At 34.4% G+C, this 144,179-nt stretch overlaps 4 protein-coding genes and 1 long non-coding RNA gene across 7 annotated transcripts; 3 read left to right on the forward strand and 2 right to left on the reverse strand.

Annotated features, from left to right (window-relative positions):
- Positions 1-897: 897 nt before the first annotated feature.
- On the forward strand, positions 898-58,226 carry Plod (procollagen lysyl hydroxylase). 2 transcript variants are annotated; one of them, XM_089641619.1, is made up of 13 exons: positions 898-1,191; positions 23,849-24,071; positions 28,838-29,016; positions 30,906-31,073; positions 35,192-35,388; positions 38,173-38,426; positions 39,823-40,050; positions 41,270-41,414; positions 41,969-42,151; positions 44,382-44,486; positions 48,423-48,569; positions 49,134-49,248; positions 57,145-58,226. In XM_089641619.1, the coding sequence occupies exons 1-13, from the start codon at positions 1,113-1,115 to the stop codon at positions 57,312-57,314; spliced, it is 2,193 nt and encodes a 730-aa protein (XP_089497745.1). In that variant the 5' UTR covers positions 898-1,112; the 3' UTR covers positions 57,315-58,226. The 2 variants fall into 2 exon arrangements, with proteins under 2 accessions (XP_089497745.1, XP_089497744.1); XM_089641618.1 differs by lacking the exon at positions 57,145-58,226 and adding an exon at positions 51,239-52,869.
- A 15,523-nt stretch (positions 58,227-73,749) lies between these two features.
- Positions 73,750-74,819, reverse strand: LOC149416312 (uncharacterized). Its single transcript, XR_016303684.1, has 3 exons — positions 74,608-74,819; positions 74,329-74,508; positions 73,750-74,132 (listed from the first exon to the last, which is right to left on the reverse strand). It is a non-coding gene; the product is annotated as an uncharacterized LOC149416312 (long non-coding RNA).
- Positions 74,820-81,919: 7,100 nt separating this feature from the next.
- LOC149416313 (uncharacterized) lies at positions 81,920-107,005 on the reverse strand. Its single transcript, XM_089641944.1, has 3 exons — positions 106,895-107,005; positions 83,542-83,645; positions 81,920-81,998 (listed from the first exon to the last, which is right to left on the reverse strand). Exons 1-3 carry the CDS (start codon positions 107,003-107,005, stop codon positions 81,920-81,922), a joined length of 294 nt encoding a protein of 97 aa, XP_089498070.1.
- On the forward strand, positions 89,483-94,793 carry LOC149416314 (uncharacterized). Of its 2 annotated transcripts, none has more exons than XM_089642121.1 (4): positions 89,483-89,591; positions 90,941-91,137; positions 92,612-92,761; positions 93,315-94,793. In XM_089642121.1, the coding sequence occupies exons 2-4, from the start codon at positions 90,987-90,989 to the stop codon at positions 93,938-93,940; spliced, it is 927 nt and encodes a 308-aa protein (XP_089498247.1). In that variant the 5' UTR covers positions 89,483-89,591; positions 90,941-90,986; the 3' UTR covers positions 93,941-94,793. The 2 variants fall into 2 exon arrangements, with proteins under 2 accessions (XP_089498247.1, XP_089498248.1); XM_089642122.1 differs by lacking the exon at positions 89,483-89,591 and adding an exon at positions 90,693-90,764.
- A 1,018-nt stretch (positions 107,006-108,023) lies between the features above and the next one.
- On the forward strand, positions 108,024-111,493 carry LOC149416315 (uncharacterized). Its single transcript, XM_089641945.1, has 3 exons — positions 108,024-108,405; positions 108,498-110,302; positions 111,068-111,493. The coding sequence occupies exons 1-3, from the start codon at positions 108,024-108,026 to the stop codon at positions 111,491-111,493; spliced, it is 2,613 nt and encodes an 870-aa protein (XP_089498071.1).
- The last annotated feature ends 32,686 nt before the right edge of the window (positions 111,494-144,179 follow it).

Here is a 144,179-nt window from a genome sequence, read left to right on the forward strand (position 1 = left end):
ATTCTGTTGAAATGAGATCCCTGAGGCGCATGTGTGGTAAAACCATGTATGCTCGTGTGAGGAATGTGGAGATCTGCAAAGATGTAAGTATAATGTAAAAATTGTAAAATAACACAAATAAATTATTCTGAAAACATGGCTCATAAGTAGCAATACTTTACACTAGGATACTTTCAATAAATAATAGTTGTCATTTATAAACATGTAGATATAATGTTATTTTAGACCGTGTGCCAATAATTTGAATATTTTATAAGTAGCAACAAAATTAAGTATATTATTTATTTTTTTAAATTTTTCCGACATAATATCGGGGTTAAATCTTCCCCACACGAAAAACCAAACCCTTCCACACACTTTTCCACAAATGATCATCTAGTCAATCCACATTATGCAAGTGCATTATATAAGCATAATAAATACAAAAACAACAAGTCAAATCAACAGAGATCAAATGGGAAAATAATTCACCGACTCCAGATATTTTCATATCAGAGGGTTCGGCTCGGTAGAACTCCTAACTGGACCTATAAATCCTACTGATCCCTCACTATAAATATTTAAAAAATCTTTCGTAATCCTACATGTATTTAAAATGACTGATTTTTGAATTTTTATGAATAAATTCTTTGACAGATCTAATACGCATAAATTTTGAATGAGAGAGCTAGGTATAATGCCAGTAGCCGAAATAACAAATGGAAATATTTTTATGGTCTGAGAATGCCAAATTCTCTTAATTTCATTTCCTAAATTTGTGTATTTTCTTACAAAAAATAAAATAAATTTTATTAGCTGCTAGTCGAAAGCCTTACCCCTCGTCCACGGATGCCGTCAAAAGAGATTTAAGGTAAAATTTATCTTTTAAATGGCAACACTGAACATCTGTCAAACGAATGTCAGACGGTATAGCAGCTTCCTTTCGAAGCTTTCGTGCCGATATGTTTATAGTTGGATCGAGATGAATCTCCGATAAGTTCCATCAGTTTTAATTCGTTCACAATGTCCCGCCAAGCAATGTGCACGTGCTCCAGCATTTAAATTACGCCATTTAAACTTAACTCAGCCGTTTAATTTTAAGTGTAAAACAATTGAAAGTGCATTTAAACAAGATGGGAGCTTTTGCAGCGATGTTTTGTGCCCTGTTTTTAGTCTTTTCTGTCACAGTTTTGGTGAAATCTGAGCAATTTGGTAAGTTATTGAATATTCAACTAGGTACGTAAAATTAACATTGAAATCTTTTTATTACTTCTATTATTAATGAATTCTTGTTGATATGATAAAATTTTAGTAAATTGTGTCGTTGTAGAGGATTGATTTTGGTATAAATCCACACAGGTGGCCTGTAAATAAATTCCCTCAGGGCCTATGTCATCTTTGAGGATGCGAAGGTGTCTTTTAAAGGAAATGAAGACCTCTATCATTAGCTCCCAAGACTTGAACTCAATTCTCCCGATAAACCCGGCATTACCGCTGTTAAAACGCTTGGAGTGACCTTATACTATGGCAGAGGTGATGGTTATTAAGTAAATGGTTCCCCGGGCGACGGTACCCAAACGCGCCTTCCAAATTCAAACTCCTTGTTAACATTTTACTAAAAAAAATCACTTTTGATTTCGTTAAAGAATGAATACAAATCTTAAAAGCGGAAACTACTTCCTGACATTCGATCGAGCTGAAACTCGGCAGATAGCCTCGTTGTCGATGATAATGCATACCAACTTTTGGTGGCAATCACGTTCACACACGGCTATACGCATTTCTCTGAAATCGGATAAAATTACAGCACAATCTTCAATCAAACACAATTCTACAGGGTTTTCCAATAAGAGGTGTTATTTTGAATAGCCCGCTATTTCGGTAGATGTTACTTTTGACGTTGTCATTTTTTGACATTTGACAAGTAGAAACTACGCCATTAATAAAAATGGAACGATGCACCCTTCAACAACGCATTGAAATTATTGAAATTCACTTGAGTGAATCAAATGCAAATCATCTTGAGTGATGAGGCCCATTTCCACCTCAGTGGCTTCGTCAACAAGCAAAATTGTCGCATTTGGGGCTCGGAAAGCCTCTCTATCCTCAACGTGTGACTGTTTGGTGCGGTTTATTGTCCGGCGGAGTCGTTGGACCTTACTTTTTCGAAAATGAGGCTGGAGCAACAGTTACGGTGAATGGATTGCGCTATCGAGAGATGATTAATGATTTTTTATGGCCGGAATTGGATGGTATTGATCTGGACAACGTTTACTTTCAACAAGACGGCGCTATGTGCCACACAAACCATTGATGATCTATGAAACCATTGATCTTTTACGATTGAATATCAAAATAACACCTCCTATTGGAAAACCCTTTATTTCTGATCTCTCTATGTTTTGTATTCAGCTTTTTATTTTTTTAGATTTATATGTTGTAATGTTGCTGTCAGTTTTGAATGAGAGTAGAATTTAGTTGTAGAATTTAGTCCCATAGTTAGCCCCTTAGAAATACTAAGGTTTGTTTGATAGAATTTGAACAATTTACCAAACTTCAACGTTCATTTTCGGGTTCTGTGAAAGTTCTATTCAAGTTCTGTTATTATACAATTTTAGGTCATTTACTTCACAGAACTAAAATAATAACAGAACTTGAAAATTAACTTTGAAATTCGAATAATTGTTCAAATTCTCTGAAACAACCCGTCCTAAATAGACATTCTTCTGGCATTTATTTAGTTAGGGGAACTTTCAAATTGATTTCGTTCTATTTTTGAATTTCCAGTCCTTGTTTGAAATACGAACAGATGTTTGGTTTAAAATTAGACACTTTCCTGTACAGTCGTTACCTTTTTTTTAATGTGAATACTGCACATTTCTCAATCCCAACATTTCTCCAGTAGTTAGTAGTACTATGGTATCTCCGATTTGGGGTATGTTGTGTGTTGCTAAGCTGCACGGAGTGAAGAGGAGAAGACGATGGGGAAGATGAAGGTTGGGTTGACAATTCAGATGTATTCACTAAAGCAATTTTCAACTCTCACTAGAGGCCCCAAACAAAATATTTTCCCTCAGGATAATCTTTGGATATGCTGTGTAGAGGATTTTTTTGAGGAGAGGAACGAGAAAACGTTAGTCTTGTAGATATAGTTGTAGGAGGGAGGAAACATAGTGACCCCAGCACTTCTGACCATCTTCCTTTAAAATACCGGTAGAACAATGACAGCTTGACGCTTGTGCTATAAAGAATTTCATCCATTTGTTGAAATAAGGGAATCAGTCATTTCTGCACACAGTCGAAGTTTTTTTAAAGTATTTCGGGGCTCTAGACCAGAGGTGGCTGCCAATCGCGAGCGATAATGAGAGTATATCTGATCACTACCGCTTTCGTACTTCTATGCGGCCCTCTAGTCTGATTGTTGGCGAGCCCTGATTTATATCGCTTGGATACATCTGGCAAAACGATACGTACTTTTCTAGATCGAAAAAACAAATTTTCTGTATTACTAATTTGAACTCTTGACTTTTAAATGTTTATCACTTAGAAATAATATTCATAAATAAATTAAGGCGATGCACTACGTCGTGTAATATTTTAAATTGAGCCGCTATCAATAATAAACCTTACGTAGATGGCGATAAGGTTTAAATTCCCGCTTAACACCATCCGCCTGTTTTGATTTATGCAAGAAAAAAACATGGCCAAAAAGTGCCTTTTATTTTATTTTGTGGATGTTCAGGCATAAATATTTAATTTTTTTTCGATCATTCTATAAATAACTTAATTTGTCACATTATACAATAGAATCATAACCGAAAATGGGTTCGTAAGTAGGAGATTTTGAACTTTAAAGCAGTTTTCATAGGCCTTATACATTATTTTTTTCTGGGCTTATAAAAAGACTTATCTAAAAAATACTCGATTATTTCAAAGGCCAAGATGTATTCTACTCGCAGTATTTAATTAAAGCATCTGAAACATTTCTAGGCGACCAAATTTTCAAACCAAAACCACATGATTTCGCATTACTACGTATGGCATCGCCTTAATTTCATTTTTATACGTTCGTACCTTCATAGGATTATATTCTACTGAGCGTATTGAATAACTGTTTTAACTCGACCGTTTTGCATTTCGTCTGTCTGTAAATTTGTTTGTACATTCCATTTCCGGTCCCCGATCAGTTGTTTCAGAAAATATTCTTTATAAACTTATATATTTGAATTTCATTTATTTTTGGGTAAATTAACGCTAATCTTGGAAGCGGATATTAACCCACTCCCCGACAACCGATCGAGCTGCAACTCGTCAGATAGACTCGTTGTCGATGACAATGCATTATCACAACCATTCACTACTGTATACCACAATGTTACAACACTCCTGGGACTAATAAGAACAAACTTTGAAATTTTCAGCCATATCGTACGACTACTTTTCGAGTTTTGCGAGCACAAACATACGCAGCTGAAATTTATATATTAAAATAAATAAACATTTTCGGCAGATAATATACAAAATTAATGTCGGTATTATTCAATTAGAATTTGGATAAGGTGTTAGCGTTGTTCAGTAACAATAACCTTTATAATACGTTTATCTAATTAAATGTGTTTTTTTAGTTTCGTACAAAGTGGTCAAAACGGTTTACAAATAAAAACATCGGTAATCGATTTAAAAAAAATTTACCCTCAAAATTTGTATGATAAATAGAAAAATTAAAAAAAATTTCAACTGAGCTAATGGGACCCTATTTCCATATTTAACTGTATCATACTTTCAACATTATTTTCATTTTTTCACCGCACATTTTTATTGGCTGCTATCTTTATAATATATGATCGCAAGATTCACCTCGAACTAAATGCAATCTAGTAGAATATAATACTAATAAATCTAAACAAAACATGAAACAGAACAAGACAAGAAAATGAAATGGTCACAACTAGGAATCCAATCCAGTATCTCTTGTCTTACCGGGACAGTTAGAATCTATTTGAAATTGAATTGCAAGCGGGAATATTTGATGACATGCTATTAGTTTTTATCGCACAATTTTTGTCCCAATTGCTCCCGATTGTGCGGATTCAGTAGGACTTGTGACGTTGTGTCCTTGTACCCTTGTGTCCTTCTGTGTCCTCGGGTCCTCGTGTCCTTGTGTATTTTTGTTCTTGTGTCCTCGTTTTCTTGGCCTTGTGTCCTTGTATACTTGTGTCCTTGTATACTTGTGTCCACGTGTCCTTGTCCTCGTGTCCCTGTATCCTTGTGTCATCGTGTCCTTGTCCTTGTATACTTGTGTCCTCGTGTCCTTGTCCTCTTGTCCTCGTGTCCTCGTGTCCTTGTGTCCTTGTATCCTCGTATCCTTGTGTCTATTTGTCCTTGTGTCCACGTGTCCTTGTGTCCTCGTGTCCTCGTGTCCTTGTGTCCTCGTGACGTTGTGTCCTCGTGTCCTCGTGTATTTTTGTCCTTTTGTCCCCGTGTCCTTGTTCTTGTGTCCTCGTGTCCTCGTGTCCTCGTGTCCTCCTGTCCTTGTGTCCTTGTATCCTCGTGTCCTTGTGTCTTTTTGTCCTCGTGTCCTTGTGTCCTCGTGTCCTCGTGTCTTTTTGTCCTTGTGTCCTTGTGTCGAGCAGTTAGCCCTATAAAAAAGAGCTTCTAGAATAATTATACTTCGTTGCAACGTGTTCGTATGACGGAACGAATAACTGAGATAAGCGGAATTCTCTGAAGTTATATTTTATACTAAACAATATTTATCTCATTTCCTGAGTGATTACTGAGTATGCTGAATATATAGTATACAATATACACATTAAAATTGACAACAATCTTGATTTTACTCGATGCTTTTCATTCCCATATGGAGAATATACATATATATTTATTTAATATCCACGGTATAAATTCAACATTAACAATATTTGCAAGCATAAGAAAATACTAAAAATATTTTAAATAATAAAACATTTAATTCTGGCATTTGATTTTAGGATAACATTTTACTGTGGCATTCGATTTTAAAATAACATAGAACTTTGGCATTTGATTTTAAATTTACATTTAACTGTGGCATTTGATTTTAAAATAACATTTTGTTGTGGCATTTCATTTTAAAATAACATTTTACTGTGGCATTTGATTTAGGATTGGGAGGCCGGCAAATAGTTCCACAGCCGAGCTGTTGAACTCGAGAACGAGTCGTTGAAGCGACCCGTTCTCATGTGACAACTATGAACCGTTTGCTTTGCAATTTTTACACAACGTTGCAATTGAATACACCTTTGTTTTTATGTACTTTGTATTTATCATATACAGGGTTTTCCAATAAGAGGTGTTATTTTGATATTCAAAGAGCTATCCAGAGATGATTAATGATTTTTTATGGCCGGAATTGGATGGTATTGATCTGGACAACGTTTACTTTCAACAAGACGGTACGCTACGTGCCACACAAGCAACGAAACCATTGATATTTTCCGGGAAAAGTTTCTCGGACCGTGTTATCTCTCGAAGAGGTGATCACAATTGGCCACCGAGATCTTGTGATTTCACACCTTGCGACTTCTTCCTTTAGGGCCACGTGAAAGAGAAGGTCTGGGCCAACAGCCCAGCGTCGATTCAAGACCTCAAAGATGGAATTCGTGAGGCTATCGAGGACATAAAGCAGCCACGCAGCGATTTGGTTATGGAAAATTTCATGAAAAGGATATGGTCCTGTAGTCGTGGTCGTGGTGGTAATTTGACTGATGTTATTTTTCACTATTAACGGCATACCTTCCTCTTTATAATGAAATAAATATTCGATCATTTATATTAAAAAATGACATTTTTCTAAACATTTTTTTTTAAAACATCGCCATCTTTTGGACAAACTTGTTGCTGTTTCTCTTCTTCGCGCTACTGTTTCTCTATCTGCATCGATAGACTGAGAAAAATCTCTGAATGATGGTAGTGTTCTATCAAAATCCGATGCGTAGTTTAGAAGAACTAAGCGCATAAACAGACAGACGCTATTTAGAGATCAGAGATTCCTAAAATACTTGGAGCAGGTGGATGAGTTTGTGTATTTAGGAAGTATGTTCTAGAGAGATGGGAAGGCTGACAGAGATATTGAAACAAGGGGAAATTCAGGTAACTCCATTCATGGAGGACTGAACGCAGTAAAGTTGCTGTCAGCATTATATGCAGCAGTCCACAATGGAGTGCTGGTACCTACCCTGATGTATGAAAGTGAGGCATGGAACTGGCAAAGAAAGGATGAAAGTATATTGAATGCTGTTGAAATGAGATCCCTGAGGCGTATGTGTGGTAAACCAATGTATGATCGTGTGAGGAATGTGGAGATCCGCAAAGAGTGCAAGGCTGATGTAAGCGTAATGAGTAAGATCAATAGAGGAAACACAGAGGCCGGCAGTTCGTTCCACAGTCGAGCTGTTGAACTTAAGAACGAATCGTAGAAGCGACCCGTTCTCATGTGACAAATGTCAACCGTGTACAAATGTTGGGCGCGCGTTTGGCGTGTATCCCGACTACGCACCGGTGCCGAAGGGATCAATGACGCTAGTTCCTCAGAGCATCTTCCATTGTAATACCGATAGAACAAGGACAGCATACCTACCTGACGCCTGTGCTCTAAAGATTGCAGTCCGTTTGTTAAGATTGGGGAATCTATCAAACGGACCGCCCGTTTTTGCACAGAGTCAAGGGTTTTTTTCAGGTATTTAGGGGCTCCGGACCAGAGATGGCTGCCAAATTCGACAGTAGGGCGCACTTGCGATTTGTACAGGGTCAGCAGTTGTGTACTATTAAAGTATCTGCGGGCCCTGTACAGTACGCCCAGCTTCTGAGAGGCCAACTTTACTCTGGCTTCGATGGAGCCCCCGTACCTGAGCTGGTCACTTATAGTTACACCAAGCATATCAATGGAAGGCCTGTTCGGAAGATTGCTTCCGTTGAAGGAGACTAGATTATCATTTGGATCCCTTTTAGACGTAATCAGACAGGATTGGGTCTTTGAAACATTAAATTCGACGAGATTATTTTTACCCCAGGAGGAAATACTCTCGAGATAACCGTCCATTCTCTGCTTCAAAGCCCTCCGAGCCGTTGGAGTTTGTGTAGAGCGAATGAGCGAAGAAAGGAGTGTAAGTCGGGCACAACCAAGTGAATCAGATACTTGAGTCGGGCCATGTCAAGAGTCAGAAAAATAGAAGAGTATGTATGAATGTGAATGAGGCAAGGAGTGTGTGTCAAGACCAAGTTGTTTGTCGGTCTCTCTCTCTGCCTACCCCTGTGGGGAAACGGTATCAGATGCACGGATAACTACAAAGTTATTGAGCTACATTCAAACGCGGAAATACTTATAACTCGCTAAGATATAATGTAGCAGAATATCCTCTCTAAATACTTGGATTGGTTTTGATAGTCAGTTAAATACGTACTACACACGGGTTGCTTGTGGATTGGTGAAATGGGGACAAGTCGGGTCTTCTAGAATATTTCAGATAATGCGGTCAACTGGGGTCAAACGATACGTATGCGGGAACGGACAATCTATTTAATTATTACTACGGGACACAGTTTTATAGCGACGTATTTGAATCAAAGATAGAATGCTCTAGAAACTAAGATAATCAGCAAAACAATATTTAATTTGACCAATAAATGTAGATATTATATATTTTGATGCCATCTAGTGGGAAGTTTAGCACAAAGTAGCCTTTCCTACAAAAATAAAACTGGTGGCTTTTCAAGTGAAAAATCTAATCAAAATTCAAAAAATATTTTTTGCACAAAAATACAGATAACTCAATAAATACACATTATATTACATAACCCAACAAGGCGATGCACTACGTAGTGTAATATTTTAAATCGAGCCGCTATCAATAACACCCCTTACGTAGATGGCGATAAGGTTTAAATTACCGCTTAACACCATCCACCTGTTTTGATTTATGAAAGAAAAAAACATTGCCAAAAAGTGCATTTTATTTTATTTTGTGGATGTTCAGGCATAAATATTTAATTTTTTTTCGATCATTTTATAAATAACTTAATTTGCCACATTATACAATAAAATCATAATCGAAAATGGGTTCGTAAGTAGGAGATTTTGAACTTTAAAGCAGTTTTCATAGGCCTTATACATTATTTTTTTCTGGGCTTATAAAAAGACTTATCTAAAAAATACTCAATTATTTCAAAGGCCAAGATGTATTCTACTCGCAGTATTTAATTAAAGCATCTGAAACATTTCTAGGCGACCAATTTTTCAAACCAAAAACACATGATTTTGAATTACTACGTAGTGCATCGCCTTAACAAATGTATGTAAATAAACAATAAACAACAGAGGTATATTATTAAAGTAAGTGTACAATGTGCTTTGCCGCTAAAAGTCAGAAACGATTCCCGGTACGACCAAGGGGGTACATGGTGTGGTAGCCCTCTATCCCCCATTCATGAAGAAGGATTCCGTTTTTATCTGAATGGCGCGCTTTTGAAGATATAAGGGCTGGAACTTTCGCCCTCTACAAATTTTTAGATCAGTCCAGAATATCCGAGAGTATTCCACAACATTCTGGAATGTTTTGGAATGTTCTGAAACGTTCGAGAACATCCCAGGTATAATGAACTAAAAACGGGATTACAGGCCGTTTCCTGATAAGCTTTTAGTAAATTCATAATTGTGACAATATATTAGTATCTCTATCTCTAAATAAAATAAAAGAAAGTCACTATTCGTGTCTTTCTGTTTGTGCGCTTAGTTCTCCTAAACTACGCAATGGATTTCTATAGAATTTTCATTACCATTTAGAAAATTTCTTCCGGAAGTTTATATATATAATACTTGCATATTACATTTATAGAAAGTAGAGAAAATTCGATGTTTTGAAAGAAAGTCGTAATATTTTCGGGCGCTTACATTACTAACGCTGGCTAAACCTTATGAGTAGAGATGGTAAAATTTAGCATTAATTTTCAGATTTTTTAGCATTAATAATTGGAAATTTCGCGTTTTATAGCATTTTGAGGCATAATTTAGCGTTTTGTCGCAAAATAGAAAAAAATGTATTTCCTGAATGTTTTTAGCGCATATTTTAAGTATTTTTGGTAAAATATATGTTTAACCTTCATTTGCAAGTATTTTCATGTGAAAGATTATAAATAATTAATTTTAATATTAAATTAATAAAGAAGGAAACTCTAAGTACGGGTCGAACAAAAATACAACAAATGCAGATTGCGATTAACATCAATAGGCGTAATTTATTTCGCACGATTTGTGTACTGTCAAAAAGCAATTTTAGCCTACAGTACAAAAATATTAAATATTTACACATAAAATAGCAACAAAATTATAAAAAATCGTAATGTAAATATCGATTTTTTGAAATTCTCACATATTATTTTAATACCCGGTATTTTCGGGAAATTCGCGCCTATTTCGCTAAATAGAATAATTTAGCTGAAATACGGCCAAAATCACGTTTTTCGCGTTAATTCGCGAAATAGAAATCACTGGAAACACTTTCAAATGCCTTGAAACGCAAAGAAAACTTATAAATGCCCTATTTTCGAAACATAAATATTTTTTCGCGTTTTTAGTTAAAACGAAATTTTGCCATCTCTACTTATAAGATACATCAAAATAATGTACTACGGAATTGTATATCTTAAAAAGGCCTACAGAAAAGTCCTCAATGATATATGTCTATCTCGGATAACCCACAGCAACTCCGGGTACATGTGAGCTAGTAAATAGTATAAAACGAAGTCACCATCCGCATCTGTCTGTTTGTGCGCTTAGATCTTCCAAACTACGCAACGGATGTTGATAGGGTTTTCACTATAATTTAGAGAATTTCTTCCGGAAGGTTTATATATATAATACATGGATAATATATTTATTGGAAGTAGAGAAAATCGAGTAATGCCAGGTACACATCGGCTAGTAAGCAATAATTGTTGAATGAAAAATACTAGTACATATTGAATTATTTGACGGGTTCAGGGTTAGAGTAGCTGACCGGCTACTGACCGGGCCAATTCCCGTCGGCGGCATTTATTTTTTCTCGGAAAATTTTTCAATCTGTATTATGTTTCAGACTAATAATATTTATCGTTATTTTGATGCTATGCATAAAACCTTTTCTATGAAATTTAGTTTTTGAAAAGTGTTTTCTGTCGTCTATATCAAAGCGGTGCAATGTAAACATATTGTTATTTATTTATATTCTATACAGTCTGATAATATACAGTCATATTTTCGTCGGAGGTCACTTGAGATTAACACTGTATACTGTTTTTTATATACATTAAGATACAGTTTGCACGAGGAGAACATAATTGGAAATGCAATTATTAATTCCGTTATTTATTTTATTGCTAAAACCATACTTACTTATAACTCTATTTTATCGAACAGTTTGATAATACCTTCAGAGGGAGAAATAGTTGTCACGAGTAATAATAATTACACAGCAGAAGTTGTTTATAAATAAACCGTTGTTTTGTAAATTAAATAATAATATTATTGCATTAATTAAATATATATTTGTGTGTTAATTGTATGTAATGTACTTACTAGAACACGTAATACAAGGTTTTCCAATAAGAGGTGTTATTTTGATATTCAATCGTAAAAGATCAATGTTTTCGTTGCATGTGTGACACGTAGCGCCGTCTTGTTGAAAGTAAACGTTGTCCAGATCAATATCATCCCATTCCGGCCATAAAAAATCATTAATCATCTCTCGATAGCGCAATCCATTCACCGTAACTGTTGCTCCAGCCTCATTTTCGAAAAAGTAAGGTCCAATGACTCCGCCGGACCATAAACCGCACCAAACAGTCACACGTTGAGGATAGAGAGGCTTTTCAACAATAATTCTTGGGTTTTTCGAGCCCCAGATGCGACAATTTTGCTTGTTGACGAAGCCACCGAGGTGGAAATGGGCCTCATCACTCAAGATGATTTGCATTTGATTCACTCAAGTGAATTTTAATAATTTCAATGCGTTGTTGAAGCGTGTATCGTTCCATTTTTATTAATGGCTTAGTTTCTACTTGTCACATGTCAAAAAATGACAGCTTCAAAAGTAACATCAACCGAAATAGCGGGCTATTCAACATAACACCTCTTATTGGAAAACCCTATACATATCATATTATTAATGACTTATAAATACCTACAATAATGTACTGTGCACTCCTCTTTCAAACACAAGCTAACGCTTCTATGGAAGATTAGTATTCAAATCTCTTAATGTGTTAAAACAAATGCCAATACTCACAAAAATAATACACTTGATTACACCTAACAAAATCACTAAATTCTTCAATCAAAACTACATCCAACAAGCAAAAATCGAGACAACTTTTGGATAGAGAAATTTAATTTTCTACTGCATAAAACTTAACTTAACAAATTACCACTCTCATACAAAACAAAAAACTAGCAATGTGTCAATATCTTTAAAGCATTCATAAAACAGTAGATCTGGGACACATTGAGACACGAAATTGATAAAATATTGCAACCAAATACAGACTGATTGAAGTGAGAAAAGCTGTGTAATATCCAACTGATATAAGTATAACTAAAACAATATATATTATCTTTAGATCCACATTGTAAACTGTTAATTTTTAAGAAATACAAAAGCTTGTAGTGCACATTCTAAGTAGTGAAATAGATTATATTAAAATGTTAATTTAATAAATAAAATACGGGAAATTTAAAATGAAATAATATTATGTCAATACAAATCATCTGCGTCTGTCTGTTTGTGCGCTTAGTTCTTCTAAACTACGCAACGGATTTTGATAGGATTTTCACTATCATTTAGGAAATTTCTTCCGGAAGGTTTACATATATAATACATGAATATTATATTTATAAAAAGTAGAGAAAAGTCCATGTTTTATAATCAATACTATATAAAAATATATATTCGGGCACTACGTTGCTAACGCTGGCTAAACCTTATGAGATACATCAAAATAATGTACTACGGAATTGTATATCTTAAAAAGGCCTACAGAAAAGTCCTTAATGATATATGTCTATCTCCTAAAGATAATCCCGTGCAACGCTGGGTACACATCAGCTAGTTGTAAATAAATAAAGAAATATATATTTACTAGCTTACATATACCCGGCGTTGCTAGGGGTTATCCTTAGGAGATAGACATATATAAGTTGGGACTTTTCTGTAGGCCTTTTTAAGATGTACAATTCCGTAGTACATTATTTTGTTGTATCTCATAAGGTTTAGCCAGCGTTAGCAATATAGTGCCCAAAAATATTATTTTTACGACTTGATTACAAAACATAGAATTTTCTCTACTTTCTACAAGTATAATATGCTTGTATTATGTCAAAATCACTGTCAAAATCCGTTGCGTAGTTTAGAAGAACTAAGCGCACAAACAGACAGACGCGGATAGCGACTTTATTTTATACTATTTAGAGATGTTCGCTAATGAGTAATGAGCGTGTTTAGGAGAAGTAAAGCATATTATGTTTTCTAGAGCGATACTACAGTACAATGAGATGATTAGAATTTATCTTCCCAAGTGTGATTCGTTCTTCATTATATGACAGATTTCGAATAATATGTATTATAGGTAGAGATGGCAAAATTTCGTTTTAACTAAAAACGCGAAAAAATATTTATGGCTCGAAAATAGGGCATTTATAAGTTTTCTTTGCGTTTCAAGGCATTTGAAAGTGTTTCCAGTGAATGCAAGGCATTTGAAAGTGTTTCGCGAATTAACGCGAAAAACGTGAATTTGGCCGTATTTTAGCTAAATTATTCTATTTAGCGAAATAGGCGCGAATTTCCTGAAAATTCAACAACAATTTAGTACTGACTGACAGGCGTACGAGAATGAAGGAGCCCACTATTGAAACGTGCGCAATGCTATCATTCAATCAGTAAAGTGCCTTTTCCATTGTTTTTTGTATTTACCTGTATTTCAAATATGCCTACTTTATTTCATTTTTGGAAGCCTGTCCTACCTCTTTTTACAATTTTGTCACTATTTTATGTGTAAATATTTAATATTTTTGTACTGTAGGCTGAAATTGCTTTTTGACATTACACAAATTGTGCGAAAAAAATTACGCCTATTGATATTAATCGCAATCTGCATTTGTTGTGTTTGTGTTCGACCCGTACTTAGAGTTTCCTTCCTTATTAATTTAATATTAAAATTAATTATTTATAGTCTTTCACATGGAAATACTTGCAAATGAAGGTTAAACATATATTTTACCAAAAATACTTAAAATATGCGCTAAAAACATTCAGGAAATACATTTTTTTCTATTTTGCTACAAAACGCTAAATTATGCCTCAAAATGCTATAAAACGCTAAATTTTGAATTGTTAATGCTAAAAAATCTGAAAATTAATGCTAAATTTTGCCATCTCTAATTATATGCAATACAAGAATCTCACTGTCAAGCAGGTATATTTAATTCTCGGAATTAAGAGGAAGCTACATACAAGTTAAAAATGTGTATATTCTTGGTATACCTTATATTGTAGGTAATCACATCACTCTCTAAACACTGACAACACTAATAAGAACAACTGTTAAATTTTTCAGCAAGATCGGTCCAGTAGTTTTTGAGTCTATACGCGATAAACAAACAAATAAACAAACACATTTTTTATATAAATAATATAGATAGATAGATTATTGTGATCAATTTTTGGGTTATTATGCCGTGTTGCGCTTCTTCCTTCTTTAGTCAACGCTTCGGACAACGTTAGTTCAGCATCCATCGTCAGGGCAGAAGTGTTGAAGTACGTGTTTATACTCGTATAAGTGATATAGTATTGCAAGCATCCTCGTAATGTGGTTTTCTGCGTATAATTTCGCTGTAGACGCATTATTATTTTTGCCAGAATTTGAGTTGTCATGCGGACAAAGTCATACATTTACTTGCGCCGTTATAGTAATGAACCATTCTGCCACAACACCCGGAGAATAACGACAACTGCAGATGTAAGGCGTATTGTGATGATTTGTCTCCATGCCTACAAATTAATTAACGTTCATTGTAATTGATTTGACAGTTTGTTGAAATTGAAATTGTTCGTAAGTTAGTAGGTACTTACCTAATAGAAATTTCATAATGCTCCCATGGACCGTAGTATAGTAAATAATTTCAGTATCGCCCTGCTTTAAACATAGGCTTTAGCCGTGTTTAGTGACCAGATCTGAACAGCAAGGCTTTCTTCCATTATCTCCCCACGTGGTTCGAATTATGTATTACAATGCGAAATATCTATCCCAAACGGTTCCATGATAACTCAACACAGTGACAATTCAACACACTTTTAAAAAGTGATACTTACAGTCATTAGAAACGATGAAATTTTTTTTAACCCAACTTAACCTAACCTAACCTACATAACCCAGTTAATAAAGTTTTTGTTTCATCACTTTCCATGACTTTATATAACTTTTTAAAAATGTGATGAATTATCATTGTGACGATTTATCCGGTTACCATCCCAAACTATTATTCTAATTCTCCATTTAAATCGCACAAGAGTCCCAACTACTCCCAACCGTCTAAAGCCAGTGAGACTATGGCATCTCCGTGTGGGGCATGTTGTGAGGCAGAAGGTAGTGGGGGGGGGGGGGTAGGAGATGAGAGAGATGAAGGTGAGGAAGTACCTGGTAGAAAACGGCCAAAGCCATTTCAGGCAAATTTTCAATTCTGAATGATGTTCTTACACCAGGGCGATACTGAGAGTATTTTCCACGATAGAACGTGCTGCAAATAAACTACATATTATTTTTAATGAGTTAATAGTGAAATAACACAAATTAAATTAATAAGTCCCGAAGAGTTAATAAATTAGCAATATGGCAGAGTCCCACGGAGTTAATAAATTAGCAATATGGCAGAGTCCCACGGAGTTAATAAATTAGCAATATGGCAGAATCCCACGAAGTTAATAAATTAGCCATATGGCAGAATCCCACGAAGTTAATAAATTAGCAATATGGCAGAATCCCACGAAGTTAATAAATTAGCAATATGGCAGAATCCCACGAAGTTAATAAATTAGCAATATGGCAGAATCCCACGAAGTTAATAAATTAGCAATATGGCAGAGTCCCACTGAGTTACTAAATTAGCAATATGGCAGAGTCCCACGGAGTTAATAAATAAGCAATATGGCAGAGTCCCACGGAGTTAATACATTAGCAATATTTGTTATCAGTAACTTAAATGGGTATTCCATCCATTAAGGCGAAGCTTAATGCTAAATCACTATTTTTATTAATCTTTATAACGAATTTGTGTATATTATGAATACCAAAAAATATGCTTTGGATAAATTGAAGGTTTTCCTGTCGTTTCGCTTGAGTAGACTAAATTACTCAATAAAAAATATAAATGTAAACTACTAAAAAAAATATTTTTTCAATATAAATGTATGAACGCGTAAAGGAATAAACTTTAAAAATGCAGTATTATAGCCAAGATTGTTTGTGACAGTTTCACTTGATTAACTTTTTTGCTTTCTTATAAAATTATTTACAAAATAAATAAAAACAAGTTTTGTGCTTGAAATTGAACGTTTCTAGACTCCGTTTGTCAAGCGATTTTAATGCCTATTACCTACAGTATAAGGTATACCAAGAATATACACATTTTTGGCTTGTAGCTTCCTCTTATATTGAACTACAACACTCTGTTAAATTATTTGCATATGTTCAAATTGTCAGACAGAATATTTTTCACTGACTTGGTATTTCTATTATAAAAGTTTTGTATTCTTTCAACAGCTTTTACATGTATATTATAATGTGGGTTACAGACAGAAGAATTGTTCTCAAGTTGATTTCTTACATAGGAAAAATATAACAATTTAATACACTTTATATTGTTAAAATTTCTGGTTAGCCTAGTTATAAATTCCAGCATTTTTAAGCCCTTATTAGAGATTTCTGTTATGTGGTCAACAAATGAAAGATTTGATTGAAAAGTGATGCCTAAGTCTTAAATTTGTTTTTATGTCCCAAAAGCATTGTTATAAATGTTGTAATCAAAAATCACTGGATTTTTTATTTGAGAAAATCTAACCATTTGACATTTTGAGATATTTAAGAAATGTCTACTCACGAGAGATGGGAAGGCTGACAGAGATATTGAAAGAAGAGTAAATGCAGGTAACTCCATTAATGGAGGACTGAACGCAGTTGGCGCTAACAAAACATTGTCCAAAGAAGCAAAGTTAGCAGTCCACAATGGAGTGCTGGTACCTACCCTGATGTATGTAAGTGAGTCATGAAACTGGCAAAGAAAGGATGAAATTAGATTGAATGCTGTTGAAATGAGAATCCTGAGGCTTATGTGTGGTAAAACCATGCATAATCGAGTGAGGAATGTGGAGATCCGCAAAGAGTGCAAGGCTGATGTAAGCGTAGTGAGTAAGATCAAGAAAGGGACGCTTAGATGGTTTAGGCATGTAGAGCGAATGAGCGAAGAAAGGAGTGTAAGGAGAATATACAATGCAAATGTGAATGGTAGCAGAAGTGGGGACACCCGAGGAAGACATGGCACGATCAAGTGAATCAGATACTCGAGTCAGGACATGTCAAGAGTCAGAACAATAGAAGAGTATGTATGAATGTGAATGAGGCAAGAAGTGTGTGCCAAGACCGAGTCCTTTGACGGTCCGTCCTCTCTGCCTACCCCTGCGGAGAAACGGTGTGATGGTTAGTTAGTTAGTTAGTAAAAGTCTATTTTAATTACATCAAATTAATAATTTGTTGATATTGTTGAAAAATGTTGCAATGGTAAATATTTTGATAGTTCTTTAAATTTTGAGGTCATCAGCAAAAAGTTAGATAGATAAATCATGAAGAATCTTTGTAAGATTTTTTTTTCTTGTTATTATTATTATTTTTCATCCTTTCATATCTTGCACAGATATGTTGATAGAAATCACAGACAATGAAAACATTCGAGGGAACGATGCTCCCAATTATTACAGATGGTAAACATATTGATGCGGTGTAGACGCAACATGACGTGATGTCATGTTCTATGTGCATATCACATATCGTCATGCTTTGCAAATATCACTATAGGGCATATCGTTTAAATTGTATTGTTTTACAATCCAATTCTCTCAACCTCTTTTCGTTATATTACTGCAAAAGTGTTGAATTTTTTTTATAAACTTAAAAAAAATTACAATTTTGGTGATTTTCTCAACTACCATACTAGGCTCATGCCCGTTATTATGGTAGTTGTACGTGATTTATGTAAGACCAACAATAATAAAACATAACTCAAAAGGAAATTGTTATGGTAATACAAAAATCCAATAAAAAACCATATCTCTAAATAGTATAAAATAAAGTCACTATCCGCGTCTGTCTGTTTGTGCGCTCAGTTCTTCTAAACTACGCAACGGATTTTGATAAAATTTTCACTATCTTTTTGGGAATTTCTTCCGGAAGGTTTACATATATAATACATGCTAATTATATTTATAGAAAGTAGAGAAAAGTCCATGTTTTGTAATCAAGTCCTAAAAAAATGTTTTCGTGCGATTCCATTGCTAACGCTGGCTAAACCTTATGAGATACATCAAAATAATGTACTACGGAATTGTATATCTTGAAAAGGACTACAGAAAAGTCCTTAATGATATATGTCTATCTCCTAAGAATAACCCGCAGAAACGCCGGGTACACTTACGCTAGTATATTTATAAAAAATCGTATTGGTTTGTCCCAAATTCTATATAGGTTATAAACAAATTCTTTACAGTGAAAAATATGTGAAAATTATTTGAAGATGATATTGTTAATTCTAAATTTGATATATGAGGTCGACAAAAATGTCGTAGAATAATTAGGTATCCTGTTACCCTTTTATTTTATATGTCTTTTTCTGTTTCATGTTTCGTTTAGACTAATCAGTATTATCTTCTCTTAGTGATGTAATATTCACTTTTACCACCCAAACTGAATGCGTTCAGTTGTATTTTTAGACATTTAGGTACGACCGAATTCTAAGAACGCTGCCGCTTTGTGCATAACGTACAGGAAACGAGTAGTTAATTTCTTGAGTGCAATGTTTGTGTGACTTCACGCAATGCCAGATTTGTGTGTTAGTATTGTTACAACAGACCAGTGTTTCTCAAACTTATTTCAACGCTTCATAAATCTCCTTTTTCTCTTTCAAAGAAAATAATGATCTTAAGCTCCGTTTACTCCAAAGTCTTCCAATAAGTTTTCTACAAGTTGCGGCGATTTGTTACTTTTTCTACTAAATACAGCAACTTTTTCTGTCCACTTGTGGAGAGACAAATCTTCCACTAAATTTTGGTTTCCCGAGGAGAAAGAAAGTTGACAACTAAAAGATTTGTTGCTGCGCGCTTTGCGCTAGCAACTTGTAGGAAGAAGAACTAGTGGAGAACTGTTCCCCCTCCACGCAAACTTACAAACTTCAATAACAAACAATGAAATTGAGTTTGAGATTTTAAGGCGATGCACTACGTCGTGTAATATTTTAAATTGAGCCGCTATCAATAAAAACCCTTACGTAGATGACGATAAGGTATAAATTCCCGCTTAACACCATCCGCCTGTTTTGATTTATGCAAGAAAAAAACATGGCCCAAAAGTGCCTTTTATTTTATTTTGTGGATGTTCAGGCATAAATATTTAATTTTTTTTCGATCATTTTATAAATAACTTAATTTGCCACATTATACAATAAAATCATAACCGAAAATGGATTCTTAAGTAGGAGATTTTGAACTTTAAAGCAGTTTTCATAGGCCTTTACATTATTTTTTTCTGGGCTTATAAAAAGACTTATCTAAAAAATACTCGATTATTTCAAAGGCCAAGATGTATTCTACTCGCAGTATTTAATTAAAGCATCTGAAACATTTCTAGGCGACAAAATTTTCAAACCAAAAACACATGATTTTGAATTACTACGTATGGCATCGCCTTAAACAAACAACCGAGACTTGTGTACGAATCACCAGTAGCCAAAAAACGTAATGTAACTGCTAGTTTTTCTTGGACAGGTACTGCTTTCCTGTAGTTTGTGTCACGTTTCTTGATTTTATGTCCGATCATTGAAATAAAATACTCAAAGTCACTACTGGTCATTCTCAGAAAGTTTTTGACACTCCCGTTGCACATCAGCTCACCACTCAACGGATCGATGTCTAATTCTAGACACTACTTCCTTTTGCGCCAATTTAAACGCAACAAGTTTTCAATTTGTTGTTCTAAATTTGAGAAGAGCAACTTTTAGTTGAACAACTTTTAGTTGAACAACTTTTAGTTGAACAACTTTTAGTTGACAACTTTTAGTTGATAACTTTTAGCTTTAGTGCGTACCAAATGGAAATGGATCGCGAGCGAACATTTTGGTTGGTTCACAGTCAAATATCTATTTTTATATGAATACCAGATTGCCTGGAGCCAGTAAGACTATGCACGGAGAAAAATGATACTAACTATCTAACCATCACGCCGTTTCCCCGCAGGGGTAGGCAGAGAGGACGGACCGCCAAACAACTCGATCTTGACGCACACTCCTTGCCTCATACATACTCTTCTATTATTCTGACTCTTGACATGGCCCGACTCGAGTATCTGCTTCACTTGATCGTGCCACGTCTTCTCAGGGCGTCCCCGGCTTTTGCTACCATTCGCATTTGCATCGTATATCCTCCTTACACTCCTTTGCTCTACATGCCCAAACCATCTAAGCGCCACTTTCTTAATCTTACTCATTACTCTTACATCAGCCTTGCACTCTTGAAAAAGTGATGACATGCCAATTTCTTTTTAAAATATTAGTCATTCAGAATATATCGAGAACACTTGTTCTTTTCATAATAAATTTTATGATGGAATGCGACAATATAAGTGTGTCAATCATCAATGTAAATATTGTATGAACACGTGTTCACGTGTTAGGAACTCAAACTACAATTCATTCGTTAAAGGCCTGCAGTCCCGTTTTTAATTGTAAAACGAATAATTTGACCAGATTTTTAATAAATTAACCGTATTTAAAATCAGTTAATTTTCTCCGTTTGATATTCTCAATTTGGGTATGTTGTGATGCTGAAGGTAGTGGGGGGGGGGGGGAAGGAGATTGTGAAGAGCAAGGTTAGTACATGCCTGACTATTTAGATCTGTCACAAACATATATATTTTTTTAAATATATGTTTATTTCTTATAATTAAATTTGATAGCGTATTTCATGGACCTTTCAAAAAAAGTTTATAGTTTTCGGATAAATTCAGAAATATCTAATTTATTTGGATTTTATTTAGAAGCGGAAATTCACACAAGAGATGTAAAAGGTAATATGCCAGAGGCCTGAGGGCTTAGCGAATGATTTGCGCACTGCCCCCTAAACATTAAATTGCCCCCCTGCGAACCCCATGTTGAAAAACACTGATTTAGACTCTCTAATGTTGTGGTTTTGTTCATAGAATTTGTATAAAATATTAATAACTTGGGGTTTGGTTCTGTACGACTAATTCTGTGGTAGAACGATGACATCATAGACTCTTTTAAAAATATATTTAAATGCGTGTAAATACCGCATCAGAGACGTGAATGTCTGTAGACAATGGGACTATGTCAACCCCAATTGGCGTATGTTGTGGGGCTGAGGGGAGTAGGGAAGCAAGTAAGTTGGGGTAGATGAAAGTTAGTTTACTTAAGATAGTTAGTTAGATTAGGTTAAGAAGATGTGGAAGACGACGGTTAGGTTAGGTTAGGTTAAGAAGATGGGGTAGACAAAGGTTAGGTTAGGTTAAGAAGATTTGGTAGACGACGGTTAGATTAGGTTAAGAAGATGGGGAAGACAAAGGTTAGGTTAGCGTAGGTTAAGAAGATGGAAGATAGAGAGAAATGGTAATGTCTAGTTTTTATGAATCTTAAATACAGGATTTTCCAATAAGAGGTGTTATTTTGAATAGCCCGCTATTTCGGTAGATGTTACATTTGAAGCTGTCATTTTTTGACATTTGACAAGTAGAAACTACGCCATTAATACAAATGGAACGATACACGCTTCAACAACGCATTGAAATTATTAAAATTCACTTGAGTGAATCAAATGCAAATCATCTTGAGTGATGAGGCCCATTTCCACTTCGGTGGCTTCGTCAACAAGCAAAATTGTCGCATCTGGGGCTCGGAAAACCCTAGAGTTATTGTTGAAAAGCCTCTCTATCCTCAACGTGTGACTCTTTGGTGCGGCTTATGGTCCGGCGGAGTCGTTGGACCTTACTTTTTCAAAAATGAGGCTGGAGCAACAGTTACGGTGAATGGATTGCGCTATCGAGAGATGATTAATGATTTTTTATGGCCGGAATTGAATGGTATTGATCTGGACAACGTTTACTTTCAACAAGACGGCGCTACGTGCCACACAAGCAACGAAACCATTGATCTTTTACGATTGAATATCAAAATAACACCTCTTATTGGAAAATCCTGTATAAATAAACTTACATCCGTAGAGATCCCTCCATAATCATTTGAGGACCCTGATTTTAGATTTTTGATTCCCGTTGGTATTGGAAGATGTAATTTTATATTATAAATGCAGTTATTTAACGCATCAGAGAATAAACAATTAATCATCTTCGTGACGAAGTTAAAATACAGTTATAAGGTTATAACGCATTTCACAGCCTTGATTTTAACCCTTGGAACGCCAGACGTAAAATGCCAATCTACACTATTTTCCTAATTACTTACTTGTTTTTTGTAAAATTATGTTTTTGTAAATTGTACCGTCTTATAAGACAACGTGTTCATACATTTATATTTTTTATATATTTTTATCCTATGTAGTTTCTCCAGGATAGCTATTTTTATTCAGAGAAATGTTTTTTTCTCTAATGTTATAAAAAAATATATAACATACTGAAGACATACGAAAATAATATTGATTTTAATTACACTTTCCAGCTAAATAAGCGCTCTTGGCAATACAAAATAAATCAAATGAGGCTTTCCTATAAATAAATATAGTACTGTGACTTGAAAAATCGGAATTTTAAATTTGACATTAAATTTTGCGACTCGCTTTTCGTAGAAAAAATCTGAGTATATTAATTTATATTAGTTCCACACAGGAGGCCCTGACGAAAATAATTTCCCTCAGGGCCTTTGTCATCTTTGGGGGATGCTGTGTGGAGGGGTGATTTAAGGAAATAGAATAAAGGAGAAGAAGATCTGGAAAAGAAAAAGGTTGTGTGTCCTATTGATATAATTGCTTTACTATTCTATATTTATAATCTTCACAATATTTTTTTATATAAACTATGTAAAATGGCTGACCGATCGCCCTCGATTTAGCAGACCACTACAACCAGTCAAACGCAGTATATTTGTTAACAATACTGCCAATAATTATTTCGTTAACTTTCTAACTCAAAGGCCTCATACACTATGTGTCGTATTGTATCATGTTACTGCTGCCACTACCTAGCATTTACATATAAACTTTACATTTCTTATTAACTAATTTAAGTCTGTATAACTTAGGAGTAGGAATATTCTTATTTTTGTACAACAGGTTGATACCTACAAATAATTATTGTATGCATTTACTATTGACATGCTGTTATAATATGTCAAATGGATATGGTTATATGTATTTTTACTATTACTTTCGTGAACTTACAATCTTCAGAATATTTTTTTTATGAACTACATATGTATGTAAAAGCCCAATGAGCGTATAAATAAATAAATAAATAAATAATCGAGTGTCCAGTTATAAATATTGTTTCAGAATTTAATGTAATATTTTGTGTTCAGATGACGACGTTCTCGTGCTGACCGTCGCGACGGAAGAGAATGACGGCTACCGGCGCTACGTGCGCTCCGCCTCCCTGCACGGCGCTCGCCCCCTGCCGCTAGGCCTGGGCGCCCCCTGGGCGGGGGGCGATATGTCGCGCGCGGGCGGCGGTCAGAAGGTTAACCTACTGCGCGAGCGCTTGGCTGGCGAGATTGGCCACAAGATCGTGCTGTTCACTGACAGGTAAACTAACAAATTTTATGGCTTGCACATTATGTACAGTGGTTCCATGATAACTCAACACAGTGATTATTCAACACACATTTTAAAAGTGATATAAAGTCATTAAAAACGATGAATTTTTTTTTTCTTTAACCTATCCTAACCTAACCAACTTAACCCAGTTAAAAAGTTTTTCGTTTTATCACTTTCCATGACTTTATATAACTTTTTAAAAATGTGATGAATTATCATTTTGATGATTTATCCATTCACGGTAGTATATCAATTATCATTTGTGTAAAATTTAAAACACGTTTATTAGTAAAGGGGGCCCTAAATTATACACGACTTTAAAAATAAATAATTTTTATGACACCTTACAAGAGCGCCATTTTCTGTACAGTGTTAAGGTAGGGGATTTATGTCGCCACCCGGTTGGGTAGCGTTGTGAGACGGGTTAAGGTAGGGGCTGTAGGAAGAAATTTATTAATGCGGGTCTCGAAGAGTCCCGGATTACATGAAGGAGGCAAACGTAAATGTCTGGTAAATGGTTGGTAATCAGTTGCGTAAAATTTAGAAAACGTTTATTAGTAAGGGAGTTATGTGTTTTCGTAAAATAATGAACATAATAATATAGTTTTATTAATTAATAATTTATTAGACGACGGACGTCGCAGCTTTGGTAAAAGCGCGAGCGAGTAGGATGGCGCGCACCACCTATGAGACATTAATAAATATTATCTGCCTCCATAAATTATACGTACACATAAAAAACTCTGTTTTAACCTAGTACTTGTATTTTTTAAATGGCTTTTATAGGTTTTGTAGGAAAACAAAAATTATATAAATTGAAAAAAAATCTTACGAGAAAAAATACATGCCGCCGACGGGAATTGAATCAAAACCTCCTAGATCTGGGCCAACGCCTGGAATAAACTTCCTCCGGAACTAAGATCCATAACAAGTCCAACAGAATTCAGGTCTAAGCTAAAAACTTCATACCCTTAAATTAAATATACTATTCCTGAGAGAAAGTCAAATTATATCCAATTTTGTCCTAAATCCTGTATCTAAACTTCGCTAATAAACAATTAGTTAATGTTAATTAAGTGTTAATCTCAAGTGACCTACCAGGTAAGTATTGTACTGTATATTATCTGCATAAAATAATAATAATAACATGGCATTTATATGCGCAGTTTAGTGTCATTTCACTTCAAGTGCGCTTAAGAGAAAGCTACAAGCCAATAATGTGTATATCTCGATACACCTTATATTGTAGGTAATTGGCATTAAAATTGCCTGACAAACGGAGTCTAGAAACGTTCGATTTCAAGCACAAAACTGGTTTTTATTTATTTTGTTAATAATTTTATAGGAAAGCAAAAAAGTAAATCAAGTGAAACTGTCACAGATAATCTTAGCTATAGTACTGTATTTTTTTAAACTCGTTTCCTTTACGAATTCATACATTTCTATTGAAAAATATTTTTTTTTAGTAGTTTACATTTATATTTTTTATTGAGTAATTTATTTTTTTATTTGTATTTTTCTCAAGCGAAACGATAGGAAAACCTTCAATTTATCTAAAGCATATTTTTTGGTATTCATAATGTACAACAATTCGTTATAAAGATTAATCAAAATAGTGATGTAGCATTAAGTGGTCATGTTCTTACAATTATTCCTACAGTGTGCCTTACCCAATACAGATATGATATTATAACACTAAATACACTATTTATACAAAGTGATGACAAAACTTAGAATAACAATAACAGCAGGACAGGACAAAACACGAATATAACTAAAAACATAATATAAAACAGGAGGCAGTTTGTGTTCAGAAATGAGAATCTTCTTAACAGACATTTTAAAAAGGTACAACAATGAGGTAACCGAAACCAAACAATTACCGGAAGTTTTAGAATATGGCTTATTATAAAATATTGAAAAGGAGTTAAGATTTTTTAAATAATTTTGTTTTTAAGGCCCGTTTAAATTCAGCCAAATTCTGTTGATTAGTAAGAGCTAAGGGAAGTCTATTCCAGATGAGCGGGCCTGTTACACTAAAAGAACAATCATAGTAAACGGCTCGATTTGACCTAGAAAGTTCCATTAGACGATTACTAACATCTAGATCTGCTGACCTTAGAGTAAGCTGTCTATTGCTAAGTTTTGTCGAATACATAGTTCCGATATATATGCTGGCGCCATTCCTTGCAATGCTTTGAAGGTCATTAAGCAGATCTTAAACTCTATTCTTTCAGGGCATCAAAGCCAGTGAAGGCGATCACTTAGAAATAGTTAGTAATAAGCAGAGATGTGCAAAATGGGTACCCAAAACCATTTGAAATGCAAAATAGAAATGGGTAAAAACTTTTCCATTTGAAAATGCAAAATGGTTTTTAGAAAAGCATTTCAAATGCAAAATGCAAAATACCTGTTTTCAAAATGCATTGAAAATGCAAAATGGTTTCTCAGGTCAAACAATCAAAATAATTATAGAATTTTTAAACAATTTTGTCATTTCATAATGGACATCAATGTAGAACAAACATATTACATGATGGTAAATCCAAAACCACCACGACTACTGATTATGAAACCACAAAAATTTGCGCGGGACTAATGTTGCCAACGTAAAAACATAGAAACTGCTATCTAACATTTAATATTACAGCGTCATGGCCCCATGTTCAGTATTTGAATCAGTATTTTTTGTAATGGTATCACTCAATTGCCAGGGCTCCTACCAGGGAGCAACTTGACAAATGTAAATTATCTCTCATAGCGAGGTTGAGGACCGACTGATATTTGGGGCTTATGAAAAAAATATGAGTGGAGATAGTAGGAAGAATGTTGCAAAAAAGCATTTATAATGGAAAATGCATTGAGAAAAGCATTTAAAATGCAAAATGGAAAATACCCATTTTGCATTTTGCATTTCCATTTGAAATGGATTTATTGGAAATAAAGCACATCTCTGGTAATAACATAGATCATTGTAGAAATGTATTATAAATTTGTACAGCGCCCTTGAGGTGATTTTGCACAAAAACGGTGCCATACAAATCATCCAAATATTATTATTATTATCACAAGGCCTGGACACTAATTCAAAGCAGCTTCCTAACTTGTATGGGATTTTACAAAAAAAATCGTTTCAATGTTTTCTTTCAATTTATTCTCATTTGTTTTGTTTAGTTAATTTAAAAAACTAAATCAAATACATTATTTGGAGGTTCCCATACAAGTGAGGAGGCTGATTTGATTCAGTGTCTCGGCCTTATGATCTAGGAGCTTTTGATTGAACCCACAGCATTCTGATTGCCGGTCAGGTGCTGTATCTATTGCGCTACGTCGACTTATTCAAAACCCGCCAAATTATTCAATAAGTACTGGTATTATTATTATTATTATGAAATTATTACCTTTCCTACAAAAATAAGGTTGATTTTTTTATTTTGATATTTTATTTTGATTTTATTATGTATATATATATATTTTTTATTATTGTTAACAAGTTTGATTTGTCGACCTCTATTTTTTTTGCAATTCATAACATTATTAATTAATTAGAAAACGGTTTATTTACTAACAAGTTCTTCACAAATAAACCGTTTGGAAATTAAATAATATTATTAATTAATTAAAAATGAAAACTTTCAATTCTTTTTTTTTTTTTTTACATTAACTCCACACAGGAGGCCCTGAAGAAAATAATTTCCCTCAGGGCCTATGTCATCTTTGGGGATGCTGTGTGGAGGGTCTTTTTGTGGAGAGGAGGGAGTGAACATGTCTTGAAGAGTCCCATGTTGTAGGAGGGCGGAAACACAGAGGCCGGCAGTTCGTTCCACAGCCGAGCTGTTGAACTTAAGAACGAATCGTAGAAGCGACCCGTTCTCATGTGTCAAATGTCAACCGTGTACAAATGTTGGGCGCGCGTTTGGCGTGTATCCCGACTACGCACCGGTGCCGAAGGGATCAATGACGCTAGTTCCTCAGAGCATCTTCCATTGTAATACCGATAGAACAAGGACAGCACACCTACCTGACGCCTGTGCTCTAAAGATTGCAGTCCGTTTGTTAAGATTGGGGAATCTATCAAATGGACCGCCCGTTTTTGCACAGAGTCAAGGGTTTTTTCAGGTATTTAGGGGCTCCGGACCAGAGATGGCTGCCAAATTCGACAGTAGGGCGCACTTGCGGTTTGTACAGGGTCAGCAGTTGTGTACTATTAAAGTATCTGCGGGCCCTGTACAGTACGCCCAGCTTCTGAGAGGCCAGCTTTACTCTGGCTTCGATGGAGCCCCCATACCTGAGCTGGTCACTTATAGTTACACCAAGCATATCAATGGAAGGCCTGTTCGGAAGATTGCTTCCGTTGAAGGAGACTAGGTTATCATTTAGATCCCTTTTAGACGTAATCAGAGAGGATTGGGTCTTTGAAACATTAAATTCGACGAGATTATTTTTACCCCAAGAGGAAATACTCTCGAGATGACCGTCCATTCTCTGCTTCAAAGCCCTCCGAGCCGTTGGAGTTTGTCTCTATTTAAAATTATAATTCAAGTCTCTATTTAAAATTATAAATGGAGAATAGTAGTTTTGTAGATTTTGGGTAAGTACTTCTGTTGCCAACGGAGGGGTTAACTAACTAACATTGGTTTACCGGCGCGTGCTACTGCGCTCCGCCTGCCTGCATGGCCGGGGGCCCACTCCAAAGTCAAAAGGTCAACCTGCTGTCTCTAATAATTACTAATTGTGTGTTTATCTGATTGCAGTTACGATGTTATGTTCCTGGGCAACCTTGAGGAAGTAGTGCAGAAGTTCAGGTCGCTGAATGACACGCGCGTCCTGTTCTCGGCAGAACAGTTCTGCTGGCCAGACGAGCGACTGCAGACCAAGTACCCCAAGCTTCAAGGCAAGGGGAATGCCTTCCTGAACTCTGGAGGCTTCATCGGTAACATACATACTTATTAATTACTACTTGTTATGTTTAGGAACCAATTAAACCATTCACCCCTGCAACGAGGACAAGTACTTTCAGATTATACCCATTCCCTTTGAACTCAGGACTGGGTACTTCAAGGCTCCCATCTTGGTCCTCTATTATTTCTTTTTTGTGTTATACATTTATTAGGTCCATAGATGACCGAAAACAGTTACAGGAGACAATCAAAATTAAGGCGTACTGAAAAAACAATCAATTAAAAATATATTATGATAAAACTATACTAACAGACCGAACGATTAGTCATAATAGACCCGATATAGTTTTACATGACAAAATTAAAAAAAATAACTTATATCATTGATGTCGCTATTCCAAATTTCTTGTAATATTCATAAATCTGTTAATGAAAAAATAAGAAAATACACAGATTTAAGAAATGAGATGAGACCATTCGTTATTTCGGCTACTGACATTATACCTAGCTCTCTCATTAAACATTAAGGCGTATTAGATCTATCAAAAAATTAATATATATAAATGCAAAAATCATGTAGGATAATGAAAGATTTTTTAAATATTTATGTTGAGGGATCAGTAGGATTTATAGGCCCTGTTAGGAGTTTTACCGAGCCGAACCCTCTGATATGAAAATATCTGGAGTCGGTGAATTATTTTCCCATTTGATCTCTGGTGAGTTGACTTGTTCTTGTATTGTTTGTGTTTATTATGCTTATATAATGCACTTGCATAATGTTGATTGGCTAAATGATCATTTGTGGAAAAGTGTGTGGAAGGGTTTAGTTTTTCCTATGGGGAAGATTTAACCCGGACATAAAATCGGAAAAATATATCTTAACATATAACATATCATTAACGTCATAACCTTTGCATGGAAAAGACATCCAATTGGTTATATGTATTTAAAAATTAAACCCCACACCCTTGCAACTAATAGAAACAATTAGAAATCTTGTTTTGTTCAAAAATTGAAGAGATCAAATGAATGTTTATTGATTTTTCATTTGCTTACATTTGAATTTCTGTGAAATACTTCATTCTTAACCTTTTGCGTGACAACATATCCTAAAAGATATTTTAAAAAATCGTTTCTCTGAATAAAACTAGCCATTCTGAGGCAACTGCTTATTGTAAGCTATATCCTATTTTCATAAATGTATGAGTTTTCCAATAAGAGGTGTTATTTTGAATAGCCCGCTATTACGGTAGATGTTACTTTTGAATCTGTAATTTTTTGACATTCGACAAGTAGAAACTACGCCATTAATAAAAATGGAACGAAACACGCTTTGACATCGCATTGAAATCATTAAAATTTACTTGAGTGAATCAAATGGAAATCATCTTGAGTGATGAGGCCCATTTCCACCTCGGTGGCTTCGTCAATAAGCAAAATTGTCGCATCTGGGGCTCGGAAAACCCAAGAGTTATTGTTGAAAAGCCTCTCTATCCTCAACGTGTGACTGTTTGGTGCGGTTTATGGTCCGGCGGAGTCATTGGACCTTACTTTTTCGAAAATGAGGCTGTAGCTACAGTTACGGTGAATGGATTGCGCTATCGAGAGATGATTAATTATTTTTTATGGCCGGAATTGGATGGTATTGATCTGGACAACGTTTACTTTCAACAAGACGGCGCTACGTGCCATACAAGCAACGAAACCATTGATCTTTTACGATTGAATATCAAAATAACACCTCTTATTGGAAAACCCTGTATAAACACATTATCTGGAACAATTTACAAAAACGTAATTTTGCAAATAAACAAGCAAGTTATTACGAAAATAGAATAAACTGGCCACAGTGAAAGTTTAGTGTCGGCGATCAGAAGTTAATTGTCATTGAGTAGAAATAATGAATCCATGATGCTTCCAGGCTATCTGTCGGAAATAAAGGAGCTGGTATCCCACGAGCCCATAAAGGACACAGATGACGACCAGCTCTACTACACCAACCTTTACCTCAACGAGGAGTTGCGGAACAAGCTGAAAATGCGCCTAGATCACAACTCCACCATCTTCCAGAACTTGAACGGAGCTTTTGGTGAGTTAGAATTTAAATTTTTCCCTTACGGTGCTTGAAAATTATGCCTTTGTACTATCCACTATATATCTGTACATTTAGTTTGGTGTTGAACGCTTGATCTGGCAAGCATAACAATGCAGTTCTGCTTTTTTTCCAATAAAAATTGTTCAAAAGCTGAAGCATACATAGAACCACGTTTAACTAGGACATTTCTAATGTCAAAAAAAATGAAATGGCGCTAATTGGCCATTTGATGACAATGTTACATTTGAATTTCTGTGAAACACTCCAAAGTGAGTTTTTTTTTTAAAAGAAAACATATTTTAACCTGTTAACCGGGCGGGACGTATAAATACGCCAAACGTAAACAGTATCGGGTACGGGTAGGACGTATAAATACGTCCTTGAAATATATGTTGCGCCCTGGAACGAGCGGGACGTATATTTCCGAACATATCACACGGAAATTGAGTTTTTAATTTTTACATATTTTAATTTTTTAAACCCAATGTTTCTCTTTTATCTGTGTGCTTTTATTTATTGTTTTGTAATTATAACCTTTTTTATATATTTTTTTAATCTTTATAATTGTTTGTAAATATTCTATTTTTTTAATTCGATGTTTTCACTTTTTTTGATGCATATATAAAAAAAAATATAATTAACGTCCACCGGGCGTGACGTATTGATAGGTCCTAGTGAAGGAGTTTGCGCCCGTTATATGCTGCGTAATTCAAAACTGAACTCCCCGGTTAATCATTGGGTTTTGGGTTCCCCCAGGGAACTGTCATGGGACCTGTTTTATACAAAATTTAGAATAGCTAGAGTCAAATGCTTAAACTATTACTACTTGGTAATTTTATTTATTTGTTTATTTATTTATTACACGCCCTAGTGGGCTTTTCTTTAAAAATAAATACAAGCATTTTGTATCAGAGTAAACACTTTAATTAATACAATAAAGAAGAATGTAAACATAATGGCAAAAATTAGTCCTCTCGCATATAATTGAATTTAAAAGATTCAACAAAACAAAATAGTAGAAGCGGAGAAGTTATATGGGTACATAGGTCTATTTGTGTCTAGAAGAATAAAAGTGATAGAATATACAACATTTATACTGATTAGTTTTTAAATGAAATATTTCACCCAGATCAGAAAGACTGTGAAGTCTCGGAATCGGAGAATTTTGGTAAGCTAGTGTCCTGGTGTTATTGAAGTAAAAAGGTAAGAAATGTCGGCATGATTTTTTGGGAACATGGATATTGATACATTGAAGTAATTCGGGACAGTCAATTTTAAAATGTAGTATTCTTTGTAACAGTACTAAATCTGTGCTCATTCTTCTTTCTGAAAGTTTCAATAGAGACATTTTAACCAAGAGGTAATTGTAATTTATGTTTTGTATAGGAATATGCAATTTATAATTTATAAACCTTAAAAAGTTCCGTTGGATATTTTCAATGTTATCTGAATGAATATTGAAAAATGGAGACCATAACGTAGAGTTATACTCAAGTCGGCACATGGAACACTTGTATTTTTTGCCGATGAAACCGCAATAACAATTATTGAGATTGAGAATAGTGTTTTATAAAGAAATACAAACATTCCCAGGTTACAAAATTAACAAGGTTGACAATATTGTATTTTCTCCTACTATCATCTTTATAGTGAGAAAGTGTTGCTTTTTCAATGATGGAGGATATAGTTATTGTTTGAATGGTCCTTGTTACATCTGATTCTCGACCCGTTCAGCTTTTCATCAAGTTATAATCTGCACACAAACAACCAGTAAAACATAACAGCATGACCATTACGCTCGTCGAATAATCACAATTTGATCAAGAGCTGAAACCGCCAAAAAACTTGACCTAATCTTTAAGAGTGGGTTATAGGGCATAATGGTGATTTGCTGGAAAACGGCTCCCTAAAACGGCTTAATACTACCTTTCGTATGTCATTCTCAGACTTCATATTTTTTAATACCAATTAATGGACTATTATTTTTCAGTCTGCCTATTTTTTTTTGTAGTTGTTGTAGGCATTCGACTATAAAAAATAAAAACATTGATACACCATACAACCCACTTTTAAAACTTGGATGTATGATTATCGCGTTAATAACGGCTTTACACTATATTTTTAATTTAAAATATGTATATAATACACACATCTGTAGAAGTACGGCCTCTTATTATCGTTATGATATCTGTGGATATTAACAATTAAATAAATACTTCATCTTGCACCAAATTTTCAACACATTTACACTGTTTTACTTATTACGGGTGAGAAGCCCCCGAGAGCGGTAGTGGGACTATACGCTCCTTGTTTTACGGCGTATATATTTCTAAAATGCCATCAAAATGTTTCATTTCTGGGTCTAAAAGTAGAAAACCGACTCACTTGAAGCATTGCAATAATTTTAGGAAGCTACAAAAACGCTAAGTACTCACAAATACTCTTTTTTCACGTAAATTTGTCGCATTGTATTTTTTGAACTGTCATATTCTTTGAAATGAATAAAATGCAATATTCAATGTGCGTTGTGCGTACCTTTTCCTAACGGTTAGCACGAACGTCACGATGTTGATTTGCGTGCCCTTTATGCAAGTGTGTGTGAGAATTCATTGTCGCTCTGACTCAGTTGTGAGCGCGTTTGGTAATCAAACCAAAAATTACCATCTCACGCCAAATCATTTTTAGTTTGGTAAAATCGGCAATTTTAAGTGATAACATGTCAAGTTTTTCACTATTCCGACCTTACATGGTAAGGCGTATTCACATAAGGAGTAAACAAGTTTATTACCGTTTTTTTATCTTTAGATTAAACAGACAAAAAAAACTTTATAAGTAAATTTACGATTATATCACCTTTCTGCGTATACACACGTAACCATTCACAATTTGTCAAATCAAAGATATTCTATCTACGTATTGTGTTGTAAAGTTCCAAATAATAAGGGTTTTTTAGGAAACAATTTTTTCCCTACCGAGAAAACACAAGGCCTCTAAGTCTATAATAGCCAGGTAACATTAACACCCAAATGCGGCAAAAATTGTGAGGCGCATATGTCGCCGTTCTATTTGTATAAAGAACAGTAACTTTAAATTCAGTAAATTTAAATGATTCACCATTTCATATATTTATTACGCGTCAATACATCTTAAACAATAGGTCGAATCGTGGATTCGTTGAATAATATTTGTATTTAGGTATTATATTTCAACCCATTGACGTAATTTTTTTCAATAGCGTTGGTCGTTAAATGAATATAACTATTATTTCCAACGGCTAGTTATATTTTGATACAGTACTAGTATGCCTTGCACGATAGCTACTGCCATGGTTAAAACAGATTATTGTTTAGTTAACACTGAATAATTTAACAAATATATAAATTTAAAAAAAACTTTCTTTTATTTTTCGAGGTCAATATTATTAATATGTATAGATATTCTATCAAATATAAAATTTATAAATCTACCAAATAAATCCGCCTTCGATTTTCTCGAAAACGAAAGCTCAAATAAAAAAGATCATAACCCAAAATTGACTTTAAATGAAAGGTAGATTCATTCACAAGTTATACCGTTTATACCACGAGTTTCCGAACACCGTGCAAAACAACCTTTCTTTGTATAGGAAATGTTTCTGAAATGCGATTCGTAAAGCCAAAAGCCGTTCAAATCTAATTAGATTTAACAACAGCAAGTGAATGATAAACATTTATAAAAAATGTCAAAGTAAATGCTTTACCAAAATAGTAGGTTCTGCAAATAAGTCATACCTTTTTACTAAGCTGTTTGTTTTACTTAATATTTCCGATTTCCAATTGCGTACGTGATGATGCGGGACATGATCATGACGCACATTTGACGTTGTATTTTGACAAGTTCATTAATGTACAACTACCGCCCTCTAGCGACAAAAAATGAAGAGATTTTGACAGTTTGAGAAAATCCGCTGGCATATAACAAGCGCTTAAGTTATCAAAAAATGAAAACAGCGCTGATTGGCCATTTGATGACAATGTTACGTTTCAATTTCTGCAAAATTCCGTAATCTAAGATTAGTTTGAACACTCCTTAAGATAAGTTAAATTGAAATAAATGAAACATCCTGTTTGCAGATGAGGTTGAGCTGTACGTGAATGAGACCATCACCTTCCCGTACATCCGTAACACCCTGTATGAGACCCAACCTCTGATACTGCATGGCAATGGACCTTCGAAGGCAGTATTCAATAGTCTCTCCAGTTATTTAGCCAACGCTTGGTCCCCCACTCTCGGGTGCCAGATCTGCAAGGAGATATATAAGGAACTTGACGTAAGTACAATTTATTTTATTTTTTTTATATCAAGGAGGGAAAAAAGATGCCTGTAAATCGCTCCAAATGCGAGCCGATTTGAGTTAATGAAACGACCCCTCGTGATATGAACGGTTGTTCCGCTTGTGTCGGCGTGCACAGGGGATCAAAGCTTCTAGCTCCTTAGAACAGGCTCCATTGAAATACCTCTAGAACAGACTCAGCATGCCTAAATTACTTCTGTGCATTAGAGATGGCAATCGGTCAATTTTTTTCCGTTTTGTGAGGCGTGTTCAGTTTGCTTGTTTGACCTCTCCTTTGACCTCTCCCCCATCGCCCTGCGCCCCAAAGGGAGGGATATATTATTACATCACTTCTGGAAACACTGATCCCTAGATTCCTACTCACTCCTCGTAGCTTTTCCTTCCAAGAATAGAATCACTCAAATATATAAAATCAAAAATAATTTTGAACACTCCCTCGTTCTCTCTGACTCTCTCAGTTCCCTCCAAAAACTTAAATCCAGTCCCCTTCTTCATCCTGATGATCACTTTGTATGCCTTATTCGAGAGATGATAGCCTCCATTCAAAGCTCTGGTAAAACTGTAACTCTGATTTGGATTCCTGGACATGTTGGTATCATGGGTAATGATATTGCGGATGCCTTGGCAAAACAAGGAGCGTCCAACCCTGTTGTTACCCTCGTAAACCACATTCCCCTATCTGACATTTTTTCCATCATCAAAGATAGATACCGCAATGTTTGGTCGGAGTATTGGCACATTGTTAGTCGATCCAAGGGAGTCTGCTATGCCTCAATACAAAGGACTATCCCATCAAAACCGTGGTTTCAACAATTCCCCCATTTTTCCAAAAAAGAAATTTCTTCACTTATTCGAATGAGGATCGGATATTGTTCCGTTCCTTCCCATCTTTTTAAAATTCACATCGTTGACTCCCCAGATTGTACATTCTGTGGTCTAGAAGTGGGAACTTTAGATCACATATTTTTTGGTTGTCCCTCTCTAAACAAATATCCTCTCTTCTATCAAGGCTTATCTAACATTGCCTCCCCTCCATTCAACATCTCATCTCTTCTAAGTCTGAACTCGACTCCAATTTTCATTATAATTTTGAAATTTGCCTATTTAAATAAAATTAATATTTAAATTCACCTTTCATTTCTCCATAATTTTAAATGATGGCCAAGAAAACCCTTGAAGGGTGAAAACCAGAAATCACAGAAAAAAAAACTTGAATTTTAACCGGTCCTTAATGTTTTTAAAATACGTCGAAACATCGGCTGCAAAAGCAATATGACTGTGAGACTGAATGCCGCAGAAATGAGATCCCTGAGGCGAATGTGCGTGAAGCTATGTATGATCGTGTGAGAAATGTGGAGATCTAAAAAGAATGACGTAAGCGTAATGAGTAAGATAAAGAAAGGGACGCACAGATGGTTTGGGCATGTAGAGCAAATGAACAAGGATGACACGACACAGTCGGGCAATGTCAAGAATCGGAATAACTGAAGAGTATGTATGAGACGATGTATGAATGTGAATGAGGCAAGGAGTGTGTGCCAAGACCGAGTTAATAATAATAGACATCAAACAAATCACAAATAAACTTCTCGAAACAATACACATTTTCCTAAACATATATAAAATAAAACAATTGAAAACAATATATTTTGCACTTTGCCAATCAATAATAGAATATGGAATTATTGCTTGGGGAGGAGCAACAAACTCGGCTATCAATTACATAGAAACCGCACAGAAAACGATCTTAAAGGTAATACTAAAAAAACATAGACTTACTGATACAGACCAAATATTCAACAGCTGTGACGTACTATATATACGCCAATTATACGTTAAAACACTACTAAACTACATTTTTGACAAAAAAAAATAAATTTAAACATACACAAAATAGCACTAACAGACCAGTTAGACAAGCGTACAAAGAAAACATAAAAACTCCGACAGTAAATTCAAGCTTTGGACAAAGATACTACCAATACCATGCTATAAAAGCTTTCAACAGTGTAAAACTTGAAATTAAAATTGAGGAAAATAAAAATAAATGCATACACAAAATTACAAAATGGATTACAGAACAAAAAAGACAATATTACCAAAATGTCATAGCATAAAATAAAAATAAAACCTACATGTAACACACAAAACCAATGTAAACACACATCACTCACAAACACACAAGATTTTATTTTAAATGTATTATTTTCTCTTTAAATGTATTATGTAGATTAAATTTTCATATTATAAAATGAGGCCAACATTACTGGAAAACTTTGAAATGTAAAAAATATTGTACCAAATAAAAAAAAAAAAATAATATTTGGATGATTTGTATTGCGCCGTTTTTGTTCAAAATCACCTCAAAAGCGCTGTACAAATATATATAATACATTTCAACAATGATCTATGTTATTACTAACTATATATGGAGATAATATACAGTACAATACTTACCTGGTAGGTCACTTGAGATTAACACTTAATTAACAGTAACTAATTGTTTATTAGCGAAATTTAAATACAGGATTTAGGACATAATTGGATATAATTGGACTTTCTCTTAGGAATGGTATATTTAATTTAAGGGTATGAGGTTTTTAGTTTAGACCTGAATTCTGTTGGACTTGTTGAGTTGTTGGTCCATCATCTCTGCCTACCCCTGCGGAGAAACATCATTATGGTTAGTTTTTTTTTTTTTTAAGTTGTTGTCTTCACTGCGAAATCTTCAAATGATGATGATATTATTTTTGTTTTCAGGAGGACAACCTTCCCACGATACTGCTATCCCTCTCCATCGAGCAGCCAACTCCCTTCATCGAGGAGTACCTCGATAAGGTGTCTGCTCTCAACTATCCCAAGGAAAAAGTGCATGTTCTGCTGAGGAATAATGTTCCCTATCACGAGAAAGACGTTGTCGCTTTCGCCGAAAAGTTCTCTGGCGAGTACGCTAGCTACAAGGAGATTAAGCCCAAAGATGAGATTGAAGAGAGTAACGCTAGGAATCTAGCCTTGTAAGTAACTATTTTTATATTTTTCAAGTTTTCACTTCTAATAACAAATAAAAATAATAAATATAATAATAATACAGGGTGTCCGGAAACTCGTAGTACAAGCGGGAAACTGGTGAATCTACATCACATTTGGAGTCGATTTTGTTGTATATTTTTTTTTTATTTGAGCTTTCGTTATCGAGTAAATCGAGTTTGAAGTTGATTTTTTTTTTTTTTTTTTTTTTTTTTTTTTTAATCAAATTCTTATAAATTATTACTGAAGATCAAAGTACCCAACTAATTAAAACTATTTGAAAGTAAAATAAATGAAGAAACTCTGATTTGAAGCATTATTTTGAAATCACCCTTCATTTAACCCGGTGTAATCATAAAATATTTCTGCTCTGCAGGGTTAAAACATCTGTTATTCAACCCTAAACACCAGAAAAAACTTTAACCCTAAAATAGCCGAAAAATATTTTTTTTTGGTTTTTTTTTTTTTTTTTTGAAAATGCTCAAATCAAAAAACTTTATGTTTTTTTGGGTTCCCCATGTGGTGTAGATTCTCCAATTTCCCGCTTGTACTACGAGTTTCCGGACACCGTGTATAATGAGATGGAAAAGAATTTGGCATTCTCAGACTATAAAAATATTACCATTCGTTATTTCGGCTACTGGCATTATACCTAGCTCACTCATTAAAAATTTAGGCGTATTAGATCTATCAAAAAATTTAGGATTACGAAAGATTTTTTAAATATTTATGTTGAGGGATCAGTAGGATTTATAGGCCCTGTTAGAAGTTCTACCGAGCCGAACCCTCTGATATGAAAATATCTGGAGTCGGTGAATTATTTTCCCATTTGATCTCTGGTGAGTTAACGTGTTGTTCTTGTATTGTTTTGTATTTATTTTGCCTATCTTCAGATTGCTTGTCGAAAGCCTTACCCCCCGACTTGACATCAAATACGGCTGTTAAAATCATCTTAGTCTATGTTATGGTTATTAGTGAGGTTTTTACATCAACGGTTATTTATCAGTTGTGTAAAATTTAAAACTTGTTTATTAGTCAGACGGACGTTTAACTATTTTATTTATTTCCTAGCAACCCGGGAAAAATCACGGGATTGTAAGATTTTTGAATCTGAAAATTTTTATAAAAGAAGGATAATCAGTATTTTACTTTTAGAATGGTCAACTTGAATAATTATGACATCTCTGTCAAAAATCTAAATAAAAGAAATACACATCTCAAATAATACAGAATTATTAATTAATAAAATTATTTTACTTCTCTAAATCGTTCCCTCAATCAGTTCCAATTTTGAAAATCAAAACAAATCTCAGTTCTAGATGTCATCGAATTGGAGTTACACATAGACACACCACTGAAATAATTATTTTTCATTACCTACAGGGACCTCTGCGCCGCGAAGAAATGCGACTATCTCTTTGTGGTGGATTCGGTAGCGCACATCGACAACAAGGACACCCTGCGCCTATTGCTGCGCTACTCTCTCCCGTTCGTGGCGCCGCTCATCGCGCGCCCCGGCAAGGCGTGGACCAACTTCTGGGGGGCGCTAACTCCAGAAGGATACTACGCACGCTCCGTGGACTACATGGAGATTACGCAACTCACTAGACGGTGAGAAATAAGAATTCAATTTGAAATTTTATTATTATTATTATTTTTTATTTTGTTTTTTAACCTTTCCCTTACTGTGCTAAAAAAATACACGCGTTACGGTGCTGTGTAGTCAATACACATCTCAAAATAAGCGATTTAATATCAGAAAAATATGAATATTCATAGCTAATCGCTTATGTTTATTATATTTTATATCAAAAGTGATAATAATTGTAATTTAATTGCTGAAAACATGAAAAAACCATCGGCATATGCTAAAGAAACGTGCGATGGGTCCACATCTAACGACGGTTCGCGGCCAACTGGTTAGAGGCGCAGCTGGCACAAACACAGCTGTGCGGTCGTAGGTATCGATGGTCTGAACTGCAGATGTGTGGATGTCTCATGTTCCCGCATAGCGAATTAAAGCGGGACATCAATAGCGTGTCATTTCCTCGCACACTCTTCGCGTATTAGTATCACACGGTTGATTGTATTGGTGTATTTGTTCCCGATTTTTAACAAAAAACTCTGATTTTTAATTGAATTTGAAAACTATTTAATATATTATTTTTTTATTCAGTGCATAAATGTATAACGGAGGAATACTTAAAATCTGAACCCAGAATTTATTATATTTATAGAGTTATTAAAGTTATTAGGAGCAATGTGTAGTAAATACACACCACAGATGAGGAAAGGTTAATAAAATCTTATATTTTTTTCAATTTTTTTGAATCTAAAACCCGGTATATCGGTTGATTCGGCTCGGTTTGAATGTAGAGCTTAGCACGGCTTGTAACATGGAATTTTAGGATTGTGTTTCTTTTTTCTTTGTAAAACTAAAATACTGTGTTAGTAGTATATCTAAGATCGCAATATTTTAAAATCCCTCTTATAATACCTTACCAGACTATTTGTCTATTTTAGATTGATCATCAATTGATAACATCAACACCTCTTATTGTTCGATGAATGTAATGGTCTGTACTGATAAAATTAGGCAATTTACGTAAATTTAAGGCGAGATGGAAGTATGCAATTATTTACGTAACCGTCAAATTTGATTTGTTAGCGCCTCTGCGTCTAGGAACTATTCTGCAGCTTATCGATGCTTAAGCGACCGATTTAGACAGGTTAAATTTTAGCTAGGAATGTCGTACATAGTGAGGATATAGACAGACTGATATACCGGGCCATAGTGTACTAACATTGTTTGTTTGTTGATTATTTGCAGTGGTATCTGGAACGTGCCTTTTGTCAGCTCGTGTTACCTGGTCCAAGCGAAGCAAGTCTTGAACAAGTACTCCAGGAAGCAACTGACATACAAGAACGGAGATCTGGATGCAGACATGACTTTCTGCTCGTCTCTACGCCAATTGGTAAGAACAATATAATGTAGTCTTTCAGTATTCTGCCGCTTGATTTTCCGACAACTAATATAGTTCGCCATTATTTTTACTTGTTGAAAGCACAAAATCAAGCTCTGTAATTGGCCAGTATTCGTACGTCAAATTCAGTTGTCTGCCGCGTACCTAGACTCGAGCTCCAAGCTTTGTAAAGATTGCAGTCTATTTGATAAGATTGGGGAATCTATTAAATGGACCACCTGTTTCTGCACAGAGTCAAGGGTTTTTTCCCAAATACCTTGGGGCTCCAGATTAGAGATGGCTGCCAAATTCATCAGCGGGGCGCACTCGTGCAAAATACTTCCATATCGATGATAACTGGAGCTAAGACACTTGGGAAGGTTATTAATAAATATCAGGAACAAGAGTGGACCAAGGTTAGTTCCTTGGGGAACACCGGAAGTAACCAAAGTTGGACCATTTAATACTACCGGTTGACTCTGGCAAGAGCATTCTAGCCACCTGAGTATATCTCCTTCAGGTGCAGCATGCTGATATATCTTAATATGATGTGGTGGTGTTTCCAGGGGGTGTTTATGCAGATCGCCAACGAGAAGGACTACGGCCACCTGATCGACACGGAGACCTTCAACACCAACTACACCAACCCGGACATGTACCAGATATTCGAGAACAAGTGGGACTGGGAACAAAGATACCTGCACCCCGACTATGCCGAGAACTTCAATGTGGCCAATAAGCCCAAACAGGTTGGTGCAGTACACAAAACTAGTCGAAGATATGTAATCCCAACAAGTCGAGAGTTCAATCAACTGATTTTGCAACTCCTACGACAATTTTGGATGATATTTCTCCCCAATATCAAACATTCATAGTGTCTTTTTGAGAGATATTTCTTCCAGCCTGATATGGTGAGATATAATTATAATTTAACTCCTCAAGCCAATTAGTTCGCTTTTGCGAACAGCTCATATGTTCCAATTAAAATCGTTTTAAGTACCTTACTGTCATGGTTAGAAATATGAGCTAAACAGTGTTAGAAAGAGAAATCACTACGCTTTATATGCAAATCTAGATTTGAACCACAAAATAATTGAAAAGTACATCTATGAAAACAAAGTTTCCGAAGGCAATTTGAGAAACATTTATAAAACTGTGTTCATTTTTTTAATTCATTATTTTTATATAAAACGATAAAAAAGTGGCGTAACAGTAATGTTTGTAATACATTTGTCTAATACAATTTGTGTTTTTTGTTATCAGTAATTTTAGTTTCAGTGTTTAGACAAAAATACAGGAAAGGTGAGCTATTTTTAAAACATTTTAATGTTCTTGTTTTTAATATACCAAAAATTATATGAAGTTTATTTCTTATAATAAATTTTGAAAGCGTCTTTTATCACCTTTTAACCTTTCCTTATCTGTGGTGTGTATTTACTACACATTGCTTCTAATAACTTTAATAACTCTATAAATATAATATATTCTGGGTTCAGATTTTAGGTATTCCTCCGTTATACATTTATGCACTGAATTAAAAAATAATATTTTACATAGTTTTCAAATTCAATTAAAAATCGGAGATTTTTTTTTTTTTTTTACAATAACTCCCTACAGGAGGCCCTGAAGAAAATAATTTCCCTCAGGGCCTATGTCATCTTTGGGGATGCTGTGTGGAGGGTCTTTTTGTGGAGAGGAAGAAGTGAATATGGGTCTTGAAGAGTCCCATGTTGTAGGAGGGAGGAAACACAGAGGCCGGCAGTTCGTTCCATAGCCGAGCTGTTGAACTTAAGAACGAATCGTAGAAGCGACCCGTTCTCATGTGACAAATGTCAACCGTGTACAAATGTTGGGCGCGCGTTTGGCGTGTATCCCGACTACGCACCGGTGCCGAAGGGATCAATGACGCTAAAATCGGAAACAAATACACCAATACAATCAACCGTGTGACACTGCTACGCGAAGAGTGTGCGAGGAAATGACAAGCTATTGATGTCCCGCTTTAGTTAGCCATGCGGGAACATGAGAAATCCACAAATCCGCAGTTGTATTTTTATTTAGACCATCGATATCTACGACCGCTAAAGCATCGATGACACGGGGCTAGTTTACAAGCTACAAGCCAGCGAGTTCGCTAGCAGCTTGTAAACTGGCCCCGTGTCATCGGCTTTTTTACAATCTGCTAGTTGACTATCCGATTGTAAAAAAGCAGCGAGTAAAATAAAAAGACGGGCTAATTTACTCGCCATTCCCTGGCGTGTTGGCTTATAAGCTAGTTAACTAGCTGTGTGTCATCATTGCTGCTAGTGAACTACTTGCGAGTATCTTTGCGTTTTGGCAGTCAGCAAAAATGTCAACGGAAGTAGTTCGCGCGGCAGTAATTATCTTAGCTTATGCTATCAAGAAGGATTTACAACGAAAACTAAAGAAAAACTTGAAGCAGAAAAGAAAATGGGCAAGATCAAGTATAGAAAAACGCGATGAATATGGTGCTTCCAGCCGTTTATTGAGGGATTTCAAGGACGAAGATCCTTTGGCTTTGAGCGAGTGGAAAGTTTTGTGTGTCATCGACACTCGCTAGCTTATAGACTCGTCGACTAGCAGCTCGTAAACTAGCCCCGTGTCATCGATCCTTTAGCGGTGTGTGTGCTAGCACTGTTGCTAGTCAGTTGGTTGCGGACTGTCGTTAGATGTGGACCCCTCGCACGTTTTTTTATCATCTGCCGATGGTTTTTTCATGTTTTCAGCAATTAAATTACAATTATTATCACTTTTGATATAAAATATAATAAACATAAGCGATTAGCTATGAATATTCATATTTTTCCGATATTAAATCGCTTATTTTGAGATGTGTATTGACTACTAATCTAGGGTTAAAAAGATACATTTTTTTGTCTCTTCAATTTATTCCAATATACTTGCTTGTCGATGGGATGCATTTATGGTAAATTTATTTAATACTTTGTGTTGTTTCAGCCCTGTCCTGATGTGTATTGGTTCCCCATGACCACCATTCGCTTCTGCCAAGAGTTCATAGCCACCATGGAGGCTTTCGGACAATGGAGTGGGGGTAGCAACAAGGTGAGTCCACGTTTGTCGACTACATCTGAACTACTATAAAGAAAGCATACATATACAGTCAAACTTGGTTATAAATTATAAATTCAGTCAAATTATCTATCTTATTATCACTACCTTGTGCGTACTGTACATAAAATCGCACTGTGATGCACAACCCGCTGCCCCATTTTTGCGGTGCATGTAAATTTCATATGGCTCACTTGGCTATAGAGAAAAATCTTAATGTTTGAGTTAATTATTGAAAACTCTGGTTGAGAACATTTTTTATACTTATATTTAATTTACGCTGCATTTCCTAAATGGAACAAAATTTGTAGAACTGGTTTGCATAATACAAAATTCAAAAAAGCAAACAGAAATCTTAAGGCGATGCACTACGTCGTGTAATATTTTAAATTGAGCCGCTATCAATAACAACCCTTACGTAGATGGCGATAAGGTTTAAATTCCCGCTTAACACCATCCGCCTGTTTTGATTTATGCAAGAAAAAAACATGGCCAAAAAGTGCCTCTGATTTTATTTTGTGGATGTTCAGGCATAAATATTTAATTTTTTTTCGATAATTTTATAAATAACTTAATTTGCCACATTATACAATAAAATCATAACCGAAAATGGGTTCGTAAGTAGGAGATTTTGAACTTTAAAGCAGTTTTCATAGGCCTTTACATTATTTTTTTCTGGGATTATAAAAAGACCTATCTAAAAAATACTCGATTGTTTCAAAGGCCAAGATGTATTCTACTCGTAGTATTTAATTAAAGCATCTGAAACATTTCTAGGCGACCAAGTTTTCAAACCAAAAACACATGATTTTGCATTACTTCGTATGGCATCGCCTTAACTCTTTAATTTTGCTGTCAACCTCCTTCCCCATCAGCGAAAAAAAAATCGCTTGTAGGTTGCGGCCTGTTTGAAAAATAGGCAATGCTCTGCTGAAAAAGTTGTGCATCACTATCATAAATTTACCCCGTGCAGGAATGTACGTACAAGTAACTAGGTACCTTCATAAACATATTTATTGGTTTTTAAAACAAAATTGACGATGAGTTGTAATACAAAAGAAGACGTAAAAAAGGAACAAATTTGCGAAGCTAAAATTTCATGACAATTTTACACTGGTATTGTCATAAAAATATGAATCCGTCCCTATCGGATATCAGTAATCAGTTATTCAGTTAACAGTCGTATAACAGCCAACAATTATATGACGATAAGCTTGAACTAAGACATTGTTTTGTAATTGCTCATTATAGCTGTGATCGTTATAACCAAGTTCGACTGTATTATGTACAAACCTTTTTAAAAGTAGCCTACAAAAACAGCATCATCATTATCTTGTTTCAAATATGCTTACAAAGAAAGCGTTTCTTTAAAGTCTTGCATTTTCAAATTTTTCTTTAAAGAATGTATGTAAAAGTGGTTTCCTTTTCAATTTTGCCTATAAAGATAGCATTAAGTACATAAAAGTGTTCTTTTTTTTTTTCAAATATGTATGTCAACAAAGAAGGCGTTACTTTCTATTTTCAAATTTGCCCGTAAAGAGAGCATTACGTAACATTGTTCCGTTTTCAATTTAGCCTATAAAGAAAGCATTATGCGTATAAATGTGTACTCTTTTCAAGTTTGCATATAAAGAAGGCATTACTTAAGAGTGTTCCTTTTTCAAATTTGCCTATAAAGAAAGCATTACTCAAGAGTGTTCCTTTTTCAAATTTGCCTATAATGATACCATTACGTAAAAGTATTCAATTTGCCTATAAAGAAACCATTACTTATAAGTACATATTCACTTTTAAAATTTGCCTGTAAAGAAAGCATTACGTAAATGTATTCACTTTTCAAATTTGCCTGTAAAGAAAGCATTACGTAAATGTATGCACTTTTCAAATTTGCCTATAAAGATAGCATTACGTAATAGTGTTCCCTTTTCAAATTTGCCTATAAAGAAAGCATTACGTAAGTGTGTTCCCATTTGAAATTTGCCTATAATGATACCATTACGTAAAAGTATTCAATTTGCCTATAAAGAAACCATTATGTACTTATAAGTACATATTCACTTTTAAAATTTGCCTGTAAAGAAAGCATTACGTAAATGTATTCACTTTTCAAATTTGCCTGTAAAGAAAGCATTACGTAAATGTATTCACTTTTCAAATTTGCCTATAAAGATAGCATTACGTAAGAGTGTTCCCTTTTCAAATTTGCCTATAATGATACCATTACGTAAAAGTATTCAATTTGCCTATAAAGAAACCATTACTTATAAGTCTTATTTATAGATTATTCCAAGGCATTTGACACTATTAACCATAAAAAATTGTTGAAAATACTAGAAATCATAGGAATAAGAGGGAAACTTCTAAAGCTATTTGAAAATTATTTGAACAACAGGTGCATGCAAATAAAGCTTTTGAAAACTTTAAGTAAAAAAAGAAAAATCTTAGCAGGTGTTCCTCAAGGTTCCATATTAGGTCCTATTTTATATATAATTTATGTATCTTTTATTAAATTTATTTTTAAACATGTAAAACACTTTGTGTACGCGGATGATACTGCATTGGTGTTTTCTTGCAGTGATTTGCAATTATGTATTGAACTTTTACAAAAAGATTACATTGAACTTTTAAAATGGTCTCACGACTCTGGCCTAATCATAAATGCAAAAAAAACTAAATTGATACACATTAGATCACCCAATGCCAAGGTAAATACTATTATACCCGAAATTAAAACACACAATTCAGATTGCCTACATGTTGGTATCCCTGCGTTGTGTACATGTGAAAATATTGAACTGGTTAAAAAATATGTTTATTTAGGTGTTATTATTGATTGTTTTTTCAAATGGGATTTACAGATAAATAAAGTCTGTGAACGACTGAGATCTATTATTAGTAGATTATATAAATTAAAATTTTATGTTCCAATATGCACACTTCGAATAATTTATTTATCACTAGCTGAATCTATCATAAGGTATGGAATTACAGCTTGGGGATTTTCCTCTAAAACAAAGATAAATCATGTTCAAGCAGTTCAAAATTCTCTTGTTAAATTATTAGCTCATAAAAGTTTATATGAACAAAGGCATAATGTTCCACACCTTTATCAAAATCTGAAAATCCTCTCGGTAAGAGCAATTATGTGGTATAAAATAATTTTTCAGCACATAAATAGCCCTATGTACATAAATAGACTGGAACACACTTACAATACTCGATTTACATTAAATGAAGGACTAATCGTACCAAAGCATGTAAACAAATATGGAAAAAGAACGCTAGACTACATGATACCAAATTGTTTAAATATGTTACCTGCAGAAATCAAAAAATGTACAAATATAAAAAGAAATTTTTTGTTGAAAAATTGGCTAGCTGAAAGAAATAGTTTGTACTAGACTCTAATACAAACTATTTCTAACTGCATACGCTTTAATTGTTTTTTGTTTTTATTTTTATTGTATTACACCTCTCATGATATGAATGTATTCATTTGATATAATCTGTTTAAGTTAAAAGCACCCAATGACAAACTACTTTAAAGTAGTTTATTGGGACTTTTTGATTTTTGTATATTATTTTTGATATTTAATAAAATAAAAAAAAAAAATAAAAAAAGTACATATTCACTTTTCAAAATTGCCTGTAAAGAAAGCATTACGTGAAAGTGTTCCCTTTTCAAAATTGGCTATAAATAAAAGCATTATGTGTATAAAAGTGTTCTCTTTTCAAATTTGCCTATAAAGAAAACATTACGTAAGAGTGTTCCCTTTTCAAAATTGCCCGTGATGAAAGAAACGATTAAAATAATCAATTTTCAAATTTGCCTTTAAACTAAGCATGTTTTATTGTTTCTGACGGACTTTCTTATAGAAAGATTTAAATATTAATAATAATAATATTGACTAAATGATGTTTATTTTTCAGGATGAGCGTCTTGAAGGAGGTTACGAAGCTGTTCCAACGCGCGACATTCACATGAACCAAGTGGACTTTGAGAGACATTGGCTGTATATCCTCCAGCAGTATGTTACCCCCCTACAAGAGATGGTGTTCACTGGATATTTCCACGATGTAAGCAGACACTTTTTATGAATACAGAATGAGCCACTCGAATGATTAAATTTAAAGAGTCCCAACCGTCTCTAGCCAGTGAGACCACGGCCTCCACAATTGTGGCATGCTGTGAGCATGCCATTCCAAGCAACGTTTCTTATTTTTTTCCCCCCAGGGCCTGTGTCATCTTTGGGGACGCTGTGTGGGGGGGCTTGATGGTCTTGATGAGACCCGTGTTGAAGGAGGGAAGAAACATACAGGACGGCAAATCGTTCGGCAAATCGAGCCATTGAACACAAGAACGTGTCGTGGAAACGATCCACTATTTTTCTAAACTAACTAACCATCACGCCGTTTCACCGTAGGGGTAGGCAGAGAGGACAGACCGCCAAACAACTCGGTCACACCACACACTCCTTGCCTCATTCACATTCATATATCGTCTCATACATATTCTTCTATTATTTTGACTCTTGACATGGCCCGACTCGAGTATCTGACTTGATCGTGCCATGTCTTCGTAAAATTATCGTTACTAATGCCCCATGATTATTTTATAATATTCATTTCATTGTATTTCAGCCTCCCCGGTCTCTGATGAACTTCATCGTACGATACAAGCCCGATGAACAGCCGTCGCTGCGGCCGCATCACGATAGCTCCACCTACACCATCAACCTGGCCCTCAATACACCGGGTAAATATATTAACTTCATCACTTTGATGTAACTGTCCTGACTTTATCACTTTGACTGGTCCAGACTCAATTTATTTGATGCCTTTATCAAATCAATCTGACAAATGATCTCTAGAATTCATCGCTATGATACAAACTGAAATTAATTAATTTATATTTATTTTATTATATTATATTTCAACTATTTTTCTGACTTATCTACTTCGTTTCATCAATTTTATACAAACTCTCTCGGCTTCATCACTTTGAATGCGTCTAAACTTCAATAACATGATTATTACAACTGACTTTGGTACTTTAATTTGTTCTGTTTAGAATTCATCGTTATGATACAAACTTTCGAGCCTTCATAAATTTGTTGTTTTCTAGAATTCTTTATTTTGTTAATATGGACTGATTTAATTCGATAAGTGCTATCCAGAATTCATCGTTTTGATACAAACTGTCGAGACTTCATCACTTGATAAATGCCATTTAGAATTCATCACTTTTATGCAAGCTGCTATGACTTCATCACTATAACCTCAAAAATGTTACTATAGAGACAGACACGGGTACGTCAAAATGATAAATATTGTCTATAATTCATCGCTTTGATTGTGTTCAGACTTCATTTTTATTGTGTTGTTGTTTCATTGCTTTTATTATAACAACTGACTTCGGTACGTCAATATTACGAAAATGCTGTCAATACTTCATCGTTTGATTAAAAATGCTGTCATCGATTAATTGTTTTGACAAAAAATAGTAAAATCTAGACCTCGCCTTTGTGTTTACCTTTTGACTGCTGAAATCTCCCAATAATGCAGGTAAATATACCAATTTCATCACATTGACGCACATTATACAGACTTCACCACTTTAATCTTTATGTATAACCTTACTAACTCTTAATATTTTTTCAATTTGTATATATTTTTTGTATTTCTTTGGCATTCACTATGTAACAATTTCTAGACATTTTTTGTTTTTAATGAGTTTTTATTATTCACAATGTACATTTGTTACGTATAAATTTTTTTAATAAAATTAGCGACCGGTTTCGACACGTCCGTGTCATTAACTAGCTATTTTAAAACTAGTGTTAATGACACGGACGTGTCGAAACCGGTCGCTAATTTTATAAAAAAAAATTATACGTAACAAATGTACATTGTGAATAATAAAAACTCATTAAATACAAAAAATTGTATATATTTGTTATATATTATTGGATTTGGTTCTATAGATCTACTTATTTGTGCAGATGGTCAATTTTTTTCTCAATGAAGCAATGTTTTTATTCCAAGGGGCACAGTTACTCTTTCAAGGGACAAAATTATTACTACCAAGCTTTTGGGGAAAAGTTGGAAAAAAGTGGAGTAACTTGTATAAAGTTACAACAGTGACAAAGTTACCCCACAATCTACTAAGTTCTCCACTCAAAGGACAAAGTTACTCTAAGGAGATTTTTTTCTCATCTTTGGGAAAAGTTAATCCCCTTGGAACAAAGTTACTCTTCAAGATGACAAAGTTATTCTTTTAAGGGGAAATTTTACTCCTCTTAGAGGAAAGTCAACCCTCTGGGAACAAAGTTACTCTTCAAGGGGTCAAGTTCTCACAAAGTTATTCATTCAAAGGGAATGTTACCCCTCTTGGGGCAATGTTACCCTTCAAGGTGCTTCTCTCAAAGAACGACGTTACTTTTTCAAGGGAAAAGTTACTCTTCTTGGACAAAAGTTACCCCCTTTGTGGAAAAGTTGCTTATCAAGTAGCAAAGTTAATCTTGGATTGGCAAAAATACTCTTTCAAGAGGAAAATTTACCCTGCTCGGGCAAAGTTACTCATCAAGTGACAAAGTTACCTTTTAAGGTGTTTCTCTCAAATAATGAGGCAAAAGTTACTCCTTTTGGACAAGTTACTCTTTCAAGGGGCAAAGACACCCTCTGGGTGCAAAGTAAGGCACCACACTGTACAATTCAACGATGCAATAACCGGCCGGTCCTTCTAGATCTGGACTATAAGGGCGGAGGATGCCGTTTCATCCGCTACAACTGCACCGTGACCAGCACTCGGCCCGGCTGGCTGCTCATGCATCCCGGGCGCCTCACTCACTATCACGAGGGTCTGCTGGTCACCGAGGGGACACGCTACATCATGATCTCCTTCATCGACCCGTAGACTGCACCATTTCCTTCATCGACCATAATCCTATGTCACCGTGGTATCCTGCATAGTGCTTTCCATCATCCAACAGTCAACTCTTTCCATTTCCTTCTGAACCTGATTGCAACGAGATGATTTTAATCATCGACCTGTAGAATGCATAATGATATCCTTCATCGACCCACAACCTACATCATAATTTCCTTCTGTGATCCCTTATTCTACTTCAGGATTTCCTTCATCGACCCATACCCGACGCGTCATTCTGATTTCCTTCATCTACGTATATCCAACACAATGATTTCATTCATCGACCTGTAGAATACATTATGATTTTTTTCATCGACTCTTATTCCAAATCACGATTTCTTACATCGCCCCTTAACCAAGATGCCATACTAATTTCTTTCATAAACTTGTATACTACACGATAATATTATTCATCGACCTGTAGAATACGTCATGATTTACTTCATCGACCCTTATTCTACTTCAGGATTTCCTACATTGACCCAAAGCCTACATGTCATACTGATTTCTCTCATAAACTTGTATACTACATGGTGATATTATTCATCGACCCATAGAATACATCATGATTTACTTCATCGTCCTGTAGACTGCCATACCATTTGCTTCATCGACCCTTACCGAATGTCGTGATATCCTTCATCGACCCGCACCCTATAACGTGATTTCCTTCATCAAACCTTAAACTTCATCACGTTTTCCTTATTTAACAAATTTTGACCTTATGACATATTCCATTATACCTACCTATCCCTAGTTTGAACGCATTATTAATATTTCTTTCTGACTTTGTCCAATGCTCCTTAAATATTTCCTGACACCAGTTGCACTATGTATTATTGTACAATGTAATTAACCGATTTATGCATTTAATAATCATTCATTTAACAGTATGAAACAATTTTACTTGGTGATTTGATGTAAGGATTGTAACAATGTAATAAATCAATGTTACAGTATCATTAATAATTTTATTGTGTATTACATCAATTTTATTGTGTATTACATCAATTTTGTTGTGTATTACATCAATTTTATTGTGTATTACATCAATTTTATTGTGTATTACATCAATTTTATTGTGTATTACATCAATTTTATTGTGTATTACATCAATTTTATTGTGTAATACATCAATTTTATTGTGTATTACATCAATTTTATTGTGTATAACATCAATTTTATTGTGTATTACATCAATTTTATTGTGTATTACATCAATTTTATTGTGTATTACATCAATTTTATTGTGTATTACATCAATTTTATTATGTATTACATCAATTTTATTGTGTATTACATCAATTTTATTGTGTATTACATCAATATTATTGTGTATTACGTCAATTTTATTGTGTATTACATCAATTTTATTGTGTATTTCATCAATTTTATTGTGTATTACATCAATTTTATAGTGTATTACATCAATTTTATTGTGTATTACACAATTTTATTGTGTATTACATCAATTTTATTTTGTATTACATCAATTTTACAGTGTGATAACTGATAACACTTATATTTTTCAGTGTGATGGTGAAGATGCACTGCGAAATGAATTTAACATTTTGTAATATAAAACAATTGATAATACATATTACACGATGAAGTGATTTAACACTGCAATTCATAAATTTTTCAGTGTGGCGATGTAATTTTACACTGCAAAAACATTTAAAATTATTGTAACAGTGTTATACATCAATGCTACAGTGTGATAAACCAATTTTACAGTGTAAAACTAAGTTTAAAACTTGATACATCTATTTAACAGTGTAATAGTTACATTTTATAGTTTGAAGAAGCAATGTTACACTGTAAAATTAAATTTGCGCCTTTTACAAGAATGTTAAATAGATTATATTATTATACTCATAGATTTTTTATTCTTATTGTCATATTTTTACGTAGCGCTAATTCACAATGTGAAAGTTTTAAAATGTGAATCACAATATATTTGTTATTAAGGCCCCTCAGGCCTCTGGCGAAAGAAAGAAAGGTTCCATGATAACTCATAAAAATGGCAATTCAACACACCTATAAAAAGTGTTAAAAAGTCATTAAAAGTGATGAAACAAAACCTAAGTTAAATAGTTACAAATGTAACCTATTTAACCTAGTTTTTTTTTCGTCACTTTTCATAACTTTTTAACACTTTTTATAGGTGTGTTGGGTTGTCATTTTGATGGGTTATCATGGAACCTTTCTTGGTTCCATGATAACTCATAAAAATGGCAATTCAACACACCTATAAAAAGTGTTAAAAAGTCATTAAAAGTGATGAAACAAAACCTAAGTTAAATAGTTACAAATGTAACCTATTTAACCTAGTTTTTTTTCGTCACTTTTCATAACTTTTTAACACTTTTTATAGGTGTGTTGGGTTGTCATTTTGATGGGTTATCATGGAACCTTTCTTGGTTCCATGATAACTCATAAAAATGGCAATTCAACACACCTATAAAAAGTGTTAAAAAGTCATTAAAAGTGATGAAACAAAACCTAAGTTAAATAGTTACAAATGTAACCTATTTAACCTAGTTTTTTTTTCGTCACTTTTCATAACTTTTTAACACTTTTTATAGGTGTGTTGGGTTGTCATTTTGATGGGTTATCATGGAACCTTTCTTTAGATATGAATTAAGAATTTACTAGAAACGTAAGTGTGCTCGTCAGTTGCCACATTTTGTGAGACAATAACGTTAACCATACTGTGTGTCCGGGGGTAAAGTGCGCTAACTTCGGGAGTTGATTCTACATGATGGTAGAAATAAAAAAAAATAATAAAAAACTTTTTTCAATGTTTATTTTAACAAAGAAAAATATTTTTCCATTGACGAATATCCGTAGAAACAATTCAACTTTCTTGCCTAAAAACTACCCCAAAACGTTGGAATTTCAAAAAAATTTGTAAACCTTTTTTGAGTGCGCTGTCATGTAGAATCACCCCCCCGAAGTTAGCGCACTTAACCCCTGGACATCCTGTACGTTTGTAATGTTATTGCTAATATGATAAAAAAATTACACAAAACATTTACCATGACAAAAAAACTAGTTTTTACTTGACTGTACATGATCTATGATTAATTGCAGTTTAAAAATTAATTTTTGATTGTACGACCATTAGAATGTTTTTTTACCATATTTAATTATAATTTTAGTAACGTACTATTTGTTCCTACTTTCCCATTTTTTACTAATTTGGAAAATGTTACGATTTAATAAAATAAAAAAAATTTGAAGTTATTTTGTCTTATTCTTCTTCCAGTAAATCTCTACGCTTGTTTTCGCCAAATATTAAAAAAATATCTCGTGGCCCAAGGGTTGTGGCGCTGAGTGTCGTGTTTATTCTAAAAATAGATCATTGTCAGTTGCTTGTTAGTGCCCTTAAGTCATTGTGCAGGGAGGGGGGTCAGATATAAATTCACTCTGCGCTGTCAAAGAATCAGTCAATTCTTCCAGTAAATCTCTACGCTTGTTTTCGCCAAATATTTAAAAATATCTCGTGGCTCAAGGGTTGTGGCGCTGAGTGTCGTGTTTATTCTAAAAATAGATCATTGTCTGTTGCTTGTTAGTGCCCTTAAGTCATTGTGCAGGGAGGGGGGTCAGATATAAATTCACTCTGCGCTGTCAAAGAATCAGTCGTAACTCCGCAACGGAATGGGTTACGTGATTATTTCGTGCGTCGTCGTGTAGATCTTGAGGTGTTCTAAAAATAAGCTGAACAGAAATATTTATATATTATGTATTGTAGAAATCAGATGTATTTCTTGCATACAGCATGTTCCAAACTTCTAAAATCTTCAAATTCGAGGTAAAGACATCACTTCTGGAAGTGTATATGCACCAATACACAAAATCGTATGTGTTGTCCATATCTGCTCTAATTGCGTGACCTTTTTTAATGTTCATATTAGCTCTACACAAGTGGTTAGCTACGTTTGGTGAGTTAGCAGGGGTGCCCGGGTTCAAACGTTGACCACCAGATTCCTACCCATCCCTCATACCTTTTTCATTACCAGAACTTATCAAAGTACCCTCCTCACAGCATCCCCAAAGATGGCCACGAGGGAAATTATTAATGTTAATGTAAATAAAAAACACAGTAGGTCTTGGTGGAAATAATTTCGCCCCTGTGTAATCTTTGGGGATTCTGTGTGGAGGGTCTTTTTGGGGAAAGGAAGGAGTGAACACGGGTCTTAAAGAGACCCATGTTGAAGGAGGGAGGAAACACAGAAACCGGCTGTTCGATACGGGAATGTGTCCTGATGTAAGTCAGTGAGGCATGGAACTGGCAGAGGCGGGATTAAAGTAGACTGAATGCTGAGGAAATGAGATTCCCAAGGCGTATGTGTGGTAAAATCATGTTAAAAATGCAAAGATCCTGAAAGAACGTAAGGCTGATTTAAGAATAATGAACCATATTAAGAATGGGACTTTTAGATGGTTTGTATTTGTAAAAAAACAAAGAAATGAGTGCATGGCACGACCAAGTGAATAAAATTCTCCTCAGGGTCTCTAATATCATCTTTTAGTAGTTAGAAGTTAGTTTAGGTTACATTTGGTTTGATTGTTCTTTTTTGTCATTGTTCTATTTTATCATTGTTCTATTTTAAAATTGTTCTGTTTTGTCATTGTTTTTTGTCACTGCTCTATTGCTCTCTATATATATATATATATATTCATGGAAAAAAAATTTCAAATCTAAAGTAACATTCCTTGATTTTTATGTTTTTTCTCTGTTACATCTAATCTTAAATCAAATGAAATTTATTCAAATAAGAAAAAAAAAAAAAAATAGTATACAGGGTGTATCGGCGCGTACCCGACAAACTTTAACCAGCTATTCCTTGGCACATTTGGAGTAAAAAATGTTATGGGCACTTTGCTGTCTGGTAACATTTTTTTTAATAAAAAATTTACTATTCATATTTTCACCACATGTCACCAATGTTTTATCCTTTGTCACAGTTTGAAAACCCATCTGGCAATATTTTATTCGAGTTTCGTTGAATAATATACGTACGTACCTTCATTGGCGCGCTTTTACAATCACAACGAAATGGCACGGCACCATTCGTCTCATTTTTAACTATTATTATTTAGTGTGTACGAAAGAGCGAAGACGCTTTTTAACACACTTGCTAATAACAGCTGTTGAATACGAGAAACATTGCCAATGACAGTGACGGAGTGTGGATTTTTTTATAATTTTGTGTTTTCAATTGAAAAAAAATGTTACCGGACAGCAAAGTGCACATAACATTTTTTACTCCAAATGTGCTAAGGAATAGGTGGTTAAAGTTTGTCGGGTACGTGCCGATACACCCTGTATACCCCAATTGTAAATAAGGCGTTTTTATTATTAGAGAGCCGTACACCAGCTGACACTATTTTCTCAACAACTTACTTGTTTTTTGCAAAATTATATTTTTGTAAATTGTAACGTCTTACAATATAACATGTGTATATATCTGTATTTTTTTTGTATTTCTATCATTTGTAGATTCCGTAGGATAGCAACATACATTCAGAGAAATGATTTTTTCTCTGTAATGTTATTAAAAATATACTGTCAAGAAGATAAGATTTGTTACAGTAGAAATAAGTCATAGAGGTTTTCCTGTGAATAAATACAGTAATATTATAACATTTGACTTTTGCAGTAAACTTTTAGAGATCGAGATCAAATTATTAATTAATTAATGAATGTTTCAGGTGTGGATTACCAGGGAGGTGGATGCCATTTCATCCGTTACAACTGCTCGGTAACCAACACTCGGCCCGGCTGGTTGCTCATGCATCCCGGACGTCTCACGCACTACCACGAGGGTCTGCTGGTCACGCAGGGGATACGTTACATCATGGTTTCCTTCGTGGACCCGTAAACAATATAAAATTATCACAGTCCGTCCACAAAGAAAACGATGTGCTATTGTTTAATTAGATTCAAACACAGGGTTCGAAAGATATTATAATATATTTATTGCCGATATTAATAGCACACAACTGCTTACCCTGGACAAATTGAAAGTGCGCGAGTATTTTTTCTGGAGGCCCGAAAAAAAACCTCGACTCTGTTTAGAAACGGGCTGTACATTCGATAGATTGCAATCTTTATAACACAAGCGTAAGGTGGGAATTTGCCTTTTTTTACCGGTATTTCAATGGGAGATGCTCCGAAAAACCAGCGTCATCGGTGCATAGTCGGGAAACATATCAAATACGCATCCAACATTTGCATATGGTTGACATTAGTCACATGAGAACGGGCCGTTCCCACAACTCGTTCTCGAGTTCAACAAGTCGGATGTTGAACGTCTTTCCGTCCTCTGTGTTTTTAGTATGTGTTGTTCATCTGCCCTGATGATAGACACTGTAATGCTGTCCGAAACGTTGGCTAAAGAATAAGGTAGCGCAACCCGGCATAACACTATAATACTGTTAGCCGTGAAAATCTCAAATCATATCTGTATTTTTAACCTCTTTATGTTATATCTGATATATATATAAATACTATCATGATATTTTCGAATCCTTGTTTCAAATAATGACAACACCAAAATGGCTGACAAGAAAAAAATGTAACTTGAAAAAAGCACTGCGGTCCAAGAGAATATTTGTCACGTCAACATCAAACGTTCTTGACAGGAAATAACTTCCACACATGTACTGCCTTATTATTATAAGAAAATTTGATTGTTGTGTCTGATGTTATTGTTTAATCAATACATTTAAAAAGATTTCAGAGAGGTATTAAGACTATTGTTTTATAATTGTATTAAAAACATTAATTTCAAGCTGTTTTTTTATTTGATAGTTCAATCTGCCAACTGTTCCAACTGCTCAAAGCTGTAGGAGTAAGACAATTGGTCGCATAACTCCCAGCGATGGGTCACAATTCATTTTATTAAGAGCGCGAGTTACTGTACCAGGTCAATGGAGAGGTGAGCTGCCCAAAAACAGTCATACAGAGATTGGAACAAGACTGAGAGCAATTAGCCCGACAGCTGGAATGAAGCAGGACGGCAAACAAGCCGAATACCTCTTCAGACGGCAGTTTGGGGTGACCTACCCCACAAGGAGGAATGGGACACGGTTCCAGGTCCTACCTCCAAACAGGAACTAATCTGGTTCACAGACGGGTACAAGATGGAGGAGGGAACAGGGGCCGGAGTCTGTCTGCAGGGATCCAAAAAGGAACTCAGTATACCTACCTCTAGGAACACACTGTACCGTGTTTCTAGCTGAGATGAAAGCCAGTTTGGCTTGCGCACAGGAGAATATACGTATTGGGTGCAGAAATAAAAACATAAGCATATGTGTCGATAGCCAGGCAGCCCTAATGGCACTGGGAAGTAACCGATGCAACTCCAGACTGGTGATGGAATGCAGGACTGTTCTTACAGAACTCACTACCATCAATAAAATAACCCTAATCTGGGTACAAGGACATAAAGGTATTGAGGGCAACGAGCGGGCTGACGAACTAGCAAGGAAAGGGGCAAAAGCACCACTTGTAGGATCCGAGCCGGCCGTAGGAGTAGCAGCTTGCCACACTAAATTACATATTGATAGGTGGGTCAAATCCCAGCACTGCAAAGAATGATAGGGCACTTGGAATGAGACAATCCAAAGTACTCATAAAAGGACCAGACCCTAGATGAACCAAGAAACTACTCGATATGGACAGAAACTCACTGAGGGAACTGGTAGGACTGCTAACGAGACACTGCCATCTCAGGAGACACATGCAGATATTGAGAGTGGAAAACACCAATAGATGCAGGAAATGTGAAGAGGATGAAAAGACTGCAATTCACCTATGGTGCCAATGTCCTGCCCTAGTGGGAACTAGGCTCAGATACCTGGGGAGACATACAGTAGAACCAGAAGACATAGCCACATACCCAATGACAACCCTGGTGAACTTTATTAAAGGGACTGGGTTGTTGTTAAAGGATTGAGGTAAAATGGGAGAAAGCACAATGGGCCTATGGCCTAAGTGCTCATGGGAATTACGTGTAAACCGTCAATACTGTACCAGCTCAATATTTTCGTACGGTTCAAAGAGTTAACTCAATTGAACGGGAGACGGGAGCTCAGAGCGCAAGAACAATGCGAATACTGCGCTTGCTTGATACAGCTCCCAACGAAAGCGTATGAATGATAGGATGATAGTTAGTTTGTAGGCGTAGGTCCAAGTCCAGGTGGTCGGGCTGTCAGACGCTGTTCACGTCTCCGAGTATGTAATAATAATTAATACTTCGATAATTTTAATGGCGCTATTTTTTTAAAATACTTCCTGATATAAAATAGTAAGCGTTCAATTTACGTACGGTTTACTGGGAGTCGTACAAACAGGGCTCATCAAAAAGAACTAGTTTATGAACGACTCATCGCTACTCCATACTGAGCTGAATATACTTATTGATTAAGGGAGTATTTCACCACCCTCTTGATACCTTATTTATAAGATAATGTATATATAAAAAGAGAAAATATGTTCGGGAAAATGGCCTTGATTTTTATTTATTTAATATAGATATGAGTGGGTACTTAAATCAGTTCATCTTTACAAACAAACACGTATTAAACTACCTTGTACAAAGTGACTCCTGACCATCACCTGCCTCACCTCGCTTAGTCTCCGCTCCAAATCTTCTGGTGTTTACCTCTTCAAGATCAGCCAGCCCTGTTAGGCAACCGCCAAACGCCAGAAGCGTGCAGAGACAACATCACACCCAGTGCCCAACATTCACCGAGCACCGGGTGCGGGACGCAGACTGCAATAACATTCTTCAACTACTATCATCACTATCGAACGTAAAGGAGCATCACTATCGGCTGAAGACACGGTTTGGAACCGGCGCTCTAAATCTACAGTCTTGTTAAATTACATATGGGTACAAAATATATTTATAATCGCAATCTCACCAAAGAAGAAACTGGTTCTTGTGCTTGGTGAGCGAGTTACACCAGTTATAAGGAAAATATAATAACATTATGCAATAGGTTAGTATTATTATAATAAAAACAATTGAAGCTTCTGGATTATTTCTTTATTATTTTATTTTATATTATAGAAACAAACAGTACATGATTGACAGAGATGTAACAATATACAGGAATAAGATACTTCATGTTGTGTACCTATGATATGTTTCCTTGTAATGTCTGCTAAGTGGTATGTTTATTCCTTAATTACCAGGTGACTTGTGTAGTTTATAGGTGTGTGTGTGTGACGTGTGTAATGTATGTGGGAGTATTTGTGTGTGTGTGTGTGTCTATATGTGTGCGCATTTAATACTTAAAATTATTGACATGATGCCACGTTTGAATTTGGGCAGTGAATCCGAAAAAATGTCAATGTTAGAGTTAAGACAAATATTATTTAGAGTATGAAGAGCTCGGTTAATTGTCAAATTAGATGCTGCATTTTTTTTATAATTTAGCGTGTGGAATAGCACTGTATGTCGTGTACAACTATTATTATCTGTATATGTAGGTGTACATATCGACGGTCCCGTAGAACAATGTCGGATCTGCAAAAAAGCTAAAATCGGTTTTTTGGCTTATTTTAAATTTCTTTTCTTGCTTTTGTAGTCTGCGTTTTCAGATTTTTTTATCTAAATTATTTCAGAAGTTATTGAAACAAACAAAGTCGGTTGTGACATACTGTCCGGAGAACATTGTCAGTAGTGCACAACCGACTTTGTTCGTTGTCACAAGTCCACCATTGGAGGTGCGCGCGCACAGTCGGATTGTCAGAATCGACTTTGTTCTTCGGAGAGTTAGAACGGTAAAGGCGTGCCTGAAGAATCAGTGCGTGCACATCAATATAAAAGTAAATTGTTGCTCTTTTGTTAGTAAGGCAGTATAAACTAACTATGCCTCGAAAATATAATAATCGTTTTAAATGTTTGCCTAGTAAAATGTGTCCAATTGAAGTGAATGAACAAAGTGCAGACAAAGATAAACGAGAACCAGGACATGCCTCTAACGTGTCGAGAAACATTAATTGTCGAATAAAGCAGTTAATAGACATTACAAATAACATTATTCAGCCAAATCAGGATAATGAGAATGAAAAAGAAGTTGTACTAGGTAAGTTTTTATTGTTTTCCTACAGAACTGCTATGATTTTAAATTACTTCATCGGGCCTCCCAAAAACAATGTCGGATTGTCAAACCGACAACAATCACAGAAAATAAATCATTTGTCTTTACAACGAGAGTTTTTAGTTTACATTAATTAAATCATTGTTAGGTGGTACTTAAATATGTATAAGTGATGTTGGAATCTGTCAAGTAGCGGTGTGCAGGAAACAAACATCCGACTTTGTTCTTGGAACATTTAAATTTTTTCTCGTGTCGAATGTTCACATCTAACATTATTCTTGGGAAGTTTTTTCAATACTACTTTGTTCGACAAAAAAAAGCTCTTAAACACCTGTAAATTTTTTTTTCTGTGGTGTTGTTGATTTAACTAAAGGAAATGCAATCGTGCTTGAAAATCTATTATTGTATCATGTTGCATCAATTTTGTAAAGATTTATCTGCTGTGTAAATAAATTATTTAATAATGTTATGATATTTTCATATTTGTGTTACAATAAAAAAATGTAATTTAATAAGTATTTGAGATTAACATATTCCATGTTTCTAGATCCCTGTTCACGTCGTGAAGATACTCCGAATCAAATAAATAATACGGATATTACAAAAACGATGAATCCAGATTTGAATTCCTTTGATTCGTCTCAGTCACCATTGTTGCAGGAAGAAGAAGGTCAATAATTTTTACTTTAATTACTTATTATTCGTCATAAAAATTATAAATGTACGTAGAATCAGATTTTCAGACACTTATGAGAAACAGAGATTATTTAATTTTTTTAAACCTTTTAGAGATTCCTGAATCACCTCTTCCTGATGGTTCAGAAAAGATTCGACAAAGTCATATTTAGATGGAAATCGCAGCATTGCTCAGATGTTCAAATTGTATATTGAATGGTTTAACCCAGACATATATACCAAAAAGGCGACATCCGAACGACAATACAGAGACATTGTTAATCAAAAATTTAATTTATAAAAAAAGGATCAATGCGACCAATGCTATGCATTTAAAAATATGTCTCAGCCGACAAAAGCCATCATTTTGCATCGCGAGAAGGAGTTTGCCCGGGACCTAAAAAATAACGAAAAAGCCAAAACTATCGCTTCTGATTGGTCAATCATATGTGCGACTTTTGATTTTCAAAAGGTGTAAACTTGTCCTCATGGTAAGGCGAGTATTTTTTATTATAAACGAAAATTGTCCACCTACAATTTCACTGTTTACGATATGGCAGCGAGACACGGGATCAGCTATATGTGGCACGAAGGAATCGCAAAACGAGGAGCCAATGAAGGAAGTAGTTGTTTGCTTGATTTCATTATAAAAAAGTTGAAAGGGGGGCTAAAGAATTCAGATTCTGGTCTGATAACTGCCCTGGACAGAATCGAAATAGAGTGGTTTTTAGCCTGTATTTATATGCAGCTAAATAATTCGGAATCACCATTACACACAGCTTCTTAGAAAAGGGCCACACTCAAAATGAGGGAGATAGTGTGCACGCAGTAATCGAAAGAACAAATGCTCCTAGGACGATTTATAGTCCAAATGTATGGAAGATTCTCGTGAGATGGGCAAAAATTGATGAAAATCCCTATGAAGTTCGAGATATGTCGCAAGATAACTTTTACGACTTTAAAATACTGTTAAAGAATAAAAATTGGACTAAAGATACCCAAAATAAAAAAAAATGACATGGAGCTGCGTCAAGCAAGTTCGTACCTCTGGAGATCATTCCAATCAGCTGGAGTATAAATATGAGCTCAGAAAAGAGTTTCAGACTATCATCGTTCGTAATGCCACAAGACATTTTCATGCTATTGACATCGAACTTCATAAAGCGTATGATACCCCTTTGCCGATTTATTTATTTATTTTTTATAAGAACTTGTTGAACACTTATACATATTTGTGATAATTCATCCGCCATGCTAGGGATGTCCCTGTGTTTGGCGGGTGATGTTTACAGATTGGATTTATAAAATAAGTTAATTATAAGTTATAAAGTTATGCAAATTAGATTAAAATCTAAGTTAATTAGATTATACAATTCAAAAAGATAAATACAATGACCTTATAAGTCTTTGCAATTCAGGAATTATTCCTGAACAATATCATGAATTTTATAAGACCATAACATACGGAAACATTTGTGTCAATGATGGTGACTCTGAATAATAATACCTAATTATTAATTTAGGTCTAATAAAAATATTCTATTTCGAAAATTGGTCTATTAATGTTTTAGTTTTATGTTATGATTAGGTACTACCCTATTATGTTTTAATTTTTGTTATATTTTCTTATTTCTTCTCCTTTAAATAATGTGATAGTCGTACTTATGTAACTGACTCATGTAACAGACTGGGATTGAACAATCCTCCCAGTTCTGCTAGATTAAAACAAATAAAACTACGGATGTTTTAATTTTATGTTATGATTAGGTACCACCCTGTTATGTTTTAAATTTTGTTATATTTTCTTATTTCTTCTCCTTTAAATAATGTGATAGACGTACTTATGTAACTAACTCATGTTACAGACTGGGATTGAACAATCCTCCCAGTACCAAGTACTGCTAGATTAAAACACATAAAACTACGGATGTTTTAATTTTATGTTATGATTAGGTAACCTGTTATGTTTTTAATTTTTCTTTTATTTTTTCTCTATAAATAATGTGGATATCTCATGTAATATGGTAGACTGAGATTGAAATATCCTCCCAGTTCTGTTGGATTAAAAACGAATAAAAATTTGAATATGTTATTTTCCCTGTTTTTATTTATTTAGTGTCAAATTCTTATATATAACTTTTATTATAAAGGGGTTCCTTTACGTAATTATTACTAAAAAAAATAGATTAACTTTTTTTGGTAATACTAGAAACAAAAAAAATATATACAATAAATTAGGTTGTAAATACGTCAAAAACTTATGTTTGAGTTCCAAAGAATAAAGTAGGATATACCTACATATACGACACACGTGTTTCATGCTATTTCCGTAGAACAATGTCGGATGTTTCTATACGACAACTCCTTGTCCGTAAAAAAAAGTCGGAAGTGATTCTTCTTGAAAACTACAACAATGTTGCAAAAAGCTTGTATACTGTATTTTTCCAATTAAATAAATAAGGGTTAGTGCAAAATATCACATCAACTTTACATTTATTTCTCTCAAAATACAGTAAAAATGCAGAAAAGAAACTTTAAACAGCTCTCCTGCAAAACTACGATTTAGCAGATCCGACATTGTTCTTCGGGACCGTCGATATGTAACTTGGTTATAAAATAAAATGTAGATATGCTACAGTTTTTTTAGAGTTACTAATGATTAACTCTCGGCTGTTGCAATAATATGTATGAAGTATGTTATCAAAACCAGTTTATAATACTTTTGATTTTGTATGTTATTATGGATGTACTTCTAGCCAATTTTTTTTTTAAACTTTAATACCTAATGCGGCCCTTTACCTATTTACCGTATTACTATGGACACAGGTAGTTGATTGCTCCAAAGACTACAAAAAACTCATGATCTAGTTTTCCTCATTGGTGAAAAAATTCTTTTAAATGCTTATTTCTTTATTTGTTCTTGGGCCATTTATTATGTATTATTGTAACCATTTTATTAAAATATTCATGAAACAACAATACGCAATTACAAATACGCAAACAAAGATACACAGCAATATATTAATTATTGTCTATGACTTCATCATTGTCTATGCAAAACTAATCAACTTTTTGACATTTCCTCCCTACTAGTCGTTGCGTCATGTTTCTAATCTGTAATTCTACATAATACATATTTAACTTGTGATAGTTACTGGTAAGTAATAATATTTTATTAATTTTGGTAGCAGCCGTTATTCCAAATCTTACTGAACGACCACTGTTCTTTAATTTGAGCTATGGCAGGCTCAAACGAACCTGTATCTAACGTGACCTAGTTTCTTATGTCAAATTAGGGAATCCATTTGCTGAACTATTCGAGGTGCGTTTAAACTGTCAATTTGACGTATACATATTTTAAAATTAGTGCTTCTGTAGATTCATTGAATTTCTACTATGACTTAAGCAGTATTAGAGTAATAAATTAACATTGTGTATCCTTCAATGATAAGTGAGTAGTCTAATATCAAAACGTACTTATCTCCACGAACCAAATTTTTGGCAAAAGCAAGAAAACTGTTTCATAGCATTTAAGTATAATAAAGTAAAATTAAATGTTTTGTAAAAATGAAGGTAAAATAACGCATTTTAAATGCGTTTTTGAAATAAAAATCTGATAGATAATTAATTTGTTATTTAATATTTAAAAATGGACTTAGATACATTTTGATAATGAACCATGGATTTAGATACATTTTGAAACTCATAAACTGCGTTTGATAAAACTTCTCTGCCAGAGGTGTAGTGATGAAATTACATAATTTGTATATGCATAGCTGAAACATAATTCATATTAACCAAAAAATTAAAGTCTTTTTAAAGCCAAACATTATTTATTTTAAAATACAGTATTACCTGCGGATAGTAAAAATAGACCAATTTGTCTATCATTGAAGAAGAAGATATTAATAATAATCTAAACGAAAATATGAATGGGAACAAGACACAGGAAAATAGAAAAGATGATAGCCCAATTTTTAGATTCTATATAATGGAGATCACTACATTAAAAAAAAAATAAAAACGCAATGCAGAAATCCTTGCATGCGAATACATTAAATACGTGGGTAAAAAACTTTTGCAAATAGGTTTAATAAATGATAATATTGTAAAGGTTAGATTAACGTGAAACAAAAAAACAAAAACAAATTTTAGATTCTAAAAAATGGAAAGCACTATATTTAAAAAATAACAATGCAATGCAGAAATCCTTCCATGCAAAATGACTGTAAATTGATTCATACATTAAATTCTGATACTTCTAATTGAGATTGACACAGTTCATCTTCATCATCATTCATAATGATTCCTAATTCATTATTATTTATTATGTTCTCATAAAATTTTAACAGTTCTAGATTCTTCCAGTTCAAACCAAAATGTTTGCCAAGTAATCTATCGACATCTCTTATTTTTAATGGGTTAATTAAAACTCCATTCTGGCATGGCATTGGGATCATATCCGAAAGGTGTTTTCCTCTTTTTAAGACACTTTGAGGTACTCCCATATCGTTTCTGTAGAATGGTTCTCCCTGTATTTTGATTGAAGAACGGTGTTTGATTAAAATAAAACGTTTAGTTTCCTTGAATTTAAAATGCCACTGAGATGGTGGTTTAAAAACATCTTTTGAAGCACTTTTCCAATCGAACACTTCAAAGTCATCCCCCAACCGTTGCACATTACCTGATTCAGAAAAGATATTTCCATAATCTTAATCTTAATCTTCAACCATTTAGAACACATGGCAACCATTATTGTGTTTTTGTTCTGGCCGCTACACCCATCAGCTATTAATCGAACAGTATTAATATTTGTAAAGTCAGTTTGACGTAAACAATTAAATACTGCTGAAGATATTTCATTAGCTCCTTTAGGACGAGTATTTTCTGCCCAGCAGTTAATAATTACGTCATTCTTTCGTAATTTACTCAAACTTGAGCCTTTGTGTAGTGATCAAACATCCACTAATGTATTTAAATTATGATTTAACTATGGTATAAATGGATCATTATAAACATATTTACTGATTTTTAAGCTTTTAATAAAAAAACCGCCAAAAAAACTAGTTCTTTCAAGTGACACAAAGTAAAATATATATGGCACGGAAAATATTCATACAGAAAATATTCCTACTTCGGTAGTACAAAAAATACTCCACTGAAGTATAAAATATAGAAAAGATAGGTAATTATTATATAAACAGAATTTTTTTTTGACAAAAACCATAAAATTTTGAATACACCACTGATGTCTCAGTAGCATGATGGAACTCACCTTATAACTTTTTGTTTATTGATTGTCCACTCTTCCGGTCGCCTTAAACGCTTTCTGCCTTTTCCATTGCGTGCTGGTACAACTGGAGAACAAATTGATTCACTAATTTTTGCTTAATTTTCAAAATTACCATTAATAACTCAAAAAAATCACGACCAAATCAAGTTCAAAACCACTCACAAAAAAGTGTTTCTTGTCCATTGCACAAAAGTGTCCATTGCACAGAAAGCAGCTCATTGATTGGTTAAAAAACCAATATGGCTGCCAATTCCATGGCCCTTATTGGTTGTTGGATTTGAGTACGTTTTGAAAACAAACGATTTTGGATTTAAGTACGTTTTGAAATTGAAGACGATTTTTAACAAGCTATAGCTAAGGATTAAACCATATTTTGGCACTGAAATAATATTTCAAACATGGCTATGATCCAGGAGAACGTGTTGGCATTTAAATCTAAAAAAAAGTCAAAATAGTGGTTAAGTACCTTTTGATTGGAAAGAGGGCGGAGTTATCAATCTATAGATAGTTGATTTATGGTGGCCATTCTTTGATCACCAGCCCAGATCAGCGGGCATTCCTCTTGGCTGAGGTTCGACGAACACATTCGCCAATTTTTGTGAGCATCAGCTTTGCATTTTTTTTTTTTTTTTTTTGTGCAATTTTTTTTTTTTTTAAGTACATAAAACAGGCATGGTGCCCAAGAATTTACATACATGGATGTTTAAATACATAATAACAATTTTAAATTTACATACATGGATGTTTAAATACATAATAACATCAAAAATAGTAACAAAATGAAAAAGCTAAATATGCAGAAGTAAATAACAAATAAGAATGGGTAAAAGGTAAATACAAATATGTTCATAAACGATTTGTTTTTGTCACACCTGTATTGGTGAGATAATGAATTAAGTAGGTACAATGTTGCTTCTCATTAAATAAAGGGTTTCATCACAATATCAGCTTAATATGATTAAAGGTAATACATTTTTTTTGAAGTGTTTAAATTGGTCATTAAAAATGTCTATTACATTATTAGAGCCATGTATAATGTTATAGTTTCTTAATGTTCGCGGTACAGGGGAAAAATATCCTGTATTTGTGTGGTAGGCTTTAATATAGAAAATGTCGTTTATCCTCCTTGTTGATTTTCTTGATGGAATATTGATGTTAATTTGGGATAAAATGTTTGGTGTATCAACTGATGCATGTATAATTTTGTGTAGGAGCAGTACATCAGAAAGTTTACGTCTGTCGGTCAGTGAGTGTAGTTTGTAGTGTAAAATTCGGTCATTATAAGTTCCAAATTGATCAGATAAACCTTCACGATAAGCAATTACACGGGTTAGTTTCCTTTGTATGGATTCAATCCTATAATTATGAATCTCGTAATTGGGAGACCAAATTGTTGATGCATATTCGAGAATACTTCGCACAATTGATTTATATAATGTCAAAGTTAATTATGTACTTTTAAAACAATTTGTAATTCTTAGCGTTAATCCTAATACTTGTGATGCACTTTTTGAAATTGTATCTATATGTTTATTGAAGCTAAGTGACGAGTCGAAAGTCACGCCTAAGTCTTTGATTGAAGTTGTGTTTAGTAAAGGGATATTGTTAATGTGATATGTGTTTGAGAATTTATTAATGTTCTTTGTGAATGAAATTACGGCACATTTGTTTTCATTAAAATATAAATCATTTAGTGTACACCATTCATGAAGTGATGATAAGTCTTTTTGCAAATCGGTGCAATCTTCTAATGAAGTAATTTTTTTGTACAACTTAAGGTCATCGGCAAACAGGAGATATTTTGATGTTTTTATTCTTAAAATTATGTCGTTTATAAAGATTAAAAATAGCAAAGGTCCAAGATGCGAGCCCTGTGGAATTCCCGACGTTGCAGTAAAAAGATCCGCGGAGTACCCTCCTACAACCACTTGCAGTTTTCTTTCTGTAATGTAACTTTCGAACCATTTCAAAGTATTTCCATTTATGCCAAATTTTTCCAGCTTCTTGATGAGTAATGATTGATTTAACTGGTCAAATGCTTTGCAAAAATCCGTGTAGATGGCATCTACTTGTAAACGTTTTTCGATGCTATCGCGGATGTACTGGGAGTATTCGAGAAGGTTAGTTGTTGTGGAACGCCGAGGGAAAAACCCGTGTTGCTCAATGATAATATATTTACTTACATGAGCTAATAGACAGTCATATATTATTGACTCAAACAACTTTCCTATGCAGTCAAGTTTAGAGATAGGTCTATAATTTTTTATGTCGCTCTTACAACCTTTCTTAAATATAGGTGTTAAGAAAGCCGTTTTCCATTTGACTGCAAAAACACCTTCTTGTAATGATTTGTTATAAAGAAGGCTAAGTGGTCGGGCAAGAACATCTCTGCACATTTTCAAAAATATTGGCGGGATACCATCAGGACCTGATCCCTTATTGGTTCTCAAATTCTTACACTTGACTAATATCGTTAAGGGCGAAATAGTGATCATACCAAGGCTTTCGTTACAGAAATCTTCAGATATTTGTGGCGAATAGTTTGCATTGTGAGGTTTATAAACAGATTGAAAGTGCTTTGAAAAAAGCCCGCAGATAACTTGACCTTGGGTAGTTTTTATGTCGTTTAGGTGCATCTCCTTTGGAATATCGGTTGTGTTTTTATATTTGCTTTTTGCAAATTTCCAAAAATCATTTGGGTTAGCTTTTAAATTTTGTTTGATTAAGTCTAAATGCTTATGATAACAAACTCTGATCAGATTTTTTGTTCTGGTTCTAATCAAGCTGAATGATGAATGATCTAGTTCATTACCATATTTCTTATATTTTTTATGAAATTTGTTTTTTTTCTTTATCAAACGAATGAGATCTTTTGAGTACCATTTAGGAAAGTGATTTTTGTTCGTTTTGAGGGGAACATGAGAAGAGATAATCTGGTAGAGTATACTGTAAAACTGATCTACAGATTGATCAATATTTCCCTGATTAATGAATTCCCAATCAATCTCACGAATAACGGTATTAATTGAATCATAATCGGCTTTATAAAAGTTTGGTCTTGGGGCGTTACGGGTTTCAAGATGTGGTAGAGAATTAAAAAGAACATTTATTTCTAGAGCAGGGTGGTATGGATCTTCTTTGCTTAGTGGAGATGACGAACGTATTACTGATATGTCTTCTTTATCTGATAAAATGAGATCCAATATTTTGGATTGGTGATTCACTATTCCGTTAAATTGTTTAAGATTACAGAATGATAGTGTATCGATGATGTCAGAGGTGATTGTATTTGTGTTTGTGGTGAAAGGTAATAAATTGCTTGTTTCATCGGAAATCCATTGAATGTTAGACTTATTGAAATCGCCAAATATTAAGATGTGTTGGTTTGGTGTTGTTAGGTATACATTTCTAAGATTGTTTAAAAATGAGCATACAATAGATTCTTCTTCAGTTGGTGGTAGATATACGGTGCAGACATTCAGTTTGATATTCCTGTTATTGTGGTTAATATTGAGTTGGATCCACAAGTCCTCCGCTTGAGATTCCCAATGCGCCATCCTCTTCCCCTCTAGTTTTCTCGATACAGCAACCATGACTCCTCCTCCATCTTTTTTTGTTTTGTGAACTCTATCCCTCCGAAATACTTCATACCGGTTATCTACTAATTCTTGGTCATAGATAGATTCCTTTAACCATGTTTCTGTTAGGCTTACTAGGTCATAGTCGTTGATCAGGACGTTTTCGTATATTTCATCAATTTTTGTCCTCATTCCCCTGATATTCATATACATGCAGTTAATCAGTTCTTTTCTTTTGAAGTCATTTAGTTTTGTTTTTAGTCACATATTCTGTTGATCGTGAGTCGTAATTCTGTTTAGGTCTCCCTCACGACGAATGGTGACCACTCGAGAGAGATCATTTCTTTTTGCCAGGATACTGCCATTCTGCACCCATACGTATTTATAACCATTTTTTTCCCGGCGGCACGTGCTTTTCCAAAAAGTATTTTGTTTTTTATTGTCAGGTGCTCATTAATATAAAAGTTAGTGGTGGGAGCGCCTAGTCCTAGTAAGTCTGTTGTGAGGCCGCGGCGAGTCCTTACCGCAGCGATGACGTCATCACGGAGACGTTTTGTCGTAAGCTGGACGACTATGTTGCGTGGACGGTTGGAAGGCGACGAGTGACCGCGAGCGACGCGGTGCACCGTCACCACAGCGCTACTTGGAAGCGGGACGTTAATAATGGACCCCATTCTCTCCAGTAATGTTATAAGATTTTCACCTTTTGTCTCGGGAATGCCGTGAATGTCTAGGTTACACACTCTGCTACGCTGCTCCATTTCATCTTGAGCGTCTCTGATTGATTCCATTTCCTGTCTTAGGCTGGCATTTTCTTCCTGGAGAACAGTTACACATCCCAAAATTTTAGTGTACTGGTCCTTCCACTCATTTGACAGCGCGTCTAATTTTTGATGAATGGCCTCAACTGCGAGTTTACTTTCAGTACGCATCATTTCGAGTTTCGATTCAAAGAACTTGATAAGTGAGTCTGTGTCAATGTTTATTATTGACTGATGCGTTGCCGACGGTGAGTTCATGGGGCCAGATTCAGTCAATAGAGGTGATGATGGTGTTTTCTTCAAACTGCAAACCTTGCTGCGAGATTTAGACATTTTGGTTAGTTAATGTTTTTCACTGGGCCAAACTCCGTCTGCGAGATGCCGTGAATTATTTGTATATTAATCGATTTAGCACAGGTATATTTTTATTTTTGTGAGTGTTTATTTCGGCGACAATACTAGACTGTCACTTCACAGAACTTGAACTAATCACTTCAAATAAGAATAAATGCGACCGTTTAGACTTAGGGCGAGTTGTTTCGGAAAAAATCACGTGTGAGAAAGTCATCACAACGTCAATCGACTCAATTTTCCATAAATTGGGTTGTTTCATCGTCCGTCAAGAGAAAATTCAACGAAATATTCATGAGAATGTGATCACCCGAAATCGGCCGGTTAACGCGATCCGCCATTTTGATAAAGAATGACGCATGCGCAAACGTCACAATTGCGACCTGACAGATTGTATGCACTATAATGTACCGATTAATGGTGATAACGACCCGACTATTTTGGCAAATAACGCAAATAAAACCTAACGATTAAAATTTATGAAGTTAACGGTTTTGTGGGAAGAAGTTTAGATACCTTTTCTACACATAATATTGTCGAAATTCGCTTTTATATCGTTGGTTTCAGTGATTGAAAATGATTAAAAAAAATGGTAAAAACATTTATTAGGTGCAAGTTTGTTTCTCTTGTCTACCAATATATCAGAAACTATTGCCGACTGAAAAAATTGATATTTTAACAAACATTCTTCATGTGATTGACATTTTCGATCAAGTGAGACAGATACTTGAGTCGGCGAATGTCAAGAGCCGGAATAACAGAAAAGTATGTACGAGACGATGTATGAGTATGAATGAGGCAAGGAGTCTGTGCCAAGACCGACTTGTTTGGAAGTCTGTCCTCTATGCCTGCCCCCGCGGAAACGGCGGGATGGTTTTATACTATAACAACATACCATAAAATGTCTTTCAAAGATATTATGGTAAAACATTTGCGGGCTAGTCTGCCCAATATAAATATTTAAATACATATTATATAGTGTCCACGGGATGTTCATTATATACCCTAGCTTTCTACATGATTTCCTACACTGCGTGAGTCACAGAAAGAGTTCACTTTATAAATAAAGAATAAAGCAATGAACGGACTGGCACCGTCATACTAAGCTGATATCTGCGTGATGGACAATCGTACCTGTCTGGCCTTTTAGACTTGTTACCCTCACGTATGAATGTTTCATAGTTTGGGATTTTGCATAATTAGCATAAACTGTAACTGGCATTAAAATTTTTAGAAGACAGTTAAAAACAAATTTCTTTAATTTCAGATATAAAATATGTGTTGAGAAGCAATATCAAAGCTTCATTACCACTAGTCATGGCTGTATAAACTTTACAAATACATAATATTATTAAATGAAATGAGGGCCTCAGCACGGGTTGCGTACCCAGTGAGGCTCACATTACGAAATCATACTTTATAAAAAAGTTATTCTGATGTATCAATAAAAAATAAAATAAATATATTATAATAAAAAGCATATGGTTCTCAATATTACAACTTTTTAAAATAAGAAATAAAACGAAACCATGTTATATAATTTCAAATGCTTATTTATTTATAGGGGAAAAACTTCCACGTTGTAAATTATAAGTAACATCGGTACAATATGTTTTATATATATGTAGTTGTATGTGGGTAGACGGTGCAATGTATATTTGCCATAATACATTGAGAGTGAATATCAAAATAATATACCACTTATATCAAATTAACAGTACATAATAATACGGTTCTTGCTGACGAAAACCGTTTTGTTCATTTCCCTTGAACGTTTAATTTGAGAGTTGATATGGACACATGAAGATAATTTGGTTTCTCCATAGGAACAGCCACCATCAGAAACACAGACTTGTCATAACATCATAAACTCTGTTGCATTCCTTCAGTACATATGTATTTTTTATCTCTTGGACTGCGATGATGCTAAAACAAGTATTAATAATATAATATATATTATGGTACATGATAAAAAAAACACAAAATTAAGAATTATGTCAGATAATAACAAGAAACTGAGGGTGCTCTCAGTAAAGTTATTCATAGGGCGTTAATTATTAATAACGTTAGGGAAATTCAATAAAGCATTAGAAATATCGAGTATATATCAATTGTAACCAACCTGGCTCAAGTTTTTAACTACATAAACAGCGTTTAAATGTTTGACAGTCATATAGTTTGGTTTAACTATAGTTTCCCTGGGCATTATATTGATTTCCTATCTGTTTCCATGATTCTGGTGTCATTTGAGTACCATTTTCTTCAGTGGCTTTTAGGTTATGTTTAGGAAGAACTTCCCATCCTGGAAAAAGATAGAATAAATCAGTAATACGATTGCATGTTACCATATTAACTTTACTAAATACGTAATTAACTGAATACCAATAAAAACTATACTCACTGTTTTATTTATTTTGTAAAAAAATATTACGCACAACATACGAGCAAAGAAATCTGACAGAAGACGGACCTTTGCCCGCCTTCCATAGACAACTTGTGAGTGTTGCGGCGTAAAAATGAATTCCTATCGAATTCTCTGCAATAATTGTCCGATTCGGCGGGGAACACTGGAACGGATTATTCAAATATAACGGAAGCATTTTCGGAGTTGAAACAACCCAATTTGTATTTGAATAAATTTCGACGTGAAGATTTTTTTACATTCGAATAGAACTCGGGAATCTGAATAATTGTTCAGTTTTTCCGAAACAACTCGCCCTTAGTTAACTTAGCTTATTCGCTTTACTGATCAGCAGATTTTTTTTTTGACGTAGGTTCTGTTTGAAAGTTGAAATAATTCACTGTCTGTTCGTTTTTAAATGGTTCGAATATTGGGTATTAATTTTATAAAAATAATAATGTTTGGATTATGTAGGGTTCGATCTCAGGTCGTCCACAGCTGCAGTTAGCAAACAAGTCGAGCGCGGTGACCACCACACTACGACAGGCTTGCATGTACCCGTGGAGTTAGCTTAATATATTAGGAAACAAGACTTCGAGTGATTTAGATCAATATTATATTATTGTTTCCAGTTATTATAAGATCACTTTTAATAATGTTTATTTAAAAATTATCACACAGATCCCAATTGTGAAACACTTTGTGAATTATTTAATTATCTCTCGCTAGGGAATTTATAAACAGGGAAATTAAAGAAAGTTATTTAAATTCACTTGTTATCATTGAGACAATGGCATTGAACTGTCACTTGATTTTGATTTGTTCTTTTTATCACTTGTTTAATTGATAAATTTGATTAGTAAATAGGATGCTTCACTATATTGATCAACGGTAAATCACCGATATAACTTTTTGTTGCTTCCACAGTTTTTTAGCTTTGATTTTTATTACTTTTGTTTGGAGCGAATAATAACGTGCACTTCTTGTAGGTAACTTTTGATTATAACAATGGAGCATTGACCATTTGATTGATGGAATCGGATGGCATCTGCCGATCCTGATTGGTTAAGAGGGACCCTTTTGGAGACCAACAGCGTGAGGCTGTTTTGCATTGGACTACGACATTATTTTTGGATAAATTATAAACTGGGACAGTTGCTGTGAAGAGCCGGAATCTACTACTTCGCATCAAGAACGAACTGGTATCACACCTTCATTTTACCTATGCAAGCCCTTTGCCAGACAGATTTAATAGTAGGATGCTAATTAATTTATTTTTTATTATGTTTTTTTTGTGGTTATACATTTTAGTATTCTTAAATTTTTATTTTTATTTCTAGATAAAAAAATACCCATCCTTACTTTTATTTGTTGCCACTTAATCCAACGCTAACGAATTCTGATATTGAACACTGTCAAGAATTATGTTTGAGATATCAGTAACAAAAAAAAACTGTTTCCCCTGTTTATTAAAAGATTTTCCAATATCACTGTTTTGTTTTAGATATATTTTTTTTTAACTTAAAGCTATCGCTACCACAGCAGCGCCATGGATCTACTAAATCCAGAAAATGTTAACATCAAGACGGAACCAGGGCCCCAGGAAGAAGACTAATGTGAAATACCGTACACGGATATAGATTTCGATCTCCCAAATGTAAAGGAGGAATGTTTGCAATATGCGGAGAGTATTCCGTCTGCCAGTAAGTCTCATTTCATATGCTTAGAATGTAGGACATTAAATTCGGATGTTCTAAATTCACGACCGTTATGAAATGTCGGGCCGACTGGACTAGGCTTGTTCCTCAAGTTTCACCTCAATATGTGACATGGTTTAAGTAACATGCTTTACTATACATATATTAAAAATACACATATATTCATGTAAGAACACATCATTCCATTGACTAAAAACAAACACACTCCGTACTGAAGATGTTTAAGAACCAATGATTTTTCCTTCTTGAAGAATCAGTCCCTGAAGCGGACATCTTCGTATTTCTTATATTTTAAATAAATTCTTAAGTGTGTTATGCAAATGCCCGCATCTAAGTAGATATATTTAATGGTATCTTCAATGGTAAATATTTTCAGGAACCTATTTTTATATTCACCTATTTTGGAGGTTATACTTATCAATATAATACAGGGTTTCCCAATAAGAGGTGTGATATTCAAACAAAAATGCCATTTTTTAATATAAATGAATGATTATTTCATTATAAAGAGGAAGGTATGCCGTTAATAGTGAAAAATAACATCAGTCCAATGACCACCACGACCACGCTTACAAGACCATATCGTTTTCATGAAATTTTCCATAACCAAATCGCAAAGTGGCTGCCTTATGTCCTCGATAGCCTCACGAATTCCATCTTTAAGGTCTTGTATCGACGCTGAGCTGCTGGCGTAGACCTTCTCTTTCACGTGGCCCCAAAGGAAGAAGTCACAAGGTGTGAAATCACAAGATCTCGGTGGCCAATTGTGATCACCTCTTCGAGAGATAACACGTCCCGGAAACTTTTTCCGTAAAAGATCAATGGTTTCGTTGCTTGTGTGGCACGTAGCGCCGTTTTGTTGAAAGTAAATGTTGTCCAGATCAATACCATCCAATTCCGGCCATAAAGAATCATTAATTCCTTAATTAATATTCAAAATAACACCTCTTATTGGAAAACCCTATATATCAGTAGGCAGAATAAGACGTATAAATAAAATAATAAAGGTCACAACTAGGAATTGAACCCAGGATCTATTGTCGTCCTTGGGGGATACGTCTTAAGTATAATCAAGTCTTCAAATCGTGTTCTTAATCCTAAGTTCAGTGACATTTATCTTTTTATTTTTTATTCTCGATCTTGTTCTGTTTCATGTTTTAATTTTATTTAAACTTTTCTACTAATACAAATACGTTTTGATGTACATCAATTATCGATATAAGTATTGTTGTTTTGTTTATCCAGGTAGCATTAATTTGGAGACAGTTACCATCAAGGCGGATCTTGGACCCCGAGAAGATGAAGGGGGATATCCTTACGTGGAGATCGACATTGACCTGCCGGACATTAAAAAGGAATGCTTTGATAGTTTCGAAAGAATTACCCACACAGCAGGTAAAACCGATTATTGAGAACACGTCAAACAATTAGTGCTCTCCAATGTTTTACGTTTTTATGAATTCAAAGTGCTTATGTTATTTATTTATTTATTCATTTATTCATTTTTTGAGAAATCAACAGTTTACATTTTTACAGATTGTACATAAGTAAAATAGCCAAAATAAAACCAATTACGGATTTCCTCCTTGTGACTTTACGTAAGACAGCATTAGAAGAAATAATTAAATTTATGAGAAATGTGAAGTTATAATTATATAAAATAAAAGAATTGGTTATCTAGTATCAATCTGTTCTCTCCGGTATGGTTTAGCAATGTACGTATATTTTACAGGTTGCATAAATGTGCAACCTGTAAAAAAGGCGTTAACCATCAAGGCGGATCTTGTACCCCGAGAAGATGAAGCAGAATAAATTTCCGTGGCCTTCGCGATGTTTAAAAAAACTACTTAGAACGCTTTGAAAGTATTTCCCAGACTGCAGATCAAACCACGTTTCTATGTAAGTTTTAATAATTCCAGCTGCTTGTTTTGAAAAACAAGTTATTTATTTGATTTTCTTAAAATTACCGGTTTCGCTTAGTACACCCATTTTCGGTTCCATGATAAATCAACACACTGACGATTTATAACAAATTTTAAAACTCATTAGAAACGATGAAAAAAAAACCCAACCTAACCTAACCTACTTAACTTTTATCACTTTTAAAATGTGTGTTAAATCGTCAGTGTGTTGATTTATCCGGTCACCATTTTTATTTACATATGTTTAACGAATTTACTAAGCCTATTCACGCTGTACGTGGGTTATAAGACTTGTTTAGCTTCCTATATACGTATTTTTTTCCTAATTTGTCGACAGATCTAAAGAGGCATCCTGTGGAAAAACCATTATTTTTCTGTTCTCAAAAGAGCCATCTGACGAGCCACACGCCGACTCACAGTGGAGAAAAACCTTTTTTATGTTCCGAGTGCAACTATTCATGTTCTCGTAAGAAACATTTGAAGGACCATATATTGACTCACAGTAAGGATAAAACATTTTTATGTTCCGAGTGCAACTATTCATGTTCACAAAAGAGATATCTGACGCGCCACATGCTAACTCACAGTGGAGAAAAACCTTTTTCATGTTCCGAGTGCAACTATTCATGTTCTCATTCGAGCCATTTGAAGAGACATATGCTGACCCACAGTGGAGAAAAACCTTTTTCATGTTCCAAATGCAACTTTTCATGTTCTGAAAAGAGCAATCTAAGGAGCCATATGCTAACTCACAGTGGAGGAAAACCTATTTCATGTTCCGAGTGCAACTATTCATGTTCTCATCCGAGCCATTTGAAGAGACATGTACTGACCCACAGTGGAGAAAAACCTTTTTCATGTTCCGAGTGCGACTATTCAAGTTCTCAACCGAGCCATTTGAAGAGACATATGCCTACCCACAGTGGAGAAAAACCTTTTTCATGTTCTGAGTGCAACTATTCATTTTCACAAAAGAGATATCTGACGCGCCACAGGCTAACTCACAGTATAGAAAAACCTTTTTAATGTTCCGAGTGCAACTATTCATGTTCTCATCCGAGCCATTTGAAGAGACATGTGCTGACCCACAGTGGAGAAAAACCTTTTTCATGTTCCATATGCAACTTTTCATGTTCTCAAAAAAGCTTTCTAAAGAATCATATGCTGACCCACAGTGGAGAAAAACCTTTCTCGTGTCCCGAGTGCAACTATTTATGTTCACAAAAGAGATATCTGACGCACCACATTATAAATCACAGTGGAGAAAAACCTTTTTCATGTTCCGAGTGCAACTATTCATGTTCTCTAAAGCAGTGCTCCGCAACCTTTGCTCACCGACGATGCACCAAAATTCTTCCTAGAATTTCGTGGCACACCAAAAGCTAAAATATATAGGTTTTAAATTGATAGACAAATTTTACAATAATCTTTGGTTTTTTATTTGAAAAGTATCCAAACATATAACTTTAACATTTTTATTTTTACGTAATCTTAATAATTGTTATAAAAAAATTATTGTGATATCTGCGCTTATGTCAATGAACACAAAAGTTTTATATTCGGCTCGATTTTTATCAGCGCAACCCGAAGTTCTTGGTCAAGACCTTTTAAGCATGACCGCTTATCATTTTTATTTAATACAAGCGTTGAAAAACTTTGCTCACATAAATATGTCGTTTAAAATGGAAGTAGTGTTATGATTGCCTTGTCGGAAATGTATATTTAATATAGTCTTCGTCGTATTTTCTTTTCACTATCTTCTTTGTTTTTTTTGTAACACTTGTGCTGGGTTCTTCATCACCAGACGGATATTTTCTCCATATTTAAAGGGATATAAAACTAAATATTAATTACACGAAGATGAACGCTAACCACACACAATTAATAGTAATTATCGTTAATGCTAGAAACCTGTTTTTTTGTGTTGTAAAAGTAGTGACAGCTCTACACACGACAGTAATGACGGACGAGTGAACGTGATCACAACGTAATGTAACGCGTGCAAATGCAGTATAACGCATGCGCATGGGCATGAGTCTTCAGAGACGCTCATAAGGCAAATTTTTCTTTGTGTACGACTAATTTTGTGCGGCCATGGTGTGTACAAAACACATTGCAGTTTTCAAAAATTGGAACCAGGCGCTGGAGGAACATTGAAAAAAATATTTATTTATAATAAATAGTCTATTCTACATTTTGAAAAATAGACAATATTATGAAAAATAATTTGTCATTGTATATTAAATACATAACAAAATATTGTAAAATGTCAAATACATTAAATTTGACCGCGGCACACCTGTATCCGGCTCACGGCACACCAGTGTGCCACGGCACACCGGTTGCGGAGCACTGCTCTAAAGGGATATCTGACGCTCCACATGCTAATTCACAGTGGAAAAAAAATTTTCTCGTGTCCCGAGTGCAACTATTCATGTTCACGAAAGAGCAATCTATGGAGCCATATGCTGATCCACAGTAGAGAAAAACCTTTTTCATGTTCTATATGCAACTTATCATGTTTTCAAAAGAGCCTTCCAAGGAGTCATATGCTATCTCACAGTGGAGAAAAACAGTTTTTATTATCTGAGTGCAACTTTTTATGTTCTTCAAACAAAAAAAATGAAGAGACATATGCTGACCCATAGTTAAGAAAAACCCTTTTCATTTTCCATATGCAACTTTTCATGTTCTGGAAAAAGCCATCAAAGGAGCCATATGCTCACCCACAGTGGAGAAAAACCTTTATCATGTACCGAGTGTGACTATTCATGTTCTCGAAAGAGCAATCTTAGGAAACATATTCTGACCAACAGTGGAGAAAAACCTTTTTCATGTGTCATATGCAACTTTTCACTTTCTCGAAAGAGATATCTGACGCACCATATGCTGACTCATACTGGAGAAAAACTTTTTTCATATTCCGAGTCTAGCTATTCATGTTCTCGAAATAGTAGTTTGAGAGAACATATGCTAACTCACAAAAAGGATTAACTTTATTCATGTTCCGAGTGCGACTTTTCTCGAAACGGAAATTTGATGAGACATATGCTGACTCACAGTGTAGAAAAACCATTTTCATGTTCCATGTTCAACTATTCATATTCTAAAAAAATCCGTTTGATGGGTTATATGCTGACTCACCATGAAACAGGCAGTCGCCTAGTATGTTGATTTAATGTTTCATTTATAAATCAATTTTATAATGTTTTATCATGTATTTTATGAATAAAATGAACAGTAGAAAATAACCTTTTTCATGTTACGAGTGCCACACATAGATTTACTCGGGAAAAACCTTCCTCATGTTCCAACTGCAACTATTCATTTTCTACAAACGGACGACTTAAAATTCACTGCTGTTCTCACGGTGGAACCTGGTTCGTGTGTTTATAGATATATATACATGTTAGATATTGTATGTTTAGATATTTATAAATATGTATTTAAAGAATTTGAACCAACTCTAAAACTTTTTGTCCTTTGTGTGGAAGAATATTTTATCAAAAGGAAACTATATATAAACCCGTAGAACGGATAATATATGCATCCACTTGTCGCGCGAGATGCGGAAGTTTTTGTTTGTTTTGTAATGATTTGTGCGAAAATGAAGAAAGAAAAAATCGGCTCTTCAGAATAAGGCCTAAATCAATATACTATCTTTCGCTTTTATCAAAGTCCTAATTTGAGCAAAAAGTCTAACGGAGGAGGCGTGATGTTATGCGTGTCTAAAAATATCTCATCCTGTAGACTGTCAAGCACACAAGACGTGTTGAACACATTTTTGTAATGCTCAACATACCTTATAGTAAAATTATTATCGATTGTGTCTACATCCCACCTGCATCGGATTTGCAAATGTATAAAAACCACAATGAGGACATAGAAATGCTGAAATTCAAAAATCCGAAAGCAAAATTCATAATTTCTGATGATATACTGCCGAACTGGACCAGCCAAGATGACATCGGAGCTGCCACAAAAGAAGTTGAATTACAGTGCGCTAAATCCAGTGAAATTTGTGATATGGCCATATTCCTAGGACTAACTCAATCAAACAATGTGTCTAATTCTAATAATCGAATGTTAGATTTAGTGTTTTCAAGTGATTCAAAAATAGTGGTTGAGAAATCTGACGAATTTTTATTGCCTCTAGATAAACACCATCCACCATTAGATATTATCATAACAAATATGTCTGGAAGATCTCCAAACCTAACTACCACATCGTATAATTTCTCCAAATCCGAATAACATAATATTATTGAGTACCTTACTTTGGTAGATTGGTCATTTTTAGACGACGAAAATAATTTAAATAATCAATTAGAACAATTTTACTCAATTTAAAATACCTCGATAGAGCGCTTTGTTCCTAGGGTAAACTTCACAACATCTAACTATCCCAAATGGTTTACGAGGAAATTAAAAAAAATATATTTATTACAAAAAACATATCCATTGAATATATAAACATACCAGAAATCCTAATGATTACATAACTTTTACTAAATTACGAAAGCAGTGTAAAGAATTATCAATAAAATGCTATAGTGATTATGTAAGCCTAATAGAAAAAAGAGGTAAAAGGTGATAAAGGTTATTCTCCACTGTGACTCATCAAGTGGATCGTCAAATAATTATTTTTAGAACATGAATAGTTGCACTCGGAACACATAAAAGGTTTTTTTCAAGTGTGAGTCAGCATGTGGCCCGTCAAATATTTCTTTTGAGTACATGAATAGTTGCACTTGGAGCACGAAAAAGGTTTTTCACCACTGTGAGTCAGCAAGTGGCTCGTCAAATATACCTTTCGAGAATATGAATTATTGCACAAAGAACATAAAAAGGGTTTTTTTCCAGTATGAGTCCACATGTGGCTCGTCAAATATCTTTTTTGAGTACATGTATAGTTGCACTTGAGACACGAAAAAGGTTTAACTTCAGTGTGAGTCAGCATGTGTCTCTTTAGAAAGAACTTTTGAGAACATGAATAGTTGCACTCGGAACACGAAAAAGTTTTTTCTTCAGTGTGAGTCAGCATGTGGCCCGTCAAATATCTCTTTTGAGTACATGAATAGTTGCACTCGGAACACGAAAACGGTTTTTTTTCATTGTGAGTCAGCATGTGGATCGTCAAATATTTCTTCTTAATACATGAATAGTCGCACTCGGAACACGAAAATGGTTTTTCGCCACTATGAGTCAGCATGTGGCTCGTCAAATTACGCCTTTGAGTAAATGAATTATTGCACAAAGAACATGAAAAACGTTTTTCTCCAGTATGAGTCCACATGTGGGTCGTCAAATTTGTCTTTTGAGTGCATGTATAGTTGCACTCGCAACACGAAAAAGGTTTTTCTCCACTGTGAGTAAGCATGTGTCTCATCAAATTGTTCTTTCGATAAAATGAATAGTTACACTCTGAACATTTGAAAAGTTTTTCACCACCGTGAATCAGCATATGGCTCGTCAAATATTTCTTTTGAGTAGATGAATAGTTGCACTGGGGACATTTAAAACATTTTTCTCCTCTGTGAGTCAGCACGTGGCTCCTCAAATATTTCTTTCGAGAACATGAATAGTTGCACTCGGAACATGAAAAAGGTTTTTCACAGATGTAGGTCAACATGTTCCTCGTGAGAAGGCTCCTAATTGAAGACGTATAATTGCACTCAGAATATGAAAAAGATTTTTCACCACTGTGAGTCAGCAAATGGCTCGTAAAATTTCCCTTTTGAGAATATGAATTGTGATGCTCCGTGGTTTCCACTAGTTGTGTATTCAGATCTGACGGTAATTTGAAAAAAGAGATTATTAGTAGGCTACATGTGACATAAAAGTAAATAAATAGGATCCCAAAGCAACAGGTGACTAATTTGTGCCTTGCATTTATTAATACTTTTCATTTATTTATTAAAACGCCGAGTTATAAATGGATTAACGATATAAAAACAATTTAATTAATAAATAGTGTTTGCAACATATTTAGTAAGGATTTAAAAAAATTATAATTCTAACACAAACTTTTAATAGATTTTAGTTTGTAGCCACTTTTCACCTGAAAAAATTCAGCATTCAATTTTTTTCGACATTGACTGGACTACTAAGAATGAAAAAACACTATACCTGCTGTCTTCACAGTTCTTTCAAAGCGTTCTAAGCACTCCTTTTTAACATCCGGCAGGTCTATGTCAATTTTCGTATGTTGAAATCCCCCTTTATCTTCTTCTCTGGGTCCAAGCTCCGCCTTGATGGTAACAGACTCTATATTAAAGCAACCTGAAAAACAATACAACAAAGTATATTAACCGTCAATGTACAAAAAGGTTTCTTTTAATTTAAAAAAAACTTAAACTAAAATAAAACATTAATGATAAAAGATAACATTGATCATTGCTTAATTTAAGAAATAATAAATGCCAGATGTCACTTCAAGGACCAATTTTTCAAGAAGGAAAACCATTTGCTCTTGACGACCTTCAGAACACGGATTTATCGTTTAAAGTCAATGAAATGATATTTGGTATTATAAATATTTATGTAAATTTAGTTAATAGACACGAACATATGTGAAAAACAGATGAGGTGTAACCACAAAGAAACGGGAATTTATTGTCAGCAATACATGAGTTAAAAGAGTGCTGTAGTTTAGCAGTTATCGCAAAAATATATTTTTAAGTAAATGCATCCTCTCTGCACGACATTTCGAAACGGACATGGATTGCGAACATCCGAAATAAACATTATAAAATATATATGTAAGCAATGCAACTAACCGTCTGTCCGAGTACTCTCCTCAGATAGTAAACATCCCTTCTTTATATCTGGAAGGTCGACTACTATATCCGTATACGGTATTTCATCTGCGCCTTCTTCCTGGGTCCCTGGTTCGGTCTTGAAGGAAACAGTCACTTGATTTGGTAGATCCATGGCACTGTTGTCGGTTTGGTAATTGGTTCTAGCCCAAACAGAACATAGTAGTGACGGAACCCTACATTGTATGTGCTTCTAACATTTGGTTTCGCTTGTAATATTCTGTAAAAACAATGAAATAGTATACATAACATATTATTGGAAATTAGAGTATAATTAGGTTTTTACCTTGACCTTGTAGTTAAAACATTTGAAAACGGTTGAAAAAGTCGTCGTCAATGGTCAGATAACTCTATATTTATAAATAAATCGGTATAACCGTTCCGCTTTAAACAAAATATCGGTAATCTGTGGTTTTTATAATCGGTGATTATATTAATCAATGCCTCCAAAACAGTATTCTTAAATTTTTGACAGTTCCTTACAAAAGACCAAACACATTTTCTAAGGCTGCCGTTAGGTTGGGTTTACACTTGTAAGTAAAATTTACGACTTTCGTAAATTTTTGATGAGTTACTCACAGGAGCACTTACATGTGCATCCAACTTATCGTAAATAATGCTCACGGCAGTTGTTTGGAAGTTCAATTTACGAACTTCTCACAGAGACCACCTATCTATAGATTGATAACACCACCCTCTTTCCATACGATTGGTTTCGTCAAGTTTTAACCATAGATCTCGCAAATTTTAAGACATCACGCGTCTGTGACGTCATACTACAACATCGACAAAGGAAAGAGGAAATTTAAAAAATAAATGGTTGCGCATAAACAATATAATTCTGCTTCGGAACCTACCGAAAACCCAATTCATTGGCTCATTTTCTCAGGACAGCGTTTTTAATCAAAAGGAAGCTGAAAAACTAACTCATAATTACATGTACAGTAATTTTATTTTTTAAATAAAATTATTCTATAATAAAAGCACAAAACACATTTATAAGGTGAATTTAGAAGAAATAACTGTGTCAATATATAACTAGCTGTTGGAAATGATAGTAATTTTCTTTCAACATCCAACGATATTGAAAAAAATATTGTCAATAAGGCAGTTAACAATTCAACCTACTGTTTAAGCTGTATTAGCGTCTAATTACATTATTATTATTTTTTGTTTCCCTCTTACTTAGAGCATTACTTATCTTATTACTTAAATATTTATAAATTTCAAATATAAATAGTAAGTATATACTTTTGTGATACTTTTTAGATTTAAAATCTTAATTATGCCTTTTTGATATTTTTGACTTAGGAATAGTACCTACACAACATAAAGAATGTAACCGTGTAAACAGTAAAGTAAATTAAACAATAGGTTATTGTTTTAACAATACATATTAGCACCTGATAAATAAATAGGGTACAATAATAACAAATAAAAACACCAAATACAACAAAATAAATTAAACACCTCGACTCCGGTGATGGGTCTGATTTGACCCAGTGTTTTTTTAAATAAAAGTTTTTGCCGCAAATATCTCGTTAAGGGTAATAACCTTTTGTCTATTCTTTCATGAAATATTTTCCAACATTTCGACTCAAATATGATTAAAATCGGACACGTTTTAAAAAAGTTATTAGAATAATTGTGTATAAAAACACGCAAAAATTACATTTCTTCTCAGTTGAATTCGAGCAGCCGACGAAACAGCATATCTCTTGCTCTGTCCTTCCGTCTTTGTCTCTCACAGTCCCGCGCAGATGTTGTCAACCATTCGGGCACATTTCTAGTATTGTGTTTTTCGTTTGTGACTTTGTTTAAAAAGCCTTTTAATTTCATCATATCAGCCAGGTCAATCTGGACCCACCATCGCCGCATGTGTTTTATTTTGAACCTCCGGGTATTACGTGAAAGAAGGTGTTGAGATTATATCCATTATGATGTCAAGTATGTAATAAAAAAGTAGAACTATTTATAAAATAAACTAATTTGACTTTTTTATTAACACTACTCGGTGACTGAAAATGGGCTGCAGACTAATACGGCCAAATTGAATAATGTAAACGCCGCATCAGAAAATATTTGGCTTAACATTACAAACGATAACAATATTTGACTTATATATTTATTTTTTCATTATTATTCTACTACTCATATAGAGATGTCAATAGAAAATGAATTGGCAAGGATACACCATAACCATACAATGGACCTAATTTGATGAGGAGAATGGCAGTACTACGATATTTAAAATACGCTTATAGGAAAAAATTGTTGTCCTAATTGGTTTTACCCTCTTAAAATAAATTAGTAACGACAACCATTTCTTCCTATATTCAGCATATTTTAAATGTAGCAGTACTGCCATTTTCTTCATGGAGTCAGGTCCATTGTATGGTCGTGTATCATTGCCAATTAATTTTCTATTGACATCGGTACACCATGCATTAATTATAAATGGTACAGTAATTTTAATTATGAATTGAATCAAATTTTTATGTTCGTTACAATTAAGCCAATCAAAAAAATTATGTATTTGGCATTGGTTCTTTAATAACGGGCACAAGATATAAATTTTTGCAATTATGATTTAGTACATACTCGACGAAATAATGAATTTCAAGAGCGTTGATAGCAAATTTCTTAGTGGGACAATTTAAGCAAAACCTCTCTGTGGGACGGTACTCGCTTGCTAGGATTAATGAATTTGTAGGATCATATGGATCACCTATACAGGATATTTTACATCTATGTTCTGCCATCCCCTGTGCAGCAAGAGCAACGCTGATGGTTGCAGGGAAAACATGACTGGGTCCTGCACTTATGTCTGGAAAAAAAAAATCAGTTCTTGAAGAAATTGAAGTAAAGATTGACATATTAGTAATCAGACGAACAAAACTAACAATACTATTCACTTTTAAGTAATATAAAACAGATATGTACCTTCATTTTCTACTAGCATCCCCTGTACAGCATCGGGTACGCTACTGGTTGAGATGTAACGCTCTGAAATAAATATTATTATTACATTAACCGAATTAACAAAACATATTATTATTATTATAGGCTGATGCAGTATAGAATACCTTTTAGGGTGTAGTCATGATCTTGGAGGGCCTCAAAATATGTGCTGTATGATCCTGTCGGAACACGGATACTGTCTAAAACCGAAAATAAATTCAATTCTCATGTAAAGTTAAGTTAAAAACTCCTTGGGCAATTTTCTGAAATATTCTTCATAATCAAAAAGCGATTTTATCTGAAACAAAACGAAATTCGAAAATATTTTAAACCGAATCTACCTTAGCTTAAGCGTAAGCTTTATTACCTTCTCCCCACTTGTTTTAGTTTCTTGGTATACGTGGGTTACATGCTTTCTTGTTTCGTTGGGTAACTTCATATATTATACTTAATACACTCTTGTAATGATACGTCTTGTAACACACCGTTACACCGTGATTTTCGAAAATTATTTCGATTTTTTTGTAAAAAATATCGTTGTGAATATTTTTCATTGGCTTAAGTTAATTTATTGTGATTAAGAAGGTTGATTTTGTGCATCAAATCTGATATGTGAAACCCGACTGTTGCCTTGCGTGTAGTAAATGTCAACGATGAAACACGATGTCTTCAAATGCGGTCCGATATTTTTTATTTTATATATTAATGATTTAGTTAATGTCGTAAAACACCTCCAAATAAAATTATTTTCCGATAAAGACTAACGGTACAAACCCATCAACGCCCGACGTCGCCTATGAGGTAGATTCCCACTCCTTAGAAAGAAACAATCTGCACTACATGAAATGCTGGAGGACGTATTGTGGACAGATCTCACAGAACATATCTACGATCCTGCTTCTGGAGGGTTTCTCCAGTGAAGAAACCGACGATAATTTCTCGCTGTGTGAAATTTGGTACCTTATAGCGGTGATGTTTTATACTAAATAAACGATACATAACACAATTTCACTTAATAAATACTCTTAATAATCACTTTACAAAAGTAGCCCTTAATCAGGTACTATTTATATATGCTTATTGTTTTTATTTATATTGAGAGTTATTATTTTTTATATTTTAGCAGGAAGTGTTTCAATGACGTGAGCGCAGTGTATATTCGTATAGTCATATAATATAATATGTACCACCGGACCACCGTTTTATTTATTTTGCGCGACGGCTATGCGGAATTCTCCCGAATCATACGATTTGAAATTGCTCAATCACAGGGCAGAAACCGTCCAAACGATAGCGTTAAAATATTTTCAGATTTATGTAAAATTTTTATCAAAATATCTAAATAAACATACAAAAAAACTCAAATTATTTGAAAAACTCAAATAGATAATTTACTGTCTATGACTTCATTATTGTCTATGTACAACTTAGCAATATTTTTGACACATCCTTTCTTCACCGCCAGTTGTTCCATCATGTTTCCAATCTGTAACTCTACATAATACCCCTTTCAACGTTTAACCCGCGCACTTAAATTTATCATCCCATACAGGTGATAGTTATTGGTAAGTAATAATATTCATATTTATTTTGGTAGCAGCCGTTATTCCAATTGTAACTGAACGACCACTGATCTTTAATTTGAGCTATGGCAGGTTAAAACAAACAACCGCGATGTAGTTTCTATATGATATAGGTACCTAGTTTCTTATGCCAAGTTGTATGATTAGAACATGAGTAGAATAATTAGATGTCAACCTTGACTTAAGCACTATTAAAGTGGGACAGCAACACTGTTTATATGCTTCCATGATTCCAAGTCATCAAACTGACAATTCAACACACCTCTTAAAAATCATATAAGGTCAATAATAGTGATGAAACAAAATTTAGGCTAGATATTTAACCTAGTTTTTGCATCACTTTTCATGGCTTTCCATCGCTTTAAAAAAATGTATGTTGAGTTTTCATTTTGATTAGTTATTCAGTCACCAAATTAAATAAATTTATGAGCCGTTTTAATTGCACTAATGATACAGAAATTAAATAAAAATAATTCATTAAATTTGTCTACCATTTGCGCCAGTTTGCTTATAAATAATTTCAAAAGTATGTCATACAAGATGGTTGCCAGGCATTTGGATATGGCTTCAATGCCATTCATAAAAAATCGCTATAATGCTCTGTCCAGGGCTTTTAGTTTAATGCTACGGTATATCTGCTCACACTTTCTTCCTCTAATCCAAGTCTCTGATTGCTTATACGTCAGTCATAGTAATTTCCATTGTTCTCATATCGTGTATTGACAAAATCCAGTATGGTGTACGAATGTACAACTAATTCTTTAACAATACACTCATTAATACAAATAACATCTACGCAGCCGTCTGTAAATACGTGGCCATATTAAATTAGCGGATTACGGTGTTTAGTTTGCATTGATTAAAATACTCACATAAATAATATATGGATTTCTGATATTCTCTTGAAAGCGGAAAAGGTTATACCGGTGTATCTTTAGAGATAGATATTGTAATGTATTATTTGTTGGGTTATTGCACGATTGGTGGCGATTCTCTCAAATTTCAGTTATTTGTGAAAAATTCAAACATATATTCAATTTTTTTTTATAGAATAAGAAAATTTCTGATTGATTACTGAAAATAGTACTATCCAATACATATTTGCATGCCCTAAACTAAACACTTCAGTTTCCGAACACCACTATACCCACTAAGGTAAATATTACTTTGGAAAATCACCAGCAGAAGCATTAATGATATAACACTTTCAAGAAATATGTTAGAGATATCAGTAACAAAAAAAAACTGTTCCCCTATCTGTCTGAAAAAAACTTTAGAAAAAATAAATAAATTTAAAGGTCATTCGCTTCCATTATCACTGATCTTTTCAGGTATGTTTGTTTTGGCTTGAAGCTATCGCTACCACAGGGCAGTGCCATGGATCTACTAAATCCAGATAATGTTTCCATCAAGACGGAACCAGGGCCCCAGGAAGAAGACGGTGAAATACCGTACACGGATATTGACATCGACCTCCAAAATGTAAAGAATGAATGTTTGCAATATGCGGAGAGTATTCCGTCAGCCAGTAAGTTGCATATGCTAAAAATTTAGGACATTAAATTCGGATGTTGTAAATTCATGACCGTTTTGAAATGTCGTGTCGAAAATTTATTTGTGACATGATTTAAGTTACATTCTTTATTGTACGTTAAAAATACACATATATTGATGGAAGAAAACATCATTCCTAACTACCATACTCCACATTGAAAGTGCTCAAGAAAAAACGTTTTTTTAAGCTGAAGAATCGGAAGAATCTTTGAAGCGGACATCTTGGTGTCTCTTATTTCTTATATAAACCCTATAAATACCATATCATGTAAATTTTTATATTTACCTATTTTGAAAGTTATAGTTAATTTATTTTATTGTTAAGGAACATTTACAGACTATAAACATGAAAAAAAAACATATGTCAACAGTCCACTTAAAAATGTTCACATCATGCACAGTTTAAGTGTCATTTTACTCTGTGTATTAAGAAAAGATAACAGTAAAACGTGAACAAGGCAAAAAAAGAGTTATAATTTTTTTTTTTTTTAAATCATATAGATGTGATCTAAAAAACAAAAGCAAAAAAAAAAGAAAACAAATAGAGAAATAAAAAACAAAGAAACATTCACAGTTAATAAAAAAAGACAAGATACATTCACAATCTATTGCTAATTTGCTTTTTAAAATAAGCGAGACTATTTGCATATATATCTATGTAGTTACACTCAATAGAATTGTACAGACGACAAATTCGAGACAATGGATTGAAGTATGCTATATTGTTCTAAAAAAATTCTTGATGGAATAAATTCTGCCTTCTTAAATTACGTCCATGAGGAACTTTAATAAGAATATTGCTCAGACAATGAGTTGCTTCAAGCTTGTCATGAACAATTTTGTGTAGACATATTAAGTCAGCACATTGTCTTCTTTTATCCAGGGTCGTAAAGTTAAAGTTTTGGAGTCGTTCCTCGTAAGACTGGACTAAATGCCGTACATTTAGTCCAAGTTTAAATGATAACAATCTTAGATTTTTTTTGTGCAGATTTAATAGTTTTTGAATATTTCAAGTAGTGTGGGTTCCAGACAACACTCCCATTTTCCAATTTGCTTCTGACCAATGAATGGTACAAGGTTATATTGGATTGGGGATTATTGAATGGCTTCGATATTCTATGTATAAATACAATTATTTTCAAAGATTTACTCGTGATATATTATCAATATAACATATAATCAAACAGAAAAAGATATTAAAATAAACAAATAACGGTCACAACTTGCAATTGAACCCTGGATCTCTTGTATTACTGGGACAGGCGTCCTTAATAAAAACAAGTCTTCAAAACGTTGTGTTAATCCTGAATTCAGTGACATTTATCTTTTTATTTGTCTCGATCTTGTTCTGTTTCATGTTTTTATTTTATTTAAATCTTTCTACTAAAACAATTACGTTTTGATGTACATCAATTATCGATATAAATATTGTTATTTTGTTTATCCAGGTAGCATTAATTTGGAGACAGTTACCATCAAGGCGGATCTTCGACCCCGAGAAGATGAAGGGGGATATCCTTACGTGGAGATCGACATTGACCTGCCGGATATTAAAAAGGAATGCTTAGAACATTTCGAAAGAATTACCCACACAGCAGGTAAAACCGATTATTGAGAACACGTCAAACAATTCGTGCTCTCCAATGTTTTACGTTTTTATGAATTCAAAGTGCTTATGTTATCTGGTATCACTCTGTTCTCTCCGGTATGGTTTAGCAATGTACGTATATTTTACAGGTTGCATAAATGTGCAACCTGTAAAAAAGGCGTTAACCATCAAGGCGGATCTTGTACCCCGAAAAGATGAAGGGGGATAAATTTCCGTGGCCTTCGCGATGGTAAAAAAAACTACTTGGAACGCTTTGAAAGCATTTCCCAGACTGCAGACCAAACCACATTTTTATGTAAGTTTTAATAATTCCAGCTGCTTGTTTTGAAAAACAAGTTATTTATTTGATTTTCTTAACATTACCGGTTTCGCTTAGTACAAGCATTTTCGGTTCCATGATAAATCGACACACTGACGATTTATCACACATTTTAAAAATGTGATAAAGCTGAACAAGTCTTATAACCTATTTACGCTGTACGTAGGTTATAAGACTTGTTTATACTTCCTATATACGTATTTTTTTCCTAATTTGTTGACAGATCTCAAGACGCATCCTGTGGAAAAACCATTATTTTTCTGTTCTCAAAAGAGCCATCTGACGAGCCACATGCTGACTCACAGTGGAGAAAAACCTTTTTTATGTTCCGAGTGCAACTATTCAAGTTCTCGTAAAGGCCATTTGAAGGACCATATATTGACTCACAGTAAGGATAAACCATTTTTATGTTCCGAGTGCAACTATTCATGTTCACAAAACAGATATCTGACGCCCCACATGCTAACTCACAGTGGAGAAAAACCTTTTTCATGTTCCGAGTGCAACTATTCATGTTTACAAAAGAGATATCTGACGCACCACATGCTAACTCACAGTGGAGAAAAACCTTTTTCATGTTCCGAGTGCAACTATACATGTTCTTCAAACAATTATTTGAAGAGACATATGCTGACCCACATTGGAGAAAAACCTTTTTCATGTTCCATATGCAACTTATCATGTTCTCAAAAGAGCCAACTAAAGAGCCATATGCTGATCCACAGTGGAGAAAAACCTTTCTCGTGTCACGAGTGCAACTATTCATCTTCACGAAAGAGCAATCTGACGCGCCACATGCTAACTCACAGCAGAGAAAAAACTTTTTCACGTTTCGTGTGCAACTCTTGAAGTTCACAAAAGAGCTATCTCACGCGCCACATGCTAACTCACAGTGGAGAAAATCCTTCTTCATGTTCCGAGTGCAACTATTCCTGTTCTTCAAACAAAAAATTGAAGAGACATATGCTGACCCATAGTTCATAAAAACATTGTTGATGTTCCATATGCCACTTTTCATTTTCTCGAAAGAGCCATAAAAGGAGCTATATGCTCACCCACAGTGGAGAAAAACCTTTTTCATTTTTCATATGCAGCTTTTCACTTTCTCGAAAGAGATATCTGACGCACCATATGCTGACTCACACTGGAGAAAAACTTTTTTCATTTTCCAAGTATAGCTATTCATCTACTCGAAATAGTAGTTTGTCACAACATATGCTAATTCACAAAAAGGAGTAACTTTTTTCATGTTCCGATTGCGACTTTTCTCGAAACGGAAATTCGATAAGATATATGCTGACTCACAGTGTAGAAAAACCATTTTCATGTTCCATGTTTAACTTTTCATATTTATGAATAAAATGAACAGTAGAAAATAACCTTTTTCCTGTAACGAGTGCCACACATTGATTTACTCGGGAAAAACCTTCCTCATGTTCCAACTGCAATCATTTTCTACAAACGGACGACTTAAAATTCACTGCTGTTCCCACGGTGGATCCTGGCTCGTGTGTTTATAGATATATATACATGTTAGATATTTTTAAATGGTATGTTTAGATATTTATGTATATTTATAATACATATATATATATACACATTTAAGTATAATTTATTTATATTTTCTGTAATTTTATAATTTCTATAATATAATTTGTTCATTGTGAATACAAATTAAAATGAGATAGATTTTAACCACAATCAGAAATCGAAGGGATAACCTCTGAGTAGAGCTAAACACGTTTCTCGATTAAACAGCCCCTTTTGGGTATTTAACTTTGACAGTTCTTTTAACGCATTTAACGACTTAAATTTTGTGGTGTAAGACGCCAAGTCGACTTAATTCATATATTGTGTTTAAAATGATATTTAAACCAAATTTAACTTATGGTGCAAGCCGCCCTAACACAATTGTATTATAATTGTATTAAAACATTCATTTCAAGCTGTTTTTTTATTTGATAGTTCAATCTGCCATCTGTTCCAACTGCTCAAAGCTGTAGGAGTAAGACGATTGGTCGCGTAACTCCTAGCGATGGGTCACGTTTTATTTTATTAAGAGAGCGAGTTACTGTAGCAGCTCAATATTTTTCTAAAATAATTCCTGATGTAAAATAGTAACCGTTCAATTTACGTACAATTTACCGAAAGTCGTACAAACAGGGCTCATCAAAAAGAACTACTTTATGAACGACTCATCGCTACTCCATACTGAGCTGAATATATTTATTGATTAAGGCGATGCACTACGTAGTAATTTAAAATCATGTGTTTTTGGTTTGAAAATTTGGTCGCTTTTCTATGTTTCAGATGCTTTAATTAAAGACTGCGAGTAGAATACATCTTGGCCTTTGAAATAATCGAGTATTTTTTAGAAGTCTTCCCTTAACCTTCCAACAGAAGCAACAAAACTACTTATCAACTCTTACGTAGTCTCACGTCTCGATTACTGCAACGGCATTTATTCCAGCTTTCCAAAATATCAAATTGACAAACTTCAATCAGTGTTTCATGCAGCAGCACGGCTCATAACCGGGTTTCTAAATATTTGCACATTTCAGAACACCTTCGTAACCTTCACTGGCTCAAGTGCCCTGAAAGAATCCAGTACAAACTGTGCTGGATGGTGTTTAAATCCATCAATGAAATGGCCCCACCCTACATCTCTGTACTATGCGTCCCGGAAAATACTGGTCTGAGGTAGTCAACTCTTAGATCAGCAACATCATCAGCTGTAGGCCGACTGATAGAACCTAAGCGCAAGCCAAATACTAAGTTTGGTGATCGCGCTTTCGGAGTTTCTGGGCCGAAGGCTTGGAATAAACTCCCTCCGGAACTAAGATCCATAACAAGTCCAACAGAATTCAGGTCTAAACTAAAAAATACCTTTTTAAGCTGTCGTACCCTTAAATTAAATATACCATTCATAAGAAAATGTCCAGTTATATTCAATTTTCCAATTAAGTCCTAAATCCAGTATCTAAATTTCGCTAACAAAAAATTATGTTAATTAAGTGTTAATCTCAAGTGACCTACCAGGTAAGTTTTGTACTGTATATTATCTCCATAAATAGTTAGTAATAACATAGATCACTCTAGAAATGTATAATAAGTTTGTATTAAAAGTATTGTACTGTATATTATCACTATCGGCTGAAGACACGGTTTGGACCCGGCGCTCTAAATCTAGTCTTGTTAAATTACACATGGGTACAAAATATATTTATAATCGCAATCTCACCAAAGAAGAAACTGATTCTTGTGCTTGGTGAGCGAGTTACACTAGTTATAAGGAAAATAGATTAACATTATGCAATAGGTAAGTATATATATAATAAAAACAATTGAAGCTTCTGGATTATTTATTTTATTTTATAGAAACAAATAGTACTCGATTTACAGAGATGAAACAATATACAGGAATAAGATACTTCATGTTGTGTGCCTATGATATGTTTCCTTGTAATGTCTGCTAAGTGGTATGTTTATTCCTTAATTACCAGGTGACTTGTGTAGTTTATAGGTGTGTGTGTGACGTGTGTAATGTATGTTTGAGTGTTTGTGTGTGTGTGTGTGTCTATAGCAGTGATGGGCAAAGTACGGCCCGCGGGCCAAGTCCGGCCCGCCAGGCTAGTCAATCCGGCCCGCGACATTGTTTTGAATAACCCTACCACAATTTACCAATTGAACAAAATGTATTTTCTACGTAGATAAAATAGAATACTTAACGGTTTCCTTCTCATTGTGTTTTAAGTACGGTATTATTGCATCTAATATTAGTTTGCACACAACCTCGCGCTTTGCAGATCGGTAGCATGGCGAATGCATGGCGATGTGAAGTGCAATGCGTGTGTTGCTCGGCTAAGTTCGGGACGAATCGGGCGCTACCATTGACTGACCACCATTAAGGCTGGCCGCATACATACGTTTTTCGTATTCGATTTCCGAATTCGTTTTCCGTATTCGGACATCCGAATGCACGGAATCAGTAGAAAATACATTAACTGCCGCACACGTTCGTTTTAGTTCCGAACGAATTCCTTCGAAACAAATTCCTTACGCACGTTCCGAATGCGAGCCGGCGCGTTCGGAGAAACCGAATGGAAAAAACCTAATTACGTCATGTGGAACGCAGCTATTGCATACAGTTTGTTTGTGCCGATGCAAACGTACGGAAATTTCCGTTCGTAATTCAGTGTTGCCAACGGATCTTGACCTAATATCGCCGTTTCTCATACATAAGGTAGCGTAAAGTAGCCGAATTTGCTGTTAGGTGGGACATGTTTAAAATTGATGTTTTTACGTGAAAAAATAAATTTCATGGGGGGGGGGGGGGTGGCTAGAGAATTTCGGGACATGTTTAAAATTGATGTTTTTGAAGTAGCTTAATTGGCGACCAGTCGCCTTTTAGATTTTTTCGGCGCCGATTCTCGCTCTGAGTAGCCTAAATGGCGATATATCGCCCTTGTTGGCAACACTGGTACTGACGTTTATACATTCCGAATGAAGAAAAACGAACGTTTGCGCTAGTCTCACGGAATTCCGAATACGGAAAACGTATGTATGCGGCCAGCCTTAGCTTCACTACTGCGAATCAGCTCATCCCAGTTTTTACCAGATTATGATAAACTTTTAGAAGCTCAGCCATTGTTTCATCTGTCACATACGCCTTCATACTCTTTTAAAGAATAATCAATTTTTGTTACTTTTTTACCATTTTAGCATATAATGTACTCAATATTATGCATGATGTAAAAATTAAAAAATAAAGTACTTATATCACTTATAAAAAATTATTTTATTAAAAATTTTTTCCGGCCCGCCTAGATATTTTTTTATTTTATCTGGCCCTTTCCTTAAAAAGTATGCCCATCTCTGGTCTATAGGTATGTATGCCCATTGAATACTTTAAATTATTGACATGATGCCACGTTTGAATTTGGGCAGTGGATCCGAAAAAATGTCAATGTTAGAGTTAAGACAAATATTATTTAGAGTATGAAGAGCTCGGTTAATTGTCGAATTAGATGCTGCATTTGTTTTATAATTTAGCGTGTGGAATAGCACTGTATGTCGTGTACGACTATTATTATCTATATGTGTAGCTGTACATATACGAGTACCTATACGATTTTGTTACTGTAATATACCGCAGTGGGTACTCGAACGGTAGAACTCTCCAGAGGTACCGTCAATATTTTTCTCTTAGACTGGGCCTTTATCTCCAGTCTAAGATGCTCCTGGAAATGGGTATTTTCCAATAATACACGTTAGGTTCTACTGTCAGTGGAACTTGATAACTCCTAGTTACTCAGTGAATGTAGATACTATGATTGTAGATACAATCACTGAGTAACTAGGACTAGCTCAAGGAGCGGGAAGTTATCTCCGGCAATCCCGAAGTCTTGCAACTAACCCAATCTTACTACCCACCAGCGAAAGCTGCACAACACTTCAGTTACATACTAAATAATTATAAATTAAGAGAGTAATTAAAAACATCTAAATAAAGTAGAGTTGAATATAGACTGATAATAAATATTAAGAAAGTGAAAAACGGGCAAGTATTTAGTTAATTATTCCTGACAAGTATAACTTCATTTTGGCGATGTCTTTTAATTTCTTTATTTCAATCAGAAGGTTGTTGAAATACATTATTCCTAAATAGATATAATTGTTTTGAATTAGTTTGGTATTTTGATGTTAATATTTTTTGATAGCTGGGTTTTAATGTTTTTGATGATATTATGTTTGGAAATTTGGATAATTGCATTTTTCTTGAAGATATCCTTTACTCGGGGCACCCTGAAATCTGCGAGTAGCGTTTCTGTTGAATTTGTGGAGGGTTTCTATAAAATTCTTCTGGACCACTTTGATTGGGGTTAGAATATTTTAAACTGCTAATTAAAAATAATACATTTATTTATTTTTTATTAACGGACATCGTCCAAATTACCAAATAATAACACGAATAAAGTAAAATGAAAAATATAGGAGAAGACAAAGGTACATGAAAGCAGAGGAATATGGTAGATATAATTATTATTATTATTATTGATCTTGACAATGAAGTGAAATCTGAAATATTAAAAATGCAACAACAAAAAATTCAACTACAAGACAAACTTATAGAAAAAAACGACCAACTGGTGGGAAACTTTGAAAAAATAATGAAAAGCGCATCAACACCATCCTATGCACAGGTATTATCAACAACCAAAGTCACTCCTCGAGAAGAAGAGAGATTTTCAATCATCATTTCGTCGACCAAAAATAATGCTAAAGCAGAAGAAATTGAAAAGATAATAAAAAAAGAAATAAATTTAAGCAACATAAAGATAGGAATAAATGGTTTGAGAAAAACAAAAGAAGAAAAAATAATAATATCATGCCCAAAAAAGGAATATGCAAATACCTTAACCGCCGAAATAAAAAAACTGAATACCGATTTGGTGGTAAATGAAATTCAAAAGAAAAGACCAAAAATAATAATAAAAGGATTAAAATCCAATCTTACTGAAGACGAAATAGTTTGCGGAATAATTACCCAGAACGAAGGAATTGCAGATGTTTACAAGGAAAGTGAAGACAACAAAATCACACTTATAACGGAGATAAAAAACACAAACATAAACGAAAAGCAGCGCCAGTTTACTAGCTACATCATGGAAACTAGTGGCAAAATGCGAAAAAGTCTCCTTGCACTCGGTAAACTAAATATACAGTTTCAACGAGTAAAAATTGAAGATTGCGATCCACTGACTCAATGTTTTCATTGCTGTATGTTCATGCATACGGCTAAAAGATGCCTACACCGAACCAGCCCTCCAATTTGCCCACACTGCATGGGCGATCACATCCTTTCAAAATGTCCGGGAAGAGAAAAAACAGTACCAGCATGTGTAAACTGCACCAAACAAAATTCTAAATATGGAGAAAAAAACACCACGGACCACGCAGCCAACAGTATTAGGGGCAACTATAGAAACAAAATGCTGAAAATTGCGAGGGATCGCATCGATTACGACTAATGATGCATATTATTAATTACAAGTGTAACGAAAACCTAAATAATATGCACAATAATTCAAAAAAATATTACGAAAAGCCCGCCCGCAAAGTGTTAACACGCAGTGATAATATACAAGCCAACACATATAATATTATAATTGCAAATGTGAAGTGTATTCCCAGCGCCAACATTATTGTTAATTTTATTACTACCTCAAAATGAACGACTTTATAATAAACGCAATAGATAATTCATATAAAATAGACGAAAGGATTTTTGACACGGTAAATAATACAAACGATTTTATAGATATAAAACCTACAGCCAGCCTAATAATAATACACATGAACGTTAGATCTTTGGAAAAAAATTTCGAAGAATTTCTAATAACTATTAAACAATTAAATAGACTTGACTGTATAATATTATCAGAAACGCATTCATCGAGTGAAATTAATTATAATATACCGGGTTACTCGTACTATGCAACAAAATATAAAATTAACAGAAATAGCGGCGCCGCCATATTTGTATCAAATATTTACGCTGTCACAAGTGTAAATGAAATAATGGTGAATAATGTCAATTTATTAAACTTGGAGATAAATTTTATGAATTATTCATTTAATATCATTGCTATTTATCGGACACACTTTTCTGCTATAACCACATACATAGAAGAATTAAAAAAAAATATTACAACATCATAGAAACAAAAAAACAATACTCATCGGAGATATTAACTTAAATATCGCTAATGACTACTCCTCTAACGATAAAGATAACTATTTAAATATGTTAGCAGAATTAAATTACATTTCATGTATAAATTCATACACCAGAAACATTATCGGACAACGACCATCTTGTATAGATCACATATTCACAAACACCAAAGAAATACAAAATATATCATCTGCGGTAATTAAAACAGCTGTAACGGATCATTTTGCATGTATATTTAAATATGACTACAAACATCAAAACCTCTCATTACCAACCACAACGGCCGTTAATAATACTAATAAATACAACTATAGTATTAATATAAATTCTCTCACTAAAATATTAAGTAACGAAAAAGAATGGCAAGAAATATATCAATGTAACGATGTAAAAGAATGCTGCAAAATATTTGATAAAAAACTGAGTTTTCACATAAATGCTTGTAGAAAAATTAAATCTAACAAAACATCTTCAAAACTAAAGCCAATCAAACCATGGATAACTCACGGATTAATCATCTCAATTAGACACAAAGAAACACTCTACAAACAATATACAAAACAACCGGAAAATATAACTTTACAAAAACATTTCAAAGCTTATAAAAAAAAAACTTACATATCTAATAAAAAACACAAAGGATGACTACTACAAACAAAAACTTGAATTATCTGGAAATGACAGTAAAAGGATTTGGTCCATCATAAATGAAATTGTCGATAAAAAACATTTAAAAAATAAAACAATCAACAATGTAAATCATAATGATTCAAAAATCTGCTGTAAAGATAAACCTCTAGAAGCCGCAAATGTATTTAACAATTTTTTTGCTAATGTAGGAAAAAACCTCGCTAAAAAAATCCAACAAGGCCTTACCCCAAATGACCCAAATACTACAGTAAATAATTAGCATAAATTTGAATTATTTCAACCAACAACACCAGAAGAAATTGAACAAATTATTACAGGTATGAAAGGAGGTTCTGCCCCTGGTTTTGATGGGGTCACAATACAAACACTGAAATGTATAAAATCTCAAGTATCAAAACCATTAACTCATATAATCAATACAAGTTTTCAAAGCGGAGTTTTTCCATCCATGTACAAACAATCTGTAATTATACCAATATTTAAAACCGGCAATCCGGAAGAACCAACCAATTACCGCCCTATTTCTTTACTATCAAACATTGCAAAAATATTTGAAAAAACTGCCAAAAAAAGAATAACTCAGTTCATAAAGATTAATAATATAATTCACGAAAACCAGTTTGGATTCATGGAAAACAAAAGCACAAAAGACGCCATTGCTAAATTATCTAGTACCATACAAGATGCTTTAGACAAATCATTAAAATGTGTTGGTATTTTTGTTGATCTCCAAAAAGCCTTCGACAGCATATCTCATGTCAAACTAATACAACAATTAAAGATCGTAGGTTTTAATGACACAGCATTAAGTTGGCTAAAAAGTTATCTTCACCAAAGAACACAAGTTGTAAAAATTAATCACGCATCTAGTCTACCACTCACAAGTGATTTTGGGATACCACAAGGTACTGTTTTGGGTCCTTTACTTTTTATCATGTACGTAAACGATATTTTCAAACGAAACCTCAGTGGAACAGTTATATCTTACGCAGATGATACAATTATCATAATTAAGGGTAATGACTGGAAAATTGTAAATGAAAATGCAAATAATGACATCCAAATCCTAAAAAACTGGTTCGATACAAATCTACTTACAATTAACGCAAAAAAACAGTTTATATACCATTCACAATAAATAAATTCAAAACTAACCCCAACATTCATATAATAATACACAACAAAAAATGTAACAAAGATGTTTGTAATAAATCATGTACCATACTAAACCAAACAACTGAAATAAAATACCTCGGTGTAATTGTAGACCAACATATGAAATGGAACAGACACATATGTGAACTTGTTAAACGCATTAGAAAATGTATCTATATATTCATTAGATTAAGAAATGTTCTCAAGCTAAACAACCTGAAAAAAGTCTATTACGCACTAGTCCAATCATTACTTCAGTATGGAATCATTGGGTGGGGAGGTGCATATGAAAAATTTTTAAGCTCTGTTAAAGTGGTACAAAAACTAATTATCAAAGTAATTTTGAAAAAAAAACCAACTTTCTCTTCAGCATCATTGTTCAAAATTTTCGAAGTACCAAAAATTGAAGACCTCTATAAAAAAGATGCAATATTACAAATATATAAAGAAACTGTAGTAAAAAAACTTAAATTTAACTCATCCTTAAGGCATAATTTTAACATCCAAATTCCTCTATTTTCAACACAACAAATGCACAATAACTACATTTACAAAGGCATAAGATATTTTAATACTCTTCACGAAGAAGTGAAAAAAATACCAGATTTTATTTTATTCAAAAAGAAGGTCAAATTTATCTTTAAAAAAAATTAATATCACCTATCAAATGTTATAACTTCAATTCATGTTACAACCAAAATTAACGTCACAATCCTCTTTTAAGTTTATATTTATTGTACTGTATTTATGTTAATTACTGATATAAACATGAAATAATTGTCAAATAACTCCTACGCCAAGCTCAAGAGCTAGCACTCTTCATTGGAGTAGAAATTCAATAACTTATGTTTTACACTATTACCTATTATTACCTAATTTTATGTACAATGTAACAATGTTATAAGTTAAACAATTAAAAAAAAAAAAAAAATAATAATAATAATATTAGAAAATAAAGTGACAAGTCGAATCAAGTTAAGAATACGCCGTGGGTCAGGACCACAGGACACTTAATATTCCGTCACTTTTTTAGCGACTGGCAAAATCATTTAGACTTATCCCAAAAAAGTTAAGGTTTTGACTTGAGTTGACCAGTCTACACATTCTGGACAATGGTGAATAATATCCATAATTTGTCGAATGATGGTTGAGGAAGAGCAGTTCATTATTTCTGAGTCTTTGCGAGGGGATATTAAAGGGAATGAGTTGCAGTAGCGTAGGTAAATCAATAAAACCATTTATAATTTTGAAGAAGCAAATGAGGTCATTTCTTTCCCGACGGACTTCCAAAGGAGAGAGGTTTAGAGTTCGTTCAATTTCATCATATGAGTATTTACCTTTTTATAAACCTAGCCTCCTAGCAATCCCTCTTAAGAACCGATGTTGAACAGATTAAAAGCGTCGAATGTGGACAGCATAAAAAGGAGACCAAATAACACAAGCATATTCAAGATGGGGGCGAACCAAGGAGCAGTAAAGAGTTCTAAGGGTATTTACGTTTTTAAGTCCGAAGTGATTCTAGTGATGAAACCAAGTAGTTTGAGCGATTTATTAACGATTGCAGTTATGTGATCCCGAAAAGAAAGCTTGCTATCAAGAGAGACACCAAGGTCTTTAATAGATGTAACAGTTGTTAAGCAAATATTATTAAGGTTGTATTCGAAGACAATCGGATTTTTTGATCTATAGAAGGACATAATTTTGCATTTATCGACATTTAGTTTCAAGCAAGTAATTTTACATCAATCATTGAAAGAGTTGATATTCGATTGGAAAAGAAGGCAGTCATCGTGATTTTTTATTATCTTTAGAATCTTATTGTCGTCCGCAAAAAGCCAAAAGCGTTCATGAGAAAAAATACTAATAATGTCGTATATAAACAAGTTAAAAAGAAGCGGTGCTAGATGTGCTCCTTGAGGTACGCCGGACGTTACTTCAATAATAGTAGACACAAAGTTGTTTAATTTAACTCTTTGTTATCTATTGCTTAAATAAGAATTAAAGAATGATAGTAAGGGGTTTCTAATACCGATAGCATATAGTTTGGCCATAAGGATTGAGTGGTTTACTTTGTCGAAAGCTTTAGAGAAGTCGGTATATAGAACATCTATTTGTGAGTTATCTTCTAGACCATTGACGATGGAATTGGTAAAGGATAGTAAGTTAGTAGTAGTAGATTTAGCAGATCTAAATCCATGCTGTTCCTCGATCAGTACATTTTTAAAGATAGGTGTGATTTTCTTCGTGATTATTGACTCAAATATTTTTGGAATATGGGATAATATCGATATGGGTCTATAGTTTTCTACGTTCGACTTATTGCCTAATTTGAAAATAGGTCTGATATAAGAAACTTTCCAGGATTCTAGAAAAGTGGCAGATGATATTGACAAGTTATATAACAAACAAATTGGCTTAGATATAGTAAATTTACATTCCTTCAGTAATATTTCTGGAATATCATCAGGACCAGTGCTTTTTTTGATGGGGAGATTTTTTAAGGAGTTAAAGACATCTATAAGTGTGATTTGGCAATTATTTAAATCAATAGTATTAGTAGAGTTGAGTGGAGGTATAGTGCACGAGGTATCAGAATAGACGGAGGAGAAGTGTTCAGCGAAAAGGTTAGCAATGTCGAGACCGATTGAAAAATGAAAAAAAAAATGAATTGAAATTAATGAATACTGTCTGGAATTAAAGCCTACCTTGTTATGGAACTCCATAAACTAAAGTTAAAGTCAGTTTTGGGCCATTTTGTGAAGTTTTATGTATAAAAAAATTTACATATTTTATGAGATTACAAAAAAATTGTTTTCAATTTCGCACAAATCATTATAAATGAAATAAAAACTTTCGCATCTCTTGTGCGATAAGTTTAGGGATATATTACCCATTCTATGTGTTTAGTATAATTTCCTTTCGATCTTCCACATATAAGACAAGAAGTTGTAGATGGGGAAGACTCGTTGCCCTCTACCGCAGCTGGCAATTTTGCCTTCTATTTAACTCTGCTGCTGCGTCAGAGATCTTGGTAAATTCCTCAAATCAGTGGTCACCAAACCAACTAATTCTGTTGAATTCATCTAGGCTGGTGTGGGAAAACCCTTTGACCTCTCCAAATGGTCTCATCGGTCTTGACCCATCGCCTTGCGCCACAACGGGAGGGATAGATCATTCGTCCGTCACTTCTGGACACATTGATCCTAGATTAGAAAAATAATAATAAATAGAAAAAAATATTTATACCACTTATAATTAAATTGATATCTTTAATAACCCAGTTAAACACTTAAAAAAGTCGAACCTTTTTTTATTGATTTTTTACAATGCTTGAAAAAAATGTGACCTTACCGGGGTACCCCGTTCTGAGGTCACAATTAATCACATAAAGCTGATAATGTGATGAAGCCCTGTAAAAGTTTATTAAAGACAATCGAAAAACGTTTCCCACCCGTCGACTTTTCTGGCTGAATGGGTCGTCTTGAACTTTTTGATGGCTGGGGAAGATGCATGACGTCACTGAAATGATTGTATTTTAGATTCTGGAGTGTAGTAGCACATCCACGTCTCATCCCCCGTCAAGATATAGTCCAGAAAAGCTTCGCTCTTCTGTGCAAAATAATCCAGAATTTCACGCGGATCTTATACGGATGTGAGGTGGCGGGAGCGCACGAGGACATCTCCATCGGAAGAATTTACTATGACTAAAAAAGATTGGCCGACAAACATGTGGGACCGAACACACTTACTGTTAAACACCAGGTGCCCCAACTTTGAAACTTGGATGATCTTCGTAATAAAATAAAATATAACGCGAAGGTGAATGGTAGAAGAAATCGGGGAAGCCCGACTATATTGCATCGATCAGGTGAACCAGATATTTGAGTATGTTGAGAAAAACAGCAGAATACGTGTTAGAGATTATCTTTCCCTTTACTATATACCTACCCGAAACCTATTCATGAGACATACTTACAACATGTGTATAAAGAGTTTTTATTTTTATAAATTGTTTTTAAATAATAGGATTTTTTTTGATATTTGTTTTTGGGATGTTATGCCGTGTTGCGCTAACTCCTTCTTTAGCCAACGTTTCGGACAGCATTGCAGTGTCCATCATCAGGGCAGATGTGTTATTTTGATCAAAGTTATTTTGATCAAAGTTATTTTGATCAAGGTTTTTTTCCAGTGTGAGTAAGCATGTGGCTCGTCAAAGATCCCTTATGAGAACATAAATAGTTGCACTCCAAACATGAAAAAGGTTTTTCTCCAGTATGAGTCAGCATGTGGCTCGTCAAAGATCCCTTTTGAGAACATGAATAGTTGCACTCCAAACATGAAAAAGGTTTTTTTCCAGTGTGAGTAAGCATGTGGCTCGTCAAAGATCCCTTTTGAGAACATGAATAGGTGCACTCCAAACATGAAAAAGGTTTTTCTCCAGTGTGAGTAAGCATGTGTGTCGTCAAATAATTCTTTCGAGAACATGAATAGTTGCAAACAGAACATGAAAAAGACTTTTCTCCAGTGTGAGTCAGCATGTGTTTCTTTAAATAGCTGTTTTGAGAACATGAATAGTTGCACTCCAAACATGAAAATGGTTTTTCTCCAGTGTGAGTCAGCACGTGGTTCGTCAAATTTTTCTTATAGAAAGATGAATAGTTGCACTCGGAACATTTAAAACATTTTTCTCCACTGTGAATCAGCATGTGGCTCGTCAAATAATTCTTTCGAGCGAATGAATTGTTGCATACAGAACATGAAAAAGGTTTGTCTCCAGTGTGAGTCAGCAAGTGTCTAATCAAAGCATCCTTTCGAGAGCATGAATAGTTGCACACAGAACATGAAAAAGGTTTTTTACCGATGTGGGTCAACATGTGCCTCGTCAGAAGGCTCTTACGAGTAGACGTATAATTGCACTTAGAACATGAAAAAGGTTTTTTTCCACTGTGAGTCAGCATGTGGCACTCCGTGGTTTCAGTTGATTGTGTCTTCAGATCTGACGAAATTTTGAAAAAAAAGGATAATTAGTAAGCTTCATGTGACTTATTACTTTCGAGTCAGAAAAGAACTCACGTAAAAGTAAAAAAATAGGTTCCCACAGGAACAGGTGACTAATTTGTGCCTTGCACTTATTTATACTTTTTGTGGTGATATGCAGGTACTGCAATAGCAGTGGCAGTGAACGCAACCGTTCTGCGATGTAAAAGACAATTGACATTCAATTAGAACGCCAGTTAGAATACAAGCTATTTCGGCAAGATGTCAAATATTAAACTCGGAGATTTATTAAGGTGTTTTAATGGCGAGAGCGACGTTATTCAGTGGATAACAAAAGTCGAGTTGGTTTTAAAAATTAAAGAAGTAAAGGATGTGTGCGCGATCATCCCGATGTTTCTGGAGGGACCTGCATTTGCTGTCTACAATGAGCTGAGTGCAGAGGATAAGGGCAATGGTGACGCCATAAAAAATGCGTTGATTTGTGCGTTCGCAACAAACCCGTTTCTGGCCTATGAGGAGTTCGTGAGGCGCACATGGCGTGATGAGCCGGTCGACGTCTATATGACGGACCTGAGGAGGTTGGCAAGGCTAGCGGGTGTGACGTCGGATGCTCTCCTCATGAAAGCTTTCATAGTGGGTCTGCCTTCAGTGGTATCACGTGAATTGCGCGCGCAGCCAAAAGTAGAGACAATGCCGCTGTCAACGATCATGGAGCGTGCTAGAGCTCTTATGGCAGAGCTCGTGGATCAGCCTGTCGTGGCGGTGGCTCAGGGCCAACAGAAATTTGTCGCAATATCTCCAAATGCAAGACGGCGTTGTTTTAAATGTGGTGGGCCACACATGGTCAAATTCTGTTGTGAGCAGCTGAAAAGTGTCTGTTGGAACTGCGGAAAAGATGGTCACTTGGCCAGGCACTGTGGGAAGGGAAACGGAAGCAGGAGAACTGGTGCGCCGGCAGCTCTTCTGAATCAAGAATAAAGGCGCTACCAATAATCCAAGTTGCAGTCAATGGAAAGCAGGTGCGTGCACTCGTTGACTCAGGGTGTTCTCGTACAGTAGTGATGAGTGGGCTGTGTAGTGTACAAGGTCCTGGTTGTGATGTGATTGCTGTTGATGGCAGTCGTGTATTTTGTGAGGGGCGAGGTGTCGCCAAGATAGTAGTGCATGGTGTGTCGCTACTGGTAGACTGTGTGGTGGTGAAAAAACTATTAAGTGCAGTCGATGTTATACTGGGCATGGACGTTATCGAAGAACTGGGTGGTGTTACGATAATGCGCGATAGGGTAGAGTTCGTAAGAAGCAGACTAGACGAGTACAGTGCGAATTGTGTCGAGTCTGGTGAAACCTCGGCAGACAGAATATCTGTTGAGAACAAGGATTTTAAAGCTACATTCAACGGAAGAAACTGGTGCGTGAGTTGGGTGTGGAGAGGTTCTCCTGCTGAATTAGAAAACACTGTAGAGTGCTATAGAAGCACTAAGTTACCAGAAGCGGAGGCAGCTTTTGAAGAAGAGATTCAAAGGTGGATCTCCCAGGGCTGGCTCAGGCCATGGAAGGGAAGCTCCGGTGGTATCCTTCCTTTAATGGCTGTGATCCAAAAGAACAAAGGAAAAGTACGTCCTGTCTTGGATTATCGTGAACTCAACGAGAGTGTTCAGTGCCATACTGGTGAGGATGTAGCAGTGTGTGATGAGACACTTCGGAAGTGGAGGAAGCTACGTGAACCTCTAAAGTTGCTTGATCTCCAATCAGCATATTTACAAGTGCACATTGACGAAAAACTTTGGAAGTACCAACTCATTAAGTATAAAGGCAAAACATACTGTTTGACAAGATTAGGTTTTGGGTTAAAGTGTGGTCCCAAAATCATGACACGGATTGTAAACGAGGTGCTCTCGCTTGACGAAAGGGTGCGACGGGGCACAGATAGCTACATCGATGACATTATAGTGAATGAAAACATAATATCAGCTGAAGAGGTTGCGGCACACTTGCATACTTACGGTCTCGTAACTAAATCTCCCGAGAAGCTGGAGGGCGCAAGAGTACTCGGATTGCGTATTGAACGTGATAAGGTCGGACGTCTAATATTTAGAAGAGGCAATGACATTCCCATAATGCAAGAAGGATCGCGTAGAAGGGAATTATTTTCTATCTGTGGCAAGCTGACTGGGCACTATCCTGTGTGTGGATGGTTAAGGACAGCCTGCAGCTTCATGAAGAGAGAGTGTCAAGGCCAGGCATGGGATGATTACGTTGGCGACAGGGCCCAACAAATGGCTGAAGAGCTTGTGGTGAGAGTGAGAATTGACGATCCTGTAAAAGGGGAGTGGCTAGTGCCTGAATCATTAGGTGATGCCAGAGTTTATTGTGATGCAAGTAATCTGGCCCTTGGAGTTACCTTGGAAATTGAGGGAAGAACTGTTGAAGACGCCGCATGGCTGCGTAAGACAACCGATGTAGCGCATATTAACATAGCGGAGCTAGATGCTGTCCTGAAGGGATTAAACCTAGCTCTCAAGTGGAATCTTCAAGTTGTGGAAATAATTACAGATTCGGCAACGGTTTTGTGCTGGGTGAAATCTACACTTACCGGGAGTAGTCGTGTAAAAGTTTCTGGCATGTCAGAGATGCTCGTCAAGCGGCGTCTGGGATTGGTGAAGGAGATTGTAGAAGAATTTGATCTCACATTGTCGATCACCCTTGTAGAGTCTTGTAAAAATAAAGCCGATGTACTTACTAGGGTCTGCAAGGCCTGGGTAAAGAGTAGCCATGACAGGAAACGTCATGAAAGAGACTTACAATCTTCAGAGTATGAAGAGAGGTTGGAGATACTTGAAAAAGAAACTGGAGAGCAAATATGTGCTTTAAGCGTAGAAGCTTTACATGCTCAGCATCATTTTGGAGTAGAGCGAACGCTTCATCTTGCCCGGCTGGTTGATCCCGAGGTGAGAAGAGAGGACGTCGATAGATGCGTACGTAACTGCATACAATGCAGGACAATTGACCCACCGCCGTCAACCCATGAAGCGGGTAACCTCAATGTTGCAACAAATTGGAGTCGCTTGGCAGTTGATGTCACTCATTTCGGTAGGAAATGTTTCTTCACACTCATCGATTGCGGGCCAAGTAGATTTGCCGTGTGGCGGGAAATCGAATCAGAGAACGCAGTTTCGATTGTCAAAAATCTGGAAGAAGTGTTTCGGGAAAGAGGCCCGCCCAGTGAAGTTCTCATGGACAATAGTACTGCGTTTCATTCCTATAGTGTTGCAGATATGTGTAAGAGATGGAATGTACGTCAAAGATTTCGCGCGGCATACCGTCCAGCAGGAAATGGTATAGTTGAACAACATCATCGAACAATAAAGAGAACTGCAGCCAGAAGTGGAAGCGATCCTCTGCAGGCAGTATTTTGGTATAATTTGGCTGCGAAGAGTCAGAAGGATGAGGGTGTTGCGCCTTCTAGCTCGGTTCACACTTATTCATGGAGGCACCCTTCTGCGCAAGTGAATATAGAAGAGGAAGTATCGACTGAGTTTGAAGTGGGCGATGTCGTTGCGGTCAAACCAGTAGACAAAAGATGCACATCACGCTGGAGGCAAGGAAGGGTGACAGGACTTAATTCAGTCAACAATATCATAGTTGATGGTGTACCAAGACATGTGCTTGACCTGCGGAAGATGCCTGACAGAGAACGAACTGAGTCTGAAGAGAGATGCGAGGAATTGGCCACAAGTCCCACCGTAAATCTTCTCGATGTGTTTGAAGAAGACAGTGAAGAAGAAGGAGAGACCAGTACAGAAGGACGACCCACTAGGGTGCGAAGGCCTCCGGGCTGGTTAAGTCAATTTGTACAGTGATGACGACATCAGGAGGGCGTGTGGTGATATGCAGGTACTGCAATAGCAGTGGCAGTGAACGCAACCGTTCTGCGATGTAAAAGACAATTGACATTCAATTAGAACGCCAGTTAGAATACACTTTTGAATTGAAACGCCGAGTTTTAAAAAGATTTACTTTATAAAACAATTTTTATTAATAAACAGTGTTTGTAATGTAATGTGAAGAATTAAAAATTATTATTCTAACAAAAAATTTTCATAGATAATAGTTTTTAGCTACAGAAAATATTCATTCACCGGGCATCACATTAATCTTCAAATATCTCATCAGTATTTTCAGACGTGTTGCTGCAAGATAAACCATTTCAGAGGCCGCATATAACAGAACTCTCGAATACTGCTCGGTTGTTTTTTTTCAGGAATTTATGTGAATACGGGAAATCAGTGCGACAAATGTTTATTATTATTTCCCTTTATTTCTGAATTGTAAACTGTTAGTATTAACTACGAAATCACTTCTGCAGCAACCAAATCCAACACACTCGACCATTTAGATTTCACTTTTAAGCTCCATTCGCGTATTTATGTTTTGCGATATTCATGAGCAAAAAGCATCTTTTGTCACAAAGGCAGTCATCCAGAAAACTTAATTTATTTTCTAACTGCCTTAGAAATAGTATAGTAGTAATAGCTAATTTTACGTTTGGAGCATTTTTTCTTTGACCATAAAATAAATGAAAAAATTGAAGCTTCAAAAATTATTTAGAATCAAGTAATTTTTTAAACCATAATCTCACATTTATTTGTAGGTAGTTTTATAAGGAGTTCCACATTGGAATTAATATTTTCACATGTTTTAGTTTCGGAGACATAATGGCTTAGAACTTCCTTTGGAGGTACTTTTTACCAGAAAACATCAGCATTCAGGTTTTTTTTCTAGATTAACTGGACTAGTAAGAATGAAAAAACATTTTACCTGTTGTCTTGACAATTCTTTCAAAGCGTTCTAAGCACTCCTTTTTAACATCCGGCAGGTCTATGTCAATTTCCGTATATGGAGATCCCCCTTCATTTTGTTCTCGGGGTCCAAGCTCCGCCTTGATGGTAACAGACTCTATATTAAAGCAACCTGAAAGACAATACAACAAAGTATATTATACGTCAACGTACAAAAAAAACTTGTTTTTAATTAAAATTAAAAAATGTATATTTAAAGTAAAATATTAACGACAAAAGATAACATTGAATGACCACACAGGAGCAAGAATATGGTGAACAGACTTTTAGCATAATTAAGGAAATAATAAAGACGCCAGATGTCACTTCAAGGACCGATGTTTTTAGAAGGAACACATTTACTCTTGACTACCTTCAGAACAGGGTTTTATTATTATAAGTCAATGGAATGATATATTCTTTCATAAATATTTAGTTAATAGACACGAATATATGTCAAAAAAGATGAGGGTTCATTGTGAGCAATACTTGAGCTAAAAGATTTTTGTAGTTTAGTAGTTATAGCAAAGATTTATTTTAAAGTAAATACGTCCTGTTTGCACGACATTTCGGAACGGACATGGATTCGGAATATCCGAATTAAACATTCTACATTTTACACGTATGCAATGCAACTAACCGTCTGTCTGAGTACTCTCCGCATATTGCAAACATTCCTTCTTTGTATCTGGAAGGTCGAAATTTATATCTGTATACGGTATTTCATCTCCGCCTTCTTCCTGGGGCCCTGGTTCCATCTTGATGGAAACAGTCTCTTGATTTGATAGATCCATGGCACTGCTGTTGTAGCGTTTGGTAATTTGTTCCAGCCAAACAAATATACCTGAAAAAGAACAAAGTTGTGACGGAACCCTACTCTGTATCTGCTGTGAAAATTTGGTTTGGCTTGTAATATTCTGTAAATATAAAGAAATAATATTAACAACACATTATTGGAAATTAAGATATAATTACGTGTGTACCTTGACCTTGAAGTTAAAATATTTGAAAACGGTTGAAAAAGTCGTCGTTAATGGTCGGATATATTTAAATAGGAATTACCGTTCCGTTTTGGGTACCGATTGGCGTAAGTTAAACTAGATAGTTTTAGACATTTGAGCATGACATAAGAACAGTGGTCGCTACCAAAATAAAAAGCAATGAAAAGAAAAATTATCATTAACTTATATCAACTATCGTAACTATACATAATAATTATAACAAGTATGGGATTTTGCGTTAAACAGCGCGGGTGACTGGATTAAACAATGGACGTTAAAGAACGCATGTGTCAAAAAATATATCAGTTAAGTATAGAGTATAGATAGTAAAGTCATAGACAATTATTGTTGTAATTTCCAAAAACCCGATCTCGTCGCTTCATTCAAATAATATTAGTCTTGTGTACTATAATATCATGTTGTTGTTCTTCAAGGTTCGTAGAAAACGTATTTTATAAGTTTGGCTGATACAGGAAGTTTTCGAAAATAAAAATGCATTCGGCCGCTCGTGAGCTCGTGACGAAACCTGAAGACCCGAAACAAGTGATAAATTTGACAGCCAGCCATTGTCTACCGCAACAATACTCTATTCTTTGTTAATTATATCTTCCCTGAAGGTGCGGTTTCAGTGTTGTAAAGTGTCACAACACTGAAGGAATACGAAGGAATAACCCTGAATAAATAAAATATTTATAAGTTAATTTTAGATTTTGAGTCGACAAACGTATATGGTGCTATGAAACCACAGTGGGCGTAAATTGATAGGTAGCTGTGAGCGCCTATGTTGATATTGGGTGGTTCATTTTGTGAAAATAGATAAGTCGCATATGTGGATTGGTTTTGTTATCATAAATATTGCCTCAGGACGAGTGGCTTTGATTGGTGACCGGATAAATCAACCCTCCTACGATTTAACACACATTTTAAAAGTGATATAAAGTCATGGAAAGTGATGAAACTAAAACTTTATAAACAGGGTAAGGTTTTTTTTTTCATCGTTTTAATGACATTATATCACTTGTGTGCTAAATCGTCAGTATGTTGATTATCATGGAACTGTTTTGATTATTAGAGCGACAAACGCTGATTTGAAGTAAGGGTTTGCCACTATTCCAGGCAGAGACGAGACTCTCATCATCAGAGCTAGGGGGACTGTTTTCATGACATACCCAGAGGCGGATTTGCAGTCTTGGCCGCGCTAGGCCCCAGACCATGTAGCCGCCCCTTTCTCAGTACCCATCATATTGACCAGGAGTATCCAAACTTTTCAGTAAGTTCCTAGGGTCAAAACCGTTTTAATTTTACTGCCATTATCATTCATGGTTCATGGGGTGAGATTTGTCCAGGTCTTGGCGGCGGATACATCTGCCCACCTGCTGCGTGGCGGGCCGGATCGAGAGAGACTGGGTGAGGGAGGCCTTTTGACCTTTTCAGCCGGACTATCTTGACCCATTGCCTTGCACCGCAGTTGGAGGGATGTATTCATACGTATGTCACTCCTGGACACACTAATCCCCAGATTCCTACCCACCCCTCATACATTTTCCTTTTCAGAACTTCCTATCCTTCCCTTCCTTAAAAAGACCCTCCACACAGCATCACCTAAGATGACATAGGTCGTGAGGGAAAATATTTTCCTCAAAGCCTCCTGTGTGGAATTAATGTAAAAAAATACGCTTGCTAAATTCGCTAGTTCAATTACTGTATAATTGTCGATTGTCGCAGGCCGGATTGATGACATTGGCGGGCCGTTGTTTGGAGACCCCTGATATAGACTATAGACTACATAATGAATTTACTTTATTGAGAACTTTTATCGAAATCGATTCAGAAATTTAGTTAACTATAATAGCTGCTAGTTTGTAATACTTTCTAAGGTTTCAAGGATTTGAATAAAACATTTAAAACAGTTTTAGGTTTAATTTATTTAACTAGTTTCAGGTTTATTCTCATACAATAATATATAAGTGTTTCACAGTTACAATTAGGGTTGCCAGATACGGGCTGGATAAAAAGTTATTATTAAGTCTCCAAACAAATAAAAGAAATCAGCACCTCTTTTAAATAAAAATCAACGGTACATATTGGAATATAATAACTAAACTTAATTTTTTTTATTGTTTTTGTGTTTAATTGGTAGAACTCAATTTAATTTTTTTAAAATTTAATTAAAATCAAATTTAATAATATAATTATTAAGTTCTGCAAGTATTTTTTGGTTTTTGTTATTGTTACAGCTGTTTCGGCTTTCAAGGCCATTTTCAAACTGTGGTTAAGCCACGTTTTGACGACTTATTAATATAATTCTATTTTACCCCCTCCCAAGTTAAAATGATTTATTACCGGTTAAACCAATTTATTGATAAAAATACTTGTGACAATAGATTTCATTTTCTGTGGGGGTATTTTGAAGTCTGTTTTCCCCACATTAATGTTATCTTAATTGTTTAATAATGATGTAGCAGTTATTAATTTATTTAAATGTGTTGTATTGTTTAGGTTTTGTGAACATACTTAGAAGCGGGGAATAAATAGTTTTCCTTACTTTATTAATTAATGTTATATTAGGGTCATTGGTTCTTTTATTGATTTCTAATTGTTCAAGTAAATTTAATCTAAGGCCCTTTCTTTCGATGTGCAAGGGTTTAAGTTCGTTGTTGTCAAGCGGGACGTGATTATTTACTAAGAGATGTTCTGCGAATTTTGAAAATGTGCTCTTATTATTATAACATCTTATATGTTCTTTGAATCTAGTTGAAAAAGCCCTTCCCGTCTGTCCGATATAAGTAGCGTTGCAATCGGCGTGGTCACATTTTAATTCATTAGCCACTATTATTAAGTTTAGGATTTCTACTTTTAGAGTTTTTAAGGTTTGTTCCTATGTAATTATTGGTTTTGAAAGCTTATTGAAACATATAAACAAGGTTACAATTTTTTAACAATATAAACACCAATATTTCAATCACTCTCCTAATAAAGCAGCTGCTATATTTAGGCCGCATTTTTTTTATTTCTTTTGCTATTTTTATGGATATTGGACCGATAAATTCGAGACATGCAAATTTTTCTATATTTTTATTATTTGCCGTATATATTAAATTAATTTTATTTTTATATTTCTTATTTTTTATAATTTTTTCAATGTTATTTATGTTATATCCATTACTAACCGCGATCGTTTATATCGTTGCCTTTTCTTTCTCATACGCTTTATTGTCCAAGGGAATGTTAATGAGTCTATGTACCATGGAATGGTAAGCTGATAATTTGTGAGACCAAGGATGAGTTGAATTTGCATTTATTGTAGTGTCTGTAAAAGTTGGTTTTCTAAATATTTCAAAAGTATGTTTATTATTATCCTTTCCAATTGTTAGATCTAAAAAAATTATTTTACCTTTGATCTCATGTGATCTCTCTCTTTAATCTCATGAAAATGGCCTTGAAATTCGAAACAGCTGTAAAAATAACAAAAACCAAAAAATACTTGCAGAACTTAATAATTATATTATTAAATTTTTAAAAAACTAAACTTAAAATACAAATTAAAACGTTGGTAAAAAAATGTACGTAAAGCATTATCTAACATTAAAAAAAACTGAACTCAAAACAAAAATCTGGCAGTTACAATTCTCGTCTGCACTTAAGTGCAGCAAAATCATTAATTAGATCTTCGCAATCCAATTTCCTTAAAAATCTGCTTCTATGTTAAGCAAAGCAAGATTGTTCAGCCTTTGCTCCGCCATTGTTGTGCGTAAATAATTTTTTACACGTCGTAAATAAGAAAATGATCGTTTTCCAGAACAGTTACTGGCGGGAGTACACACACACACATTCGAAGAGCAATATCCACGTTTGGATAAATGGTGTGAAGATCTTCAGTTCGTAACCATTTTAACAAACTGACAGCATTGTTTCGATCCTTATTTTTCACACTGCAGTGAGCACGAAAATGGAGACATTCTTCTGAAAAATGGGCTTCTAAATCACTAGAATAAATCATTTGCAATGATTTTGCCTTTTCTTCGACTTCAGACGGGCTTAGTTTTGTCAATTGAGTAATAAAATTAAATCATAGCTCTGTGTGTGAACACGCTATTATGCATAACAATACCTAACGCGGTTCAGTCACTAGCGCAACTGAATCACGGTAGGGATTGGAAATACGCGAGCGGGCGAGCGACGGAGCATGATAGGTGCGGCGAGGGCGGCTGCGGGGCGTGGGGGCGCGCTGTGTGCTGTGTGTGAACACGCTCTTGCATATCGCTATTTCGTACGTACAATATTTAGGTACTTAGGAAGTAATTTCTTGTTTTCATCTGTGACTTTTTTGTCACGATTGGCCGCCCCTAATATCTGGCCGCCCTAGGCCCGGGCCTACATAGGCCTAAGGGCAAATCCGCCTCTGGACATACCTGCGATAGAGATAATCCAACCCGTTACATGATGATAATATTAAATATGTACTCTTTTACAAACGTACCTTCCCGCGCAAAATTCCAATTTTTTCCCGTATATTATACATGAGAACACTTACATTACTCAATGTGCATCTCTTTGCAAAAACAAAAACTAGAAAAAATAATCTTGCAGATGTGTTTATTAGAAATAAACATATTTATTTCTAAATACATAGATTTTGGAATTGAAAATGCATTTTTACTTTACAAAAACATACCGGCATATATAACCTAAAAACGAATGTATAACCTTTGAAACTTCTCCTTCTCCTTTCATAAAAAAAATGTCAATGATACGCTCGCTTTTTTTTTCAGCATGTCAATACATTTTATTTTTTTCACACCTATAAAATTGTTACTTTTTTTCACAAAAAAAATGAGAAAAACTGTTCAATATTCTTAACATCGTTTTCATAAGTATTTATCTTGCATCTCTGTAAAACTTTACGATTCACATTTGACATTATTTAACATGATGTGGTTGTGATGTCACAGCGTTTATATTGGGTGAGTCAGTAACGCAACTGTGAGATGCTCCTGGACACACTAATCATTAGATTCCTACCCATCCTTCATACATCTTCCTTCCCTGAACTTCTTCTCCTTAAAAATACACAGCATCCCCAAATATGACAGACCCTTATGGAAAAAAAAACTTCATACTCCTCTGTGAGTAGGGTTGCCATCTCTAAAATTTGGCAACTAGGACAAGAGGCGTGAAAACCCCGGATTTTAGAGCCCATAACCCGGACATGTCAACAGGTTTTTTTAAACACAATCAGTGTAATAAAAACAGTTTAAAATGTCATAAATCACCTTTTTATTTATTTTCAGACCTTAAAATTGAATATTGTCATCTTTATAAATGTACATAACAAAACAGAATCTTATTACAGTTTGTTACACATTGTTTTCATAATCAGTTTTTTCATTCTTAAAATAAAACAAAAATTATTAAAATACTGTTATGAAAACTAAGCCTTATTAAAATATTAAACTTAACAAAATTCAATTAAATTTTTAAACAAAAATCATAAAAATACTGAGACCATTTTAGTATTCAGTCTTACAATTTTTGAGGTAACTCTTTTAACTGAATAATAATTATCTTCTTTAAATTTGTATCAGCAGCCATTTACATAACAAAATACCTCTTAACATAATATGAACTAAATTCAGTCTTCTTAAATCTTAAGCAACAAAACTGACCCTTTTTAAAGTTTAGACTTACTGGAATGTAAGTTACATTATTAATTTTTTATAACATATAATATCCAAAACTATTTTCATTTATATCACCTTAAATTTTAATCAACAGCCATATTACCTTAACACGGGCATTAGCCTAGTATGGTTGTAAAAAAAACATAACAATTGTAATTTCAAGAAATCTATGAAATAATAAAAAATTAAAATTAAAATTCTACATTTCTTTTACGTAATAAGAACAATCATTACTTTAACTACAAAAATGAATAGAAATTATAGCACTTGTAAGTACATTATTTGATTATCTAGCTATTAAAGATTTTTCCTCAGCCTCTTGCCTTTTTACTTTTCAGTTTTTTTGTATTTATCACTCTTTCCGATAGCTTTTAGAATATCTTCCCTTTTTAAAAGGAATTTGTAAAAATCAATGCAGCTGTATTCTTGGAAATTGAATTTAATTTTAATTACTGGCGAGATTGTTTCTACGTTTAGTAAATTTCTTTCTTTTGTCCATTGTTGTGAAATCAATGAGAATATTCTCTCCACGTTGGCAAACCATTGGCAAACCCGAACTACAAATGAAACCCCGCCCGGACGCTCCCCGGACGCCTTCTAAACTAGGACAAATCCGGGGAAACCCGGACGGATGGCAACCCTATCTGTGAGTATAATGTAAAAAAATACTTCGAAATAGTACTAGCATAATTTTAATTCTTTGAAAAAACTCTTACGTTTCGCGTGTATTGGAAAGTGGTGAAATTAGTCACAGAAATATATTTTTGTTGCTCCAGTACCTACGATAATGCAAATGTCGAAACTAAACGTCTAGTAATGCACTTATCTTTGACCTAGCTGTCAATAGAGGCACAAAGGGTTTAACATCCCTATTTTTATAAATTTTAATCTACAAACATCAAGGTGAGGTCTTATTCGATAAGCAATAATTGTGTCATCTTTAAGTTTCATTTTCCAACCATTTGTTTTATCGATTTCCAAGTTGTTGTTAAAATAAAATCAATATCCAAGTAGCCGCATTTCACCGTATTAAGAGACTTACGTAACGTTACTAAAAACAAGAGGTTTCCAAACGTACGGGTATCATAATTTGAATCAATGCTTTGATTGGAAAGTCTCAAATATTGTTTGGTTATCATATCTGAAATACCATATACGTGCTTATCTCACATGTTCTGTCTTTTATCTTTCTCGGCGTCCTTCAGTCTCACAAGAGAGCTTAGAACTTTTCTAATTTAATTGTTTTTTTCTGGTGCTATTTTCAGGCGACTAGAAGTATGTTAGCGAGAATCGCAGCATTATTTAAATGTTATCATAGCAGTGCCATAGATCTTTCTAGCAATTACAGAAACAGCATCAAGATGGAGCCAGGAACTGAAGAAATAGACGGATGTGAAATGCCGGATACAGATCAGGACATAGACCTCCGGAATATTAAGAAAGAGTCCCTGGATTTCTCCAACGAAACCAGACACATGTTGACTTGTGGTAAAAAAAAACCATTCCCCTGTCCCAACTGCAACTAGTTATGTTCCGAAAAGTGCGAATTAAAATTTCACATGGTGGATCACAGTGGAAAAAAAGCTTTCGCGTGTTCCGAGTGCTACTATTCTTATTCAAGAAAGTCATATTTATCAAATCACCTGTTGATTCATCGCAAATAAAAAATATCTCGTCGTGCTCTAGAAGTCTGACAAAAATCTCTATTGAAGATGAAAAAACTGAGAAGAACATCATTGACGCATTCTTGTAATACTGTGGTGTGTACTAAATACAACAAGTTGCAAATAACATGCTTAAAACAATGTTGAATAAAAAACATCATACGAATAGGATTATCTACATGTGTGACAAAAAAGTGATGGTTTAACAAGTGATATGTTTTGCTTTTATCTTTAATTTGGATCAGATTAATCGATTAAGGATAATACAAAAAAAAAACAATTTTTTTTTTTTGCTGAAGGTTTTTCTGTGGGCGACAGTAGCTCTGCTTCAATGAACTCGGATTTGTTTTGAATCTAAGTGTCATTTTCAATATTATAACTGATATGTAAAGAACTATACCTAGCAGAAATAATATTTAAATTCGATATTCGAAATACGTATTTTATTTGTTGATTTAATTAGTCTTAGGTCTAATCTTTACGATTAAATCCAGGCATCCAATTCAAGTCATTTTTTGAAGTTTTTGTGAAGTTTTTTATCCCTAGATATTGTGCTAATGTCACGCAAATGATATATGTATATATTTTTTTTTTATTTATTTCATATATATCCCGTTAAACTACAGTTAAGTAGTTTGTCAAACAGGATTTTTATTACAACTTTTTACAGATTACAACTTAGACCTTAATTTATACAATAACAATAAACTTACACATTAAATCGCCTAATACAAATTATTTCTACCTAGTAGCCACGTTTTCAGCAAATATCTGACTCTATTTGGAAATTCGCATTTCTTAATATTACCAGGTAGCATATTATATATTTTAGGCACATTATACTCAAGGGTTCGCTGTCCGTATTTATTATTATGTTTAGGTACAAGCATGCCTTCATTCTTTGTGAACCTAGTATTGTGCCCATGTTCAACTTTCCTCTTATACTCAGAGTCAGATATGTGCTGAATTAATATTTTATACCACAATAAGGCCTGCACCGGCAAAACTGTTAAATTTTGATACAAAAGTGAAATGTTTCGTCTTTGCGAAAAAATATTTTTTTTAACTAGTAATTTAACGATAGAATTTTGTATTGATTGTGCGTAATTTAAATTTGTTTTGCAAGAATGTCCCCAAGTGGTTATTCCATATCTTAAAGTTGATTCCGCGAGTGACATGTAAATAATTCTTAAGGTATTCACAGGAACGAAACACTTCAATTTGTATATTCTACCCACTATCGCCCGCAGCCGTTTACAAATTTTGTGTATTTGTATGTCCCATTTAAAGTAGCAATCAACAGTCACGCCCAAATAAACATATTCGTTTACTAGCTCAATCGTTTCGCATGAGCAGGGCTGCACAATATTTTGATGGATGCAGGTAAAGTTATGAGAAATTATTTCAGGCATGATGGAAACTTTTGCATGTGGAGATCTTATGTGCATGAGTTTAGTTTTTTTTGTATTTATAATTAATCCTACGTCATGACACCATTTAATCAGAGATATAAAGTCTTCTTGCATATATTTAATCGCAGTATATAATTGTTCATCCGATATGACCAGTGCCGTGTCGTCAGCATATACAAAGTGTTTAACATGTGAGAATAGTTTACTCATTATTGATACAAATATTATATAGAGGGTGGGTCCCAAAATTGACCCCTGCGGGACACCGGCGTACATTTTTTTTTTCCCACTCAGTTTTTCAAATATTTTTACACAGATATGTCTATTAGATAGATAATTTTTAAATAAATTTAGTAGATTTCCTCTGATTCCTATTGCTTCTAGAATATTTAATAATTTTTGCGGATTAATTGTGTCAAACGCCTTGGAATTATCGATAAATAATACTAAAACATGCATTTTTTTATTTAATTCATTATTTACATAATTCGAGAAATCCTGTAATAATATTTCAGTACTCTTTTTCTTTTGAAAGCCATATTGATTTTTGTCTATAATGGAAAATTTCTGTAAGTATTTGTTTAATTTTAAAGAAATATATTTTTCAAAGATTTTTTCAAGTGCAGGCAAGATACTGATAGGTCGATAGTTTCCTATCTCTGAGTGTACTCCACCTTTGTAAATAGGTCTAATTATAGCACACTTTAGATCATCAGGTATTTCTGCTTGAGTAATAAGTCTATTTACTAAGTGCGTAATAATTGGGGCTAAAATATTTATATGTTTTTTTATGTCGTGCATTCTTATACTATCCATTGCAGCAGATTTTGAGTTTTTAATTTTTTTAACAATATTTGTTATCTCCGTGATAGTTGTTTTAGGTAGGTACATACTGTGAGGTAATTCTACTGTATCAATATTAGATGCTTTAAAATCACACTTGTGCAACATATGACATATAGTATCTGAAAAATAATTCACATATTGGTTAGTTACACTTTCCACTGTCTGATCTTTTATCACATATCGCGAGATGACTTCATCACAATTGCTTTTAGTTTTTCTTCCTAAAATTTTATTTATCTCATCCCACGTTTTTTTAGTATTATTGAAACATGTTTTAAATTTATCTTTAAAAAAATATGATTTTTGTTTAGTAATTAGTTTGTTAACATTATTTCGAAAGGCCTTGTATTCATTTTCGTAATTTTTATTGGTTGGTGAATTCTTCCACCTTCGAAATAGCAAATCTCTTTTTTTAATTTTCTCTAAAATATCAGTAGTTATCCAATTTTTGATCCTGTTTGGTCTTTTATTCGGTTTTTTCAGGAATGATACTGTGCATCTTTCGTATAGGTTAATAAAATTGTTTTTAATTTTTTGATACAGTGTAATACTGTCTTGTTCATCAAGTAAGGAATTCCAATTTATTTTATGTATTTGGCTGTCTATACGTTTTTGGGACAAAACAATAATCTCCTTCGCAATGTTTAAAGGTTCCTTTTGCTCGTCATATTTAATATTAACTGCGACCATGTAATGATCTGCTATAGCAATCTCGCATACGCACGCTGATAACGCGTCCACTTGTTTATGCCCGTTATTGTACCTAACATAAATGTGATCGATGCATGAGCGTGTAACGCGTCCGTCTACAATTGCTTCTCTAGTCACGCCGTCTATACACTTGATTAAGTAATTGCTAGCTAGAATATTTTCATATGAGATTACAGCAGGATCTTGGTATTTCATCAAATTTAGATTAACATCCCCAAAGAACAAAACATTATCGAGAGGATCTATGAAACCTGTCAAAACAGATGTTATTTCCCCAATAAATGATTGTTTGCTAAGATTCGGCGGTCGATATATTGCTAAAATACTAATATTTTCTTTATTTGGAAGAGTAATTACACCGAATACATTTTCAAAATAAAACGATTCTAGTTGTTTTTGTTTGAATACAATATTATTCCGAACATATAGTAGAATGCCCCCACCTGACTTGTTAGTGCGGCAATAGTTATAGCATGTGTAGCCCGGTATCTCATATAAATCAATAAGGTCAGTTTGTATGGAAGTTTCGCATAGCATTAAAATGTCTACAAACTCCCAGCAACTATTTAAGTATACATGTAATACATCCCAATATTTACATATTGATCTAATATTAACTTGGATGCAAATTAAATCTCCTATCTCACTTTTACGTTTCATTTTTACCCATTGATTCAAATTGTTTGTTCTTATAAAGTCCACTTCACAGTCATCTTCTATATAATTATTTAAAGCCATAGTCGATGGTTGCCAAGTCCCTGGATAGTGCTGCTTGATAAGCTGGGCATTCCTTGTCTCCCGTCGGGTGGTCCGCGGCCTTACCGAACCTCGTGCATGTTGCACATACCGGCTTGGCTTCAGCGCTTGGGCACGATTCACGTCCGTGTCCTTCCTTGGCGCAGTGAGCGCATCTTGGTTTTTCCTTACAAAATTTGAATGAATGTCCAGTCATCTGGCAATTAGAGCACACAGTAAGCCCTATAAAATCTCGTACACGGCACACCGTCCAATCCACGAATACCCGTTCCTGTTCTACTAACAGATGACGTAGCTTAGCCGGAACCTCATACACTCGATGACAGGTTGAGCCAGATCGAGCGCCAGCCAAATGGCTGAGTCGGCAATTCGAAATCATCTCTCCAGTGTCCATTTGCTCCATGTTTGGAATTCCAGCTAAAGCGCTATTCAGGAAGCTCTCATCGGATAACTCTCTAGGTACATTGAAAAATATTACCTTGGGATGTCTTTTTGCTGGTAGTCGTGCGCTTAAAGTACTTGAATTCGTATTAGTGAGCGCAATTAATAATTTTTGTTGGTCTTCAACACTGGCAGTATGAATCGCTACTCCCTTATTTCGTATGTTTCTCATGCCGGTTACTCGGACACCTAAAGCTGAGGGCTTTAAAGTTTTTCTTACATTTTGTTTTGTTTCCTCGCTGTCTTTAATGCTATCCAGCTTAGGAAAAACGCATATAGTAGGCTTTGTAGGTCCTACTGCTTGTCCTGTACGAGTGATCGGCAATGGAGTGGCATCTTTAGTTTTTATTTTGGTGATGTCCGCAAATGACATGGTCGCCTCAGTAGCTTCAGCGACACGTCGCATCACAGGTCCTAGGTCCGCCTCTAGCTGCTGAATTTTCTCCGCGAGGTGACGGTTGCAGTCCTCAACCGAACGTTTTTCCGCCTGGGCCACTTTCAAACCAGCCTGGGCAGTAGTCAGATCAGCTCTCAGTTTTTCTCTGTCCAATGTAAGTTGTGATACAGCACCAATTACGTAGGTTACGTTTCTGGCAATTTTTAGTTGCTGCTCCTTGCTTACCTTACATTGCTTTTCAGCTAAAGTGTCCTGCAATTCCTCCAGCGCCATCTGGACATCGCTTAGAGCTTCTTTCCCAGATCTAAAGTATTCTTCAGAATTGTCCGAATCCTCGTCCGAAATATCACCTAGTTCTAGCCTGGGACTGCTGCAGCTGGTGCCCGGGATCTCGGCGGCGGCGGTTGTGGGAGAGTGCGGGGGGGCGCCGCCTCTCTTCTTCCTTCGGCGTACGTTATCGTCCGGTTGATCCATAGATGATGGAAGGTAATTCTGGAGTGGTCTTCTCTGCGTTATTGTTCACTTTGTAAACATATAACTATTATCCTCTACTAAGCACAAGTTAATAATATTATAAACTTCACTCGGTACAGCCGCGAAAACAAACGTCAACTGTCAAAAACTACCGCAAACATAAACGTCAAAATTAACACAAAAAAAGGAATCTAAAAGTATGCTGAATTGACCGTGCCAGATTTCACTCGATGGGAAATGTTTTTTAACGTCTGGGTGGTCTCTTATTTACTAGATTAGAACTGACTTAAGTACTAAAACACTAACTTAAAGACCGGGTCCTTTGGACCGGGCCGAACTGTCACTTTCAAAAACACTAAACCATATAATTACGTTGATTTTAAGTTTTAATATTATGAAACTGATAAATTGGCGGAAAGCCCTTGACTTTCTACGTCGATTGAGCACTTATTTTCTTAATGAAAAACGCTATTTTGAATTTTAGAGTTGAGAATTGCACGGAGCAAGTGTTATTGTGGCCGGTTTTCGATTAGAAATATGAATACGATATGAAATATGTGTTGGGAATACATGTTTTGTCGTGTGCGACTTTCAGTTAAACTATGATTGCATTATTATATCAATTATTATGTTCTTCCGGACTAGATCATAAAATATTAATACTTTAAATTCTTTAAAAGTTAGGTTTGTTAGATGATCCATCGGCATTTTTAATATTGATTTAATAATAAGAATTATTAATTTCAACAGGGATTAGATTTGTTTTACAGAAAATAGATTTGTTTGATAGCATGATAGACTGAGGTTAATTTTTCAAATTAGAGAGTTTTGGATTTAAAAAAATGTAATAGATTATTTCTAGTTGTGTTAAGGTAATGGCTGATACGGTATTTCAAGTTTAGGTGTTGGTCTATTATAATTATGTGCAAATTTGGTGGATTGTCATTTATTTGATTTTGTTGCTAATGGTGTAACATTGGTTTTATGCTGCATCCCAATCATTATCTGTTTAAAATCAGTACCTACTAAATCTATCGTCTGCATAAGAGGTGATACTTCCATGAAATAACGGATAGACTGTTAACATATCAATCAGTACTCGGTCCGATATAATTCATATATAATATATTCTGAATTATATCGGACCGAGAACCGTACCTTGTGGAATTCCTTTTTCGGATATCTCTTGACATATTGTGGAAAGTAGTATTTTGCTAAACTGTCTATGTTATGAAGTTATTAATATTATCTTATTAGTTTTATGCGAGAGATGATGTTAAATGCTTTTTTCTGATCCGTGAACATCCTCACACATTTAACTCATATCTTGGTTTTCGTATGTGCGTTAAGTAATATTTGCCAATGCATCTGTACTTTATAATACATTTCTTTACGATGGTACGAAACTCTAGGACTTATAAACAAATGAAATAAAATTAAGGTCTCATTGCTCTAGGTCTTTTTTTTAATCGTTTTATATATTCTTGAGATAGGCTCTATTACAAAACGTACAGAAATGGGATAAGCCATGAAAGTTCGGAGGTATGATTTCTTTATCTAAAATCGATTGCCCGGAAATATTCATCGCTCGAGGCATTTCTTTTGTAAATAATCCACCCTCGAGAGGTTTTCTCACCAATTATTACTTGATATCATGATGTTATATTTGATCACATTGTGTCTATAAGTTATTCATAGGTCGTTAATTATTGATAATGTTGGGGAAATTCAACAAAGCATTCGAAATATCAAGTATGTATAACTATGTAACCAACCTAGCACAGTGTTTTCCGTTAAACGTTCCAAATCATTATTTATTTTCGGCCACCATACAAAACATTTCCCAATTAATTTAGTTTTGAAAACCCCCGAATGAGATCGATATAACATTTAAAAAAAAATTGTTTTAACAATTCTGGTATAACAACTATATGTTGATATAGAATACATCCGTTAGTTAAAGACTCTTCCCTTAGTTTTGTAGTTACTGTAGTTATCTTAGTGTACAAATAAAAGTCTCGTTCAACTCAGATACAGCTTTTATTGTTGAATTAAAATCGTTTTTACAATCACAATATCTACGCGTTTACTATGCACAATACTATGGAATGCGGACGATATCTAGGTCAAGGTTCTTAGCGCGGTGGTACTTGGCTGATGGTCTGAAGACTGAATACTCACTACTAGCTGCGTCGGGCTTATTTATACGGTACAGCCGACGGCAACAGTAACAGTCTGGGCCTTTCGGGAAATTTCGGCGGCGCTGCTATTACACATAGGCGATAGGCTAGAACCTTCTAGCGAGTTGACGTAATGTGCCAGACCGACTTGCGACGTATTGTCGAAGGTAGGTGGCGTTGTTTACGATTAGTTCTCGGTAGTAATTTGTAAGGACTGAGGTAGGTCAAGCTGTTTACTATTAATGAGTTAAATCTGGATTATTCTCTCGACGCCACAGTTTTGAAAACCCCTGTGTGAGATCGGTATAGCGGTCAACCACTTCTTTTAATTATTCTGGAATAACAAATCTATTTTGACGTATGATACATCCGTTAGTTAAAAACAACTCTAATCTTTTGTCCCAAAAATGTTTTTTTTAAATTATCATCAGTATCTTTTTCGACCAACCTTTGATAAGATGACTTTTGATTTGACTTAATACATTGTCTTTCTCAGTTTCGCTATTTATTAATTCTAATGACAAATTTGACCCATTATTTTCGAAATAATTTACTATATAATTATATGACCTGATTCCAATTTATCATCAGAAGGATTATTATCAATCGGAGATCTACTTAAAAGGTCTGAAAAGTTATGTACTGTTGCAATCTTGATGCCGCCATCTTTGGATGTTTTATCGTTCCCAAAAATCCTAACTAACGGTTGATTATCCACTGATAAAATAAATTCTCTACGGTATAAATATTGATAAAATTTCTTTACCCCGAAAATAATCGCCGTTTTCTCAATGTCCGGATAGAATAATTATATTCTGCCTGACTTAAAATACAACTAGCGAACCTATAGGTCTTTCATTCTCATTATTAAACACATGTAAAAGTGTTGCTGCAATTCCGTTCATTACTAATTTAACAGGAATATTCACATCAAAATGATTTACTCTTCTATCTGTTATTTGTGCATAACTCTCTTGTTGTTTTTAATTTCAACTTAATTCTAAAACTAAATCAGAAAACAAAAAAAAACTTTTTTTCTAAGCATTTAGACATATACATAGAATTTTTAAATACTTTTTTTTAGTGTAAATTCATTTTTTTAATTAAGTTAAATTGTGTAAAACCGTAATATAAATTACGGGTACCGAAAAAAATACTCTATTTTATTACTCAAATGTATTTTAAGGATTATCACCACCTCACTTTTTTTGGTCTTATTCAAAAATTATTACAAAAGGTCGGAACCTTTGATTACATAAAGGTGTACATTTTGATTATTCTTTGGTAATTTTCAATATTCGAACATAAATGTTATTGCAATAGGGAATCAAGAGTGGACTGTAAACAATAATTGTGAACTTTAGAGTTGACACAACTATAGTTTGAGATGGTGAACATGGAGTAAGGAAGGAATCCGACTTACCCCTTTGATGTTATTCAACGATGTTGATGGTTGGTTTCACTCACAGGAGATGGGAGATTTTCACACACAAGCGTCCATAAAATCCAGGTTGGATAAGAAACACACTGAGGGAACCGAATATGTTAACTGCACAGCCTTCTACCCCGAGTTGATATAAATAAAAAGCACTGATCACAAATAGATGTTAATCAAACAGGCTTCATCAATAAACTGATTTTACAGTCAGTTTTATTGCTGTAGAATTTCACGCAAACACGTGGGTACAATCAGATAATGACAGGTAGGTAAAATAGGATGAGAAAAATTGCAAGGACGATTAATACTTGCGTCAACGTAAAACCCTTTTTTCTTCTTTCTAACCCCGTTTATTACTAACAATGCTGATAGCTGCAGAGATGTACGTTTTGATTATTTAGTGGTAATCTTCTATTTTCGAATATAAAGCTTTTTTTTTCTTCTTTCTAATCCCGTTTATTACTAACAATGCTGGTAAGGGAGATCTGTAGAGAGATCGTGTAGTGGAAAACATAGGTAAAAGAGAATTAAGTTTGTGGGAAAGAAATAAAAAATTAAAGCGAAAAATGCTTGTGGATTACAGTTCCTTTATTTGAAGGAGTTCAAGTAAAATTATTCGCTGACGACTGTCTGTTTTACAAATAAACTTAGATATATTGAATATTTGTTACAAAAAAATGACATATTTCTAAATATCGTCAATACATCAGTTTAACTAAAATAAATCCAATATTCACTGAATATAATATAAGTTGATATAATTTAAAAAAAGAATCCACGATTCTTAGACAGAAAATGTAACAGTATTTTAAACCGTTATTCTGAAAACCATTTTATTCTAGACCACATTTTGCATCTTCACACATTTAATTTGAATAAATAAATAAATAAGAAATAATAATAAAATTATTTTTAGACGTTAGGATAAAAAAGTAAAAAAAATAATTTATTAATATTCGTATGCAACACTAGAAACATACACAGGTATCTATTAAAAAAATATTCATGCCATTAATTGACATCTTTAATAACCCAATTAAACACTTAAAAAAGTCGAACCTTTTTTTATGGATTTTTTATTATGCTTGAAAAAAATGTGATTTTACCGGGGTACCCCGTTCTGAGGTCACAATTAATCACATCAAGCTGATAACGTGATGAAGCCCTGTAAAGGTATTTCAAAGACAATCTAAAAAAGTTTCCCACCCGTCGACTTTTCTGGCCGAATGGGTCGTCTTGAATTATTTTATGGCTGGGGAAGATAGATGACGTCACTGAAGTGATTGTATTTTAGATTCTGGAGTGTAGTAGCACATCCCCGTCTCATCTCCCGTCAAGATATAGTCCAGAAAAGCTTCGCCCTTCTGTGCAAAATGATCCAGAATTTCACGCGGATCTTATACGGACGTGAGGTGGCGGGAGCGCACGATGACATCTCTATCGGAAGAATTTACTGTGACTGAAAACAATGGCCGACAAACATGCGGGACCAAACACACTTAGGTACTGTTAAACACCAGGTGCGCCAACTTCGAAACTTGGATGATCTTCGTAATAAAATAAAATATAACGCGAAGGTGAATGGTAGAAGAAATCGGGGACGCCCGACTATATTGCGTCGATCAGGTGAACCAGATACTTGAGTATGTTAAGAAAAACAGCATAATAGATGTTTGAGATTATCTTTTCCTTTACTATATACCTACCCGAAACCTGGGCATGAGACTTACTTACCATAATATGTGTATAAAGAGTTTTTATTTTAATAAATTGTTTTAAAATAACAGAAAATAATATGTAAGCATCGGAGATAATTCGAGAGTAAAAACTATGGAGTTCCTCAAGGATCCTTACTGGGGCCACTCATATTCCAAATGAACAAATATGATATTAGTCAATTGACTAAATGGCGATATCTTCTTATACGCAGATGAAACTGCTATATTTTACGAAAGCAAAAACTGTGAAATTTTACTACAACAATCTTTAGTCGATCTTAATATATTGAAAAAATATCGGTTAATTTCTAAAAAAACGGTAAACTGACCTTAAGGTCACCAAAAAGAATGACGTCGTAACATAAACAATTACAAAAAAAGAAAGAAACCTACATAATCCAGATGTGAAATATAAATGGGGCTACAAACTGACAAACACTTGACCTTTAAACAGCACATAGAAAGGTTGAAAGAAAAAATCATTCAACTAATTGATGTATTTGGTAGAATCTCTAACCTTCTACCAACAGAAGTAAAGATGGGCTTATACATTAACTTAATACAGTCCCACCCAAATTATCTGATATAAATATGAAGAAACACACACACACATTACTAACCTTACCGATTAGCAAATAATACATAATAAAATTATTAATAAAATTCATTAACTATAACACACATGCCCCCACGAAAATACCATACAAAGAAATTAACTAATTAAAAATTGTATGAATAAACGAGAAACATATGACTTTTAAACTATTAAATACAAAATGTACCAGTACACACGAATACAATATTTATAAAAACGTCACAAGAACACGAACACTATATTGGACAATATAGTAAGTTGTACACAAATACAGTAATGACTGAAAGAGGTAAGGGAAGCACAGGTGATGAGTGTTTTAATATTAACATCCCTATAAGAACATGAATAATTAGTAACACAATAGTTACCAATCATAAAAAAAAATTCTTAACTATGATTCAGCACGTGTTTCATAAGTGTGTGGTTTCTAAAACATTATTTCGTTTAAAATATATACATATTACAGATTTACAGAAGGAAAGAATATGGTTCTAAAAACTAATCACAGTAAAATGTTTCTCGTATTTGAGTTGGGGAGTAGTGCCATTACAATATACATAAGGTAAAGAAAAGAAAGAAAGATTCTATTTATAAAATAAGAAAAAAATAGTATGAAAACAAAAGTGTAGGTAATGAAATAGACCAATATAGCAGTTACCAAATTAGATACATAGGAAATGAAAATAAATTTATGAATATGGATGTTGTAAAATAAATATAATATTATTAAATTTTGATTAATAAGCAGGTGGTAGGTGGTAAGTACATGGAGTTATTCTATTCAGTTGGAATAAAGCAGAGCTGATAATATTGCAAGAGTAGGTACATAATAAATTGCGAAAAATAAGCTATTGGTTTGTTAGAATTCTGATACAATATTTCAAGAGGATATGTTAAAAAAAAGAAAAATATATTTATATATAAATATTTTTTTTTGTTAATTAATGATAAAATGAAATAATTTAATTTACAAAGTTTGAAATATTAAAATTTGCATTTTATCAACACGAACATTTAATAAAAAAAATACGTAAAAAATCGTTATATGAAAATAAATATTACAATTATCTTTGGGTTGATAAAGTAGTTGTTTTACTTTGTAATTTTGATTTTATGTGGAAGTGCACTAAAAAAAATTAAACTTTGATAAGTGTAATGGTGTTAAGAAGCACTTATTTTAAATTATGGGATTTCTAAGTTGCCACGTGATCCTTATCGATTTCTTATTTGTGGAAATGTTACTGTAGTATTGGAATGATCCCGCGTGAATCAGCACGTGGCACGTCAAGTATTTCTTTTGAGTACATGTATAATTGCACTTAAAAGAATTATTTGGAAGACGAAAAAGAGTTTTCGCCACTGTGAGTCAGCATATGTGTCGTCAATTTTCCCTTTTGAAAAAATGAGCTATTGCACTAAGAACATGAAAAAGGTTTTTTACCAGTGTGAGTCAGCATGTGGCTTATCAATTGTACCTTTTGCGAAAATGAGTTATTGCACAAAGAACATGAAAAAGGTTTTTCTCCAGTGTGAGTCAGCATATGTCTCGTCAAATTTCCCTTTATAAAAAATGAGCTTTTGCACAAAGAACATAAAAAAGCTTTTTTTCCAGAGTGAGTCAGCATGTGGCTTATCAAATGTACCTTTTGCGAAAATGAGTTATTGCACAAAGAACATGAAAAAGGTTTTTCTCCAGTGTGAGTCAGCATATGTCTCGTCAAATTTCCCTTTATAAAAAATGAGCTTTTGCACAAAGAACATATAAAAGCTTTTTTTCCAGAGTGAGTCAGCATGTGGCTTACCAACTGTCCCTTTTGCGAAAATGAGTTATTGCACAAAGAACATGAAAAAGGTTTTTCTCCAATATGAGTCAGCATATGTCTCGACAAATTTCCCTTTTGAAAAAATGAGCTATTGCACAAAGAACAAAAAAGTTTTTCTCCAGTGTGAGTCAGCATGTGTCTCTTTAGATAGCTTTTTAGAGAACATGAATAGTTGCACTCCAAACACGAAAAAGGTTTTACTCCAGTGTGAGTCCGCATGTGTATCTTTAGAGAGCCATTTTGAAAACATGAATAGTTGCACTCCAAACATGAAAAAGGTTTTACTCCAGTGTGAGTCCGCATGTGTATCTTTAGAGAGCCTTTTCGAGAACATGAATAGTTGCACTTCAAACATGAAAAAGGCTTTTCTCCAGTGTGAGTCAGCATGTGTATCTTTAGATAGCTTTTTAAAGAACATGAATAGTTGCACTCCAAACATGAAAAAGGTTTTTCTCCAGTGTGAGTCCGCATGTGTATCTGTAGAGAGCCTTTTTCAAAACATGAATAGTTGCACTCCAAACATGAAAAAGGTTTTACTCCAGTATGAGTCCGCATGTGTATCTTTAGATAGCCTTTTCGAGAACATGAATAGTTGCACTTCAAACATGAAAAAGGCTTTTCTCCAGTGTGAGTCAGCATGTGGATCGACAAAGTTCCCTTTCGCGAGCATGAATAGTTGCACACAGAACATGAAAAAGGTTTTTCACCGATGTGGGTCAAAATGTGCCTCCTCAGAAGGTTCTTAAGATTCGACTTATATTTGCACTCAGAACATGAAAAAGGTTTTTTGCCACTGTGAGTCAGCATGTGGCACTCCGTGGTTTCAGTTGATTGTGTCTTCAGATCTGACGAAATTTTGAAAAAAAGGATAATTAGTAAGCTTCATGTGACTTATTACTTTCGTGTCAGAAAAGAACTCACGTAAAAGTACAAAAATAGGTTCCCACAGGAACAGGTGACTAATTTGTGCCGTGCACTTATTTTATACTTTTGAATTAAAACGCCAAGTTTTAAATAGATTTACTTTTTAAAACAATTTTATTAATAAATAGTGTTTGCAATGTAATGTGAAGAATTAAAAATTATTATTCTTACAAAGACTTTTCATAGATCATAGTTTTTAGCTACAGAAAATATTCATTCACCGGGCATCACATTCATCTTCAAATATCTCATCAGTATTTTCAGACGTGTTGCTGCAAGATAAACCATTTCAAAGGCCGCATATAACAGAACACTCCAATTCTGCTCGGTTGTTTTTTTCAGGAATTTATGTGAATACGGGAAATCAGTGCGACAAATGTTAATTATTATTTCCCTTTATTTCTGTATTGTAAATTGTCAGTATTTTCTACGAAATTACTTCTGCAGCAACCAAATCAAACACACTCGACCATTTAGATTTCACTTTTAAGCTCCATTCGCGAATTTATGTTTTGCAATATTCATAATCTTTACATCGAAAACATCTTTTTTCACAAATTCAGTTTTCCAGAAAATTTAAGTTATTTTCTAACTGCCTTAGATATGTGAAAATAATAAAAGCAAATACTATGTTTGGATAAATTTTCGTTGACCTTAAAATAAAAAGAAAAATAATTGCTTCAAAAAAAAAATATAAAAATCAAAAAAAAATTTTAAATCACAATCTTACAATTATTTGTAGGTAGTTATATAAGGAGTTCCATTTTGGAATTAATTTTTTCATATGTTTTAGTTTCGGAGACTTTTTACCAGAAAACATCAGCATTCAGTTTTTTTTTGTCTAGATTAACTGGACTACTAAGAATGAAAAAACATTTTACCTGCTGTCTGGACAATTCTTTCAAAGCGTTCTAAGCACTCCTTTTTAACATCCGGCAGGTCTATGTCAATTTCCGTATATGGAAATCCCCCTTCATCTTCTTCTCGGGGTCCAAGCTCCGCCTTGATGGTAACAGACTCTTTATTAAAGCAACCTGAAAGATAATACAATAAAGTATATTAACCATCAATGTACAAAAAAACTTGTTTTTAATTAAAATTAAAAAATTCAAATTAAAGTAAAAGATTTACGACAAAAGATAACACTGGTTGACCACACAGGAGCAATAATAAGGTGAAAAGACTTTAATCTGAATATAGGAAATAATAAAGAGGCCAGATGTTACTTCAAGGACCGATGTTTCAAGAAGGAAAACATTTACTCTTGACTACCTTCAGAACACGGTTTTATTATTATAAGTCAATGGAATGATATTTTCTTTCATAAATATTTAGTTAATAGACACGAATATATGTAAAAATACAAATGAGGGTTTATGGTGAGCTATACTTGAGCCAAAAGAGTTTTGTAGTTTAGCAGTTATAGCAAAGATTTATTTTAAAGTAAATACGTCCTGTTTGCACGACATTTCGAAACGGACATGGATTCCGAATATCCGAATTAAACATTCTACATTTTATACGAATGCAATGAAAACTAACCGTCTGTCTGAGTACTCTCCTCATATTGCAAACATTCCTTCTTTATATCTGGAAGATCGAAATTTATATCTGTATACGGTATTTCATCTCCGCCTTCCTCCTGGGGCCCTGGTTCCGTTTTGATGGAAACAGTCTCTTGATTTGGTAGATCCATGGCACTGCTGTTGTAGCGTTTGGTAATTTGTTCCGGCCAAACAAATATACCTGAAAAAGAACATAGTTGTGACGGAACCCTACTTTGTATCTGCTGTGAAAATTTGGTTAGGCTTGTAATATTCTGTAAAATCAAGAAATAGTATTCATAACACATTATTGGAAATTAGGATATAATTACGTGTGTACCTTGACCTTGAAGTTAAAACATTTGAAAACGGTTGAAAAAGTCGTCGTTAATGGTCAGATAACTCTATATTTATAAATAAATAGGAATTACCGATCCGCTTTAGGTACCGATTGGCGCAAGTTAAACTAGATAGTTTTAGACATTTGAGCATTACATAAGAACAGTGGTCGCTACCAAAATGAAGAGCAATGAAAATAAAAATTATCACTGACTAATATCAACCATCGTAACTATACTTAATAACTATCACACGTATGGGATTATGCGTTAAACTGCGCGGGTGACAGGATGAAACACTGGACGTTAAAGAAAGCATGTGTCAAAAAATATATGAGTTAAACATAGACAGTAAAGTCATAGACAATTATTTTTATAATTTAAGAATAAAATTTGACAAAATACAATATTCTACAGCAGCACACATAAGCGTAACTACTAGTGATGGGAATGTTCGAAATATTTATATAATCGATTTTTTTTAACCGAAACATCAAAAGAATCGAATGATCCATTCGAATGAATGGCTCGGAGTGCGGGAGCAATAGCTACGGACAGTGGCAAAAAAATTTCCGCGGGGGGGGGGGTAGGATTCGAAAATAGAAACTCGAATATCAAGACTATTCCTATCGTAAAAAAAATTGTTTGCATATTCCGGTTGTAATTTATTTTCATTAGTATGGCAATATTTTTGGTAAGCAGGTACTAGCGAAATTTCAATCCCTAATTTTCATTCCTGGCAATGATTCCCTTGTTCACAAATTCACAAATTATTAGTAAATAAAGTTATTTTACTACAGAAAGCGTTTCATTTTAATTACTAACTAAGAGACACCGATGTTAATTTCAAATAAATTAAATATATTTGTTCGTAGCATAGGTAGCAGATATATTATGTTTATATTGTGGGGGCAAGAACTGTCTGCCAGCCTAAAATAATATTTTAATACGGAAACACTGTTTCACGGATGGCAACCCGACGTGAAACAGAGCTCGCTGCCAATCCATTACCGACGAGCATTCCTGTTTCTCTGATCTGACCTGGCGGTCGACATCTCTTGATTCCTACTAAATCCTTCTGATATTCTAATCGTGTAATAGTGTAACGTGTTTGCAATAAACTTAAATTATCAACTACATCTGTTTCACTCTATCATAACCTACACTATACACATTTATTGGCAGTTACAAGGTAAGTACACGCACTACACGTAAGCCAAATTGGTGACCCATCGACTCAGAACAATATACCGACTTTAGTATTTTAAAATCATTTTGCAACATTCCGTCACCGCCAAGGATCAGAAAAGAGAAACAGCAATCCCGGGCAAGATCAGTAAGTAAAATCCAATTCATATATCTCTTACAAATCAATTTTTTAATATAAATGCTAGTAAATGTCCCGGTAATTTAAGGAAATATACACGTGGTATAGTTCCCATCAATACCCTATTTTGTCAATCAATCCCTAGCTTGAAATGTTTTACTATTTTTATGAAAATTAAGTGCGTGTTAAAATTAATTTCAGTGAGAACGATCCTGAAATCAGGCTGTCAACAACGTGGCTAACCATGGCATCATAATCTTGCGATGAATTACAACCTACCCACTACAACCTACAACGGCAGCATCTACTCCCCGGACAAGGAAGATGACGCAACAATCCACGTGGACAACCTGCAGTTGAACAAGCCAACCTACCCACATATCTCAATCAAGTAACCTATATCACGATTTCTTATTGCCATTTCGCAAAACAATGAATTGTTCAGCATACCTACATAATCATGTTTTAGATATACATTATTGTAGTGATATTAAGGTTATTGTCCAATAATTGCCAAACCTTACTTTGAGGTAATTTAACATCATACTATTTTGTAATAACAAATTTAAATTATTATTGCACTATATAATAATAGCGCCATATTTGCATATCGGTATTTCACAATAACTTACGTGACGCGGTTTGCGTCTTCACTAAAATACAATACAAACGCGAACTCGCTAATAACTTGCTAAGATATCCGGTAGATGGAATAGATTCTTACACAGTATTCTCTAGTTTTTTTTTGGATTTTTTATGTCTTGCACAACGTATTACGTAACATATTATTGGAAATGATCTCATCGGAAGAAACAAACATACCCGTAACATATTATTGGAAATGATCTCATCGGAAGAAACAAACATACCCGTAACATATTATTGGAAATGACCTCATCGGAAGAAACAAACATACCCGTAACATATTATTGGAAATGACCTCATCGGAAGAAACAAACATACCTTCATCGTTTCAAGAACCTGCAACAATTTCACAAGAAAAGTCGAACAATATGGAAGACCAACGCGCAGCACATTCGGAAGCAGATGTACATCATGTATTTTACCTAAAAATACTAAAGCTTCCCCTTCAGATGAAACAAATCAAACCAGTCATCAATCAGCCGTCTTCAATTAGAGAGAAACACAAGCAATAACCCGCGCATCTTCATCGCGCGAAGGACAATATTCCCGGCTCTGCTCATGGACTCCATCGGGACATCATTGTAGCGCCCAGGTCCCGGGAATCATCCCTGGCCAGCCTACATCGGATCTGAACGCCCTGGTTCCAGCAATCTGACCAGCGCTTCATCCATACATCGCGACCACAACGAGGACACGCAACACCCTCACTGGTCCAAACAACTCCCGCTCAATTGCCTGCAAGGTCCACTGTACCTTCGGCCTTTCCGTCAGCACTGGCGTACTTGAAGAACCACGTTCTTCCCCAGTGCCTGATCATCATCGAGTCCGGTCACCAGCGCCCGGCGTCGACACACTGACCCGCGCTTGACCAACAAACCGCAAAGCAAACCATCGCCCGCACCCGGAGAATTCTATATATGTCACATCATCTCTCAGCACGACTACCGCGTATTACCCACAAGCAATAACCAGTTTAAAAGCATCTTTCATGGCAAGTGGTGAGCAAAACTGGATGGAGACCCTCCCACTTATATTACCAGCCTGAGATCTACTGTTCGCGAGGAATTGAAATGTTCGCCAGCCGAACTAACTAATGGAAGACTTCCTTGCGATAATCACACATCTGTTCCAGACCAACCTGAACCAAAGACAACAACAAGATCAGGTCGTCAAGTCCATTTTCCAATAAGTTACGGTACATACTAATGCACAAAAGACACAACTTTTTTAACATATAAATTTTCTGTAACTCATGATAGAAACAATGATTAAGAATCTACTCTTGCTATCGATTTAAAGATTGAATTCCATATACCAACATTTATATTCTCTAAATTAATGTTACATACATAATATTTAAGCGTTCAAGTTCTTGATGAAAACCTGACCTTTATATTATAATTACTTTGCAAATTACCACGTTTTTTACAATTTTATAAAAAAACCTTATTACGGTGAATACTTTCATCCTTTAAAACCATGAAGTGATACCATGTAATCGCACAAAGTTACCTAGCTAACTTTTAACTTACCATATTATAGTGCAAACTCATGTACATATATTTTCTAGGAGAAATTATCCATTTTGCTATATGCGACAACTTCTGTATAAATCTTGTTTAGAAATAACTTACCACTATATGTGATGACTCTGTTACAAATATAAATGCTTTTAACCATGTTAAATCAAATGTACTGATCACGCATCTGATGTAACATGTCGTTGAGACATATATGTATTATTATTATTAATTTTTTTACAGAATTGAACCATTGTCATTTGTTCGTAAGAAAACATAGCCATTTGATAATATTATCAATACAAACACATTCTACGAACATATGACAGTTGTTTTTTGTTATATTTTTAGTTACCTTGTAATCTCAAAGATAAACATTTAGAGTTATGTACTCACAGCCATGCTATTGCTAAATGTACTTTTACAAAAACATTTAAATATGTATTTTTTTCCTTTTTTTACACCTTTTTTCCATAACACGGATATAAATAATTTTATAATATAGTGACATTAATCGTCGTTTCCTTTTGTTCAAAGATTGAAGAAACACTTATGTTCATACTTTATACATTGATATCATGTTCCTATATTATAAGACAAATTTGTAGTTATTTAAATATGTAATAAATAATATTTAGAATAATCAACTTTAAAATAACTCAATAATTGACAACTCATGCTCCGAACACTGTTTGTAGACGCATTATTAAAAATATATACAAATGGAAATAGATTCCTACTTTTTATTTTATAATTAACTTATGCTTAATTTCATAATATGCTCCGACAACACTGTTCGTAGATGCATTACCATATAAAAAGGTTTAGATAAGTTAAATAATAACCACTTGTGTCAAATGTTGTAATACCATTTATTGTTTTCAAACATTAAAGTATTAAATGCACTCTGTTTGCAACTTTTGGTTTTGAAAATAAATACAAAACATACAATTGTCGATGCAGTAAATGCTCCAATTATAAATATAAAATTTTGTCGATGCAGTAAATGCTCCAATTATAAATATAAAATTTTGTCGATGCAGTAAATGCTCCAATTATAAATGTAAAATTTTGTCGATGCAGTAAATGCTCCAAGAAAAACATACAGTTCGTAGATGCAGTACATGCTCCGAACATGTAATTATATCAACACATTTTTAAAAAAAGGATTTAACTTTCAAATAATGTTATTATTAGGAATTTGTTCATGACTATGCGTTCACAAACATATAAATGTATTGTTCATAAAGTAACTTCACCATTTAAGAGATATCTTTCTGAACGCATAGGCTCATGTTATTTTGCGATGACGTCACACACCGAATTTGTTTATATTATGTAACCGACGTCATGCAAATTTTGTGATATGTATATATTTTTTCTAGAACCCCTAATTTTTTCTTTTATGTATCGTTGACACTGGGGGGAAGGTATGTGGGGGCAAGAACTGTCTGCCAGCCTAAAATAATATTTTAATACGGAAACACTGTTTCACGGATGGCAACCCGACGTGAAACAGAGCTCGCTGCCAATCCATTACCGACGAGCATTCCTGTTTCTCTGATCTGACCTGGCGGTCGACATCTCTTGATTCCTACTAAATCCTTCTGATATTCTAATCGTGTAATAGTGTAACGTGTTTGCAATAAACTTAAATTATCAACTACATCTGTTTCACTCTATCATAACCTACACTATACACATTTATTGGCAGTTACAAGGTAAGCTTAACACGCACGACACGCTAGCCAAAATATGAACGAACACATGTCACTTGATGAGTTTAATATATACTAAATATTGTATACTGCCCGAAGACGCTACGGTTGTAGTGAAACCCGATCAGCATTAAATATAAAAATGGTGTTTGCTAAGTTATTTGTTTATTTTATTTTAAATATACACTACCCGAATGTCCCGAATAGATGATACATAACCTAAAAATAACATAGGTAGGTATTAAACCTTCAATTGTGAAAAACTATCACCATGAAAATCTTTTACACATAAACTATACCTACTGGAAACGTAAATCGTCACCTAAAAGTATTAATTCATAATTTACAATTCACACACGAGGTTGATTATAACATCAACATTAGGGTGGAACACTTTTGTATGAAAAAATTTTTTTTTTCGAAATTCGAATTGGAATACCAGGGAAAAGTTGCTTTATGTAATTCTAAATAACAGTTCTCAATTTGGAACTTCTAGCTCGACATCTTGAGGTCCCGCCAGAGACTTGAAATTTTATTTTTTAGGTTTTTATAGACGTTTTGTATTAAACACCCTTTAAACAAAATAATAAGTAAACATAATATGTTATGCATGAAATTATAAAATAAAAGTAGATTTTAATTAATAAAAACATTTATTTCAAAATTAAACACAGATTAAGAAAGTTATGTTGGTATGAATAAAATCATTTTTTATAGCAAAAAACCATTTTTAGGTTCAAACTTTGGCATGAGTTTTCGAGATGCTAATTTAGATTTTATGAATCTTTCTCATCTTATCTTGTCGAATGCACCTAGAACTGCTTCTGTCACAACTTTTACAAATCTTTCCACAGCCTGGGTATGGCAAGTCAGTCTCATAAACTTCAACAATGTATCTTCTCCATTTTTAATAAGATCTTGTAACTGACCATCGGAAATATTCATCAGTATTGAGGGTTCGTATATATTTTGTTGGCAGTCAATCATGTCTATGTAAGAACATGCATTTAAGTTTACTTTTGGCACCTCAAAAATGCGTGAAACAGATTTTTTAATAACTTGACGAGCCTTTAAAATGCGTCTTGCAGCGAGTTCTCCAATGTGCTTACATGAATCTGTTATCATACTCAACAACAAGTTTTCGGGATGAGCGAAGTAACTGTTACAAATTATAACAGGGTCCACTATCACTAACAACTCGTTGAACAAATATCTAGTGCTCTTAATGAGCTTCCATAAATGATTTGAACCATCTTTGCAGGATGAATGTGTTTTGATAGTAAACCAGACAGGAGCGTATGATTATACGACAAACGTTGCTAAAGTCACAAGATTTTGTTGTGGATTTTCTGTAGAAATATACAAATGCAGTATACGATTAGCTCTTGTCATCCAGCGGGCATGGGGTAGTTTACCTGGGCTTCTCTTTAATAAATCCAGGAGACCAGGATCCATTTATGACAGCAGTAGTAATTTCTTTTAAATATTTCTGGTCTGTACTGAGATCTGTGGATATTTGTGGAGGTAGTTCACCTTCTATCTTCTCAAAGTTAGCCAACGGCAGCGTCTCGCATATCTCTAATGCTTTACCAATTTGACCTGCAAATGATTTAGGTCCTGCAGTAGGGCCATCCAAATAGGTAAACAAATGCCTCAATGGTAACGCATTGGAGTGTACGAGACAAATTATCCATTGCAATGGTCGGGATAGTCTGTTTTCCCTGTATTTGTGTTTTTTCCATCACAGCCAACAGCCATTAAACCATCTAGTGATATCTTTTCAGTCGTTAAAAATCTGTGGATAGCTCTTTCAATATTTCTTGCACTGCCCGATGTTGGAACCCCATACCCAACATAAACAGTACCTGGTTCTTTTATAATCGAAATATGTTCCTCTTGTACAATCACTCTAAGCCTCTTCGATCTTTTTAAAACAGTTTTAGCCGTCTTATCTTTCCTTCCATCGAAATATAATGAAGGAATTTCTGTTACTCTTTCTTCGGTAAAAATTTGCTCGCGTCTCATTCTGCCTTATTGTTCTTAGTTTCATCCTATCTATTATGCCTCATTTCTTGTTTGAGAGTACGTAATCTTCTATTCAGCAATTTTTTACTATGGATAAGATCAGCTCTTCCTAAAGCCATTAGTCAGTTAGTGCGTTGGTCTTCTTAAAACATTTGTTCCTCTTTTGGAACTTTTTTTTCTCTCAAACAAGTACAGCTTACAAATTCTTGACATTTACTTGCAGTTATGTCAAAAATCTTTCTACTCTGTACTCTGAAATTTTCTAACTTTTCTTCCTTAAGTTTCTTCAAAGACTTTTTCAAATTATAACACTTCGAGTGATAACTTTTTAGTAACTGTAAGATTATTTTGTGTGTGACAATCGGAATCGAAGATTTTATCCACAATTTTATTCTTCAATTTTCGTTCAAACTACTACGGCAATTTCCAAATACGTAGGTTCTTTTGTTGTGTTATTCCTTACTTATAAGTCTTGTCTAACCCATTCGTAGAATTTCATCACATTTTCATACGTAGGTAGGATATTCTCT

The sequence above is a fragment of the Hesperophylax consimilis genome, chromosome 17 (genome assembly GCF_061612785.1).
Source record: "Hesperophylax consimilis isolate HC1 chromosome 17, BYU_Hcon_1.0, whole genome shotgun sequence".
Classification (NCBI taxonomy): Eukaryota; Metazoa; Arthropoda; class Insecta; order Trichoptera; family Limnephilidae; genus Hesperophylax; species Hesperophylax consimilis.

What these genes read in the sequence shown, in the direction of transcription:
- Plod (XM_089641619.1), top strand. Translation starts at nt 1,113, where the DNA reads ATGGGAGCTTTTGCAGCGATGTTTTGTGCCCTGTTTTTAGTCTTTTCT. An exon ending in GCTCGTCTCTACGCCAATTG is followed by an intron (nt 41,415 to 41,968) that starts GTAAGAACAATA and finishes TGGTGTTTCCAG; the next exon opens with GGGGTGTTTATGCAGATCGC. An exon ending in GGAGTGGGGGTAGCAACAAG is followed by an intron (nt 44,487 to 48,422) that starts GTGAGTCCACGT and finishes TTTATTTTTCAG; the next exon opens with GATGAGCGTCTTGAAGGAGG.
- LOC149416314 (XM_089642121.1), top strand. Translation starts at nt 90,987, where the DNA reads ATGGATCTACTAAATCCAGATAATGTTTCCATCAAGACGGAACCAGGG. An exon ending in GGAGAGTATTCCGTCAGCCA is followed by an intron (nt 91,138 to 92,611) that starts GTAAGTTGCATA and finishes TTGTTTATCCAG; the next exon opens with GTAGCATTAATTTGGAGACA. An exon ending in AAGAATTACCCACACAGCAG is followed by an intron (nt 92,762 to 93,314) that starts GTAAAACCGATT and finishes ATTTGTTGACAG; the next exon opens with ATCTCAAGACGCATCCTGTG.
- LOC149416313 (XM_089641944.1), bottom strand. Translation starts at nt 107,005, where the DNA reads ATGCTTACTCACACTGGAAAAAAACCTTTTTCATGTTTGGAGTGCAAC. An exon ending in CTCATACTGGAGAAAAACCT is followed by an intron (nt 83,646 to 106,894) that starts TTTTCATGTTTG and finishes TTTTATCGAAAG; the next exon opens with AACAATTTGATGAGACACAT. An exon ending in ACAAATTTGACGACCCACAT is followed by an intron (nt 81,999 to 83,541) that starts GTGGACTCATAC and finishes TGTGCTTGACAG; the next exon opens with TCTACAGGATGAGATATTTT.
- LOC149416315 (XM_089641945.1), top strand. Translation starts at nt 108,024, where the DNA reads ATGTTTCTGGAGGGACCTGCATTTGCTGTCTACAATGAGCTGAGTGCA. An exon ending in TGTCGTGGCGGTGGCTCAGG is followed by an intron (nt 108,406 to 108,497) that starts GCCAACAGAAAT and finishes TGTTGTGAGCAG; the next exon opens with CTGAAAAGTGTCTGTTGGAA. An exon ending in TGGGATTGGTGAAGGAGATT is followed by an intron (nt 110,303 to 111,067) that starts GTAGAAGAATTT and finishes TTGGCTGCGAAG; the next exon opens with AGTCAGAAGGATGAGGGTGT.